This window comes from Capricornis sumatraensis, chromosome 5 (assembly GCF_032405125.1).
Source record: "Capricornis sumatraensis isolate serow.1 chromosome 5, serow.2, whole genome shotgun sequence".
NCBI classification, from domain to species: Eukaryota; Metazoa; Chordata; class Mammalia; order Artiodactyla; family Bovidae; genus Capricornis; species Capricornis sumatraensis.
Genome location: NC_091073.1, coordinates 10,329,444 through 10,473,024, shown reverse-complemented (window position 1 = coordinate 10,473,024; position 143,581 = coordinate 10,329,444). Strand labels below are relative to the sequence as shown.

The 143,581-nt window shown below is 47.5% G+C and overlaps 1 protein-coding gene across 15 annotated transcripts; it reads left to right on the top strand.

Annotated features, from left to right (window-relative positions):
- Window positions 1-60,601: 60,601 nt before the first annotated feature.
- IKZF1 (IKAROS family zinc finger 1) lies at window positions 60,602-139,780 on the top strand. Of its 15 annotated transcripts, XM_068972474.1 has the most exons (8): window positions 60,602-60,641; window positions 69,753-69,872; window positions 109,015-109,074; window positions 115,509-115,769; window positions 121,863-122,030; window positions 126,061-126,186; window positions 131,067-131,201; window positions 139,000-139,780. In XM_068972474.1, the coding sequence occupies exons 1-8, from the start codon at window positions 60,602-60,604 to the stop codon at window positions 139,707-139,709; spliced, it is 1,620 nt and encodes a 539-aa protein (XP_068828575.1). In that variant the 3' UTR covers window positions 139,710-139,780. The 15 variants fall into 15 exon arrangements, with proteins under 15 accessions (XP_068828575.1, XP_068828576.1, XP_068828580.1 ...); XM_068972475.1 differs by lacking the exon at window positions 109,015-109,074; XM_068972479.1 differs by lacking the exons at window positions 109,015-109,074; window positions 115,509-115,769 and having other exon boundaries at window positions 131,067-131,171.
- The last annotated feature ends 3,801 nt before the right edge of the window (window positions 139,781-143,581 follow it).

The following is a 143,581-nucleotide window of genomic DNA, read 5'->3' as shown; positions in this document are numbered from 1 at the left end:
TGTGATTCTGTTTTGGAATCTGGTGAACCTCAGAATATTTAAACTTTTAGGTTAGATAAGCATCAAGAAGCTGCACGCTTATCTGGAAACTTTGAACTTTCAGTGCCTATTTCGGTAGGAAATCTCACGAGATTAAGTTCTGTTGCCTGATTTCCAGAACCTCCTGACTTTGAAAAGTTCAGAAATTTTTTGAAAAAAGGAAAAAGAAAAGGCACTGTGGTGTCCGGCAGCTTCTGCCCAGGAGTAGAGTAGAGAGAAGCGGAGGGAAGTCTTCAGGGGCCACCCGGACAAAGCCTCCCCCACAGCCGTCTCGGTACTCACCAGATTCTGAACAAAAGTAGTTGATGCCCTGCTGCTGGTAATCTGGTACAGCAGGCAGCCCAGACTGTCCGCACTCAAATTCCTCATGTAAAAAATATAAACAGTGATGCTCATGTCACAAGATTGCCATGGGGATTGTCAATAAACCAAGGCACAGTTCTTGGCACTTCTCAAGTACAGAAAATGCCCTTATCTTTCCTCTTTTCCCACCACTTTCCACTGGGGGACTTGTGCTCATAAGGCAGTTGCCCAAGATTGGTTATGTAATCTGCCAAGTGCATTGGCAGCCCCTGTGCATGGGGAATTCTGCTGGGGGCCTGCCTCCCAGAGTAGGAAGGGCAGGTGGAAGAGTGGGTGTGCAGAAGAGGAGAGGGGCCCTCAGGGCATTTCTCTGTGGGATAAATCTCCAGGCTTCAGAAACATCCCTAGAACTTGCTGGATCAACTTTGCCTCTCAGTCAACATTTTCATCTGGACGTTTCTAACAGTGGCTGTGGTTATCTCCGGCTGCAATGCAATGATTCGAAAGCAGAACGAGAGGAAAAGGGAGAAGAGTTTCTCCATCTGTCTCCTGTCTTTCTTAGATCAGGCGAGTGAGCCAAAGAGACATCCGTGGATCTGATCCTCGTTTAGTAGCTGCAAACCTGCCCAAAGTTGAACAAACAGGAAGGGAAATCAGGGAGGACAGCGATCAACACCACGGGGCAGAGGGCGCTCAGCACAGACGGTGTACGTTAAACTGCAAAGAGTCACCACACAACTGCCAGGCCAGGGTATTTCAGAATGATGAATCCGATATTTTTGATCGGAAGATTTCACAGGCAACATTGTTCATCTTCATCCTCCTCATTTCCCCATATTCTACATGCCTCTAAAATTAGAATTGCTCTCCGTTTGGTGTCACTTCTCTCTTACAATCTGTGTATAAATATGTAAGACATAAGCCATGTATGTTGAGTTCACCATTGCATCATTAGCATTGATAATATTCCTACAGAGAGAAGGCACAGGTAATTCTATAATTCTGCTTTTACTGTGAATTAAAGCCCCACAAACATAAGTACCCTAAGAATAAATCTCCATGTTTGGTTGTTTTTTTTTTTTTTTTTTTTTGCCTACACATCCCCCACTATAGGGCTTGGCATCTGATCTTCCACACAGCAAGAGTTCAATAAATACTGAAGGAGGGAATGAACGGACAGAGGCCTTAAACATTTATTGAGTACATTCTGGAGAGAAAATAAATATAAGACACGTCCAGTGCACTTCGTGCAAGTAATATTTAGCTGAGAAGGGCTGATACAGATGCAGAGGGTTAGACAACAATGTCAGGTAAGTTTACACCCTATGCAAAGTGTGCATATAGCAAATACTGGAGAAAACTCATCCAAGGAACGACCTCAGAAGACTGGGGTCATGTTTGTGTGTGGATGAAAGTCGCTCAATCGTGTCCAACTCTGTGACCCCATGGATATGCAGGATTCTCCAGTCCAGAATACTGGAGTGGGTGGCCATTTCCTTCTCCAGGGGATCTTCCCAACCCAGGGATTGAACCCAGGTCCCCTGCATTGCAGGTGGGTTCCTTCCCAGCTGAGCCACCAGGGAAGCCCGAGGTCATGTTTGGAGGATGCCAAGACTGGAACAGCCCACAAAGGAAGAGCTATAGTAAATGCAAGGCGTAGTAAGAGAACTAACAAATTGCCATCTTCTTAATGCATGTTTTAGTTCATCTCATTAAATAACGTTCTATAAAAAGGAAAAAATAAGGGGAGCTATAGTAAACAGTGAAGGCACAGTTTTAATCCAAATCGATCTGACTCCCCAAAGACTGTGTCTTTTTCCAAATGGGGATGCTTTCCAGTGGTAGAAGGAAGAAGGGTGGGAGAAAGGGCTTTGACCCAGATCTCACAGCTGGGGAAACAGAAGCTGAGATGTCAAGATGGGGTAGAGTTTGCTTCCATGGAGACAAGCGCTGGAAACAGATAAATGCCAGATAAAGGGAGTCTTCAACAGCAAGGCCTGCAGATTGAATCTCGTTGTCTTAGAACAGGGAACTTTTAACATCCTTCCACATTATTTATGAATGTGAGAGTTGGACTATAAAGAAAGTTGAGCACAGAAGAATTGATGTTTTGAACTGTGGTGTTGGAGAAGACTCTTGAGAGTCCCTTGGACTGCAAGGAGACCCAACCAGTCCATCCTGAAGGGAACCGCTGTGGAGGAAGCGGTGCAGGTCCTGCGCTGTCTGTGGGTTCCAGGCTGATTTCAGAGTCAGGACTCTGCTGGATTGGGAGGCGGTGGAAGAAGAGCTGAGTGCTTCTGGCTGGAGGAAAGAAGAAGTCTTAGGCCTTACGAAGAAGCCTAGGAGGAGGCGGAGGTAGCTCATGACTCATCTGTGGCTTGAGGCCTCTTTCTTCTAAGGGCAAAACTCTTTTCTTTCATACCTTGTGGAATTTCCGAGGATGGAATTGCTGACAATGCCGCAGAACTGATTTGCTGAGCCGGGTACCTTGGGAAAGATGGTCACATTTACCTTGAACCGCTGTATGTCTGTGACGTTGGGGAAGGTGCCAAGGGGACAGGATCCTAGCATTTTTCTATCAGAACACATTTGATTAGTTTTCAAGTTCAGTTACGTAGAAACACTTCTCATTTCAAAATAGCTTCAAAGTTGACTCAAAGTTAAACAAAGCTACCAGACATATGAAGAGGGAAATCAATGAGCATTATACAGAAAGGACTGAGGACGGTGGGCCGAAACCTCTGTTGAGAATTCTTAGATGACAGGGCAAACACACAGGAACATAGAAAGGAATGAAGTAACAGGCTTCCCTCCAAACTGCCTTGTCTGGTCACGACAGGGAAGGAAAACTGCAGATCCCACTGACTGGGATAAGTCTTGCTGCTTATTCAGGAAAATAAGCTTCTTTGGCCCCGAACTTCAAAGGGGTGTATTTGCATAAGCAGAAAAGTTATTACTACTAACATCTCTGGTTAAATATTTGCCAATAGGGACTTCCCTGGTGGTCCAGTGGTTAGGACTCTGTATCTTCACTCCTGAAGGCACTGGTTCAATCCACTCTTTGGGAACTAAGATGCCACAAGCCATGTGGTACAGCCAAAAAAAAAAAAAATGCCAAAGATAACTTCTCCAAGTCCCTGGTGGAGAAGGAGTCATCCTGCCAGGTCAGAGACTTTGAGGGTCTTTGGGGAGCAGGGAATATGGCCAACTTCTAGAGTTTTAGTTTGTTTTAGTTTAGTTGCTGAGTTATATCTGACTCTTTGTGACCCCATGGACTGTAGCCCACCAGGCTCCTCTGTCCATGGGATTCCCCAGAATACTGGAGTGGGTAGCATTTCCTTCTCCAGGGGATCTTCCCGACCCAGGGACCTTGCACTGGCAGATGGATTCTTTACCAGGGGGGAGTTCCGGTTTAGCACCAGGAGAATCAGCAGGTAACCTTGAAGAATCATCCACTGTGATCTCTGGTCTCCCGGACAATGCTACCTCTGAAGGTGTGGGTCCCACCCAGCTGACAGGTGTTCCAACTACTGCTCCGAGGAAGAGGCACGCTCACTGTTGGCCGGCTCTGCATGCGGGGTGGGGTGCACTGCCTCCCTCCACCCCAGCACCTCCTCCACCAATGGACCCACCTGTTGCACCCACTGTGATGTACACAGACCCACATTGTGAATTTCTGGTCATCATTTGCTGGCTGTGCAAGTGGCAAAGCCTCCTCCATCATGAGAAGGATTTTGCAGGGAAGACCATCAGAGCATCTTCCTAGAGAAGCAGATGCCTCTGCCCGTCCTCCTAACATCCCCATCATGGCAGTCCGAACAGGTACTTTTGACCAGCAGGATTTCACTTTGCATCTCGCCATCAGGAGTGTTTGTTCCAAGCCCCTGCCGTGGAAGAGGTCCCCTCTTGTACCTGATTGCTGCCTTCCCCTGCCTGGGCACTTGTCAAGCCCTTTTCCCCAGACTCTTGCTGCCGTACTCAATCCCCTACCCCCAGCTCTACAGCCTCAGCTTGTCCTGTTTAAATTTGTAACAACAACAAAGAAAAATTCAGAAGCGGCTTACCGCAAGCCTTCCCTGTATAAAAACACAACTTGTTTTCTATCATCAGCAACCTGAATTACACCAGAGCCCCGACACGTACATTTCAGGAGAGATTAAGAATCGCAGGTTGCATTCACATAACATTAAAATCACTGTCTCCACGCACAAAATAAAATGAATGTCTTCCCATCTCTCCCAGGGGTCCTTGCTTGAGACAGAGTTCTGCCTTGCTTTCGCTTTCTGAGCTGATGGATGGGGTCTGTCCACCCTTGGCTTTCCTGGCAGTGGCTGGATTCCCTGGGCTCTGGGCTGGGAAGAGCAGCAGGCCACGCCCGCCCAAGCCAAACCGCCAGAGAACTCGGGGTGAGGTGGGGCCCAGAGAGATCACATCTCCTCCCCAACATGCCTTGCAGCTGCAGGAAGCCGGCCACCCCATTTCAGAAACCACAGGCTCCTGTGGGCGCCGAGATCCCCTGTTTTCTGTGCTCTGTGAAACACGCACACCATCTGCTCGCTTTTCACATTTTGGAGCTGGGACAAGAGAGGACAGCACACTCTGAGCCCCAGTGGTTGGGACTCCAGCTTCCCCATTGCCCCGCAGCCTTGGGCTAGAACGCCGTCTCCTGAACTGCCTCAAGGAGGGCCTTACTTCCTGCGGTGGGGTTGCACCCGGACCACACAGCGAGGGTGCTAAGCAGGCAGGGATGTGTGTTTAGCTGTCACTTTGGGAGCAGGGATGGGCCACGGTTGAATGAGGAGGGGAGGTCTCCGGCTTAGGGCCATGGCTGCAGGCTGCCGCCCCCGCTTCTGCCCAGAGGGCGCCTCTTCCCTCTTGCACCTGCCTGCTTCATCTGCGTGTCGTCTGGGACTCAGCCCAGGGCCTGCATCGCAGGATGCTGCCTTGCCCTTCCTGCTGCTTCTCCTGCAGCCCCTGGGGTCTCCACAGGCTGCCCCGGCCCTGGGCTCTGAGCTCCTCAGCCCTCGGTCTCTGAAGCCCAGCCGAGAGGGGCCAGGAGCCCTAGGGTCACACTCCCAGAGCCAGTCACTCCCACTCCTCAGAGGTGGCGCCCCGCAGGGTAGAGTTCTCTGCCCTCGACAACCCCTCCAGCCCCAGTGTGCCCTGCGGTTGGCTTCCACCTGCAGAAGAGGCAGCTGAGGCCCAGAAAGGTCAGGCTGGTCTCCCAAGATCATATGACCCCTAAGAATGAGATCGATAAAGCCATATATGTTGAGAAATCCAGTGTGTTGATGGCCTTCTGTTTCCCTGCCTACCCATATAGCCTGGCAGCTGGGCCAGCTCCCTGGGTCTGCAAACAGTGCGGTCATTCAGGGCCCGGGTGCAGGAAGCCCCACAGTGACTGCTCCACGGCTGTGGTCTGGAGTTGTTGGTCTTTTTACCTTGACTTTGTGTTGTGTATGTGGAGTGAGGGGGGCAATGGAGCGTGTGCTGGGGGAGCCAAGCTCACCGCAGGCCCCCTCCCAGCTGCCTCCCCACCCACCCATGGGTGCCCTGCCACCTGCCCCGGCACCCCGCCCAGCACCCACCCTCCACCCTGAGCTGGGACTTGGGCCTGGGTGTGGGGACCTGGGAAAGGTCAGGCACACAAAGTAGGGGGTGGGGGCTGAGAGCTGGGCCATGTATAGTTACTGCAAATATACCCGTGCCAGAGGGAGATGACATCAAATAGCAAATGAAAGCCGCTACGACGAGTTCAGAGAGAGACCACAAAAGAAGGAAAACATGTCTTTATTTCTTGCACAAGGAGTATGGTTTCAGCTTGCACAGGGCCTACCCATTACACAGTCTGCCCTGGCCACCCAGCGGGGCCCAGGGCACCTGGTCACCCCAGACACAGGGCTGTAGACAGAGCTCTTAGGGGCCCCCATGCACTCTGCAGCTTTACGTGATGCTCTCCTTAAGGAATAGAGTGGGTTCGGAGGGAACAGATCCACCTGCCACCTCTCTTGCAGCTTGGGTTCTTTCTACACAAGGGAAGCGTCTCAGTGGCCTGCAAGAGGGGTCAAGCCACCTCCTGCTCAAGGAGGGAAAGTATTGTCCAGGATTTGAGAGCTGCATTCTCAACACTTGTGGCTAAAATAAGGCTGTGATTTTGCATCTGTAATTATTTATGCCTGGAAATAAGGAAGTGAAATTCCCACCTACTGGAAAGACAGTTATGAGGGCTGCCTTGTGAGGCAAGTGTGGCTTCAGGCTTTGCAAACAGTGCCTCACACGTGCAGGGGGACTAGGGAGCCGTGACAGGCAGCTGCCGTTTTGCTGTTGTCCAGAAAGACAGGGGCCAGGCTCCGTGTCCTCACCTGAGGTATGGGAAGGAGCATGGACTCCATGGGAAGCGGTCGAGGCTGGAGGAGATGAGGCAGGTGCAGGTTGGTCTGTGGAAGGCCTCTGCTCACGTGGGGGCTGTCACCCGTGGCTCGTCCAAGGGTCCTCACTACCGGTCACTGGCCATCCTCCCCACAGGGCACCTGCTCAGGGTGTCCTGCGCTCTGCTAGACTCTAAGTCACTTTGGCGAATGCCTTTCTGTCCTGCAGACCATGCTGGTTTCCTGCCTCAGCTCCTCACAGCAGGCAACCTCTTTGGAGCTGACGAGTGGTGGCTCGGATCCCACGGTCAGTGCAGAAACAGGCCCTGAATGGCTGACACCACCAACTACGGTCATCAATCAGAGAACAGGCGCATGATCCAATCAGAGCTGAGAATCTTTCCTGGGGCCTCTGGACAGAAGAACGTTGTCATCTGCAAGAGCTCAAAGGCTAGCTTTCTCTCTTCCTGTGAGTGGCACGAGGCAGACATTGGCTCTAGACCTGAGGGTGGAGTTTGCCTGAGCAGCAGCCACCTTGTGAATTCCAAGGCTGACCCCAGAGAAGACCGACCATGGACGGGGAGGCTCTTTGATTTCCTTGCTGATCTGCTGGGTCCCCCTCTTTCTGCATCACCTGTTGACTTCTTATTTGAGCCGATACACTTTATATATTGTTTAGGTAAAAGTTTCAGGTATTTTTAAATTTCAAAAATGCTATTGACTTAATAGGTACTAAATTATATTTCAGGCTTCCCCGGTGGTGCAGTGATAAAGGATTCAACTACCAATGCAGGACATGCAATTGACTCAGGTTTGATCCCTCAGTTGGAAAGATGTCCAGGAGCAGGAAATGGCAACTTACTCCAGTATTCTTGCCTGGAAAATTCTATGGGCAGCGAAGTCTGGTGGGCTAGAGCTCACAGGTTCACAAAGAGCACACGACTGAGCATGCACACACACAAATTATATCTCAGCATTGTTTAACTTACATTTTGAATAAGCCCTGAGGTTGACTATTAGTTTCACATCTTCTCGGCCCCATTTCAAAGTCCTTAGCAGGATAAGTCTGTGGACACCCGGAAGAGAAGACCCTCTCCTGAGTGTGGCTGCATACCTGGCAGAAGGTGACCTTGGTGCCTGTATCCCACCCCACCCCTGGATAGACAGTCTAGACAGCACTCCCAAGTGGGAGATGGGGAATGAGGTAGGGGGAATTTTAAGATGACCCCCAAAGGCCCCTCCTCTTATATGACTTCCTTCCCTTGAGTGTGGGTAGAAGTTGTGGATAAGATACTCATCCCCATAATTATGTCATGTTACACGACAAAAGGGGTTTTGGAGATATTATTAGGATTAACGATCAGTTGGCCCTGAGTTAATCAAGCATTATCGTCTGGTTGGATGTGGTCCCTTTCAGTCTGGCTCTAGAGGCAGGAGACAGAAAGCAAGTGACTCAGAGTGTGAGGGAGATTTGACTTTAGGGAGATTTTCCACTGTTGGCTTTGAGAAGGGAAGGGACCATGTGGTGAGGACCATGGGCAGCAAAAAGATGCTGATAGCAGTCGCCCGCGGACAGCCAGGGAGGAAATGGGAACCTCAGGCTTCCAACCATAAGCAGTGACTCTGCCTGTAAGCACATCCTCCCCAGAGACCCCAGGCAAGAACTCAGTCCAGCTGAAAACACCTTGAGTTTAGCCTCAGAAGATGCTGAGCAGAGAACTCAGTCATGCTGTGGCCAGACTTCTGACCCACAAAACTGTGCCTCCCTAAAAAGGAAAAGTTGTATGACTCAAATTGTATAGTAATTTGCTATACAGCAATAGAAAAGGGATGCAGATAGCCAGACCCAAGGACCGTCTTCCAGCCAGGAAACTACAAAGCTGTTTGTGCCCTGGACTTGACAGTTGCCTGGGAAAATATGGTCTTCTATTTGCTTAAGTTTATCGAAGCTGAATTTTCATTGTTGGTGACCAAAGTGTCCTACTATAGTCCTTGCTACCTTTGAATTTCTTATCCCATGATATATTTTGATGACTAGGATAACCTGGATGAGCAGTATTAACAGCTTTAGAAAGCTTGATGAGAAAACTTCATCGTTTTCTAAAAGAGTGTGTTAACTTATCCTGTCATCAAAAAGCCATAAATGTACCATCATCAGCATAATGTTTATCATTATTGACCCTTTTATGTTACATGATGCTACACGATGACCACAGGATATTAATTTGTATCTCTGGGATTTTTTTTCAACTTTCAAACTGGATAATGTATAAACAACTTGGGTGAATTATCTGTTCATTAAGTTTGCCCAACTTTCTATTGAACCCCTAATTTTTTTCTTACCAATTTTATGAGAATTCATACTAAATCTCTATCATATTTATTGAAAGTATTACCTATTTGGTTTTCCTTTTCATTTTATTTCTCTTCTGTACTTTCTTGAGAGAAAATTTCTTTTTTGTGCTCCATATCTCTTATTTAAGCTCAACATTCAGAAAACGAAGATCATGGCATCTGGTCCCATCACTTCATGGGAAATAGATGGGGAAACAGTGGAAACAGTGTCAGACTTGATTTTGGGGGGGGCTCCAAAATCACTGCAGATGGTGACTGCAGCCATGAAATTAAAAGACGCTTACTCCTTGGAAGAAAAGTTATGACCAACCTAGATAGTATATTCAAAAGCAGCGACATTACTTTGCCGACTAAGGTCCGTCTAATCAAGGCTATGGTTTTTCCAGTAGTCATGTATGGATGTGAAAGTTGGACTGCAAAGAAGGCTGAGCGCCGAAGAATTGATGCATTTGAACTGTGGTGTTGGAGAAGACTCTTGAGAGTCCCTTGGACTGCAAGGAGATCCAACCAGTCCATTCTGAAGGAGATCAACCCTGGGATTTCTTTGGAAGGAATGATGCTAAAGCTGAAACTCCAGTACTTTGGCCACCTCACGTGAAGAGTTGACTCATTGGAAAAGACTCTGATGCTGGGAGAGACTGGGGGCAGGAGGAGAAGGGGACGACAGAGGATGAGATGGCTGGATGGCATCACTGACTCGATGGACGTGAGTCTGAGTGAACTCCGGCAGATGGTGATGGACAGGGAGGCCTGGCGTGCTGCGATTCATGGGGTCACAAAGAGTCAGACATGACTGAGTGACTGAACGGAACTGAACTGATCTATCTCTTATTTGCTCTCTTCATTTCTTATATTGGATCTCAAAACTTTGAAATTATGCCAACTTTACCTCTGTATACATTTCTTGGATTTTTCTATATAGTTAGTTTCTCCAAAATAACTTAGATTTATTTATTCATGTTGCTTTTGCGTGGTTTTTTTTTTCTTTTATCCTATTTCTCAGGAGTCTCCCAGCTGCCAGTGACAGAAACACAATTTGAACTGGAATGAACCATCCCAGTGTCTTATGGAAAAGATGCCTGAAAAATAAATAAGGAAAGAAAGAAATTAAAAGATGCTAGAGTTAGGGAACTCCCCGGCTGTCCAGAGGTTAGAACTTTGTGCTCTCACTGCTGAGGTGCCCAGGTTCAATCCCAGCTGGGGAACTAAGATCCCCAAAGCCACTCAGTCTGTCTAAAAGGAAAAAAAAAGATACTTGAGTGGTCTGCAGCTCTGAGGGAGTGGCTGGACCATAAGCAGGGTGACTGCCACCCTCCTTTTTTTCTTTAACTCCCAGACCTTGGTGCCTGTTTTTTTCTAGTGGCAGACATTTCTCTGTGCTGACAAGGACATGGGGGAGTGACCAGATACCTCCCAGTCCATCCCCTGCAGCAGCCAGGAAAGTCCAGGAAAGGCCCTACTCGGTCACCTTCTGGCCCAACACACAGAATCAAGTTACAGTTGGTGAGTCTTTACTTAAGAAGAAATTTCCTGACTCTCCATATTGCAGAGACTTTAAATTCACACTTTTAAATGGTCCAGGCCTCCTGGACACGAACCAGGCCACAGACTGACCTCAAAACTGAAGGCTGCAGTTCCATCTGAGCAGCTCTGGGGGTTTCATGATGACCCCGATCACATCGCACATTCTCCATGATGATCCAGGGTCACCTGCCACAAGTGGAGAAAGGGGATTTCCTTGATCATTGTTGCTAGAGAATGCCCATATCTGCCATTTATTCTCAGAAAGAGGTCTGCCTCGCTAAATCTGGACTCCTTGAGAAGTGGGCTAGGGTACTGGTTTTATTTAACCAAATCCTAAAGTTCTTGACTCAAGCTTTTCCCTATCTTTATGATCAAGAGTGGGGGGACCAGGAAAACAGCCTTCTTCATAGAACTGAAACTATTTAACCATGCAAATTCCTTAGGCTCCACTCTGCCTGAACAACTTGGCCCCAGCAACATGGGGTGCCACGCTGCAGTACATAATGATAAATTTTAAGCCACATTTTTTGAAGGGACAAACTTTTCTCAACTTGGTGAAAACTTCTGTTTTCCCAGCTCATGTTGGTTAACTTTATTTGCATCGTGTGGGGCTTTGATTTCGGTCAGCACTATTAATAATTTACTTTTGTACTTAATGGTGCTGTTCAGGGGATGAGGGAGATCCAGACGGTGTGAGTGCCCTGTATGCACTACTAGGGGCGTCTGGTGTGAGTTGCCAAGTGCATTATGGGGTAATAAATGTATAATGAGCTGGGCCACCCCACGTGTTCTAAAAGTGAGCCCTGAGTTAAGTAAGGGAGGCATTTCCATTGTACTGCTTCAGTTCTCTGGGAACCTTCCCCCAGCTGTGGAGCCGCTCAGACCCCACTTCTCAGGCGGAGCAAGATGTGTGCATCAGCATCTGCGAACTCCGGGTTATCTCGGAGGCGCTGCTTTCCCGGTTCTTTCCATCAGGGGAGACCCTTGGCCACATTCTAGATCCTGTGCTCCATGGCAAGGCTCTGAGTTCCTTCACATTTAAATCAATTTTTGTTGGGGTGTCGTTGCTTTACAACGTTGCATTAGTTTCTGCTGTGCAGCAGAGTGGATCAGCCATACATATACGTGTATCCTTTCCCTTTTGGATTTTAGGGCACCACCGACCATTGAGGAAAGTTCACTGTGCTGTATAGCAAGTCCTCATTAATAATCTATTTTATAAGTGTGTGTGTGTGTGTGTGTGTGTGTGTGCGCGCGCTCACTCAGGTCCGACTCTTTGCAACCCCATGGACTGTAGTCCTCTAGGCTCCTCTGTTCATAGGATTACCCAGGCAGGAATACTGAAGTGGGTTGGCACTTCCTTTTCCAGGGGATCTTCCAGATCAAGGGACCGAACCAGCGTCTCCTGCATCGGCAGGCAGATTCTTTAGCACTGAGCCACTTGGAAAGCCGATTATATACATAGTAGTGTGTATATATACATGTCAGTCCTGTCTCCCAGTTCATCCCACCCCATCCCTTTCCTGCTTCACATCCATACTTTTGCTCTCTATGTCTGTTTCTCTGTTTCTACTTTGCAAACAGGTTTATCTGTACCAGTTTTCTAGATTTCACATATAAGCATTAATGCATGACATTGTTTTTTTCTTTCTGACTTACTTCACTCTATGTGAGACTCTCTAGTCCATCCACACCCCTCAAACTGCACCTACATTTTCTGATTTCACTCATCTCTCCCAGCCTGGCCTGAGCAATTTCAGGTCCTCTGGTGAGTGTGAAATGGTTAAACAATAAAAGCTCACAGGTCTGCAGCTGTGGGCCATGGAAGTGGGGTGTCTGCTCACTGGAATAGTCACATTCTGGGAGGATCTGTTCTCCTTCCACTCAATCCAGAAGTGTCATATATGTTTACAGTTCACTCTACTCATGCCCAAGTCACACACACACACACACACAAAAACCTGCCAGAATATTCTAGAATGGGAGGAAAGACTCTCCCATAGATGTAGCAACAAGCAGAGCCATTTGGAATGTATGACTATACTGGAAATGTGAGTGTCCATCACTTGCAGAGAAAGCGAGTATCCTTTTCAGGCAGGGCTAACGATACTACACCGGAAAGGCAGCCTCATGTCTAGAGTGGGCCGGGAGGAGGGGACACCCTGAGGAGCGCCCACAAAGGAAGTGGGCCTGATGATTCAAGAGGCTGACCAAAAACAGGACCCAAGCACTCCACTGTTTCCAGCTGAGAGCCGCCCAACCCTAACAAAGTGGGCACTCTGCAAACTAGTTACAGTGTTTCTTTCATGCGATTGACACCTGTAGTGACCCCAGTTGGGTAGACACCCCCCAACTAGGTTTCACTTCATGTGCAGCCACATTGCAACACTTAGATGGTAACTTTGAAGGCACAGAAATAATAGAGAAAACTGCAGTCTAACAAGAGTAGGGAGACCAGGAATGCAGCATTCTTTACAGAACTTGGCTTGAATAGCACTGTCTGCTTGTGCTATTGCCTATAGAGTCCAGGATTTCCGAATTTTTAAAAAACGGTGAAGCCGAAGAATTGGTTCTGGGTTGTTTTTCTACTATCTCAGTATACTTGGGCCATTTCATTGTATTCCACCCAGACCTTAGCTCTGGGAACCAAGGGAACCAGTAGGCCCACGTCTCTCCCAAGGGCCCAAGCCGTCAGTTAGAGCAGGGATGGGTCATTTTCAAGGGTGGGGCATGTTGTGTTCAGGAAGAAGTGGGAGGGAGGTGAATCCACCTCTCTGCAGACATTTTCTCTGAAGCAAAGCACCAGTTCTCCAGCATAAACTCTGTTGGACCTTGAGGATGGCAACCTTCTAGACGGCTGGGTCTTCCTTCTAGCACATCCACAGAGGAGCCCTCTGTGGGTCTGGACAGTCTCCAAGCCTGGAATTAGCCACCATATTGAATTAAGGACCCAATCTTTACTTATTCATCCAATAAACATTTATTGAACACCTACATATAAACAAAAGAGAAAAGTTTCAGGATCCTCAAAGCTCTTAACACAGCTATGATGATCAAATTTGACTTCATGAAACCAACTAGGGAGAACAGGGCAGGCTGCGTATCTAAATAGCTCCATCCTGGAAAGATCCAGGATGTCACAACAGGGGCTATCTGAAACGTACTCTTCCCTTCATGTAGAGCCGCATCAAACGCTTGTCTCAGAAGACAGAGAAAACACAAGAAAAGCTGTGCAGAAGTGAACACATGATGTTCTTATAGAATAACATGTTTAATTAAGCGCCCGCCAGGTGCCTGGTACCCTCCTAAAGCCCTTTATGTGTCTGTTTAATCATCACGGCCACACTGGATGGGGCCAGACTATGAGCTAGGCATGCTTTTACACGCTTCACAAATACGAATTCGTTTACTCCTTAAAGCAGCCCTATGTAAAGGTAGTTAATAATCCTCATTTTACAGATGGGGGCCTGAGACACAGAGAGGCAAAGTAATTTGGTCAGGGACACACGGAAAAGGAGAAGAGCTGAGATTGGATTTTAGGCACCCTTGCGATGGACCGCACACTCCTAATCACCGTGTTTCGTCCCAGGTGTCAGGTACAGAAGCAGAAGCAGGGTGTCTGGTTCAGTGAACGCCTGTCCCCATCACCAGGTATACAGGTACAGAGACCAGTGTAGGACTTTCAGCTGGACTGTGGGGATGAGAGGAAAACAGAGAGTGAAGAAAGGAAAACTAAGTTCATACAAAATATATGTGAGTTCAAGTCAAGTCTAACTTCACCAATTGACCAGCTGCCCTGAGCCTCAGTTTTACTCATCTGCAAAATGGGGATAATATTATCTGCCTCACAGACGTTTAGTAGGAATTCAGTGATGCATAAAAACTCTTCAGACAGAGCTAGCAAGCAAAAAATTCTAATTACTTCTCATAATCCGGGGCCCTCTCTCACAAATGAAGGTTTTCTATGGAGCAGGACAGGGCTGGACACTTACTTAAACTGCTCCCAGAGTGTCTATGGCATCTGCAGAGATGCTGCTGATGGATTCCAACAAGACACAAGCATACAAACCACTGGGATCACAGTGATATAAGCAAGTAGCACTTGAAGTCCTTTCTGGTTCAAACACTCAACGTTCTGGAATCAAGGTTGCCATACTCATGGTCATTGCCAACATGCTGATTAATACCTGTGGGAGAAAAATCACATTTGTGTTGGGAAATTAAATGAAGACTATCCTTGGGCAAACTTTCTTTGCCTTAGAAAGAACACATTGGCAGGAAATGAATATATTGAATGTAATACATACTTGTTTAAATACCAGTACAAATCAATTATTCCTCAGTTCTAACAAGTTCAGGAATAACACTTTCGGAAAAAAATTATAGTGCCATTGGAGGAGAGGAGAATTGTCTTTGTTTAGTTGAAATTTCCATAAAGAGAAGATTTGACACATTTTCAGACTTTCCAAATGGAATCTTCTTTTTTTCTTTTTTAGATAAAAAGTTAATAAATAACTATCCATACTCTGATGATGTCCAAAAAGCAACAAATAGCATCACTGACAATTCCAAGCAGCTCCTTAATATCGGGGATCGAAGCTGTAGCAGTCAGTATAGAGGATTATATAAGCGAGCTGTTTGGGAGAGAGGAAAAAAGAAAGGTGAGGCAAAGGTGATACATTTTTCTAATCTGATTTTACAGTTTCTCAATTACTCTCTTTCACACTTCATTTCCTGTGCGCCTCTGAATGTATACAGCTCATGAATGCGAGCCACACCCTCTGGAATATCGCCAATCAACCTCTGTACCTTAAAACGGAACACCTCGGGGCAAACTTTCCTCATCCTCTCTCTTGGCTGGGCTGACAGAGCTCATTAATTGGCTAAAAGCTATTTATTTCTCTCTAATAAATACTTCTTTATTCAATTAATGTCCTTCCTAAAGCACATGCTGAATTTAGAGATTGTGCTTTAATGGCAGAGGTACCATGATGCAGGAAGATTGCTATAATAGCAAATTCATTCTTTCCAGAACATTAGCCCAGAATTTTTAATAACCTCGCAGGAGCAATCAGGTTTGCACAGGGGCACAATGGCTAAGTCTCTGGCCCGATTTAGTCTCTTACTCAGATACCCACTCTAATTCACAAGCTTGAAATGTATCCATTTTAAATTGGGATTTTAGAGGTCTTCTTTATAGAAAGCCATAAAGTAGTATGCTCCAATTCCAGGCATGGCTAATGGAAATCTGATTCCTAACTGTTATTCAATTACCCGGATATTGTGTTCTTGGTTTCTGTGACCCATTACATACCATAACATCTTTATTTAAATGGCATCTTGGGCCATCTTTTCAACAACCTATTAAAGAAATAACTGAGTTATCTATAGTAAAGGGACTCATTTATTAACAGTTCTAAACTGAATAAATTATTCTTTCCCTTTCAGTTGGTCAACAAATTAAATGATCAACAAACGTTCCTGAAGCATCAAGGGACAGGAGGGCCACTGTATGCCTAGGGTTTGCTGGCCACGGACTTCTTCCAAAGACTGACCCAAAGATAACTTGACACCTCCTGTACCTTCTGCTCACTTCTTTGTAGACCCAGCTTCTGTTTCCTGCATTTCCTAATTATCCCCAACACTCATCCTGAAAACGTCATTCTTGAAGCTTTTGGGGAGAAAGAAACCTACCAAATTTGCAGATAAGAGGATTTCATGCGAAAGAAATTTGCATTTGGGTAGCAAACGGGTTGGAGAAGTCTTAGTAAAATGCAGGATCATGCTAACTCTCACAGAATGAAAGGAGGCAGAAATTCTTTTTGATGTCTTGAGAACAGACCAGGATTAGAGACTGTGATTCAGCTAGGGTCACCTCAGCCGCACAGGGAGACTCACTCAGTCCCTTCTCCACTCCCCTACCGCCTCTGGAATCTCTCTTTCTAACTCTCCAAGGTCCAAGACTTCAAGTCTTCCACGTGAAGGAATCAGAAAGCATGGGTGTGTTTGTTTTGTTGAACAAAGACACTTCCTTTTCTGGAAAAAAAATATCAATTTTAAGAATCCCGTTTTAGATTTGGTTATATGAGAACTGTCAAAGCTTGGGGAACAAAATTCTTCAATGTACATCAGCAGGGAAATGAATAAATCAAAAATGATGTGTCCGTACTATAGACTACTAATATGATGCATTTTAAAAAAGAATGAAGTACAACTGAATGTTAGAAGCTGGGAATCATTCACAACATTTTCCATTTTTCTTTAAGTATTGAGTAGACACAAAATTATAAATATACATAAAGTATAATGAATAGCCAACTGATGGTCCTGAACTCACTTGACAAGTTAGCAAAACCAGCTGCAACGTTACTTTGAGGGGCTCCCTCCTCATCTCATCTCCTATGGTCCTCACGTTCTTTGGAAAATTATTCTTATTTCTCAACATCTATAAATAATATGTTTAAGTTTTATGTCTTTGGACTTTGCAGGACTAGAAACAAACCTTTTATATTCGTTGTGACTTGCTTTTTCCATTAAAGAATAAGTTCGTGACATTCTTTTACATCGACGTGTAACGTACAGTTCTTTCCTTTTAACTGCTGTGTAGTACCCCCTCATAAGCACGCGCCAGTTTTTTAAAAAAATATTCATTAGCCGGTGGATATTCTTGTTTCTTATAGTTTTGTTTTTACAAAGAGTGGCACTATTCTTTATATTCTTGAATATTTTAATTTTCCAATCTGGTAATATGATTTTAATTTGCATTTACCCAATTACTAGTGAGGTTGAACATCTTTTCACGTATTCAGTCATTCATGTTCTCTTGTATAAGTACCTACTCAAGCCTTTGGTCATTTTGTTCCTGTTTTATTATCAACTTTAAAAATCTGAGCTTATTTATATATTTTGAAAACAAGTAGTAAACCATCTTTATATCTTCTGGAAATAATTCTGATATGTACTTATATGTACTTGTGAGAAAATCCCTCAGTGTGGAGCTTGTCTTTTTACTCTTTTTATAGAGGTTTTAAATATTTTCCTCTTTGAAATGCGCTTTTTGTGTCAAAACTTCCTTAAGATTACAAAGACATTTTTCTATATTGTCTTCTGAAATAAAAGTTTCAATATACTTCACAATTTGGTTTTTAATGGTTTGACTTGGGGCTTCCTGCGTGGCACTAATGGTAAAGAGCCTGCCTGGCAATGCAGGAGACGTGAGAGGCGTCGGGAAGATCCCCTGTAGGAGGACACGCCCGCTCCAGTGTTCTTGCCTAGAGAATCCCCGTGGACAGGGGCCTGGGCGGCTACAGTCTGTAGGGCTGCACAGAGGCAGACACGACCAACGCGACAGATCACTCACGCACGCACTGCTTGATTTTAAAGGAATAAATTGAGGAAAATGTTAACTTTAGTTTTTTCTTAGTCCTCATGGAGATAACAAATTATTCTCTGATTATGACTTACTGAAAAATCTTTCCTTCTCCATCATTTTCAATTTCAGCTCCATTATAAATTGTTTCCCCATACATGTGAGTCTATTTCTATAATCTCTATTCTGTTCCATTGATCCATTTGCATCAGTATTCTAAAACCACATCATATTAGTCACCGTATCATTCCTAATAATTCTTGTTAACTGGTCAGGAAAATGGTCCTACAGTTTGGATCAGGATTTTCTTAGCTACTCTTAACTTTTGAATCCCTTTCACATAAATCTTAGACTCATCTTTTTTAATTCTTTAAAAAGATAGAGATTTGGTTCAGATTGAATTGACCTCCTCAATCAATCTGGAAAATTGACATCTTTAAAATACTGGGTTATTCAATCCATGAACATGGTACACCACTTTACTGTTTAAAGCTATGATAGTAAAGGCATCTATTTATCTATTTTAGTTCTGAATGTGCAATTGTATTTCTATATTATGAGGTTATTTCTCAGTTTACAAGTTTAGAATTATTATACTTTTCTGACAGTGATCTAGTGACTGTTATTCCCGTTACCTTAGAGTCTCTTTTGATAGGAATATAGCTGCTCTTGCTTATTTGATTGTTTTTGATCTCTGTTTTGGTACTGTATCTTTTCCCAGAGTTTCATTTTCCATCCTTCTGAAATCTCTGTCTTCTGTCTATTGTTAAAAGCTTATAGCTTGGTTTATTTTTAAAGTCTGCCCTCAAAGTCTAGTTTAATCTCAACTAAAAAATTTAGCCAATTAAAATTTATTTCAAGTAATGACATATTGTGATTTATTTCTATCATTTTCCATGTTTTCTTTACTATTTTCTTGTTTGCTTCTGAATTCAGTGCTTTTTCTTTACTAATAGTTTGACTGTTACATACTTTATTCCTGTCTTTGCTTTTTGTATGTGTGTGGTCATCATAGAAGTTTTAATATGCACACTTAACACATAAAATTAATTAATTAATTAATTAAGTAATATTTTAACCTCAATTCAGAAAATGTTAGGACCTGAAACACCTCAGCATCATCCTCTTGTTTCTTGTTTACAGGCTAGTGTTGTAGCTGGAGCCCAGCAAAGCCAGGACCAAGGCTTTAGAGGTCATCTGTGTGATGTTTTTTTTCTGAAGCTGAAGTTCACTTCTAAGATTTTCTTTTCTCCCAGGATCTTCTATCACCAGTTTTGGATGGAACCAGAGAGCTCATCTATAGACATTCGTGAAACCAGGGCAAGTGGCGAGAGGAAAACCCTGCCTTTTGATGCATCTTTACCAGGGTGAAAATGCGCAGGGAATATTCTCTCTGTACTTTACCTGCCCCCAGGTAAATCCAATCCATGTGGACTCAGAGGGTATAGCAATGAAAGGCTGTGATTATTAGCATCTTCTAGGTCGGGTGAGGAGGGACCTCAATGCAGTTGTAAGAATATTAAGTCCTTTTCAGAGAGGGGAACTCTGAGGCTGCGAGAGGAAGTGACTGAGGTCACCCAGGAGTCAGTTGGCAGGACCAGAAATAGACTTCAGGTCTCGCTCAGTTCAGACAAGGCAGCATGTTCTGCTTTGATGATGCTAGAGAGAGAGGTTCAACAGATACCATAGTTGTGAAGTCAATACAAGAGAAGTATTCACTTGAGAGTGGTCCTTTCTTCCCACCTTCCACTCAAGCCCGTCTAAAAGTCCTCTCCTCAGGTCGCTGTTAGGATAGTCCTGATGCAGGAAGCCCTGAGTGGTAAGCCTGCAGCTGCCTCCCCTGACAGCTGTGACCACGTCTTGTGATTTCCGCAGGCCTCAGCCTGTGCCTCTTGGTTGCTCCTTGCCTTGCTGCTGAGTGTGGGAAAACTCTGCGTGGGAGAAATTCTGTCTTGAACCATGGGGCGTGTGCCACTGCCGGCTTTTTCCTTCCAAAGACACCAGCAAGTGTCTGTGTCTGCATGAGGGGTGGCTGTGAAACAGCTTGAAAGCATAGGGAGGAGGCACACTCGTGACCTGCCTCTCACCCAACTCTGGAGTCCCAAAGGCAGAGCCTCAAAGAGCAGAGAGATTCTGGAGACAGATCAGGCTTCCTTTGGTTTCCTCCACAGTGGGGCACCTTGAGGCCCTACCTGCCCTCCTCCAAGAGACCAAGGCCCACACAGCAAGGTAAAGCTTGCCTTCAGATTTTCTCTTCTTCCCAGAAATAAGAGGGTGCAGAGAAAACACAAATGGAATCTAAATCTGGTAAGATTTGCAGAACCATGAGGTTTCGCTGGGTCAGGAAGAGAGTAAAAATAGTCTCTTGGGATGAATCTTGGCCAGAAAAAGAGAGACAAGCGAAGGGCCAGAAAATGCATAGTAAAATTTCACTTTTTTCCAACTTCCTATTTGGTTTCACTGTTTTTTTTCCCCAAACCAGTCATTTCTCCCACCACCTTCATGGCACTTCTGATGAGCAGACGAGAAAACCAGAATCCACGGGATTGCAGGGGGAGGGAATTTCACAGATGAGCTCATAAAACCTGTGATGAAGATAGATCCCAGAAGAGGACACTGTACCCACAGAGCCAGCCAGACCAACGGCTGCGATGCAGACCTCAGCCCTCAGCAGCCGTATGGCCACAAAGCAAGACTGGAGGGCAGACTCCAGAGGCTGAGGCGGAAGAGCAACTGAGCATGCTCCCAGCTGTCCCTAACAAGCAACGGCTCTCTTAGTTCTGGAAATCTCCAGGATGGAGACATCCCTGTTTTCCCCAGACAGCCAGTTCCTCTCTGTCTGACACTTACGACCATTTCCTTTGGGGTGATCCAGCCTGCTCTCACGCAGTTCCTCCTTATCTCCAGATGCTCTTGTAATATCCTAGCGTCATGACTTAAAGGTCCCATTCACCTGTCATTGCAGTCATAACTTCCTTTTAGAGGACTGTCTAAAGAAACTCAACTGTTCAAGGTCAGCAACCGTGAGAATAACTCACACTTTGAGATTCTCTCTTAGGACATCAAGTCAAGTTCTTCAGGTTGCAAGGAACAGAGACCCACTCAAGGAGGGGACATGTGTAAAACTATGGCTGATTCATGTTGATGTTTGGTAGAAAACCAATGCAATACTGTTTCTTGCTCCTTGGAAGAAAAGGTATGACAAATCTAGACAATGTATTAGAAAGCAGAGACATTGCCGACAAAGGTCTGTCTAGTCAAGGCTATGGTTTTTCCAGTGGTCATGTATGGATGTGACAGTTGGACTGTGAAGAAAGCTGAGTGCCGAAGAATTGATGCTTTTGAACTGTGGTGTTAGAGGAGACTCTTGAGAGTCCCCTTGGACTGCAAAGAGATCCAACCAGTCCATCCTAAAGGAGATCAGTCCTGGGTGTTCATTGGAAGGACTGATGTGGAAGCTGAAACTCCAATACTTTGGCTACCTCATGCGAAGAGCTGACTCATTGTAAAAGACCTTGATGCTGGGAAACATTGAGGGCAGGAGGAGAAGGGAACGACAGAGGATGAGATTATTGGATGGCATCACTGACTCAGTGGACATGGCTTTGGGTGGACTCCGGGAGGTGGTGATGGACAGGGAGGCCTGGCGTGCTATAGTCCATGGGATCGCGAAGAGTTGAACACAGCTGAGTGACTGAACGACAATGCAGTGGTGTAAAGCAATTGTCCTTCAATTAAATAAATTAAAAAAAAAAACAACAAGTAAAAAGAGACCCACTCAAGCTGCTTTAAGTAAAAAGTGTGTTCTCATTTTCTTTCTTTGTATCTTTCCTCATAAGGAATACAGGGTATTTTGTGTTACCCAAGGGCAAAGAAGACTCTGGGACTTGTCAGCAGTTAGAATGAGGAACAGGGAAGCCCCAGGTGGACCCAGACGGGTACCTCGGCTGCTCTCTCCTCCATGCCAGGTCTCACCATATCTTCCCTCTTCCTCCTCGAGTGCCCCCCATTCCCAGGACTTTGCAAAATTCACTTCCCTGTTGAGACCTCTATGTGCACAACCAAACAGAACTACCCTAACCTCCTCCTCACAATCTTTCTTGGATATCAGTCAGCATGGCAGGTAACAATTTCAAATTTCTGGGGGTGAAAATTGAAGTGGCTTATTTTGGGTTAAGAGACAAACCTGAGTCCAATTAATTATGCCCTGAGAGAGGAGGGACTTATGGTTGAAATAAAGATATGTGCCCACCTTGTGTGGGCAAGAGCCAGGAGAGCCAGATGCCAACATCCATCTGCAATGGAGTCTAGCAAATGGCTTTCATAGACTTAAAGAGGCTCTGTCCAGGCCACTGTATAAGGAAACAGCAGCTCTAGAACCTCGGAGGAGAGATGTACTTGCATCCTTCCCAGACATTCTTTGCTTTGTTAGGACTACACTTCCCCAGGGGGAGGCCGTCCTAGAGGGGCTGTTCTTGTAGGTAATTGTCTGGTTTGGGAGGGGTTAGACTCAGAGGGGTAGGGAGCTGAATCCCTCCCACCATTTTTTTTTCCCTAATATCTCACATCAGTCAGGCTTTTCTTTACCCTGATATCACTTAGCAGATGCTGGCATCAGTGGTCTGGATGTTTGTTGAAGATTCATGAAATCCAGAAAAGAAGCAGAAAGTGTTCCCAGGCTTTGTGGACAGAAGGCAAAATGAGAAATCAAAAATTTTTCTGCCTGTCTGTCATCTCTGTGTAAACTCTGACCCTCCTCTTCCCCAAACTATTGATATAACCACCCTCTCACCCTTCCCCAGCCCTCAGTCTCCTTAACTTCTGGAGTTGAATCAGGTTTAATTTGAGGGTAGGGAGCCAAAACTGTTGATATGCCATTTTGTAACCTACCCTGGGAATTATAACTCCATAAGTCTGGAGATCTAACTTTCCAGAACAATCTACCTGTGGCATTCTAAATAATCTACCATATATAGGCTTCTTTGAGATTTGAAGTTTATTTTTTATTAAATTACAGTTGATTTCTCATGTTGTATTAGTTTCAGGTGTACAGAAAACTTATCCTGAATATATATATATATATATATATATATATATATATATATTCTTTTCCAAATTCATTTCCATTCAGTCAGTTCAGTTCAGTTGCTCAGTCATGTCTGACTCTTTGCAACCCCATGGACTGCAGCATTCCAGGGCTCCCTGTCCATCACCAACTCCTGGAGTTTAACCAAACCCATGCCCATTGAGTCAGTGATGCCATCCAGCCATCTCATCCTCCGCCATCCTCTTCTCCTCCTGCCCTCAATCTTTCCCAGCATCAGGGTCTTTTCAAATGAGTCAGATCTTGGCATCAGGTGGCCAAAGTACTAGAGTTTCAGCTTCAACATCAGTCCTTCCAGTGAACACTCAGCACTGATCTTCTCTAGGATGGACTGGTTGGATCTCCTTGCAGTCCAAGGGACTCTCAAGAGTCTTCTCCAACACCATAGTTCAAAAGCATCAATTATTTGGTGCTCAGCTTTCTTTATAGTTCAACTCTTACATCCATACATGACTACTGGAAAAACCATAGCCTTGACTAAACAGACCTTTGTTGGCAAAGTAACATCTCTGGTTTTTAATATGCTGCCTAGGTTGGTCATAACTTTTTTCCCAAGGAGTAAGCCTCTTTTAATTTCATGGCTGCAGTCACCATCTGCAGTGATTTTGGAGGCCCCCAAAAATAAAGTCAGCCACTCTTTCCACTGTTTCCCCATCTATTTGCCATGAAGTGATGGGACCGGATGCCATGATTTTCATTTTCTGAATGTTGAGCTTTAAGCCAACTTTTTCACTCTCCTCTTTCACTTTCATCAAGAGGCTCTTTAGTTCTTCACTTTCTGCCATAAGGGTGGTATCATCTGTGTATCTGAGATTACTGATATTTCTCCCGGCAATCTTGATTCCAGCCTGTACTTCATCCAGCCCAGCATTTCTCATGATGTACTCTGCATAGAAGTTAAATAAGTAGGGTGACAATATATATCCTTGATGTACTCCTTTTCCTATTTGGAACCAATCTGTTGTTCCATGTCCAGTTCTAACTGTTGCTTCCTGCATACAGATTTCTCAAGAGGCAGGTCAGGTGGTCTGGTATTCCCATCTCTTTCAGAATTTTCCACAGTTTATTGTGATCCACACAGTCAAAGGCTTTGGCATAGTCAATAAAGCAGAAATAGGTGTTTTTCTGGAATTCTTTTGCTTTTTCTATGATCCAGCAGATATGTTGGCAATTTGATCTCTGGTTCCTCTGCCTTTTCTAAAACCAGCTTCAACATTGGGAAGTTCATGGTTCACATATTGTTGAAGCCTGGCTTGGATAATTTTGAGCATTACTTTAGTAGCCTGTGAGATGAGTGCAACTGTGTGGTAGTTTGAGCATTCTTTGACATTGCCTTTCTTTGGGATTGGAATGAAAGCTGACCTTTTCCAGTCCTGTGGCCACTGCTGAGTTTTCCAAATTTGTTGGCATATTGAGTGCAGCACTTTCACGCATCATTTTTCAGGATTTGAAACAGCTCAACTGGAATTCCATCACCTCCACTAGCTTTGTTCATAGTGATGCTTCCTAAGGCCCACTTGACTTTACATTCCAAGATGTCTGGCTCTAGGTGAGTGATCACACCATCATGATTATCTGGCTTGTGAAGATCTTTTTTGCACAGTTCTTCTGTGTATTCTTGCCACCTCTTCTTAATATCTTCTGCTTCGGTTAGGTCCATACCCCTTGGTCCTTTATTGAGCCCATCTTTGCATGAAATGCTCCCTTGGTATCTCTACTTTTCTTGAAGAGACCTCTGGTCTTTCCTGTTCTGTTGTTTTCCTCTACTGTGTGTCACTAGATGATATTGCACACAGCTCCCTGTGCTACACAGTAGGCCTTTATTGTTTATCTGGTTTATGTATAGAAGTGTGTACCTCTTGGTCCCAAACTGCTCATTTATCCCTCTCTCCCCAGCCCAGATCTTATTTTTAAAGTAGTTTTAAGTTCACAGAAGAGTTGAGCAGAAGGTATCAAGATCCCTTATCCTTCCTGCTGCATGCGGTCACAGCCTCCCTGACTCTCAACATCTCCACCAGATGGTACATTCATTACAATCTGTGAACCTGTGCTGAGACATCATCATCATCACCCAGAGTCCATAGTTTATGTTAGGGTTCACTCTTGATATTGTATATTTTATGGATTTTGACAAATGTATTGTGACATGTATCCACCATTGCATGTTTTATTTATTTATTTTTGTTGTTGTTGTTGTTAGAATCTCTGAAACTTTAATGAAAGGATTGAAAGGAGACATTTGGGGTGCAGAAAGCCATGGGGGCCTAGAGTTTGGCTCCCTGATACTGTTTTTCTGTTCCTTAAAATATGCCTCACTGGTTTTATCCTCTTCTCTCCTTTCCTTAAAGAAGGGGTCCCCACGATAGAGCAGGGATAGAGCAGGGGATACCCATGGGTCATTCATTGAGTCAGGTGCCTCTAAGCTGGCACTACCTGCTTTCCAGTACATTTATTATTTATTTTATTTTTTTTTTTTTTTACTTTACAATATTGTATTGGTTTTGCCACACATACATGTTTTAAAGAGTAGTTTCACTGCCCTGGAGTTCTTTGTGTCCTGTTTATTTCCCCCTGCCCTCTAACCCTTGGTAACCATTGATTTTTTTTTTTTTTTACTCTCTCCACATTTTTACATTTTCCAGAAGGTCATATAGGGACGCATACAGTAGCCTTTTCAGATTGGCTTCTTTCACTTAGTAATAACATACATTTAAAATTCTTCTGTGTCTCTACATGGCTTGATAACATATTCCTTTTTAGTGCTGAGTAATATCAATGTTGGAGAAAGCAATGGCACTCCATTCCAGTACTTTTGCTTGGAAAATCCCATGGACGGAGGAACCGAGTTGGCTGCCATCTATGGGGTGGCACAGAGTTGGACACGACTGAAGTGACTTCACTTTCACTTTTCACTTTCATGCATTGGAGAAGGAAATGGCAACCCACTCCAGTGTTCTTGCCTGGAGAATCCCAAGGACGGGATTCTGGCGGGCTGCCGTCTATGGGGTTGCACAGAGTCGGACACGACTGAACCAACTTAGCAATATCAATGTCTGAATGGACTACAGCTTACTTAAACACTCCTTTATCAAGGGGCACTTTGGTTGCTTCCAGGTTTTGCCCACTATGGATAAAATTGCTGTGCATACACACGTGCAGGTTTTTGTGCGGACCTTTGATGGACAGGGAGGTCTGGTGTGCTGCGGTTCACGGGGTTGCAATGAGTTGGACATGACTGAGCAATTGAACTGAACTGAACTGAAGATTTCCACTCATTTGGGTAAAAGGCTCAATGGCTGGATGGTATGGTAAGAAAACGTTTAGGTTTGTAAGAAACCTCCACAGTGGCTGCACCACCTGCGTCTGCACCAGCCGTGGGTGAGTGTGCTTCTTGCTCCATGTCCTCACCAGCACTTAGTGTTGCTAGTGTTCCAGATGTGGGTCATTTAAATAGATCTTCCCTGGAAAATCCCATGGACAGAGGAGCCAGGTGGGCTGCAGTCCATGGGGTTGCTAAGAGTCAGACATGACTGAGCAACTTCACTTTCACTTTTCACTTTCATGCATTGGAGAAGGAAATGGCAACCCTCTCCAGTGTTCTTGCCTGGAGAATACCAGGGACAGGGGAGCCTGGTGGGCTGCCGTCTATGGGGTTGCACAGGGTCAGACACGACTGAAGCGACTTAGCAGCAGCAGTAGTAGGGGTATCACATTGTTGTCTCAATTTGCAGAAACGTAATGACATGCTCTATTGAATGCCTTTGTATATGCTTACTTGCCATCTGTATCTTTTCTGCAGTGGTGTGTCTGTACTTCCTTACTGTTTATTCTAATGAGATTTCTGAGAAGAAATTCCGTAAGGATGTTTCTGCATGAAATTACTGTAATGCTCCTTTGTTAGCTTTTATTTGGGATCAATTTTCTCCAAACCTAAAATTTCATCCCCATTTTATAAAACTAGAAACAAAATGGGCTCAAGTATTGGATTCCTCACCAGTAACATAGCTGGTTACTATTTTTAGAGTCCATGAATTGATATTGTTAATCACATTATCATTTTTAGAATCACTTTGAATCTCTTTTTAAAGCTGCAGACAATGTTTATATTTTTTTTTAATGAATAAGTAATGGTTCCATACATGCTGCTGCTGCTGTCGCTTCAGTCAGGTCCGGCTCTGTTTGACCCCATAGACACCAGCCCTCCAGTCTCTGCTGTCCCTGGGATTCTCTAGGCAAGAACGCTGGAGTGGGTTGCCATTTCCTTCTCCAATTCATGAAAGTGAAAAGTGAAAGTGATGACGCTCAGTCGTGTCCGACTCTTAGCAACCCCATGGACTGCAGCCTACCAGGCTCCTCCGTCCATGGAATTTGCCAGGCAAGAGTACTAGAGTGCATTGCCATTGCTTCTAATTTCTTATGTGTAAGAAAACAGAAGCCATTGTACCCAAGTGCACTGACTAAAATCACAGTTTACTTTCAAAAGTACTTTTCAGTTGCTTTCCTTCCAATCATAGCACATACATTTCACCTTTGTAATATAGAAAGCTTTAGCTTTTAGGTCACGGGGTTTTTTTAAAAGAAAACAAGTAAAACCCATGAAAAGCTTCCAACTTCTGAACTTTACACGAAGGTTTTATTTTCACACACTAGATGAAGAACATGCACTTTTTAAACAACAACAACAAAAATAGAAACAGACATTTTAATACAAATTGTTCCAAGTAAGAAAATACATTTAAGAAAATAATCATGGATGATAAAACACATCAGTTCAGTTCAGTCATTCAGTCATGTCTGACTCTTTGAGACCCCATAGACCACAGCACGCTAAGACTCCCTGTCCATCACCAACTCCCAGGGTCCACCCAAACCCATGTTCATAGAGTCAGTGATGCCATCCAACCATCTCATCCTCTGTCGTCCCCTTCTCCTCCTGCCCTCAATCTTTCCCAGCATCAGGGTCTTTTCAAATGAGTCAGATCTTGGCATCAGGTGGCCAAAGTACTAGAGTTTCAGCTTCAACATCAGTCCTTCCAGTGAACACTCAGCACTGATCTTCTTTAGGATGGACTAGTTGGATCTCCTTGCAGTCCAAGGGACTCTCAAGAGTCTTTTCCAACACCACAGTTCAAAGACATCAATTCTTCGGCGCTCAGCTTTCTTTATAGTCCAACTCTCACATCCATACATCACTACTGAAAAAACCATAGCCTTGACTAGACAGAACTTTGTTGACAAAGTAACATCTCTGCTTTTTACTATGCTGCCTAAGTTGGTCATAACTTTCCTTCCAAGGTGTAAGCATCTTTAGACATATCAGGGTTCTTCTTATGGATAATTTTGAATATCTCAAAATGCAATGATATTTGACATCAATGAAAGAAAAAATAGATAAGTTGGACTTCGTCAAAATTTTAAAAAACAGTTAATCAGAACACTATCCAGAGAGTGAAAAGGCGACCCACAGGATGGCCCCAAATACTTGCAAATTGTGTATTCAGTATGATTCTGGATACTAGAAAATATAGACAGGTGTATATTCAGAATATCCTGAATGTTCAGAATACCTATAACAACAAAAAGACACACAATTCAATTTTTTTAAATGAATGAAGGCTTTGAATAGACCTTTCTCCAAAGAAGATATACAAATGTCCACCAAGCATATGAAAAGATGCTCGATGTCATTAGTCATCGGGGAAATGAAAATTAAAATGACAATGAGATATCATTTCACAATCAATAAAATAGATATAATCATCCAAATGGAAATTCATGAGCATCAGTGAGGATGTGAAGAAAATACAACACTTATACATTGTTGGTAGGAATTTTAAATGGTACAGCAACTGTGGAAAACAGTTTAACAGCCCCCCAATAAGTTAAACATAGAATTACACTATATCCCAGCAATTCCACTGCTGTCTGTACCTGAAGAATTCAAAACAGGTGTTCAAACAAAATCTTGTACACAAATGTTCGTAACAGTTCTACTCATACTAGCCAAAAGGTACAAACAGCCCAAATGTTTACCAGCAGATGAATGGATAAGCAAAATACCGCACAGTGGGATGTTGCTCAGCTGTAAAAAGAAGTGAAATATAGATACATGCTACAACATAGATGAACACTATCCTCAACAACTTTCTAAGTGAAAGAAACCAGACATGAAAGACCACATATTATGTGATTCCATTTATAGAGAATGTCCACAATAGACAAATCCATGGAGATAGAAGTAGATTAGCAGTTGCCAGCGGCTGTGGGAGTGGTGAATTGGAGCAGCCGCTTAATGGGTTTGGGCCTCCCATGGGGTGATGAGAAAATTCTAGAGAGGATGGTGGTGATGGCTGCACAACATTGCCGACATTCTTAAACACCCCTGAACCGTACACATTAAACTGGTTATGATGTAAATGTTATGTGATGCTATGCTTTACCACAGTAAAAAGGGCAATTGCTGCAAAAGCATCATTTAAGTTTGTTTCATTAGTCAGTCTTATGGCAGAAACTAGTGCTTCCACTGTGTAAGAATAGAACTTTTCTGAGTTTTAAGCCTCTTTCCATGGGACAGTTGTAACATTTCAAATGTTTCTTACCTTCATCCCATGTTCTAAAAGGGTATATTATTTGTCACAGTGGTTTGAAAAGTATGTCTACTTTTCACAGTTAATTTGGCCTCCACAGGTGTGTGTTAAATCTTGGAGATCAAGATGTGTGATTTGTTCAGTAGCTCAGTCTTGTCCGACTCTTATGACTCCATGGACTGCAGCATGACAGGCTTTTCTGTCCTCACTATCGCCCAGAGTTTGCTCAAACTCACGCCCATTGAGTTAACGATGCCATCCAACCATCTCATCCTCTGTCATCCCCTTCTCCTCCTGCCTTCAATCTTTCCCAGCAATACGGTCTTTTCCAATGAATTAGTTGTTCACCTCAGGTGGCCAAAGTACCGGAGTTTCAGCTTCAGCATCAGTTCTTCCAATGAATATTCAGGACTGATTTCCTTTAGGATTGACTGGTTGGATCTTGTTTACCAACAGACTCTTATGAGTCTTCTCCAGCACCACTATTCAAAAGCGTCAATTCTTCAACACACAGCCTTCTTTATGGTCCAATTCTCACATCCATACGTGACTACTAGAAAAACCATAGCTTTGACTATACATACCTTTGTTGACAAAGTGATATCTCTGCTTTTTAATACGATGTCTAGGTTTGTCATAGCTTTTCCTCCAAGGAGCAAGCCTCTTTTAATTTCATGGCTACAGTCATCATCCCCAATGATTTTGAAGCCCAAGAAAATAAGGTCTGTCACTGTTTCCATTTTTTTCCCATCTATTTGCCATGAAGTGATGAGGTTGGATGCCATGATCTCAGTGCTGTTGGATACAAATAACAAATGGTGGAGAGGGTGTGGAGGAAAGGTAATCCTCCTATACTGTTGGTAAGAATGCAAATTGATGCAGCCACTGTGGAGAGCACTGTCTGGGCATATCTCCAGACAAAACTTTAATTCAAAAAGATAACTATAGAACAGTCTTTTGGACTCTGTGGGAGAGGGAGAGGGTGGGATGATTTGGGGGAATGGCACTGAAACATGTATACTATCATATAAGGAACGAATTGCCAGTCTACGTTCGATGCAGGGTGCAGGATGCTTGGGGCTGGTGCACTGGGATAACCCGGAGGGATGGTGTGGGGGGGAGGTGGGAGGGGGGTTCAGGATTGGGCACACGTGTACACCCATGGCAGATTCATGTTGATGTGTGGCAAAACCAATACAATATTGTAAAGTAAAAAATAATAATAATTAATTAATTAATTTTTAAAAAAAAACGAAAAGATACATGAACCCCAACAGCAGCACTGTTCACAAAAGCCAAGACACGGAAGCTACCCTAATGTCCATCGATGGATGAATGGATGAAGAAGAAGTGGCGCATATATACAGTGGAATACTACCAGCCATAAAAAAACGAAAGAATGCCACTTTCAGCAACATGGATAGACCTAGAGATTATCATACTAAGTGAAGTCAGAGATAGAAAGACAAGTATCACATAATACCACTTACATGTGGAATCTAAAAGAAGATGATACAAATGAGCTTATTTACAAAACAGAAACAGACTCAGACAGAGAGAACAAACTTATGACTGCCAGGGGAAGAGGGCTGCGGGAAGGGTGGAGTGAATGGGATTAGCAGATGCAAACTGTTATATAGAGAATGGATAAACAAGGTCCTAGTTCATAAGCACAGAGAGTTATATTGACTATCCTAAGATAAACCATAATGAAAAAGAATATTTTAAAAATAACATATGGTTCTATATAACTGAATCACTTTGCTGTACAGCAGAAATAAATCAACTATAAATTAACTATACTTCTTTTTAAAAAAAAGAAAAAAATAAACACTGTTGGAGACATATTTATGGGTCTTCCTAAATTTTATAGTTTGGGGCTTTATTTCCCAGTGTGCAATAGCCTATCTTTCATTTTTCCAATAAAGCTGATGATTAAGCTATCAAAATACCTGCATCTAACACTCTTGGATTCACGGGTATCTTAGATTTAAGTTGATTTTCAAAACTATCTTTGCTTATTATATGTTTTTTCCTTACAAATGAATCAGTTATCATGATCGTTTCCCATATAATCTTGACCCAGCTTAGGTTCTTGTTAACACTTTTTAAATTCTATGCTTATGCTCAGCCGCTCAGTCGTGTCTGACTCTTTGCAACCCCATGGACTGTAGCCCATCAGGCTCCTCTGTCCATGGGATTTTCCAGGCAAGAATACTGGAGTGGGTTGCCATTTCCAACTCCATTTTAATTCTATGAATTGAGTCGAATGAGGCCTCTTAACTAAAAATTTTTACAGGTATTTAGATTAACTGGTAATATTATGTATTACTAATAAATACCACTGTAATACAGTTAAAGAATGTAGAAAATTATCTAGAAGAAAGTATAAGTCACTCAAAAACTTCTCACTCACATGTAATGTTAACATTTTAGTAAAAAGCCATGTAGAAATATACATGAAATACCTTTGGAATGCTTAAACTTATGATTTGCCCATTCTTATTGAGTGAGCTTCTTTCTCTTTTTTTATTAATTTGTAACAGTACTTTGGCCACCTCATTCGAAGAGTTGACTCATTGGAAAAGACCCTGATGCTGGGAAACATTGAAGACAGGAAGCGAAGGGGACAACACAGGATGAGATGGTTGGATGGCATCACTGACTCAAAGGACATGAGTTTGAGCAAGCTCCAGTAGTTGGTGATGGAAAGGGAAGCCAGGCATCCTGCAGTCCATGGAGTCACAAAGAGTCGGACATGACTGAGCAACTGAACTGACTGATACAGAGACCTTTTTCCATACTCATTCCAAATACGATCTCAAAATATCATTTGGATTTAAATAGTGGTCTCCTCGTCATTTTTCTTCCTTTCTTAAGAAATATTATCACAAAATTTTCAAATATATATGAAAATAATCATACAATGAATCCCTATATATACATTGCCCTCATCAACAATTATCAAAGATATTACCAACCTGGTTCTATTCCTCAACTGCTTTCATTTATTTATAATTGTTGTTTTACTGGAATATTTTAAAGCATGGCTCATCTTACCCATAAATACACCAGTGCTAAGTCACGTCAGTTGTGTCCCACTCTGTGCGACCCCACAGACGGCAGCCCACCGGGCTCCCCCGTCCCTGGGATTCTCCAGGCAAGAACACTGGAGTGGGTTGCCATTTCCTTCTCCAATTCATGAAAGTGAAAAGTGAAAGTGAAGTTGCTCAGTCGTATGCAACTCTTCAAGACCCCATGGACTGCAGCCCACCAGGCTCCTCCGTCCATGGGATTTTCCAGGAAAGAGTACTGGAGTGAGTTGCCACTGCCTTCTCCTGATAAGGACATTTTGGCACATAACTATAAGCCATTTTCCCAATGTGAAATCATTTTGGATGATACATCTCCAATTCAAAATACCACCCCCAGGTCATTTTCCTTGGCCTGTTTTGCCTATTTCACTGGAGACCATCTCATCTATTTACTTGGCATACTTTCTTGCACATTTCTATCGTTCTTATCAGACTCTCCTTTCCTACAGAGAATCTTTGCTCCACTCAGATGTTCTCTGCACATTCATCACAGTCTCTTTCCTGAGCATCAAATGACTGTTGGCCTTTGAACCTATAGGGAGCTGTAGTTCTGATCTTCATGGTCTCTCTTCAGTTTCTGCTCAATATTTCTAGTTGTAGCGAGAGCATGAGCTGAGATCTCAGGGTCTCCCTGCTAATTTTCCACGTTGTAGGCATTTACACAGGCATTTGGGGGAAGTTATGGGTTTTCCCCAAAGCATTTCCTACTCACTAACTGCCTAACTCTCAGTAGAGTGTAGAATTCCCCCAGATCAATGCACTGACTTTAGTCTGATGTTAACTCATCTTCCTTAAACCTCCCCCTTGCTTATGCAGGAGGAAGCCTTTTCCTGAGAGTTCTGTCTTTACCAGGCACCACTCTCCTTTTACTCAGAAGGACTTTCCCAGGAAAATCCTGGTGCAAGCAAGAAACACCCAGCCTCTCTGAGAAGGCACTGCACAGATCAAAGGCCAGGGGTTCTTTCTCTCCAGCACACATCTGTCCTAATAATGTTTCAGGTAGGAGAGCTGTCCGCTTCTCCACTCCTGCTCAAACGGTCCTGAAGTCACGCCATCCAGGCTTGGCTGAAGGAGCTCAAGCTGTGTAGGTTGGCAGTGATGGAGAGAGTGGTTGTGTTTGTGGATGTTTCCGGCTGTAATAAGTTCTGACTGCTTTCAGCAGTGCTCGCCCTCAATGTCCAGGACCTTCTGGGAAGGCACTGCAAGACAGGGGTGGGGGACAGACTTAGAGATCAGGGGCCCAGAACTCACAGAGTCATTCTCCTAGGTTCTTCTCAGGTCCGTGCAAGCCCACGGGAAAACTCTCCCAAACCTAAACAGTCATGGAGGATCATTAAGGGAGACTGAGGATACCATCTTGTTAACCACTCCAATCTCATGAATGAAGGAACCAGAACTTAGGAAGCTGACCTGAATGACTTGCTTGAGGCAGGAGAGAGAATCATGGACAGAGCCAGGTCTCCTGACTGTTATAAGCAACACTCTCCACCTACCCAACCAAACCTCCCTGTCCCTGGCTGGTGACACTCTCCACCTACCCAACCTACACCAAAGCTCAGAAGACCAGCGATGCTTCTCAAGTATCTCTTCTTGTCCTGAGCCTAAAATCACCTTGACAGGGTTGACTACCATGGCCAAGCTAATTCCAAGGGACTTCAAAGATAACTTGTTCCATCTGGGGTCCCATCAGCTGCAATTGTAGAAGTCTCTCATCATGGACATCAGGAAGATGGCATCAGATATGGGTCTGTTGGATGAGATAAGGTCTACTGAAACAAAAGAAAATGGTGTGCATAGGATAAGAAGAAAAATACACTTCAGGGGGAATCAATGACTAACCCTGGTGTGCTCGGGAGGCCCCAATCCAACACTTTAATTTCATCCTACCCTTGACCTGTCTTAGCTCTTAAAGTCCTCAGTCTTTTGTCTGTGAAAAGGCAACAGTATTGGGTCTTTAAGAGAAGAAATAAATATTAAGTGGTTCTCCAGGTTTTCTGCAGCTATGTCTCATATTTGACAGTCTCATACTCACCGACTTGACAGTCCGCTTCCACTAATCCATATGCATATAAGGTGTATATTACCCCCACGTCTACGAGATTCTCACTTAGCCAACGACATCTGTCTGTGAACTGTCATGAAATGCTAGAATGATTCTTTTTCTTTTGTGGTGTCAATTCCTTTTTCTGTCATTATGAACCTTGTTAAATACCCTCTTTCCTCCCCTTATGAAAGGCATGAACTGAGTGCTAAGTTTCAAACATACCCCCTTAGCACATCCAGATGGGGAGAAAAAAAAGCACATCTAGCTATCTACTTAATCAAACATCTACTTTTCCTCCATCAGCGGGGAGGAGGCCCTTTTGTACATTTAACAAATTCAAGCAATTTAGCAACTGGGTTAAAGCCTATGTTAAGTACTTCAACAACATGGGGAATAAAGACACTGGTCTTCTGTCTTAGAATTGGTTAATGGAAGACGTGAAGTCTCAAAGCACGCGCAACCGTGAGTTCTTACCGAGCTGCCTAATGCACTGCTGGGAAAACCTTGTGAAATTTTCCGTCATGGTTGGGGGAGGTGGGTTGACAGTTTTTGCCTTTGCTGTCAGTTCCACTGTGGGAGGCTCTTAAATGTATTATATCTAGGAAGTAATTCTGGTGCAAGCCTATTCTGGAGGAAGCTAGGCATGTAGTACACTCTCCCGAATATATTGTCGGTTATCACTCCAAGGCTGTGGGGCTGAGCTTTGGTAACTCCATAAGCGGTGACCATGGGTGTGTCTCTGTCTAACTTGATCAAGGGGACAGACCTCCCTGGTGGTCCAGTAGTTAAGACTCTGAGCTTCCCCTGTAGGGAGCACAGGGTCGATCCCCGATCAGGGAGCTAAGGCCCCAAATACTGCGGTCAAAAAATTAAATTAAAAAAAAAGTTGTCAACTTGATCAAGAGGAAGCAGAGCAAGAAATAAATCCCATCAGCCTTTCTATGTCAACCAGCTTTCCAAGCCTTAGATGAAAAAATATATTAAGAGAGTAAAATAGTATCATCATAGTGGACAGCAGTGTTTTCCATTGGTGTGCATATCTCCACAAGGTACAATTTCTTCCAAGCCTTCAAAGGCTCAATACCACCTGTTAGAAGATCAGATGTCAAATGTCACTTTCAGATCCTCTAGAAGGAATTTTGTCTCTTTTTGCAATATCCTCATTTTGGGAGGCTGCTTCACCTCAGTTTCCTCATCCACAAGATAAGAATGATAACGTGGTCCAGCTTTCTGGGAAGGAGAGGAAGATGGATGGGAGCTTTTTGCTGACTAGCAGATAAACCATGCAGACGTCAATCGCTGAGCATTGCCCATTGCTTCACTGCTGCCACAGGCGCCCATAGCTGGCACAGAACCCAACGGGTGCTCCAGGAGCCTGGAAGAAATATGCGCTGGAGAGCCGAGCATAGCATATCCTGGTGGCGATGACTGAAGTGCTGCTGTAGCGGAGGGGCAGATTTAAGTGTATGATTATCGACCGCCAGGCTTGGACCTGCTCTAAGAACGCTGCTCCATCAGGCTCTCCAGCTCAAAGGACATCAATCATTGAGTGCAACACTGGAATCCAAAGGGCCAGAGGCTGCGCTTGGAAGTGAACAAAGGACTGCGCACAGCCCAGAGGAGTAAGGAGCAAGGTTGACCTCACTCTTGCTTCACAAATCATCTGATAATAAAGGAATTAAACCAACACCCAGTTCCTATTGATCTATCATAGTGATTGCATGACGATAAACGCGCCTCTGCACTCCACACCAGAGCCAATGGGGCCAGATCTCTCAGCTGTATCCTCAGCTTAGTCACCCAGCTTGTCATCTTTCAGTGACTGCGGACTATGTCTCCAACTCCCATCAAGCATCTTGCAAACACACAAAATCCCCCATTTCAACTTGTACCAACAAGTATTAGCAGTGGATTTTGCTACCTTATCTGTCAATCAATCAATACAACATTATCCCTTCTCATAACATGCAGGGACACTTACTACAATGTACTGGAAACATGCTGCTTGGCAGAGAATGTTTATGAGATATAATCATAGAAAATAAAGGGATATTGTAATGAGAAACCAACCCTTCAGTTTAATTGCAGAAGACTGTTTAAGCTAAAGGAAATTGTGTATTTGAGCTCTGAAGTGGAAATAAAGTTGCCAGTTTCTGAGATGCATATCATAGAAAATGAGTTCTTTTTCTTCATTAGGAAACCATAACTGCAAGTAATAAGAATATTGCAAGTAAATACTAAAAGAATACATATCCATCGGTCTGTGAGTAGCTATGGAATATATTATATCTTTAAACAATTCTTAAATCACCGACTTAGATAAATACTGACTCCTGTCCCTGTATTCTGATCCTATACAAATAAAAGATCATCACCCCACACAACACAACTCGAATAGGATTAGGAAAAGTTCATTATGAATCTGGAGTTGCATTTTTAAATTATTCTTTGTCTCCTTTATGGAAAATAGCTGAAATAAACAGAATAATATATGCATAAGGAGAGTGTGAAATAAAACGTCAAATTCTCTATAGGCCCAAGAAGGAAAGAAAGGCAGAACCTTCTGTGCCGCAGTCATCACCGCTGAGGAAGCACTAGAACGAGTGAAGATGAAACCTTACGATGTGCATGAGCTCGGTGCCCCAGATGGACTGATGAACAAAGAGAAGGCAGGTTCTCCGAGGTCTACGGCCAAAGAAAAGTAGTTTCTATGCAGACTGGAAAACAAAGTTGACAACTCTTTGCTGCTTGATTTAAATAAAATTGTTTTTCCTGAGTTAGAGAAGTCAGATAAAGCCTTCAAAAGTTGTACTCATAAATGGAAACAGTGGTTAGCTGTTCTGGTCACTGTTCAGGCACTGAAGGAACAAAGGGGGAAATCTCTGTCTTCCTAGAGAGTGAGCAAGAGGTGCTGAAGGACAGGGAAGCCCGGTGTGCTGCGGTCCATGGGGTCGCAAAGAGTCGGACACGACTTAGCGACTGAACAAGAAAACAAGGTAAGTGTTAACTTTACAACATGTTACAGATGATGAGGACTGTAGGAAAAAAATGTAAAGCAGAGCAGGAGATGTTTGGGCGGGGTGGCGGGAGTGTTGCTACACCTTATAGACGGTAGAAGTGACAGTATCTGAGCCAAGACGACATCAGAGCAAAGTTCTGAAGGTAAGAGTGCAGGCAGGCAAGCACCCAGAGAAATCACACATCCTCGGGACTGTCCTCCTCAGAGTCGGCACACTGACCAGCCAAGAAGTGCACAGTCTGACCGCGGAGCTTCTCAGGCTCTCCTCAAGTGCTGTTAGGAACAAGGGTAGAAACAGAGTGACTGGGAGGGACCATAGCTTGCAGATGGAAGGTGACAGTAGTTTGGACCAGTGTGGTTGCCATGGAGATGAGAGGGGGTTGGATTCTGGATGCCTGTCAGAGTCCGAGCTGGCAGGAGGGCCTGGTAGATGGGATGGGAAGAGAAAGACACATGTAAGATGCCGTCAAGACTTTTTGGACCCAGCAATTTTCAGTTGCTATTACATAAGATGAAGCAGGTTTGAGGGGAAAGATCAGGGATTTGGTGTGAGAACATGGTAAACGTGAGAAGCCAATTAGACCAAGCCAATTTGTGCATCCAAGTAAGATGCACAAATTCTGATTTCAGAGGAATATGTGAGCCTCAGATGTCAAGATACACATTACATTGAAAACTATGTCCAGGGCCTTGTCTGAGGAACTCTGGCATTTCAGTAAGGAGACTGAGAAGCAGTTGACATAGTAAAAAAAAAAAAAAAACCTGGCAGACATGGCCTCATGAACTTCTACCTCCTGATGTCATCAGGGTCAAAAGAAACGTTTATGGGCATTTTTGGTCAACTTTAAAACCCTAGAACAGCGCTCACTTACTAGTCCTGGAATCAGCCTCACTTTGCACCAATCACTTTGAATTACTTCTTCCCAGATCTTCTCAGATAAAGAAACAATCAATTTGCAACTTGGTAAAGGTGAGTCCCAGTTACGAATCTGCCAACCTCTCTGGGCACTGGGCCTTCTTTCTCACCTGTTTTCTGCTGGTTATCACCTTCAAAGAAACCTCATGGACCCCTCCAATCAGAGGAAAGGGAACAGGGGGGACTATCACAGATACTTAGGATTAAAGACTTAGATCCAGGCTCTTAATCTTTAGGTTAACTCCATGATGCAGGATTGAATCTGTTGTAGATACAAATGAGAATATGATGCTTAGAGTGGTGACGTAATTCAACCAAGATCCCACTGTGGCCTTACATGGGCCTGGGAGAGATACCAAGACTTTCAGGATGGTTTCCGCTGTAGCGTCCCAAAGCTTAATCCCCTCTCCAAAACCAACCCACTTCCTCTACAGACTGGATAGGAAAGATTTATGACTTTTTAACACTGAAAAGGGAAAGTTGCTATACAATACAGAAACAACTAGATTCCTGAGAGTCCCTTGGACAGCAAAGAGATCAGATCAGTCAATCTTAAAGAAAATCAATCCTGAATACTCACTGGAAGGACTGATGCTAAAGCTGAAGCTCTTTGGTCATCTGATGTGAACAGCCGACTCACTGGAAAAGTCCCTGATGCTGGGAAAGATAGAGGGCAGAAGGAAAAGAGGGTGTCAGAGCATGAGGTGGCTGGGTGGCATTACTGATGCAATGAACATGAACTTGGGCAAGCTCCAGGAGATGGCAAGGGACAGAGAAGCCTGGAGTGCTGCAGTCCATGGGGTCACAAAGAGTCGGACACAACTGGGTGACTGAACAACAACACATTTGATGTCTATGCACTTAACAGATCGGAAAGCCCATTCACAAAATCTCATCTTTTCTGGATATGTTGATCTGATTCCTTTACCAAGACTGGTGCTGCAAAGCACCATGGGTAGACCTAGAGATGATGCTGCTAAGTGAAGTGAGTCAGACAAAACCAATATCACATGATGTCATTAAATGTAGAATCTAAAATGATAGTACAAATGAACTTGTTTACAAAACAGAAACAGATTCACAGACATAGGAAACCATGGTTACCAAATGGGAAAGGTTTCAGAGGAGGGATAAGTTAGGAGGCTGGGATTAACATATTCAAACCACTAAATACAAAATAGGTAACATACAGCACAGAGAACTCTAGTCAACATTGAGTGATCACTGTATGAAAAAAAAGAATAGATACATACATATGTGTGTGTGTGTGTGTGTGTATGCATAATTGAATCACTTTGCTGTATACCTGGAACTAGCACAATATTGTACATCAACTATACTCCAGAGTAAAATACAACTTAAAAAAAAAAAAGACTCGTGCTGCCAAGATTGGTTATTTGGTCTTGCTGTTGTTGTTCAGTTGCTAAGTCACGTCAGACTCTTTGCAACCCCGTGAACTCCAGCACGCCAGGCTTCACTGTCCTTCACGATCTCCTGGAGCTTGCTCAAACTCATGTCCACTGAGTCAGTCATGCCATTCAGCCATCTCATCCTCTGTTGCCCCCTTCTCCTCCTGCCCTCAATGTTTCCCAGCACCAGAGTCTTAGAGGAAATAAAACACTGAAAGCTAGCTGGAAAGAAACACTTCCCACCAATGGGAGGAGGATGTCTTAAAGGACCTTAATGAATCCTGGGAGGGATCTTAGTTCTTTGCTGGGAAACAGGGCATAAATAGGGGGAAAGGGGCGACAGGTGCATAGTTGAGGGAGGTGACCAAGATTTGTATTCCAGCCCAAGAACTTAGAAACTGAATACTTCAGAAGTATCAAACACTGATTCAGGGTTAAGTATCCACCCAAGGATGCCTAGAAAGCTCTAAATCATTGAGACCACAGATGTTACTCATTAAGCTATGACTGTTGGTGGTATTGGTGCATTCCCACTTTACAGAAGAGGAAACTGAGGCATGGGGAAGCCTAGGAGTTTGCCAAACTCCCAAACTCAAGTAGTTTGGCTCCAGAATCTGATCATGAATCTTCAACCCCAGGCAAGCCACTCTGTATGAACTTGAGTGTCTGCACTGCATAGTTAGATGGGAAACAATGTTCTAGTCTTGTCCTCTGCAGAGTTAGGCTCCACAGGGCTGTTATTTGAATATGACTATTCGTCTTTGGCCACTGAGTGCAAGGAGCCGACTTCCTGGAAAAGACCCTGATGCTGGTAAAGATTGAGGGTAAAATGAGAAGAGGGCAGCAGAGGACGAGATGGTTGGATGGCATCACCGACTCACTGGACATGAGTTTGAGCAAGCTCCAGCAGATAGTGAAGGACAGGATAGCAGTCCCTGGGGTCACGAAGAGTCAGACATGACTTAGCATTGAACAACCACATATCAGTTTTTGGCTAATAGTCTTTTTTGAGAAAGCTCTTCTGAAGGCCCCACCGGGAGAGAAGCTCAGCATTTCCTCCACCAGCTCAAGTACCACTGAGCAGCTTCACCCTCTGTGTGTCCACAGGCTTTGTGTTTGAATTTACCACCACATGTTTCATATTGAAATCCAATTGTTTCTGCTTGTCTGGATTAGCAGCAGGAGGCTCTTTAGGGATAAGATCACATCTGATGTTTTATTGGGACTCCCTGTCTCTCAAATTTTGTCACCCACAATGGTAGACACTTGATAGATACATGCTCTTTGAATAAATGAATCAACACGTCCCAACAGAAGGTGTCACACCTCCGGAAGCAGAGCTTCAATCCTACTACTAGACAACCCACAGTCAGGTGGGGTGGGGGGGACACGCAACATTCAGCCCTCTGGTTTTCTTTATTCTGGTCTGTTCTGGTCACATCAATATCTACTTTTACTTATACAGAACATTCACACAAAACATTTTTTTAAAACCTTTTCGCCAGAACATTTTTGAGTGAATCTATCATCTCCAAATCATTACATCAGACCCAATTTGTTTTTCAGTTGCTTCTAACCAAACAATATTGATAAAAAGCCACTGTTTTTGATAAGCTAAGCATTTTCTTCTTACAATACCAAAGGGAATAAAGTGAAAGAAATATCGTAACGCGAGGAGGATTTGGTTGTCACTTAGTTCATGTCCCTGACTCAAAATCAGAGTCAGAGTTGTGAATGATCAGCAGAACTACTGAACTTCTCAGGTTTCAAAGCCAGGAGTAACGGAGTCTCCCTTTCCAGGCGGCACTAGTGGTAAAGACCCCAGCTGCCAACGCAGGAGACATAAGAGAGGCGGGTTCGATCCCTGTGTCAGGAAGATCTCCTGAAGGAGGGCCTGGCAACGCACTCCAGTATTCTTGCCTGGAGAATCCCATGGACAGAGGGGCCTGGTGAGCTACAGGCAATAGGGTTGCACAGAGTTGGACACAATGAAGCAACTGAGCATGCATGGAGCCTCCGGAGAGGACACAGTGCACCCTGAGGGGCCTCCTTCTGGGTCCCTGCCCACTGGACAGTCTTGGTTCTGCACGAGCTCCCTGCCCTGCCCCATTTCTGCATTCTGGTTCTTCACTTCCAGAAATAAAGTGGGAACCAGCAGTTGGTGATTAGAAAGAGCCAGACTCAAGGAGCGAGCCCTAAGAAAAAGGATTGAGAAACTTGGCCCAGGCTGGAAACTTCTGGCTTTCAAAAATGGAAGAAGCAGAAGCTGGAGGTGATACAAAAAACTTAGGAAAAGAAACCAAAGCAGCACGGCCCTTATTGCAGAAGTTTTATCCAAGTCCTTGGTCTTTTTCCTCAAGTCCATGATCCTTTTCAGGCAAAACCATGTGTTCTATATGAGTTTTATGTTACAGAAAGACAAATAGAACTTTAGGTTTTATTTTTAACAAAAAATCTTTTCTTGTTATTTAACAATATACTTACTGCTACTCAACTGCTGGAGGAAAAAGGATGCTCATTTCATTGCTATTTAACAGATTTTTCTTAAAGAAAAAATGCCATCATATAATAACTACTTACATACATCATTTAATTTAATTTCACTATATTCTGGCACCATCATTGGAAAAGTAGGTACGCTCCACAGATGACAAACTGAAACTCAGAGAGGTTAAGAATTTGTCAAGATTCACATAGCTAGTGTGAAACAAAACTATTAATGATATCTTATCACCTCCCCTATCCTTTTCCTCCATAAAACTTACTGTCCTTTAAAATGCCATCGAGGCTCTGCCAGAACAGAAGTGCTTGACTCCATTCTTATAGTAAATTCTGAATACGTAGACTTTGAATAATTCTATAGGTGCTTTTTATTCTTTTGATAAGATTATCTCATAAGAAAAAAATGGTAATTTGACAATTATCGTCTGAATGAAGGAAGCTATTTTTTAATACTCTAACATTATGGAAATAGCTACATATGTGCATTCCTAAAGAAACAAAATGAATTGAGACCTATAAATTTTTAAAGGATCACACCTGTTTCAGTTTCCACTGGTATATTTTCTCCTCCAGTGTGCTTTTATTTCAAAAATTATCATTTTTAAATTTTACTTTCTATTGAATGATTCTTTAAATTCTATGGTGCTTTGCAATTTTCAAAAGTTTCATACACATGGTTTCATATAATACTATAATAACCTTTTTTTAAAATCCCCTACCCCAATAGAGACCCTCTAATATGCTTTTATCATTATCTATATCAGTTTTAACTTCTGCCAGAAGGGTTCTCCCTGGGCCTATGGAGTCTATCCACAGAGCCAGATTATATACCGAGTTCCTTCTGGTCCACCTCTTTTGAGTGGTACACAAGACAGGTCAATAATAGTAGGGTTAATAATAAATATTATTCACTACTCACAGAGTCCTCCTCTACCTAGGCATATGACAAGAGCCTCCATATAGAGTGAGGTTTATCCACCAACAATTCCAGGAAGTAGTGTATATGATTACCATCAATGTGTAGATGGGGAAACTGAGGCTCAGAGAGGTTAAGGACCTGGGCCAAGATCACACGGTCAAACCATCTGGGCTCCTAGCCTCATGCTCCATTGCTTTAGGATGTGCTTTGCATTGGTCAGATGAGGGTGAGCCTGTCAGTCCTTGACATACAGTCCTGGGCACCACGGCACACTTTTAAAGAGATGAGCCTGGGGCCCAGGACTAAGGGTGCCACACTCATTCAAGACCTGGAGGGCTGTGGGCCAGGACTTAGGGTGCCACACTCATTCAAGACCTGGAGCCAAGTGGGCCCTTCACTGCATCAGCTGTCTCCTTTGGGGCCCCGCAGCGTTCATTGTCTCATTTAATCTTGACAAGGACTCTTTAGGATAAAGTAGGTTTCTCTTGCACATAAAAAAGACTACGATCACAGAGTTTCAATAACTTGGCAGAAGTCATACAGGTAAGGGAAGGACTAGGAATGAAGTCAATAAACCTTTAAAGCCCACCCGCCCTGGGCTCTAAGCAGGGAGTTAACTGGCTCTGTTCAGCACAGGGGAATTTCAGGAGGAGCTGAGCAGTGTTCTTGCTGAAGTGGTTGAGGAAGAGTTCGGTAGAACTTGTTTGTAGCTCCAAGACTTCATCCAGGAATGGCAGAGGCCAAGGTGGTCCACAGGGCCCCTAGCGCTGCCACCAGCAGCCTCCTTATATGCCCCTCAGCCTTCCCTGGCCTCACTCAGCTGCACATTCCCTTTGCCCCACTTGGAAGGCCTGCCCGGCCCCTTTCTTGAGGCCACAGCGCCCTTTCTCACTCTTCTCACGGAAAGACCCGGTGTGTCTCTCCGGCTAGGGATGCTCCAGCATTTATCCTTTGTGTCCCTGCAAGTCTTGAAGGGCCGAGACCCTGGCTCTTGCAACTCAGTACCTAAGGTGGCACCTGGTGGGGGGAGGTGGCACTCAGGATGAACCTGTTGGATTGACGACTCTTCCTCTTCTACTCAAACACTCTCGCCAGGCTCCTGTCGCGGGGGTGGGGGCTGACTAATCAGAATGATGGATTCTTCGCGGAGGGCGAAGAGGTGAGCCTCAGAGCTGCCATTGTTGTTTGAACTGATACACAGCGCCTCACACTCGTACTTCGGGGCTCTCGGAGGGAGCGGCTGAGGCTCAGAGACACCAGGAAGGGGATTACAGGTCTCCCTTTCGTGTCCCCTCCACCGCCGCCGCCCTTTCCCACTCGCGTGTGCACACAGGCCAAGACTGAAGGCGCGATCCTAACTTCTGCCTCCAGCGGGTGGGAGGGAAGAGACGAGAGGTATTCCATTGGTTGCCTGGGAAAATGAATCGCACCTTCCCCTCACTTGCGAAGGATCAACTTTTCCCACCCCCTCGGGTGGGCACTCATAAACTGGGGTCGCAGCCAGAATCAGGGAGCCAAGTGGGCCCAGTTGGAGGGAAGTGAAGCTGGGCGGGCAGTGGAAAAGTGCATCACTGGGGTCTGAGTCCCGGGGTAGGGCGAGCACGCTGGTGCCCCGAAGCAAGGCTACCGGTCCCCGGGAGGACGCCCCAGATTCGGCAGTCCCCCACACACCATCCGCGCCGGACCCCCAGGGGTTAAGCGCGGTCCCGCGGCGCGGTGGCGGACCCTCTGGCTATGCCTGGCAGCGGCGGGATGAGGAAGCACGGCGGCGCGGGGAGGGCCGGGGCGCGCAGCGCGCGGGGTGGCGGTGGCGCGCCCAGCGGGCCCAGTGCCGGCGAGCGGGATGCAGCGGGCGGCGGCGCGAGCAGGTACGGGCCGTGCCTGCCGCTTCCCTGGTCTCCTGTGTTGGGGCCGGCCAGGGTCCAGCCCCGCGCGGCGCCAAAGTTTGCTCACGCTGCCCCGGAGTTGCGCTCGGGACGGCGCCGCGTGAGCGGGCGACGGGCGGCTGGGGCGGCGCGCCCCGACCGGAATCCCTCTCTAAGTCCCGCTCGGAGTCCCGCACCGTGCCGGGTTCCGCGTCCAGTCCCGCTCGCCGTCTCAGTCCCTCTCCTAGTCCTGCTCGCGCCACGCCCCGGGCCCCGCTCCTCGCTTCTGTCCTGTTTGGTGCCGGAGCGTGCACGCGGGGCGAGGCCGGGGCGAGGCAGCGGCGGGGCAGGGCGCGCCGGGACCGGTGTGGCGCGCAGCCACAAAGTTTGCGGAGCGCGGGTAACGGGCGCGCGCTCGGGCCCGGGCGCTCGGAGCAAGCGGCCGCAGGTGACTGAGCGCTGGCTCGCGGGGGCGCGGCGCGGGGCACAGGTGCGCAGCCCGTGGGCGGCGCTGTGCACGCGGGACGGGCAGACCGGCCGCGAGCGCGAAAGCCGGGTGGCGGCCGGCTGGGGGTGGGGATCGCGGCGGAGAAATGGGGAACAATGCGAGTGAGCAACTTCAGGAAGTCATTGTGAAAGAAAGCTGGGAAGAGCTGGGCAGCCGAGCAAGCCAAGCGCTCTAACAAGTGCCTGCGCGGCCCGCGCCCGGGCAACCGCTGCGGCGAAGGTCCTGGGTCCCCGCGGAGCGCAGCCGAGCCGAGGCGGGACGACTGGCCGCGACAAGGGGGCCCACCGGGCGAGCCCGGATCCGAGGTTGCTCTTCGCGCTTGAGGATCCGTCTTGGACCTGCAAAGTGCGACGCACACATCCACGTGAGTGTTTTCAGACTGAATGTCCGTAGAAAAACTTGGATTTGAAAAGAAGGAAAAGACGGAGGCGGTCACATTTGTGTGTCCCGGTTTCGCTCGGGTCCACCTCTCCTTTCTGGGGACGGTGGGAGCGCTGACTTTCGTCAAAGCCGTGGCCATTTCGTGCTGTGGCCGCAGGTGCAGGGCAGGCCGTCCGTGGGACGCTGTGAGCCGCCCCGCTGTCCCCCGGAGGAGGACGTGATCTTGTTTAAGTCGATCCACGCTTTTATAGTGAGATCACGGAAGTCAGCCTTTATAAAGTCATTCATAACGAGCTTTCTTTTCTTATTTTTGACGCGAGAGCTTTTTGGTTATACTGTAAAATAATTAGGTTGAATCTGAACTTGCTTTCTTCAGGATAAGTATTATTCCGGTTTGAAAAGTTGGTAATATTTTGCTGAGTGCAGTTTTGGCTCTCGGATTAGGAAACCCCTCGGCCAAAAGGTGTCAGGTTACTTGGGACTGTCTTAGAAATACGATTGAAAAATTAGGATGCTTGGTGATTCCTAAGGAATCTCCAGAAGGTGTGATTTTTTTTAAATTTTCTTCTGATTTGGAGGCACGGGGTGTGACATCTGGAGAAGTGAAAAGGGTTAGGATTCGATTCGCGTGTCTGATCTGGCACTTCCAAGTGCAGCTTTCAAATGCGGTTTCCTTTCTCCCTGGCTGCAGCACCCCCGGAGTGAATGTCAAACCTCTGTGCTTCCCTCAATTTCCACACTCAAATTCCCCACCCGACACCCCAAGGGGTAGTTCAGTTTAGAGGTACCTTGTTTAAACTTGGAAAGACACACTGGTGTTGAAGAAATATCTCCTTACCATCAGATCAACTTCTGTTAAAAGTTTATTTTTTAAAAAAGGAAGCTTAAAATATTTAATATGCATGACGTTTAAACTTTCATGGAAATTTAAGTGATTTTAAGACTTGGTTCGCTTTGGTTCTGAGGTGAGAGGAGAGTGAAGCATACAGGAAAGGTCCAAGCCTCTTGAGTTCATTGCTTTGTTGGAAGATGTTTATTTGATGAGATTATTGGGACTCATCTTTTATGTAGGATTTTAAAAGGAACAATTCGGAATTGTTTTAGTAAGAAATTAGATTATTATATCCGTGGCTTAAAATTTAAGTAGTCACAAATATCCCTGACCAGAAGACCGCTTGCCTACATCATGATTATACAGAATGTGTTAAAAAATAATTTGTGTGCACAGATATACCTAATGAGGTGGTGTTAAAAAATTCTGTACAGTTTGGGTTTGATGTAGTGTATTCAGTTTCAAAACTTCCCATGATCATACATGTTTATATCTTTTTTACCTGGGAAAAAATGTATTTCCCAGCCTCAAAGTCCCCAGAGCTGAAGATCAAAAGATGTAACTGAGTTAAACGGTCTGGTTTTCTTCCCCTCCCTGCCCTACCTCCCATCCCCATTTCATGGTAAGAGTTGAAGGCAGGAGTTTCAGAAACTCCACCAGGCTTCTATAATTCATCAGTATTTTAATTAAAGTGCTGCATCTTGGGAAATGACATATCCTCCAAAATTCAGGAGCATCAGGACAATAAAAGCCCATCCTCACGGTCTCACAGGAACAGAAGGTCCGTGAATCCATGTGTGTGTGTGTTACATTTGGGTCTTTTGAGAAGTTTGTCTAAAGTCTCTGGAGAGAAGGTAACTAGTGGTTTCCTTGCAGCCATTTCCCTTGTTGAAAATTAAGATCACAGCCAATTTCCTGGCCAAGAGGCCTGCAGCCAGTACTGCTACGGCCACTGCATCTTCCTCACTGGAGCCTTAGAGTCCGAGGAGCGTGGTTCTATGGTTTGGGGAGCTTTTCCCCTTGGCTTGGATTTGTGTGTGTCATGTTGGGTCACTGTAGAAGCCTAATGTCAACATAAATGTCAAACTCTGGAAGGCTAAGAGAACCTGATGTATATATACACCGTCTACTACATGTCACTGCTAAGAAACGCTGCCACGCCGCCCGTACACGTGTTGTGTGTATCCTTCACGGTTACGTGTGTATTAATAGATACAGGAAATAAAGACATTATGTGATAGTATGCACACAGAAACACAGAGAGTGTACTCACAGCGTGGGGAGACACAGGGGGCACGGGGGAAATGGTTTTAACAATCAAACACACCTGACCTGAGTGATACCCTCCTTTTTGGCTTGGTTGGTTGGTTGGTTTGATTTTTACCTTTTAATAAAACAAGAGATTTTGCTACTTGGAATGGTGAATGCAGGCATAAATGATGCTAGCTCTTTGTGTGTCTGCCTAACATGCTTGCAGTTAACCCCAACTGGTCGAGGGCAGAAGCATTCAGAGGTGGTTTTTTATTCCTTTTCCCTCCTCTGATCTTTGTAATTATGAAATAATTTCACTACAAGATAACTCTTGGTTTTGTTGTCTTGTTTGAATGGGATGGATCCAGTGGATCCAGTTCACAGGGAGCAGCTGTTTGGGTTAACTGGCAGCCTTTGCTATTTCTTTTTAAAAAATACTATTTTTCAAATTTTATTGAAATATAGTTGATTTACAGTGTTGTGTTAATTGTTGCTATTTCTACATGCGTATTCGGACGCTTCTGTACTATGTGAGTCTCGCCTGTAGATCTGAGATGCTGCGCCTCCTGCCCTGACAGTTACCGTTAGTCCCTGCCTGGTGTCGGTCTATTTGTGTCTGAAGAGCCCTCAGGCGCGTGTGTGTAGCATAGTTCATCTCATGGGAGAAAACACAAGAGGTAAAAGCGACAAGTGACCCATTCTTTGTGGCTGACGAGGGGAGAACCATTGATCCGGTTGACACCTTGAGACCAATCATTTTGGTTTTGCTTAGAAATGGCACATGTACACATGTGTGATCCAGACCTTGGGCAGATTGTGTTTCAGAACATGGGCCTTACACACACACACACACACACACACACACACACACATAAAATCCAGATAAGGAAGGAGACAGGAATGGAGTTCATCAGGGACATGGGCCCCCCCAAACCAGACGCAAGCAACAGCAACCAAACTGATTTTACTGTGGGGTCGACCAGATGCCCATACTGTTCTGTTTTGTTTTTTTCCCTACAGAGGTTTAGGCATGCTGTTCTTGCAGTTTAATAAATAACTCCACACCATAGCTTCTCTTTCTGCAGCTCCTTCCATTTTCAGTGTCGTTGCTTTAATAGCTTGTGTTTGACACTGTTTTGAAACATTTGATGATATTCTAACAAATATTTGTAAGACATTATGAAACATTAAAAGTGAAATGCTGCATTATCACAAGTGAAACAGCAAACAAAAGGAGCTTTGCAGAGCATCCTGGAGTGGAGAGGTGGGCAGGGCCCAGGGCTCACCCTGCTTTGGTTTGTCCTGGGTGTATAGGGGGCTCACTGCTGAGAAGGGCCTGGTGGGGAGGCAGCCCAGCCTTCTCTGTAGCAAATGGCCTCATTCCTTCCATCCAGCCTTTTTTCCTTCTCCTATTCTGCTGTGATGAACAGGTGGGTGAATGCTTTGGGTGCCTCCCATGACCTGCCTGGGGATGAACCATGAAAAATGGTGAAAACTTCAAGTCCCAGGCCTGGGGCCCCTTGCCTTCCTGTCACAGCCTGTCCATGTCTCTCTTCTCCTGGGCTGATTGTCTCTGCCTCTGGGGAGCCCATCATGCCTGGTGACTCAAAGAGGTCCCTCTCCCACCTACCTCAAGCCCGCCAAATCAGACATCCTAATAATCTCTGAACCCACTTTGGTCGGGACAGGAAGCACGGACAGGAAGCACGGGCTCCCTTCCTGCCTATGTTTTCCTGACAGAAAGCCATCTTCCCTCCTTTTTTGCATATTTGGCGAATGGTTCCACCTTCCTCTCCGCCCCAGTGGAAGACAAGGAGGGTGGTAGCCAAGGAGGCAGCAGGGTCCCTTCCAGGCAGCTGAGTCCGGGGGGCTCCGAAGGCCCCAGGCCTCCAAGGTAGGACTGGGGGTGAGGCCCGCCCCTCGGGTCTCTGGGGGGCACAGGCTCCTGGGTGAGGTCACTGGTTTCTTTGCTGCTCTGCACAGATGGGTACTTCCAGAGTGCACTCTCCTCCCTCCCTGGGGTAGCCTGTGCCCCCAGCCCCTGCCAGCTTCCCGCTGACTGTCTTGGGTGATGGAGAGTCTCATTACCTTCCATGTGCTCTCTCTGCTTTCGGGGTCCCCTGCTCCACCTCCTGATGGCTCACGGAGCAGGGCCATGGCTTAACGAATTGCTGAAAATGGGTCCTAATTAGTGGAAAAGCGCCTTCTTCATCTTTTCTCATTCAAGTGTGCAATGGTTCGTTTTTCTTCAGCGATCAAGTCACTGCTGAAGGAAATCTGACTCTCTTCCTGCCATGTTCGCGCCAAAAGTTAGCTCCGTTGGACATGCAGTTGGCGTGGGCCTTCTGGGGGGTGTTGAGGGTGGGTGCAGTGTGCGGGGGTCCCAGCGTTGTTCCTTAATCTCTTCCTTTCCCCCTCTCCCTCCTTCCTTTCTGCCTCTGTCTCTCCTGTATGTGGTATTTGCAGAAATAACATCAAGAATTTGTAAACAATCTTACACATACTGAAATAGACTTCTAGCCACCATTATTGAGCTCACATGCTAAAGTGACACTCCAAAGCTTTATTGGCTAGTTCAAAGCTGGCTAAAACTGAACAGGATGGTTTGGTTGAGAGCCCTCTTTTAAAGCTAGGAGTCCTACGGTGAATATAGATTCATTGGGTTTTGGTAAATTTTCATTGTTACATCAGATTTTCACTGGCGCACTTGGAGCAAATGAAATAGCACTTAAGATACCGCTTTAGTCCAAATGGAGAAGATGTTTAATGTAGAATCTTTAGGAGAAATGAAAATGAGGGATTGATCTTTTATAAACTGACTTTGGAAGCACTCTGATGAACTCCAGTGCTTTTAATGGGAACTAGAAAGAGCCAGCGACCCCCCGATGCGAGCCCCACTTTGAGCCTGAAAAAGTGACCTTTTCTTCCTCCTTGTGCTGAGTTTTGTGTCGGGCAGAAAATTAAAGTGATATTCAGAGAGATCCACAGTGAAAACATTGATAAATTGTGTATCCTACTTCATTAAATTAAAACTCATACTGCTAATTATTGCAGGTTGTTAACAGATAAGGCAATTAATTACCATTTAAAAATGATTCGGGAATTTCTAATGCGTTTCTACCTGTGTTTTCTCACTTCTGTCTGGAGTTTGTGTATGTTTAACCTGAATTTCAAGACTTTTCAGTTTAATATAGAGCAGACAGGTTTTTATAAAAGTCAGGTAATTTACTGGAGTGGGGGGGACATTGAAAATAAGCTCATTTAAGGGCTGCAGAAAAATCTGACTGTAGTGTTTAAGAGTTTTCCTGTACTTGGTTCCCTGATGGATGTGAACATTTTCTGCCTGATTTTAAATAAAGATGTGCTGATTTTTGTAGGTCGAAAACGAGGAAGTTGTAAGCCTCTGTGAGGTTCTGCTCACAACACCCCCACACCCCCTGGGTTTGCATGAGGACTTTGTGGGCTAAAGGTTGTGGATGACAGGCAGTCCTGGTTGGGCCTGGTGCCCACTGGGAGCATGTGTACATATGGCCTTTGTTACGTGTGGGGCATTTTGTCCTTGGGAGCCTATGTTGGGTTATAGGACATCTAAGCTGTCTGTCCATCGTCAAATACTATGGAAATCTAGAACTTTTTTTTGCTAATTTAATCCAACTAAAGAGCCTGTTCAGAAGAGCAAGTGGTATTCTTTTCAGTGATTGTCATATTTACTGTCCATAGCAATCACTGTTGCCAAATCATTGATACATTTGTATTCCTTTAACCCTTCTCAGCGGAGAAGGCAATGGCACCCCACTCCAGTACTCTTGCCTGGAAAATCCCATGAACGGAGGAGCCTGCAGCGTCCATGGGGTCGCTGAGGGTCGGACACGACTGAGCGGCTTCACTTTCACTTTTCACTTTCATGCATTGGAGAAGGAAATGGCAAGCCACTCCAGTGTTCTTGCCTGGAGAATCCCAGGGACGGGGGAGCCTAGTGGGCTGCTGTCTAGGGGGTCGCACAGAGTCAGACACGACTGAAGTGACTTAGCAGCAGCAACCCTTCTCAGACACAGCTGAACTCACTTCAGCCAACCCATTTTAGGTTGAGGAAACCAAAGTAAATTCCCAAAGAGTGCGGAAGTTGCTACGATTTAAGGAGCCGGATTTTTGATTTTTCATTCTGTGTGCTCAGAACATGGTTTTGAAACGTGAATAGAGATGATTTTTTAAAGAATCTTTGTAAGAAGTTACTTCATTTTAACTCATTGCTGCTGATAACCTTAATCATTACAACTGATAATTTGGGGATGTTGTGAACAGAACTGAGCTCAGAATGCAAGTCCTTCAGGGCGAATTTCCAGTAGCTTAGAAACCACGTGGCCATAACACAGAGAGTCAACCATCGATGTTCACACCCGTTGCTCTCTGGAGCCACCACCCTGTGAGGCTGCTTTAGAACACAGTTTCTCTCTCTGCTTCTAGATTTGTAGCTCTAGTCTCCCCACCAGCTCGGTAAGAGAGACTTTTCTAAATAAAACCAAAAAAAAGGAAAAAAAGATTGTGCAGGACTGGGATGGTGTCCTCAATAGAAAAGTCAAAAGTAGCTTTTCAGTTGTTGTTGATAAACAGGTATGTCTGGGCTGTAAACACCAGACCCTCCTGGGGATTAGAGTAATTGTATTTCCCTGGGTCTAAATACCATATAACTTTAAAAAGAAGTCCAGGGGCATTTGTAGAAACCTCAGTATGACAGGTATATTTTAGGGAGTGCTATAGGATTTCCCTGGTGGCTCAGACAGTAAAGCGTCTGCCTGCAATGCAGGAGACCCGGGTTTGATCCCTGGGTCGGGAAGATCCCTGGGTCGGGACGGGAAGATCCCCTGGAGAAGGAAACAGCAGCCCACTCCAGTACTCTTGCCTGGAAAATCCCATGGATGGAGGAGCCTGGTAGTCTATAGTCTGTGGGGTCGCAAAGAGTCGGACACGACTGAGCGACTTCACTTTCTTTCTTTCTTTTCTTTATAGGTATACAAGTGGATTTTTCTACCATGTACAGTATTAAGTTTGAATTTTTCACGTCCACACAAAGTGATACTGGTATGTTAAGATAGCTTCACCACTAAGAAGGCAAGAAGAGATACTGTGTGTATTCTCCATGCCAGCTTCTTACCTTGCTGAGTGAAAACTGAGTTCAGATTTGGGTTTATCTGTAACTTATGTCACAGTAACTTAGTTACCAGTAACTTTGTGTTTATCTGTTTTATAAAAAAAAAATGAGAAAAAAATCTTTGAAAATAATAGGAACACAAAAGTTCTCCCTGGGCTCCTCTGTCTCTTCACTTCGTAATGATAAGAGGGCAGCACTTCTGAGAATATCCCTGTAAATCATTATTTGGGCCTGGTTCCTGCTTTTTTTTTTAAAGACAGAGGTGTCACTTTTGTTGCACAGCCGCTGGCCAAGCATGAAGGCTTCTAAAATCGGGAAGAGGGTAGAAGAAAATGATTCTAAACTTAGACTTTTTACTTAAGTGATGAAGTGTAAAAGGCCATTTATATTTGAGGAAGCTACTTAGGAAATGGCCTCTGATGAGGGCCAGCATCAGGAAAAGTCCTCTAAAAGCATATGTAAATTCGGAGTGTCTGCCTCTCCGGGGCTGCTGAATAAACAGCAGTTCCTGTTAGCGGTTTGAGAGCCAGTGTGCAGCGGGGCACACGAGCGGACCCAGACACACACTAGGCATGCAGTGCGGGGACCTCTCCTGGGCCGCTCGAAGCCCAGCCCTGGAGCCGCTGGGAAAGCACAGACTGTCCCCAGCTCCATTTGCTCTATTATTCCGATTTGTAACGTCTCACATCTTTTTTCTTGGCCTCACTTCCAGGCAGGTGGCCCCGTGATGGCTTTTACAAACAGCCTCGTGGTTCTGTTCGTTCTGTATTCAATCCTTCCTCGCTGAGCATGTTTTCAGACAGCAGGATTTTCAGCTGTATTTTGAAAAGGCTTCCTGAGTTCCCCCGACCCTTCCTCTTTTGCATATCAGTTCCTGCCCCTGGGGGGGAAAATGTGAGGACAGAATTGCACATGGGAGCTAATTTGCCCTCAAAAAGCAGGTTCACGGTAGAACAAACCGCTGGAGGAAGACTTCTCTGTGGCTCAGTTAAAAAAAAAAAAAGTGTGTGTGTGTGTGCGTGCGTGCGTGCGTGCGTGCATGTGTGTGTGTGTGTGTGTGTGTGTGAATGGCTCAGTTAAATTTGGGGGGAGGGTGTGAAAGCCAAATTGTATTCCCTGCCATCCTGTTCAAATCTTGTTTTTCATTGTTATTTGTGCCAGCCCTAATCTCTGTGGAATAATCATGAAAACGTGTAGATTGGCAGCTAATTTTGAAAAAAATGAAAAGACTCAGAAATGAAATAAGAGGACTCTGAAGTTGTTAGCTTCTCCCAATCTGTTTTGTCAAGTTGTTAGGAAAACCTCTAAGGTCTCCGGAATCAGACACAAAGACCCTGCACATTGCTTTTGCTTTCTCGTGGAACATTTCCTTCTTTTAAAATATGGTGTAATTCACAGCAATAGGTAGATTTTCAGAAATAAAATCTACCCAGCCTGAAGATGAAAAGACTTTCTCTCAACAGAAAGAATGAGTGTTATTAAAGAGGTCTATGCCCTAACGCATTTTAAACAGATTTTAGGTTTGGCCTGTTTCCCCCTTCAAAATAACTATTGTTTAAAACGTAAGGAAATAACCCCCAAGGTATCTCTAGTGCAACCTCACTCATCAGGGAGGAAAATAATCAATAGCATCCATTTGACCAGAATTTAACTGTATTGTAGAAGTTTTGTCATGGAGTTCGCCTTAATTGCAAAGTATTACAAAGAGCTTGCTTATTTTCTGTGACGATACGGGTAACACCCATTTCTGGTCCGTTTGTACTTTTAAACTTGGGGACCGCTGCCTGAGCGGTCCTGGGCTCACATCTCAGCTCTGTTGTCTGTTGAGATGTGTGACCTTGGGCAGGACACTTCTTTCTCAGCCTTGGTTTTTTCATCTATAAAATAGAAAGAATAATGTGGATCATGTATCAGAAGAACACAGTTTAGATGTAAGGATTAAAGAGGCACACGTAGCAGATGGGGATTGAAAACTCGGTCTGCCCTGGACATTCTGCCGGGCGCTCAGATGGAACAGGGGACGAGCTGGCTGCTGTCCACGCCTATGGGGATTAGCAGCTAAATGCCAGGCACGTGGTAGTTCCTTCAAGAAGGCTGGCTAACAACACCGTCCTTTCCTTTACCTTCTTTTTCTGGCATTATATAAGGTACTCAAGAAATGCTATGAAATATTACTGGACAGAACACAAAAAAAGAAAAAATAGTGTATGCTATTTAAACCCCAAAGAATGGTCTTTTGAAAAGTTTGGAGAAGAACTGTGTGCTACCAGCAAATGGGCTGACTTTGAGGGACCGCCTGTGGTTCATCACGGCTCATTTTGAGGGCTATGTACTAAACTCTTTAACCGCCCTTAATTGGGGTGCTTTGGGAAGTCACCAAGTTGGGGTTCTTGACAAGCATCTGGCTTTTACTTCTGACTTCATTAATCCAGACTCAGCTTTCTTGGATTATGGGAAAGTCCTTTATGAGGAGAGAAAAGAAGAGAGGGGGTGTGAGGAGGCTAAGAGGGCCTGGGGAGCCTCCCGGGCTTTCCCTGGAGCAGCAGCCCCTGCATGATCCCCAGCTCTGGGTAAGGCTTTGTCCAGGCTGCTCGCTCTCGGGCTTGTAGGAATGGGCCACTTGTCCTGGAGACATGCCCAGAAGCCGCAACTGCCCAGGGCTGTTGGATGCCTGTCCTCGGAGGCAGCCAGGCTCCAGCTCCCATGGGTGGGGAGGAGGAAAAGCAGGCGAGGTCGAGGAGGGGGCTTCCCGAAGGTTGTGCTGTCCCCCAGGAGGCTCCAGCTCCACTGGTCCTGGGCGCAGAGGTGCAGTGGGCCTGTGTGTGGTCCCCACCGTCCCCGTTCTCCAGACTCGTCCTGTGCCAGCTTCAGAGAGGGTGGCGGCTGGGGGGGAGACGGGGCTCCTGGCTTGGGGACCCTGTCCCAGCAGGAGCAGGGTGAGTGAGGATCCTGACTCCTGCTCTGCCTCCTGGAGGGACGGCCCTTGACCGCCCTGTCACGCTGGCTGTCCTTTATCTCTGCATCTGTTTCCCCGTGTGCGAGATTCAGGACTGCGCGCTCCGGAGGCGCAATAAAAGCCTTCATGTCTGTAAGAACCACCCGGTGACAGGCACTGACTGACCCTGCTGTGTTCCTTCATTTGTATGTGAGCTGCGGCCTCGGATCACTTGGGTTCCCCATACAGAGCAGGAAATGGCAGCGCTCCTATGAAAGAAGCGTCCCCTTTGGAGTCTCCCTGGACAGGCCTGCAGTGCGTGGTTTGGGTTTAGGTGCAGGTTTGTGAAAATGTGGGGTTGAGTCATTCTGTGGATGAACGCTTCTTCCTGACGGCCAACTTTTGTACTGAGATCAGACTAAGCCTGAATCCCTTTTCCACTCAACACTGGGCACTGCTTCCACATGTCTAAAAAGAAGCACAGAGCCTGCGTGCTGCCTGTTCCCGGGGATGGGGTTATTTCACTGTCCCCCTTGGTAGCTAGGTCTTGGGGTGGGGGCTGGTATTTCCTCTCCTTCAGATAGTTTTCCATTGTCAGATTATTTCTTGGTCTTTGCATAAGAGCAAAGTCACCTTTACAAAACAAAAAAAGAAATACTACTTTTTAGTCCCAAGAGATGCAAATTTAGATCTTGAGGAAGTTTGAGGGAGTTTGTCAAACTACCCCACCCCCCCACCTCGTGATGCCAGAAAGACAGGCCATGGAATCACAGGACTGCCATGGACTGTGCCCTAATTCTTAGGAATTTCAAAATGATGGTGGTAACTCAGCGTTCGTCCAAGCACGGGGGCCCCCAGGTACAGCTCCAGCCCTGGCGCAGACCACAGGCCAGCTGACTGCGTCCATGTAGGCTTGGTTGAGGAGCTGTTTGAAAGGCTAAGTGAGGCTGATGAGCTAACAAGAGTTCCATGCAGGCATTCAGTGGCAATGGAGACAGGCCTGCAACACTGATCCTGGGTGCTCTGCTCTCGGCGTCTGCTCTCCACCGCGCCCACTGTCCACTGCCGATGGGCGCTGAGGCAGGGCTGGGTTCGTGGAGGTGCCCTCGCTCTGCCCCATCAGGACATACGAGCGCAGGTACCCGCCCAGGAGAGCCGGGTCTAGGCCTCGGCCGCAGGCCCAGTGCATCCTCTCGCTGCTCTGTGACCTGTCTGCACATCTCCCCGCCTGAACGGACTGATCCACAGAGGGTGGTGCGGGGTGGATAGATCCTGCCCAGCAAGAAACCTGGAGGGTCCTTGCAGCAGCTGGAAGGCGCCTTCTCTGGCAGCACTGGGCTGGGGATCCATCAGCTAGCTGGGCTTTAGGAAACATTTTTCCTTTTAATCAGAAATTACTTGAAAATACAGTCGGGTGTTGATGAAATCTATCGCTGTCACCAAACAGCGCATGAACTTTAAAACGAGAATGTCCATGCACATTTGTCAATTAAAAAGATACATACAGTATTAGATGAAGAAAATATTTTACAACAGTTCGTTTGCAGTACGTTCAGTGTCCTCTTTTTCTAAAAAGTTCTGTGTGTATACACACACACACAGAAAAAGTGTAGTCATCTTAAGTAGTGGAAAAGCGTGTTAGTCACTCAGTCACGTACAAGTCTTTGCAACCCCAGGCTCCTCTGTCCATGGGATTCTCCGGGCAAGAACACTGGAGTGGGTTTCTGTGCCCTCCTCCAGCGGGTCGTACCGACTCAATTATGGGCATTTACTGGCCTTTATTTAAAAAGTTGTAAAATATGTATCACTTGCATAGAAAAAAGAAGTTCAAAGTCAACATAAATAAAAACTGGGAGTTTAGAGCAGTTTTTGTTGCAAGATTCGCGTGCTATCCACTGTCTGCTGTGCGTGCGTGCCCAGTCGTGTCTGAGTAACCCCGTGGGCTGGGGTCCACCAGGCTCCTCTGTCCAAGGAATTCTCCAGGCAAGAGTACTGCAGTAGGTTGCCATTTCCCTTTCCAGAGGATCTTCCCAACCCAGGCGTCGAACCCGCGTCTCCTGCGCCTCCTGTGCCTCCTGCATTGGCAGGCAGATTCTTGACCACTGAGCCACCTGGGAAGCCCTCTGTCTACTATGCATTTCCCCTATCAGTCCGGGGATACCTTAGAACTGGTTGGTGATGTTTCACCTTAAAATACTACATTTGTCTTCAGAAAACTGAATCTCATATTAATGTTGCAGAGTGAACACAAAGATTTGTCTCCTTTGAGTCTTATTTCTTTATTAATATAATTGTTTGGACAGTTTCAGAAAAATCGTGGGTGTTTTACGTTTCTTCCTGTAGAAGGCTGTGAGACTTTGGACCCATTGCTTCTTGGTGACACTAAGCACTAGGCTGGTAAAGAACTTGCCTCCAATGCGGGAGACCAGGGTTCACTCCCTGGGTCGGGAAGATCCCCTGGAGGAGGAAATGGCAACCCACTCCAGTATTCTTGGCTGGAGAATCCCATGCACAGAGGAGCCTGGCGGGCTACAGTCCATGGGGTCACAACGAGTGGGATGTGATTGAAGTGACTGTGCGCGTACACGCAGACTGGTCTCCTGTTTGCTTCTTGAGCCGGTTTGTCTGCCTTGCTTGTGGGTGGGCCCTCGGTCTCGGGGCTGAAGCACACGTGGACCAGGCAGCCTTCGGTAGTCTGTAGCCCTGAGCCCCACACTGGCCCTGGAAACTCATGTTACCACCCAGAGCTGTGCCATGGCTTTCAGAGAGAAACGAAACCCATCTGCATCCAGAACCAGGGCTGGCCATCCGTGTCTTCTTTGTGACTAACACCAGCATGACTGAAACTCAGAGTATGTGTGCCAAAGGCACCATAAGGGCTGTCAACACACACACACACACACACACACACACACACACCTCGTCTGCTCAGACCCAGAGCGGGTCAGGCTGTCTGAGTGTCCATCACAGCGCAGGCATCTGCTGGAAACAGGCCTGAAAGCTCACACTCACACATCTGAACTGGAGGGCCAGAGGCGCCCCCAGAGAGAAGCGGCCTGATCTCAAGGCACCACGCAGGCTCTGGTGGCCGGTCGGGGAAGGTGCTCTTGCGGTTGTCCAGCGGAGCATAAACGAGCAGACTCCCTGGCGCTCACCTGCTGCTGGACCCCAGCTTTCTTATCCTCGGAGCCGCCAGATGCACCTGCCGGGGAGGGGGTTAGGACGAGAGACCTGAGAGGTGGAGGCTGGGGCCCTGAGTGAAAAGTGCAGCCCACCCTGCCCTCCTGCCCGCCAACGTGGCCTCTCCCCGGGGCGTTCATGGTGGCCACAAGCAGAGTGGTCCCCACCGCCACCCACGGGCAGCTCCAAAGGCTGGCTTTCTTTTTTCCCACTGCTCCAAGGAGCCAGCTGTCTGTCCACTGCACAGCAAGGTCTGGGCACTCTCCGAGCCTGGTGTGGCAGCCGCTGTGGGCTTTCCTTCTCCCCGCGTCAGAGTCTGGAGGAGTTGGAGGCAGGGGCCTGAAAGAGTGGGGGACAAAGCCAGCGGCGGAGCAGCCCGTCTGCCAGGCTGGAGGTGTATTTATTATTGATGGGGGGAGCGCCGCAGTGGCGCAGCTATGCAGTCCTGCCTGGGTAAATGAGACATTCTTCAGCAAATTGCTTCGTTTTTTGATTGCTGATTGTACGCGTGTCACCAAGCTGACTCAAGGTTCATCGATGCATGCTCAGTAAATTAGAAAGAACATAACTATGGATCAGCCAAGAGAATGAATTCTGTGCCTACAATGACCCAGGGCCATTTAATTTTCTGCTTAATTTTGTTGCAGTCAGTTTGCATTTTGGGTTATTATGCAGTAGGAAATTAACAATAAATAACAAATTTGGTCCTCCTGTGCTTGTAATGATATTTTTATAAATCTTTGTAATGCCGTTTTTAAAAGGATCAAGGTCTGTGCCAGTCTGATACTCCAGCGAGTGTGTGAAGAGGAAAATGCATTATTCTTGGTAGATACCCTTGTTGTTAAATAGCTCGGGCCTTCTTTATCTCTCTCTCTCTCTCATATCTTGGGAGTAATTTGCTTTCAACTAAAATCCCTTCCTCTGTTTTCTCAGATAATCCGAGGACCATGGACGCTGATGAGGGTCAAGACATGTCCCAAGTTTCAGGTGAGAACTGGTGATACACCTACATGGGGAGTCCAGGCTTCGCTGGGTAGCAAAGCCAAAGAGCTCATGGGATGGTGGGCAAGGAAGAAGGCTGTCCTCCCAAAGGAGAGGCCAAGATGGACTTGGAGTCAGTGTCTCACTTCAGTGCTGAGAGATTATTCAGGTGTGACAGCCTGCATAGAAAAGTCTCTAAGAGAAAACGAGTTTTCCTGCTCCACCTAAAATGACTTGGAAAGGATACAGTCTATGTTAATATTCTTGGGGAGGAAAAGAGACAGATTGACCTGCCCTAGACCCCAAACACAGGCCAATAAACGTGTTTAAAAAGAGAAAGAAAGAGGGAGGGAGGGAGGAGGGGGAAGGGCAAAAAGGAAAAAGCAGATTGGAAAACAAAGTTTCGGGAATAATCCCGAATGCTTGTTAAGTGTGGAGACACCACTTCCCATCATCATATGTTTATTTCAAGCCATACTGGACACAGCTCTTACCATCCCAGGAGACCCAGAGCTGGGGACGGTCTTGGGAGATGAGGCCCACAGCCAGGTCACACTGTCCCACCGGGTGAGGCCGGGGAGGGCGGACCTCCAGCCAGTCTAGCCAAGCCTGCCCAGTGCCATATCACAGTCCTAGGAAACCCGTGCTGGCTAGCCCTGAACTTGGACATGTCAGCAGCAGTCGGGCTCACAGTATTTTATATTTCCCAGTCTCAAGACAGTGGGCAATGCTGGGTAGCCTCTGTACTGGAATGGCCCATGTGGTTCTCTAGGAGTGGCCGAGTTATGACTCAATTCTGGCCCTGGGCCTCTGTCCATTCTGGTGATGGAGCCCAGGGCTGAGACTGTGGCTGCAGCCCTGCCTGCTTGCTCTCAGGAGACTTGCAGGACCAGGGACTCGAGTTCCCTCAACCTGAAGATGGCCTGTTGCAGGCCACGGCACTGTCCCAGCCACTCCTGTCTAGAGAGTCTGCATTGAACTCTCCAGGCTGTGCGGGAAATGCCTGGCTTTTTGGCTGTGGCCTGTAGGCATTTGGTGGACATGCACGTCAGTCAGGTCGCTTGGCCACATCTGTAGCAAGTGAAGCTGTGTTGGAGGAGTCGGCTGTGGAGACACGTTCTCCCATGGGCATGGGCAGTCTCCAGGGACGCTCCCTGCAGCCTGGTGCTGACCTGGAGAACTTGGTTCCCGCCACACCCTTGTTCACACAGCACTGAGCAAGCAGGACCATAGGAACAGAGACATGTGGAAAGACATCAAAGATGTATGTGAAGGTGAGAAGAATGTGTCTCAGGATGGTTTGCAGTGTGAATCCATCCTTTAAAATGAAAACACATCACATGCGCACAGACACACACACTTTCCACATGCCTGTATATCCCTTTAGGAAAATTCTGGAGAGTATTATTTTAAATGTGTACTTCCTCTTAAAAGATTGAGGGTGGAAGGAAGGGATGGGTTAGGGGAGAGGGTGGGGACTTTGGTTTTTCGTCTTCTCCCTTTCAGTATTATTTGAATTCATTTCCCTGAAGCACATACTTTTGTTCTGAAATCTGAGTACAATGACAACAACAATAAAACTATTAAAAAACGAAAGTTTGGCCCTTTGAAGCCGGTCCTTTGGCTTGGCCAGGATTTGTAGCAGCTGGTAGATGAAGCCTGAGCTGAAGGAGAGGTGGGTCCTGCCAGAGGAAGCAGGGTCCCATCCCCAGATAGTAGACCATGGCTGGAGGCGGTAAGAGGGTCAGAAACGCTGGATGGTAAACGTCCCAGAAGGTGCAGAGAGACCCCTTCGTTGTCTCTGGTGCTCTGCGTCCCCTCGCTGCGCCCCTCTTAGGTGGCTTCCGGAGTGACATCTTACGTGATACACTGAGGATCCACGAGACTCTGCTGTCCCAGAGACAAAGCCGAAAGCCCGACCCTGGGCTGGCACCTCCAGAAAGTTTTGTAGGAGGAGCAGCCGGTCAGTACTCTGATCCCCTATGTTGGTAACAAACATAACAAAAGCCTCATTTTCTTCTCTTCTTTTTTTCCTTAACACTATGTGGAACACTCAGTGGCTCTTCGAAGACAAAGGTGTCAGGGAGTGGAGACGAGGGTGAAAGTTGGCCTGAAAAAGATTCAAGATTTGTTCTAAAATTTAGTTTTGTATACCCCTAGCAAAGGAAATGGTGCTTCCAGTCCTTTATACCGATTCTTCCTTTGGTTCATGTTAAACCTGGAGTGTTCCAAACAGAGATTAGGGCATTTAAAGAGTTGTGCCATTTTCACTAAAGATTTGAAGAATACTTCTTCTGTGTTTTGGTGGTTTTGCAAATAAACACCCAGTCATATCAGTTTTCCTTTTCCATTCTAAAATGGAGGGAACTGGCAGTGAGTTGTATTATAAGGATGTACATTTAGCAAAACAGAAGTTGATGTTCTTGATGTAAAATATGAGGAATATGTTCTGAATCATCCCCTTTTCCCATGAAAATATTCCTTGTTATGTCCTGTTTCCAAAAAAAGAAAAACAGATTTAAGTCAAACCCTATGAAATAGCCATTATCATAGATGAAAAAAAAGTTCCGATATCAGCAATTTCATAGGAGTCCACCTAATCTGTGTGAAATACTCGCTTGAAAAACAGACAACTACTTAATATCTAACTTTTTTTTTTTCAAACTACCTGGTTCTTTCTTCCCTGGGATTTATCCTGAATGTGGACTGAGCCCTGGTTTACAGTGTCCTATAGATGAAAACCACTCAATAAACATGTGCACTCTTACATCTCCTATGGTTGGGAATCCTGTTGAATGGGCCTGGAGGAAAGCCTGTCTAAAGCAGGCCGTCCTGTCCTTTAGGGCCCATCTCCTCCATTCTTTGGCTGAGTTGTTTGTTTGCTCTTTGTCTCTTCTTCGGCACTCATTCTAAATTATTGGTTATGTACTGTGAATTGTTGTTTGTTTTGGTCTCTAAGGGAAGAGGCAGCCTGTGGGAGAGCGGGAGTTGTGAGGCCTGTATCGGCATCTCATCTCTGCCTCCATCCCTGGGACCTGAGACAGCGCTCGCCTCCTGGACCACTGTGTGTCCTCTGCAAAATGGGGGACAGGAGCCAATTGAACTTACGCGACGTTCAGGCTCCTGGGGCCCTACTGAATGTTTTCTTACTGATCGTCTGTAATGTTTGTGGAAACAGAGAAACAACACGTATGCTCCATAGACACCCTTCCCCTGCCTGGGAAACGAAGCTCATCCACATGGGTGTGTCAGTGCAAATGTCAATCATGGGAAATCACACTGATTGAATGCTTTAAATTTGCCAAACACCACCGTAAGCATTTTTTCTCATTTCAACTTTATAAGACCCCAGTGAGGAACATACAGGCAGCATCTTCAATTCTCAGGGAGCTGAGACTCAGAGAGTTTCAATAACCAATCAGAAGTCCCATGAAAGCCAGACCTGGTGTTGGGTAGGAGCTTCCCCACTGTTCTGGAGAGTGGACAGTCTATATTCTGAGTTTTATTTACCCCCCCCAGAAATTGTGTTTTCCTGCATAATTGTGCACAGTACAAACTCATGCACTGGAGACATGAGGAACCACAGAACTTTGTTGGTTGAATTATAATTTACTTGAAGAATTATTTACTCCCTGTTGATAAGCTTATTAAACAATTTTCTCATCTAAGTTGCCCAAAACACTGCTCATAGGTAAAGATTTATTTGAAACATAGAAAATAAGTAGATTGAACAGAAATTGATGAGAAGTTTCATTTTTCTAAGTAAATGCCATCACACCTCCTAAATCCTTCCATTTAGATCCTTGCTTGCTCGCTGTCTGCAGTTCTTTATGTTTGTGGGGCGCTGTCCATGCCCTTAGCCATATGGGCACTCGGGGCTGTGCACACCTGTTTCCAGAGAATGGTGCAGTTTACAAAATAACACCATGAGCTTATTTAGCATATTAGATTCCACACATTTTCTTATTTTATTCTCACAACAACCTTTTAAGCTAAGCCAAAATCATGTTCTTTAACCTCATTTTACTCCTGAGGAAAAAGTGTGAAAAAGGTGACTTGCTGTGAAATCTGTCTTCTCGTTGGTCAAACTGGAGCTGTACCCTGGGTCAGCTGATTTCCAGTCACAGCGTGTTAGTATCTCCTGTGCACTGACTTGGTTTAATAACTTTGTTTTCTTTTCGTTTATCATCTTTTCATAGTTTTGTGTTTTAAATGGTGAACTAGGTAGGTCTAAATAGGTCTTGTTGCTGTTCAGTCACTAAGTCATGGCTGACTCTTTGTGACCCCATGGACTGCAGCACGCCAGGCTCCCCTGTTCTTCACCATCTCCTGGAGTTTGCTCAAACTCACGTCCTTTGAGTTGGTGATGCCAGACTCTGCTGCTGCTACTGCTGCAAAGTTGCTTCAGTCGTGTCCGACTCTGTGCGACCCCATAGACAGCAGCCCACTAGGCTCCCCCATCCCTGGGATTCTCCAGGCAAGAACACTGGAGTGGGTTGCCATTTCCTTCTCCAATGCATGAAAGTGAAAATGAAGTTGCTCAGTCATGTCCAACTCTTTACCACCCCATGAACTGCAGCCTACCAGGCTCCTCCACCCATGGGATTTTCCAGGCAAGAGTACTGGAGTGGGGTGCCATTGCCTTCTCCAGATGCCAGACTCTAAATAATCCTAAAATCAACACACAAAGATATGTTTGCTCCTCATGAGGATTTTGACAAAGTGATGGAAGTTCTTCGTGGACATTTCCAGCAGGGAGAGGATCCCAGGGTTGCTGAGTACAGAGGCTCAAGCCAGTGATTGATGGCTCAGCAGCCACTGCTCAAACATGGGGGCTTTTAGGCAAATCAGGTGCACTCTTACGAACTGTCACAGTGGCCGCAAGGCAAGGCTGCGTTCCAGCAGGCACGTGGGTGGCCATCTCACTCACTTTCTTACTGTCTTGACTTTTTACCTGATTCCCTGCACATGCCAGAGCTATGCTTTATTCTCTCATATCTTCACAGGGAGCTCCTACTGATCGACCTGACCCCAGGGTATTTACAATCATGGTCCCTACTGTTTCCATTATTCCTTTTTCTGCATCGTGTATGAAGCAGTGAAAAGTGCTGAGATGCTGGCATGTAGCTCAGCACAGGGGACCAGACAGACAGAAGCTCATCTAGTATCTCAGCAAGTTCTAGTTGGTCTTGTTCCCAATAGACGGAGAGGGTAAATTTGAAGAAAAGTGACTTGGATACATTTTCACATGAGCTGAGCAGAGGGATGACAGCCCTTCACTGGGCAAGTCCCCATTCTTTCTGACCCTCCTGTGGGTCCTGCATACCTGACTGTCTAGATCGATCCCAGAGTTCTCCAAAGTTATCCTCAGGAAGCCCAGAATTTTTAAAAAAAAGAAAAAGAAATACAGGAATGCAGTCTAGTTTCTCAACCTTTTGCTTCCACCTGTTACCAGGGCAGCTGGTTAATGAGAAAGGTGTACATGCACACCCCCCCACGGTGCATCTTTCAGGATCTCATCACTTTGTTAGGCTGGGGTCCCAAAGTCAGCTGTGGGAGCTCCCTGGGGGTCTTCACAGAAGCAAGTGGTCTGGGTCTCTGGCATTTCAGCCTCCTAACCCTGCAGTGTCCCCACCTCACCTAGAAGACAGGTTTCGTGTATTAAACTTCTGTGTAAGCACTGGAGATTTTCATCCGAAGTGAAGTCAAACAGAGAAGATAGATATCATATGATTTAACTTATATGTCTAATCTAAAAAAAAATGATACAAATGAACTTATTTACAAAACAGAATCAGACATAGAAAACAGACCTATGGTTACCAAGTGTTGCTGTTGTTTAATCCCTAAGTTGTGTTCGACTCTTTGCAACCCCATGGACTGTAGCCTGCCAGGCTCCTCTGTCCCTGAGATTTCCCAGGCAAGAATACTGGAGTGGGTTGCCATTTCCTACTCCAGAGGATCTTCCTGACCCAGAGATCGAACCCAAGTCTCCTGCATTGGCAGGTAGATTCTTTACCACTGAGCCACCTAGGAAACCCACAGTTACCAAAAGGGGGGATAGATTAGGAGTTTGTGATTAACAGATACATGCTACTGTATATAAAATGGATAAACAGCAGGACCCTACTGTATAGCATGGAGAACTATACTCAATACCTTGTAATAACCTGTAATGGAAAGGAGTCTGTAAAAGAATGTATGTGTGTGTGTGTGAGTGAATCACTGTGCTATCCACCTGAAACTAATACAATACTATAAATCAACTATATGTCAATATTAAAGGTCAACATTATTGAACATTAATATTAATGTCAATACAACTATTTTAATTATATATTAAATAATTTAATTAATATTAAATGTGAATATAATTTAATATGTCAGTGTTAAAAAGCAGAGACATTACTTTACCAACAAAGGTCCGTCTAGTCAAAGCTATGGTTTTTCCATTAGTCATGTATGGATGTGAGAGTTGGACTATAAAGAAAGCTGGGCGCCAAAGAATTGATGCTTTTGAACTATGGTGTTGGAGAAGACTCTTGAAAGTCCCTTGGACTGCAAGGAGATCCAACCAGTCAATCCTAAAGGAAATCAACCATGAATATTCACTGGAAGGACTGATGCTGAAGCTCTAATACTTTGGCCACCTGATGTGAAGAACCACTCATTGGAAAAGGCCCTGATGCTGGGAAAGATTGAAGGCAGGAGGAGAAGGGGACGACAGAGGATGAGATGGTTGGATGGAATCACCAACTCAATGGACATGAGTTTGAGTGAACTCTGGGAGTTGGCGATGGACAGGGAGGCCTGGTGTGCTGCAGTCCATGGGGTCGCAAAGAGTCGGACTCAGTGACTGAACTAACAATACGTCAATAATTTTAAAAAGATTATTCTTGACCTAAAAAGAAAACAAAAGAGAGTCCCCTGACCGCTTCCCTAAAGTCCTCAAGATTTGAAGATGATTACTTTAGAAAATCAGAAGGAGAAACAGTCATCAGGTGGTTCATATTCAGAGCTCTCTCCAGTTATGAAGTAGGTGAAGAGCAACACTGAGCCTTTGGCTTTCGCTCCTTTTAAAGTCGTCTATTTAGGGCAATGAGATTATTACTGATGTCATGCACATTTAGTGTAGCACGAGAACTTTGATCAGTTTTTCTCTGGCTTTTGGTTTTTCCTTGGGAAATTCTTACCATGCTGTCCCCTCTCTAACTCTCCATCTTGTATTGGCTATCCAAATATATCCAATAATGCTCTTTCTGAAAATATGCCAGTTGAGGTAATTACAGCTAAGCTGGGATATTCAACTGTGATGTCTGTTTGCTAGAGAATGCTATACTCTTCCCCAAAGCCGTGGTGCCTGGCAGTTTCTGTTTTAAATTATTCCCCGAAGGGTCATCTCCTGTGTTGGGAATACTCCCACTGCACCTGCCTGTCCCCGGAAGGGTTGTGTTTATTCAAACACGCAGTACAGTTTCCCACTCTGCCTCGCCCTGTCTCCCAGACATGCTTTCTTCATCATCAGGACACTTTCCTCCAGGCCTGGGCCTCTGGGTGGGAATATCCTTTGTCTGTGAAGCCAGCTTGCCAGCCCAGCCAGCGGCACACAACCCCAGCCTGGCCCTTTCCCACTAACCTTCTTTGATGCTCCTCATCCCTACGTGTCTTCCACGGCAGTGCTCATGGGCTATTCTGAAGCTGCTGAGGGCCTCATCAGCTCTTTCCCTGCCTGGGTTTATTGTCTCCTGACTCAATTTTAGGTTACATCTATGTTAGAAGATACAGGGGTTTCAATTTCAAAGAAGAGGAGCATTTTCTCCCTGTCTTAGCTTCCCAGTGTTGAATTTCTGGGAGTGGGAGTGAGTTTCCCATTTCTGGAGCTTCCGGTGAAACTTACTAGATACAGGCATCCCGTAAAACCCTATCTCGCTGGTAAATCCTACTTTGTGAAGCAACTTCTGGAGTTGCCTGGGTTCTATTTTGTTTTCATATTTTGAAGATAAGAATTCCTAGAAGACTCAATGTGCACGTGGGGTGGGAATTGTGTGAATTCCTTGTACATCCTTCTTCCAAGTTTCCTGACCCCACTGAGTTAATCAAATTGGGCAGTTGGCTAAATATTCTCTGGCTCTGGAAAGTGAACAGACCCAGAATGTGTCACTGTGAGCAGGATGCCCAGTCTGGTGACCTTAATACAGAAGTGTGGTGAACAGGCTTGTCAGAGGGTAAGGTGGAACAAACGTACAGGCAAAATTTGGCCTGACACGGGAAGAGTCTTAAAACCATGCATGCCTTTTGAATTGGCCATAAAATTCCCCAGGGTTTATACTGTAGTGATTCTTAAGAACATGGGCAAAGGCTGGCTATTAGGAGGTTTACCACTGTGTTGTTTCATTAAAAAAAAAAAAAAAAGATTGAATACAATCTGGGTTCAAAAGCAGAAAAAGGATTTAAATAAATCCTACTGTGCCCATGCAATGAAGTATTATACAGACATCACAGATAAAAGTCATGGAAGCAAGGCTATGCTGCTAAGTTGCTTCAGTCATGTCCGACCCTATGCGACCCCATAGACGGCAGCCCACCAGGCTCCCCCGTCCCTGGGATTCTCCAGGCAAGAACGCTGGAGTGGGTTGCCATTTCCTTCTCCAAGCAAGGCCATGAGAATGTCTAAAAACTAGTTTATTCTGATCAAGAAGATATGTCACCACATATTATCCATAGTATATAAGTGTCTGTGTGTGTATACACATGCATGCACACCACAATTTTAATAGTGATGATCTCTAGGTGACTGAGAGCTTCCCTGGTGGCTCAGCGGTTAAAGCGTCTGCCTCCAGTGCGAGAGACCCGGGTTCGATCCCTGGGTCGGGAAGATCCCCTGGAGAAGGAAATGGCAACCTACTCCATATGCATTTCTCACGTCTGCGTTGTCTCGTGTTTTGGTGTGGCAGTGATATTCTTTTATAAACAGGAAAGCAGGTTCCAATCCCCAGAGAGAAGCATGAACTCAGTCCATAACTCGAACCCAAGCCATGCTGATGGCGGGTTGCAGTGACCGCCACCCTCAGGGGTGACCACGTCCCCAGAAACTCCAGCTCTTGCTTATGTCCTCAGGGAAGGAGAGCCCGCCGGTGAGTGACACCCCAGATGACAGCGATGAACCCATGCCTGTCCCTGAAGACCTCTCTACCACGTCTGGAGGCCAGCAGAGCTCCAAGAGTGAGCGTGGACTGGGTAAGTGGGCCGCCCACCTCTCACTCACAGGCCGTCACAGGCTCGAGGCCAGCACCCTTGTCTCTCTGCGTCCTTCCAAACACCACGATGAGCGTGTGTGAGTCCCGTCATCTGTGGTTTCCCCTCGGCCCCCATGTGAAGGGACCATGCAGTGCAGGGCGGGGGCCCATGGTGTGAGCTCTCAGCCCCATGTGGGGTGCAGTGTGGCCGAGCTGAAGAGCATCCCTGAAGGCGGGCACGTCACTGGTCCCCTATCCTCAGAACACTGCAGCAGTGTGCAATTTACGGATTGTACTCACAGATGGGAAATTTATCCACTTCATGTGTTATGGCAGTAGGGCTATTTATTTTCATAGCTTTGATGTAGAAGGAGCCGAACCTGGCCCTTCTGTGTTATCCCTCTCAGACATTCACATACCTTTTCCAAAGAAGAATGGGTGTGGAGGTATTTGCTGTCTCTCCCCTGGTGAGCCTGCCCAGGCTATGGAGTCCATGGTGAGAAGTCTGAATTCACCCTCTCTAGGAAAACGGAGACCCATAGAAGTTCAGGGAATTAGCCAGGGTCACAGAGCAGAGTCAGAAGCAGACACCATTTCTGACTAAAGACTGGTGTTTATTCCAGTATACCCTATTCTCATCAGCTAATGAGTCAGCAGTTCCTTGGAATACCTATTTTCTTTTGCATTTTATAAAGAAAAAACTGTGGAGTTGAGAGCCCCTTATTTGCAGCAAAGAGTGTCATGAGCGGTGCATAAGTGGCAATGAGATGGGACAGGCAGGAGAGATTTCATGGGATCAGCGTGTAAGACCCACAGTCGAGGAGGGCACTGGCTAAAGTTCTGAAACTCACAAGTTTTTTTCCTGTAGGACATCCTGATGTGATAACAGAGAAATGTATTTTGTATGTTTTCATGTGCCTTGGAAACTGGATAGACTCTGGGTATTTTTTTTTAAACCTAGCTATATAGTTAGCTGAACAAACAGGGATAGTGGCTAAAGTCTTCTGACGTAGATGAACCAAGAAAACAAGGACATTTCTGAATTCCTTTTCCCTGTTAGATAGTGCCTACTGTATGTGGGCAAGTAGTTGAAGAGTGTGCCCTCTTTCTACACACATCCTCTCAGGGTTTCCCAAAGCTAGGACACAGAGGAGCATGCCTTGTTGTAATTCATGTATTTGTGTGTTAAGATTGTCTTCTGTTTATTGCAAGAGATACTGGTTTGCCATTCACTTGTACTGCTGCAGTTTCCTTTCAAGGCACATTTACACAAATTAAAAGATCAAATTTAAATAAAAACATAGGACAATGAGGGTGTGTATACATGATAAGGACTTAGAAATCCTCAGGGGCTGAAATGCGGAAGAAATTATGTGGATAGGTAGAGGTTAACCATTTAAATGAGCAGAGAGTGCAGACAACAGGGTTAGGACTCTGGGGTCACTACGGAGAAACTGGGGAGACCCCCCCCACTCCCCGAAATCCCTGCAGCTGACAGCCAAGGTCACCTGGGGCATCCAGTAGAGAACTGAAAGTCGGGCTGGTTCCTGGAGAGTGAAGAACAGTCCTCCTGGTGCAGGCAAGCAAGCTTTTGTTATCAGTGCCCTCACGGCCTCAGTATACCTCCTCTCCTGAACTTCAGGTTGTGGGAGCTCTGCGCTGGTAGGAGGTCACTGAGCCCCGGCTCCCAGGCTGCGTGCCCTGGGTGAGACCTGGTCTGGGCCCTAAAGGAACCCCTGCAGGTGTGGCTGGTGGAGCCGGGTGAGGTGAGGGGCGGCCTGAGATCTGCGGGCTCTTCGTGCTTCCCCACCGCCATGCCACACGATGCTCACTCCTTTCCGCATCCAATGTCTAAACACTGAATTTTAGAGTTGTAAAACTTCAGACATCTGAGAGCCATCTTTCCTTGGCTTGTGAATGGCAGCTGCCATGGGGACAGGCAGGGAAACTGGCTGGCAGTAGGGGAGGGGACAGAGGAGTGATGGGTCACTCCCGGGAGAGCAGGAGGGACAGGAGCACAGATGGGGGGCGGGGGGAGCGGGGAGGTTTGCGGAGGGAAAACCCCGAGACCAGGGAGCACAGAGAAGCACCAAGGCAATGGGCTGCCCTTCACACTGGGCGCTGGGCTTTAGGCACTCTGCTTCTGGTTTTGAAGGGAGTCAGCCAGCTCAGGTGCGCAGTGAAGGCTCCCTGGGCAGCACCGAGAGCAGGAAGTACGTTATGTTGATAGCATTGCGCTGATGGTGGTTTAGTCGTTCAGTCGTGTCCGAGTCTTGCGATCCCATGGACTATAGCCCGCCAGGCTCCTCTGTTCAGGGGATTCTCCAGGCAGGAATACTGGAGTGGGTTGCCATTTCCTTCTCCAGGGGATCGTCCTGACCCAGGGTTTGAACCCAGGTCTCCTGCATTGCAGGCAGATTGTTTACCACCAATCTTTAGCCACCAGGGAAGCCCTTGATAGCATTAGGACTTTAAAAGATGAAGGGATTAGTAGCTGAAAGGAAATGCGTATTTCATCAGCACACTGGGAAGAAGGCAAAGAACCCCGGGCCTGGGACCCACAACAGGAAGCAGGGGCCCTCCCTAAGCAGGCCCCTCCCTGCCAGGGCTCCTCCCTGCAGGGCAGCGGGAGCAGCCTAGCGCGGAGAAAAGGGCCTCGGAAGGCGCCTGGGCCGAAGAGGGCAGGGCTGGGCGGAGGCTGGCCCTGGAGACCCTGCACCTGGGCGAGGAAGGGTGGAGTCGGGCCCCTCCCTGCCAGGTTCTTACCTCCCTCATTTCAGACTGGCCAGAGCATTGGAACTCAGCTGGGCTCACAGGATAGTCTCCCAGGTTAACAGAAAACAAGCACACAGGCTTTGCTGAAGACAGCAACAAAGACAAGTAAAAATACAGTAAGAGGCAGAAAAAGGTCTCTTAAAGGTTTTTAAAGGAGCCTGTTGTAGCTTCTCTGGAGAGCAGTAAAGAGAATGAATAGAAGAGGAATTTATTAATTTAAAAAAAAAAAAGTGATCCAGAGAATAGGCAAGCTGAAAACAGAGCCAAGAAGATGGGGAGGAATCCATTAGGAGAGGGCAAGACCAAGAGAAAGACTGAGGAGCCGGCCACTCCTAGACCCAAGATCAAGTTGGGTGCTGGCTCCTCCAGTGGGAACATCAGGGAGAAATGGCGAGATGGTAAAATATGTGAAAGTCTTTGGTGATAATAGACCACCGGGTGTCTGTTTTAGAAAAAAAACAAAAGATGCTTTTGAAAAACTCAGAGCCCTCACTCCCAGTCCTAGAGAAGTCTGACCTCAACCAGGAGAACAGACGAGTAATGAACAAGTTGTTGGGAAAGAGTAGAAACCATCCCCTTAAGATGCGGAGAAGTGTCTCACTGGCGGAGGGTCGTTCTCAGAAACAAGAGTAATGGTTTTGTACCGCAAGACTTCCATCAGTGTTGAGGGAGTGCCAAGGTGAGCCTCCTGAATTAAAAAAAAAAAAAAAAAAAAAGGTATGGGAAACAGATGTCAAGGGAATAACCTTGTCAGGACAAGGGAGTCACCCTCATTTGGCTCCTTTTTCTTCTGGGTTTGAATAAGAGGAAGTGAGTATCTAAAGTACAACATGAAGGATTTAAGTTAGACACAGGAGAGAACTTCCTGGCCCTGAGGGATTTAGTATTTAGTCATCAGGACAGTCTATTCAATCAGATGCTAGCTTGTTCTTCTTGAAGTGGTCTCTTTAATAATGAGAGAAATCTCACCTCTCTGAAGTGGTTGTGTATGAAACTGCTAAAAAGGAGGATGTACCCAGTGACCTCCTACGGCAACCCCCAAATTTACCCGCTCATCCATGGCAGTGCCCTCGAGAAGCAGAATATGGGTCAAGAGTCTTCCGACAGCTGTTGACCAGGGGCGACTACAAGTGTCTCACATAGAAATGATGCCAAGACTGGCGTCTCACAAAATGAAAAGCTTCTTTTCTTCCTTTATTCCATAGTCTATAGTCTCTTTCTTCCTTCGAGCAGGGACTTTTGCCTATCACTGTTTGTTCGCCTTTTGCTTCTGTGGGAGCTTCCCTGGTGGCTCAGTTGGTAGAGAAACTGCCTGCCATGCAGGAGACCTGGATTCGATCCCCTGGAGAAGGGAAAGACTACCCACTCCAGTATTCTGGCCTGGAGAATTCCATGGACTGTGTAGTCCATGGGGTTGCAAAGAGTCAGACACGACTGAGCGACTTTGACTTTGCTTGTGTGAGTGGCCTTGTCCTAAAATTGGGCAGGGGTCCTCTAGCTCTCTGATGCTGTCAGTGAGCACACAATCCTGGAGTGGAGGCGGGCTGCAGGCTGGCAGATCCCAGCAGAAAATCAGGCTGTGAATAAGGTGAATCAGGTTGTGAATAAGGTGGGGGGTATGAGCCCTCACCCCCTTTGACTAGATGGTGGGCAGGCGAAGGGGAGGCTTACCTGGCTGGAGCAGGGAGACAGCGAGAGGCCAGGGGTAGAGAAGAGAGGTTCAGGGCCGGAAAACCAAATGACATCCTGAAAGAGGTGCTTGGCAAGTTTAGGATTTAGAATGGAATCGCAGTGAAAACCCAGGGGCAGAAGCACAGCAATGCCCTGGGACTAAGAAGGAGAGATGACTGACAGGAGCCAGAGGTGGTGGTTGGGTTAGCAGAGGGCCAAAGACTTGCGGTTGAGGAAGGCTTTCCAAAAGGCTCGGCTCTGTGGACAGTCAGGATGACTGTGCAGCAGTCATTCTAATGCTGAGAGAGACTTGAGGGGTAGATGCCTCTAAATATGGGGCACTCATGTGTGTTTGCACAAGCCCCTCCATGTTCTAGAATGTTCTTCCTTTGCCTCTGCTCACTTTCATGACCTCATCTCCAAAGAGGGAGGGGGGGTGACAGCCAGCATTTCCTGGTGGTTTATCGTAGGCCCCGATTCCTGCAAGTCGCATCCTCCAGTGTGGGGTTTAGAGCATTCTTGAAGCTGAATTCTCACGCCTCGAGTCCTTCGCTTGGAAGGCTTTGACCATGATTTGATTTACCCTGGTAGAAATAGAAAAGGGAAAAAAAGTAGAAAAAAATCTGAATTTCTTCCCTGTGGCATCCAAGAAAATGATTACGTGTGTCTACACATATTTTTTTTTTTTTTTTTTTTGGTCCATTCACTCAAAATAAGCATTCCTTTACTCCATCGTGAGTTGCAGGACTGGAGTGTAAATTGTAAGAGGAGTTATATGTTTTTCCCTGGTGATTCTGTTGCCAGATCTCTCTTAATTCTAGGCAGGACACCAAGCCAGTCCAGAGGGGAAGAGTGGATGAGGATGGGTGGAGGGCATTAATGCCTCCCTACAGCCTGGGAGTGAGAGATGCTGGAGAGACCTTTTCACGATGGAAAACCATGGGGCTTGAGTCTAATTGGAGCTGGGGCATTGGCGTCTGAATACGGATGCTGCACCCGCTTATCTAATCAGCAGTTAGAGGAAGTCGTTTTTATCTGAGCAATGCATCTCCTCTGAACCGAGAAACCCTGCTTGAGCTCAGGAGAATTATTATCTGGCAGCATCTGAGCACTGGCTGCAGCTGAGCTCAAGCTCACTCTGATGGGATGTGTGCTGTGAGAATCTCACAGAGAAAACCACCCAGGCCCGCGCTCTGTCCAGGGTCCGGAGATCTCAGTTTCCAGTCTTCTTCTGAGGAACAGCTCAAAGTGTGTCATTTACATTCGTGTTCGCCTCTCTGTTGCAGTTACTTCGTCCTTTTCATAGTTGACACACTGCGCAGTGCTTTGGGAGCCAAACCCAGAGGAGACCAAAGTCCTCATTTTCCTCAGTTTCCCAAAACATGAGACATGGCATCAGAGGAAAATCATTTTGCCTACTCTCAAAGTCTTCTAAGTTTTGAAAAGAGGGGCTCTTATGATGTAACAGTTTCGTTGCTGCCCATTTAAAACTAAATGTTAAGTTTTTTCTGACCTCAGTTTTGTAGGTCGATGCCAAACATTTGGAAATCATGGTCTTTGCAGACCATTAGGACATGTTGGTACATTAAACTAAACTGGAGACTGTGCTGTGTGGGATACCATCCTGTCCTGGGTTTTGGTATAGAAGGCGGGGCCAGATGGCAGAGGCTTAGGAATCTTCTTGGGGGAAAACTGAAACTGGAGTGTGTTGTGTGTAATGCCTGTAATGTGTGTGTGTGTGTGTCCTGAGTGGCAGTTGACAAGACCCCACAGTTGGTCTCTCTGGGGAGCGTCTCTCTACTGGGACCCGGCTGCAGGGACTCTGTCCCTGGCTCTGCTGTCCCCTTGCCTCCTTGCCCATCGCTGTCACATAGGGCGAGCGTTGCAGGGTGAGGCAGGCTGCGAGGTGGAGGGCATCCGTGCGGCTGCTGTGGGTGGCACCATCATTTGCATCAGGCGAGTTCCCTGGGAGGCACCCTGGGGATCTGGAGATGGGCTGGCCAGGTGCTGGTGTCACCTCCTGGCTGGTGACTTCAGGGAGAAGCACCGAGGGAGTGACCTCACAGACGCCTGAAATCCCCAAGAAAGAAGGCAAACGCAGGGAGCAGCGCACGATCAGCGTGGCGAGACAGAAGAGTGCCAGGGTCCTTCCCAGCGGCGGGAGAGACTGGGGTGCAAGGGGGGCCTGGCTGGAGGATGCACTGAAGTGAGGGCGGGCCCGCCAGAAGGCCGGGGATGAGGGGTCACACACTGCCCTGTTCTGTCCTGTGAGGGCCGCTGTGTCCTTGCCTGCTTGTCCTTGGAGGTCAGTGACCGTAGGGCTGGGAGTAGTCAGGGCATGTGCCCCCCCAAGCAGACCCTGCTGGAGGTCAGGCTGCCCTGGGCCCTGCCCTGCAGGCACCTCCCCCATAGAGGTCACTGTAGGGTTTGGGACCATACCGTTTAGATTGACTTTGTGCTTTGTTTGGACTTGAGTTACTCTAACTCTTAGGAAATGAAGAAATTCCATTCAAAAGGAGTAATATTGACCGAGTCCTTCTCCCTGGCAGGCTGATGCAGCTGCTGCCTTGAAGAGCTGAGCAGTTAAAGCTTGCAGCCCAGTGACCATAAGGCACTGCATAGTATGTGCATGGGACTTCAGGGTTCCTCCATAGAAAGTACAAAGGCTGGTTCCCAGCTGGGCTGTGGGGGGCTGATGGGGAGACTCAGGGAGCTGAAGGTCTCACAGGGGCGAGGAGGTGAGTCACATTTGACCTTAGGAAATGGTGGTAGGTGGGCGAAGGGGAAGGGGTGGGCACAGTCCCAGCAAGGCCCCTGGGTTCTGGGAGGGGGCTGTGGGCTTCAGAGGGACCCTGCAAAGTGTTTCCTCCGAACCTGAGGGCTGGAGTGACCATCGGGGACAGCACATAGCGTGTGTCCACGTGGCGTGGGCATGTGAGGGAAGTGGCTAGGGCTGCCCCGTGGCAGTCAGGGTGGCAGCGATTCTCTTGGAACAGCATGGGAAATGGGCACAGAGTTGGGAGTTGGGAGTTGGGGTGGACTTGAAGTTCATTGACAGTTGGTGGCCAGTCCAGCTCCGCTGAGGGGTGCTGAGCTCTGGGGCCTGAGGAGTAAATATGTAAGACTGTCTGAGAGAGAGAGCAAGGGAGGAGGCCAAGGCTGCGCCGTTTGACTCAGCTGAAATTCCTGGGAAGAAGTGTGGCATGGAAGTCCCCGGGAGGGAGGAAGACTTTAAGGAAGAGGGGGAGAGGTAGCACCAGTGATAAAGAACCAGCCTGCCAGTGCAGGAGACCCAGGTTCAATCCCTGGGTTGGGAAAATCCCCTAGAGAAGGAAATGGCCACCCACTCTGGCATTCTTGCCCGGGAAATCCCATGGACAGAGGAGCCTGGGGGGCTACAGTCCATGGGGTCACAAAGAGCTAGACACAGCTGACCAAGTGAGCAAGCATGCATGGGAAAGTGGAAGAGGGGCTGGGAAGGGGCTTCAGGAGGATGGAGCTTCCCCATGGCAGCTGGGCAGGGGTGGAGGCCCAGGTCAGAATGTAGAGGGGCGGGAGGGGCCAAGGGCTCGGGCAGCCCTGCGGATGTAAGAATACCAGGAGGAGAGCTGGCAGCAGCCCTGGAGAACGCTCAGGAGGCCTGTGTGAGACAAGGGTTAGTTTAAGTCTGTTAGAAGGCGGGTAGGATGGAGCGAGAGGAGAGAAAGAACTAGAATGTTACCGACCAAGTGGTGTCCCCAGGGAGGGAGGACCAGACGTGCAGGAGCTGGGCTGGGGGCTCTGCCTCAGCCTGCCCACACCCCGGGGACCCTGAGACTGTCCCTCCTGGATTCAGTCTCCATTTGGGAGCCCCACATGAGAGGGGCTGTCCCTGACCTCCCACTCCTGGCCCCGCTTACAGGGAAAGCATGCCTCTGGGGTCTGTTCACTGCCTCCTCAGCATCCAGTAGGTGTCTGAGACATCTGGACCGAAGGAATGGGATGGTGGCCCTGCTTTCTCGGGGGAGGGCGAGCAGGGCAGTAGAGAGAGCTCTTAAATTAAGGTTGAAGGAGAGGAATGTAAGGCTGTATCTGAATTTAAGCTTTGTCCCGTGGATTATTTTAGGCCCTTTTTCTCAAGAGGGGCCATTGGTATTTGGGGCCCAGAGGCTTTTCTAGGCTGAGACTACCCCCAGGGGCCACTGAGCCAGTTTTATGACACCCCAACTCATCACGCTGCCCTACATCTTCAAGTTTCTCAGCTGAGAACAATTTGTCCCTGAGAACACAGTCATCCTCACGTGGCTCCATGTGTCCATTCACACGAACTTCACAGCCAGACGGGTGTTTTGTGGCTGATTGTTTAAGATATTTTTAATAGTCAGTGGGGGCTTTCCAGGTGGACTGGTGGTAAAGAATCCACCAGCCAGTGCAGGAGGCACAAGAGACTTGGGTTCAATCCCTGGGTTGGGAAGATCCCTTGGAATAGAAAATAGCAACCCACTCCAGTATCCTTGCCTGGAAAATTCCGCAGACAGAGGAACCTGGTGGGCTACAGTCCACGGGATCGCAGAGAGTCAAGGATGACCAAGCACACACACACAATGGAGTCAATACTGTTCCAAAACTCACAGTAGTCTTTTTCAAAAAGGGAATAGCGTGTAGAAAAACGGGGCCCCAGAGAGGCTGGAACAGCCGAGCCTGGCATTTCCAACCACGCTTCTAGCTTTCATTTTGTGTCTCCAGAGGAGCAGGTGAACTCAGCAAAGCTGGTAATTTTTACAAAGAGAAAGCGGCGATCATCTTATCTCCATCTCTTCTGACAACCTAAATTCAGGATCACATTGTACCTAGTTGGTTTACCAAGGGAAGCAACAACAGATTCTTATCTGTGGGAGGAGAGAGATCAACAGTTCTAGGGTTTCTGGTCCCAGTTTTATTCTCCGCTTTGTTCCATCTGTGCTGAAAGCATAGTTAGCTCTGGGTGTAAAGCAACCAACCGACATTTCGTTAACTTTCCTTCTACATGGGGTTTCAGAAAGAAATGGAAAAAAAAAAAAAAAAAAACTTTTGAGCTGTGGTTGCCAGTTGCCACCTGTCCTGTCTGGTTAGGACATTTCTGATTTGGGAAGTGTAAATATAACCCAGAAAAAAAAAAAAAAAAAAAAGCTTCCCCTCCTTTTATGCAAAAGTAGAAAGGCTTAAGCACAGTGAGCCCTAACCATTGCCCTGTGAAGTTTCCACAGCACCAGGCTGATGAGATGAGAACACTTGCTCGGTGGAGCCAGGCCCCAGGAAGCTGCCTTCCTGGCTCCTACAGCCTGGGGCGGGGTTGAAGCCGAGCCACTGCAGCCTCCAGATAAGCCCAGCGCCCTGCAAGGTCTTAGCAGGAACTACAGTTCACACGTTACTGCAGAGCCAGCTGCTCAGAATTTTAAGCCCTTTGCCTCCTAGGACTGGGGGGGAACAGGAGCTTACAGGCAGCTCGGAGATTGTGTTCAGGTTCTCAGGCTGCAGCTGGAACTGCCAGGACTGGCGGAACAGGAGCTCACAGGCAGCTCGGAGACTGTGTTCAGGTTCTCAAGCTGCAGCTGGAACTGCCAGGACTGGGGGAAAAGGAGCTCACAGGCAGCTCGGAGACTGCGTTCAGGTTCTCAGGCTGGAGCCTGAGAGCTGTGCTCTTGTTATCTGTTGGTAGCTGAAGGACTACTGCGGTTGGAAGATTTACACTCGAGAAATGGGCAAACACTACATATTAGGAGTTTGGGTTTTGTTTCTTCCTGAGAGCTGGTTTACCTGTACACAGGGGCTAATCTACGGTTGTGATGTCTTGACAGCACCGGTGGAAAGCAGGAATTTTCTTGCTGATGGGGGTATGGATGTGTCTGTTTTTATACGGGGTGTTAGGGAAGACCCAGCCTGTCAGGGAGACCAGGGTCACTGAGGGGTGCATGCAGCTTGTCCAACATAACCTGATTCCATGTGACGCTTTGCTGTTGGTATCACACACTAGAAATGTCACAGCAACTCTATTCTCTGTATTAACAAGCAGAATGCTGCCTTAGCGATTTAGTTTTGTGGCTGCGGGGAGTGTGATTAGAAGGGATTCTGTATCTTACTTATGACAGAGCATTACTATTACTATTATTATTATTGCCGTTATTTTGGTCTGAAGAACTGTAAACGCAATGGGAGACTTGTCTGCGCCCCATCAATTGGTCTCTAAATTACAGTGACTTTTGCAGGAGAGCATTGGCCTCACGCTCTCCTACAAAACACATGGGACTCCATCTTCTCTAAAAGAGTTTTGTATTGAGCTCCGTGGATGAAAGACAACTCTGAGATGTGGGCACAGATGTGGCAGGAGACCTCGTCCAGTGGTCCCTAAGTTGTGGCTTCTTTGGGACATTTCCTCAGCAAGGGCCCGGTAGTGTGAATGGCCCAGGGAGCAATCAGAAAGCTGATCACAGCTGGAAGACCAGAGAGGCACTCTCCAGCATCCGTACCCCGAAGCACCTGACCGAGACAGCAGCTAGATTAATGCAGGAGTCTTGGTGGCTTAGTGGTAAAGGGTCTCCCTGCCAGTGCAGGAGACAGGGGTTCAATTCCTGGGTCGCAAAGATTCCCTGGAGGAGGAAATGACAACCCACTCCAGAATTCTTGCCTGGGAAATCACGTGGAGAGAGGAGCCTGGCTGGCTGGAGTCCATGGGGTCTCAAAGAGTCAGACACCACTGAGCAACTCAACAGCAGCAGCTTGGTGTCCTCCGTTCAGGAGTGAGTTGAGCAGCAGGGATCTTTGGGCAGGTCCAGGGCGTGTCTCTGCGAGGCCGCCTGCCAGGAGAGAACTTCCCCTGCAGGGGATGTGGCTGCAGGCTGCTGATTTCCACTGAAATCACCAGGGCCTGATTCCGGTGAAGCCCTGAACGTCCGGTGTCCTCCCCGCGGGGCGGGGTGCGATGGACGGAGGCCTGCAGCCCACGGCCGCGCTGCGCTGACAGAGCTCCTGGGGCAGGCGGCCACGCTCCTTTTCAGAGTGAAGGACTGCCACACTAGAGGTGAAAGCCTGCTGAAATGAGAAAAGGACTTTTATGACAGCCTTGCAGGCAGCTCTGTGATTATTTTTATTATTATTCTTGGAATCCAGCAGCAATTTCCTGCCTTTTTAATATCTCTAAGTCTCTCCAGTTAAACACAGTAACGGTAAAAATGTGACTTCGCCAATACTCCCCCAGCACTTCTGATGTCCTTTTTCTCCCCATCATGTGAAATGATGACGATTAACCATTGTCCGGTATAGAGAGCACTTTGGTAACTTCAGCATTACAGTTCAAGCGGTCTTTGGCAAAATTCATGTTCAGTCGACAACGCTGTGGTTTTAAGTGAAGTGGTTTTCATTCTGAGATGAGAACAGAGTGAGGTTGTTATGCTCAGCACTGCACTTACAGTTTTAAAAAGGACTATTACTACAAATACGTGGACTCAGGGCTGATTTTTATACCTGAAGCTGGAGCTGCTGGTGTTAACAGTTCTGTTAAGCGTTTGTATTTGTTCATTTGTGTGGCTTTCCCACTTCAGTAACTTTTTTTTTTTTTTTAATTACTGATGGAGTGTCTCCTAACAACACATCCTTAAAAGCAGCCTGCCCTGTGCATGGACACACACGCACACTCTCTGCAGTATGTGAGAGAGTGTCCTCCCAGGCAGCTGGGCTCCAAGCCTCCTGAGACACAGTGACCTTGAACAGTCCTTGGGTGGGGAAAGATTTCATGGATGAATGACAGCCAGCATTTCTGGAACATATTTGTGAAATCTGGGAATCCCCTACTCTAGAGTCCATGGAATATAATGAGACACATGTAGGTAATTCTCAATTTTCTAGGAGTCACATTAAAAAAGAAAAATGGTACAGGTGGAACACATTTTCATATATTTTATTTAACCAAGTGTGCCCCAAATTTTGTTGTTTAAACATGCACTTAATATAGACAATCAGTGACTATTTTACCCTTTTTTTTTGTACTGAGTGTTTGAACCCCTGTATGTATTTGAGGCTAACAGCACATCTCAATTTGAATCACCCACATTTCAAGGCTCAGAAGCCTCCTGTGTCTAGGGGCTACCTGGTGGTTCAGATGGTAAAGAATCTGCCTGCAATGCAGGAGACCCGGGTTCAATCCCTGGGTCAGGGAGCTCCCACTCCAGTTTTCTTGCCTAGAGAATCCCATGGACGGAGGAGCAGCCTGGTGGGTTACAGTCCATGGGGTCACGAAGAGCTGGACACGACTGATCGACTTTCACTTTCACATACTTTTCAGAAGTGTGTCATTTTATCATAGCAAATGTTTTAAAATTAATTCTTGCAGAAATGAAGCCCTAGACTAGTTATTCATCCACTTTCTAAAGTAGTCTTTAACTCAGTTTTATCTTCAGAACATTTTCTCAATTGTCATCACAAAGGAATTGGAAATTTTGTATTTTAGTTCTTCTGATTTTGGCCACATTTGATTTAGAGAAAATCTAGGTCCAGTTCAATTTTTTACATCATTTGAGTTTATTTGGTGTAGTTTGGTTTCAACCATAGATTTTGTAAGTGTTTGATTAAACATGTAAAACAAAACAGTTTTCCAAAGCATAGAGGCTAAATTAAACACAGGAATTTATTACTTTCTTAGTTTTAGTTTTCATCCATTCGTTTTATCCTCATACACTTTTTATGGTCACTCGGAAATCCCTTTTAATTTTTTGAAGCAAGGCTATTGCTTTCTAGATGGAAAGGACATCCCACAAGAGTGCCGATGAGACTGCCACCATGTGAACTGAACTCCAAAAATGGGCAGCATCACTTGTTTGCCAAAATCGTGGAGAAGGAAGCTTCTTGATAGCTTCCTAGGACTGACATATATAAACTACCATGTGTAAAGCAGGCAGCTAATGGGAAGCTGCTGTGTAACACAGGGATCTCTGCAAACCGTCCTGAAGCGACCTAGAGGGTGGGGATGGTGGAAGGGAGATCCAAGAGAGAAGGGATATATGTATACATATAGCTGATTGACTTCTTTGTACTGTAGAAATAATGCAACATTGTACAGCAGTGCTACTCCATAGGGGGAAAAAATGCTGCTACACTGTGCTGAAGCAATGGGGCAGAGGTGGTAAAGCAGAGGCTTTTTTTTTTCCCCCACTGTAACAGGGGAAAGGGAAGCAGCCAGCTGCCTCTACTGCACCCTGAGAAAACAAGCCTGGGGTGTCACCTCGGCACCATGTTCTGATGCCCCTGCTTGAGGCACCCTGGCACCCAGCCAGGCTAAGCTTTTCACAAGCCAGACCCCAGCCTTCCTGTGCAGGGACGCCTCGTGCTCACTTACTGGCACGCGGCTTGTGCTCCGGGAGACAGCGGGGCCTGTGTGGCTGCAAAGCTTCCTGAGCTCAGCACCATCCAGGGAGCCGCAGGCAGCGCTGTGGCTTCGATCGTGCTGACGCTCCTCGTGGCCGCTTTCTTTCTCTCCTCCTGAATTTCTTTCCTTCTCTCTCTCTCTTTTTTCCTTTCCTTTTTCCTTTCTCTCTCTTTCTTTCTTTTCCTCCCTCCTCCACTCCCTCTCCTCACCTCCCTCCTTCCCTTCCTTCCTTTTCTCCCTCCCCCCTTCCTTCTTTCCCACCTGCCTTTTTTTCCTTCTTTACTTTTTATATTGAAACAGTTTCAGAGTGTGAGGAATAGTAGCAGCCTTTAGTTCAGGAACAAGCTGTCATAGGAGGCCTCAATGAGAGGCTGCCCCAGTGCCCTTAGGTGCCACCCACCTGTGTGATGGGTAACCTCACTTAACGGTATGGTTGGCAGCAAGGGAAAGACCCAGAGCCGCCCAAGTCCACAGTCCCTAGCTCTTGCTTTTTGCTGTTTGTTAAATGGAACAGACAGGGGCTATCTGGTTCATGATTTTCTGACGAGAGCTACATCTTTGTGCAAAAGGGTTGTACAAGGAAAAAAATCACCGTGAGGAAAGGTTGCCATCTGGAACCAAAGAGAACACCTTTCCCAGGTGTGCTGGGAGAAATGCTAGTGTGCAGGGTGGTGCACCTGAGAGAAGGCAGCCAGGACTTGTCCTTGAGGGATCCAGACACTTACATCACTCACACACGCGTTGCAGCTTCTCTGCTGGCATCCCCTGCCGAGCCCCAAGATGTACTTCCGAATATTTGAGGGAGACTTTCTTTTTTCCTTTAGGAATAGTGAAAAGTCCATCTGGAGCCTTAGACCTTGGTATGAAAATGTTGAATTCATCTGGGAAGTGCTATTGTTTGGTTCAAAAACAACGTTTAATTGTAACATAGTGAGAAGTGCTTTCTGGGTTGACTGGTAAGTTCACCCTGAGAAATCACCCCTGGGAGATGACGAGCCAGCGTGTTGTAGGATCTGAGGCGGGGCACCCTGCCTGCCCTGCCTTTACCGCCAGGTGCACTCGGTCAGATGCTTCTCCTGGTTCATTCCGTGTACAGTGGAGTTTCAAACAGTCTTTAACTTCTTACCTGGCTTGGGAAAGATGACCCATCTGTTTGCTTCGCGCAGCTCCTCATGCCTGTGGTATGGACAGGCCACATCCTTTGTTATTCTAAGTTAATCTCTTTGTCCCTCCCGGTGAGTCCCTGATGAAGCCCTGTGGAGCCTGTCTCCCTCGTTCTCCTTCCAAGTAGGTGCCATAAGGACCCATCACCCACATCTCAGCTCTGTATGCACTGTGCTCAAGGAAACGTGTTTCCCGACTTCCACACTACGTGCGTTCACCTGAGTGCACATGCCTGCCTCTGCGCCACCAGTACCACAAGTGCAAAACCAGCATGCGGATGTCGTGAGGCACATGCCCGGGTGACGGACCCCCCGAGTGCACCGGGAGTCCTGTGCCTGGGTGCCGCATCCAGCTGGAAGGAAGGGTCCTTGCAGGCTGCACCTCTCCCACTTCTTCAGCTTCTTCTCCAGCCTGAAACACAGTATGAGGTAAAGCAAACCATAATGAGCAGCCCGCCACTGGGAAGTACCCAAGTACAGTGTATTGTGAAAACCCTCTTTGTTGTGTCTGTTCCTGAGACTGGCTGTAGAAATAGAAAATCATCTCAGTTGAAAGTTTGGAATAAATAATTTAAGCATTGAAGGAAAATAATGAACACTAATGGGAAGGAAGCCACGCTTAACACAGTCGAGGGGAAATATCTATAAAATGTGTCATCTAAATTTTTAAATAAACTACATATGGGAAGAAAATGGGAAATGAGTATTTTCACTTTTGCTGTGTAGTTAGGATTTATTTTGCTGCCCAGAGCCTGAAGGTCACTCCCTCTGAGCTTCTCCCAACCTTTAGGGAGACAAGGAATCCAAATTAACAGCATGCTGGGATCTCAGAAATGATCAATGTGCCTTACGTGGAAGTGCCACCTTTTTAAACGTTTACCGGCATAGACTATGGGTTCGTTTGATTCTCTGCAGTCTTGAAAATTGAAAAGCAGTCAGATGGCTTATTGAGATGTTACTGGAAACCATATCTTCAGAGGGCATCTCTGCACGTAGGCAAGCTGCTAGACCACTGTAGTGGGAGGTCAAAGCCTGTGAGAAGTGGTGTCCACAGGGGTCAAGTGGATCGCAGGGACCTACGGGGTCCCTGGTAGGTTTGCAGCTGAATGACCAGCCTCAGTCCTAAGTGGTGTCAGCATTCCAGGGTGCAAGGGAGCAGGCTGGAGGTGGGATTAACAGAGGATCAGTTGAGGAGACAGATGCTTGTAACATACTTGCTCTGTCCTAGCACGCTGCTAGGCAAAGGGTGAGCAAGAAAGGTGAGATTCTGGGGCCCAAAGCAAGAGAAAGGATGCTGCCAAGCAGAGAGAGAAAAATAGTAAAAAGGGAAAAGATAGAAATAAAATAGACGACAAACTGTCTTCTTGTCCAGCAGACAATTTCTGCCTGGTTATAAACCTCAGCTCCCTAGACATGAAAACATTTAGCTTGATGCATTGAAGATCATGGCAGCTCCTGTTGACGGCACTGACCCCAATATGACTATTCCCCAGGGGAGAAGGTGAATGAGCATGTCCATCTGCACGTTGTTGCAGCCAGGACAGTTTAGAAAGCTTCTGAGGCCAACACCTTCCCCCACCCCAGCACCCACAGAACCAGCCATGCACACAGCTTGTTTCCTCTGTGCTCGGAGGCTGCATTTGGATGGGTTCCCAACCCTCTAAAGCACTCCAGACCAGAACCCCTGAGCAGCCTTGAGCCCAAGACTCTGCAGCCTTAATAGGGAGTAGCCAGCCTGTTTGGACACCTTATGAGACAGCCTGCTTGACGTTTAGAGGGGCCCTGAACATTAGAAAAGACTCCAAAGAATCTTCTGTCCAGAGCCAACTCTGCAGCTGTCTGCTATAGCCATACTTTTTCCTAAGCATGGGAACCCCTCCAATCATGGAGACAGTAAGTAGACCAGGCCCTCTCAGCATCCCCTTTTCCTAGCCAACAGGTCCTGGTTCCTTCCGAGTGTGATGAAATAAACACAGTCCTGTATTTGCGCTCCATCTCCCCACTACTCTCACAGTCCCCAGGCATGTGCCCTGTGCCCAAGCCTCCTGAAACCCAGCACCGAAGGACCTTGCTGGCCTTGGTCCAGGATGCAGGTGAGAGAGAAAGCCCAGTCCCTGCTGGGATGTCCAGATCTGTCTTTGCCCTTGGAGTGCGCGGGAAGACCGCGTGACAAAGCCAGATTCGTAACCACATAGGACTCTCCACTGTTGGTTTATAAACGCATGGGCGTCAAACATATCTTCCATGCTTTTGGACTTTAATGTTCTAGTTCTTAAGGGCAGGGAACCAATGTGATTAAGGTCTTCCTTGCTTTGGCATGGACTCCTCCTGGATGCACTGTAGGGTCAGCAGAGGCCCAGGTTCAGGGCCAACTAAGAACTCAGCATCAGTTTCTCAGAACAGTTCTGAACAATGTCTCCCTCCTGTTGCACCTATGCCTTTGGTGTTTGTAGTCTCACGCGCTGCTGGGTGCAGTGCGTTTCCCTGCAACCTGTCAGTGTCCTTCTGGAAGCGCTGTGGGTGCCTCCTGCAAGAACAGTGCTTAAGAAGAGGGTGTTTCCCTTGACACATTGGTTCCACAGCAACTTTGTGAGATGTCTGCTGAAAACGTAGCCTTTATAAAAAAAAAAAATTTCAGATAATCTAGTACTGTTTTTTGAAAGATGAAACTAACATACATGTGCTGCTAAGGACTCAACTGTGTCTGATCCCTGATTCTCTTAGCACCCCTGGCCTTGCTGTCAGGACAAGCTGGTACAAAAGCGTGCAGCTCATGATCATTTATTAGCAAACCAGGCCTAAGGTCAAAGTCCTGCTTTTAAGCCAGAATTTCCAAATTTCTGAAGAGGAGCAAAGGGCACACTGTGCATCAAAGCAGAAGCAGAAAAATATGCCATTGTTCCCACGGGCACATTCCCTCCATCCTATTTGATTCTAGGTAAAGCTAGACTTGCAAACAGCTGTGTCTATCAGAGCATTCACTGGGTCTAAGTTTTACTTTTGCAAATGGAAACGTTATCTTACAACAAATTGGTCCGTTCCTTCGATCCAGAATCCGCCACAGCTCAGTTGAAGGGTCTGGTGTCCTGCCCTGTGATTCTGTGTCACTCCCGTGCAGGTGGCACAGCATAGAGACAGAAAGATTTCTCAGAAAGTTTTAAGTGAAAGGGAAATCGGGGAGAAAGAGTTGCTTGACAACCCTTGTCCTCTCAGTGATGGTTTGCGCAGTCCTCGTGGCGTTGCTGCTGGGATCGGACTCCTGGTTCTTTGGGTTAGGAAGGCTCCCATTCTAAGACGTCAGAGAGACAGGGGGAGTCTGGACAGAAGGTGGGATGCTTTACTGTCATCAAAGGATAAATTCGACCCATTCCTTCATTTAAGAATGAAGAAAATGCCAAGATTTCCCTGTGAGGTGCCAGAGGCACTTCCGGGAGAATTCCCTTCAGAGGGACGCACCTGTTGTTGCCCGTCAGTTGACCATACCTTGCAAATTGTCGAATAGGAAAAGACACTCATTTGTTGAGTGTGCCAGGAAAATTTAATTCTTCTTTTAGTATCGTGTTGTATTTGTGTGTCTGGCTGCCCTGAGGCCTGGTTGCAGCACACAGGATGCTCATTGTGTCATGCGGGACCTTTCATTGGGGGGCGCGGGCTTCTCTCTAGTCGTGGCCTGGGGCTTAGTTGCCCCGCAGCGTGTAGGCTCCTAGTGCCCCAGCCAGGGACCAAACCTGTGTCCCCCGTGTTGCACGGTGGATCCCTAGTCCTGGACCACCAAGGAAGTCCCCAAATTTCATTCTTTGAAGTCTCCCCGTGCTGCCCCTGGGAATGACAGGCCTGACTTTTCAGAGTCCACGGAAAGAGCATGTGATTCCTACAGGAAACAGAAAAAGAAGGGGCAGGGTGGCTGATGAGTGATTTCAGGAGATGTCTTACAACTGACTGTTAGCAAACGTTCTCGCCTCAAAAAAAAAAAAAAAAAAGGAGTGGGGTATGTACACGAGAAGCAGATATTTTTGGCACATTCTTTGAGGTGAAACACCTCCGTGAGGGGCTGCTTCCTCACTACTATGGCACCAAGGTTGGAACTAGAACGAGGTGGCTCTGAAACCGTGGGTGGCAGTGAGACCAGCTGGAGAGGACCCGGCCTCCTGCGCAAGGAGCCGGCCGCCCTGTTGGTTCAGATAGACCCGCGCCCGGTGTGACCAAAGCAGGCAGTTCCTCCGAAGGCACACCAAGGGAAACGTAAAGAAAGCACTTCTTGAGATGGTGCCAAAGCATTTCAGTAAGTGGACTGCTGTCTTGCACATCATGCCCGCTCACTCCATGAAATACCCCGGGTCAAGCCCTGCAAGACCCTGCTCTTGGATGACGCACCGTCATTGGAGGGAGATGGAGGGAGCATCGTGGAGACAGGTGGGCAGGTGGGCCTCATGCGGTTTTACAGATGAGACTGTTCCCAGCACCTGCCCAGACCCTAGCACCGCTTAGCAGGGTGGTTGGTATGTGCAGTCTCCACCTTGGGTAGGTAGTTGGTTGTGCAGTTAATGAGGTTAATTAACTGATCTTCAGATCAGACAACCCGTGTGAACCCAAGTTTGTTGATTTTAAATCTTTTCATTCTTTCGACTTTCACCGTATGTTTTATTTTACATTTTTAAGCCTGCATGTTTATAATATGCAGAACACAAGCATTAGCTGCATGACATTAAACAGTACTGTCTTAGGTTCTCAGTGGGATTGAGCTGGTGGGAGAAAGTGGTCCTGATTGCTGTGCTCCAGCCGGCGTCACTGTGCAGCGTTCGCAGAGCCCAGAGGGAAGAAGATGAGGACGGCGACTCGGGCTGCGGGAGGGTGCGGAACATGCAATGCTGCCGGAGCCAGGAAACCCCGCAGCAGGCCAGGAGGGGGGCCATCTGTGAAGAGAAGAGTGCAGGACATGACATACACGCTGTCCCTTCAAGAAGGGGAGCTTGATGGGAGAGGGGATCAGGTGGGGGGCAGACCCGTGGGCTGAGGAAGCAGCGCTGCGGCTGTGGTGTCCGCGTGGGCCGAGGGCAATCTTGATCTGAACCTCAGAGGAGGTGCACGGAAATGTATTCCCTGGGCAGACACAGTTGTGGTGATACCTGCTGGGCTCGGTGTGGGGTCACTGGCTTAGCTTGGTCCCCAAATGATTGCAAATTTGGATCTTTTATTCCATTGCCTTTCACCAAGAGATCTCGTAGCCCGGATCACCCTAATTAAAACCCTATCAATTCAAGGCATTCATTCTTCTGTGTTCATGTTCTCGAAGCTGTGAGAAAGGAGTTGTGGGCAGTTTGGGGCCCCCCGCCCCCCACCGCCACCGTGCAGTTTGAGTCAACGCTTTGGAAACCAGACAACTTATCTTATCTCTCAGATTTATCCAGAAAGCTGTCAGTTTGAGAATACCAAAGTTAGGAATGAGAACCCATGTGAGAAACCCCCACGGTCATTTCCTGAGAAATGACCCCCAACTCGGACTGAGGTGTCAGAGCAGAGCTTACTGGGTGCAGTGGCAGTGAGGAGGGGGTGGCCCTCGGTGAGCCCTGTGGATGGGCGGGCCCGGGTGTGGCTCACTGTCACCATGGCAACTGCTGGCTTTAAGGCAGCTCCCCCCTCCTCCTCCGTTCCCCCGACACCAAGCGCCTGGCACTGCTGCCCTTGGCTCCAGAGGGCACGGTGGGAAATTCTGGGACATGGAAGCCCCTTCAGGGGGTCCCAGTGGTTGTGGCCACGCTGTGTTCCTCAGGAAGGCAGCACAGACCTCTTCCTTTCCCTGTTGCCACCTCCATGGGTTTTCCCGATGTGGACGCCAGTCGACTCTCGGGGCCCATTTGGGAATTGAGTGAGCTGAGCAGGTCAGCCAGGTAAAGTCTCTGAACCCATCGTAACCCAGGCTGTGGTCCATCCTGCGACCTCGAGACAGCGCGCAGGTGATTCTGCAGGTGGGGAGAGACCCGCCCAGGATGTGGAGGCAGACGAAAGAACGGGAGGAGGATTCTGAGTGCTTGTGTCCCTAGCAGACTCTGACATGGGTGCACACCACGCACAGATAACCACCCTGACCTGGGCCATTGGAAGTGTGTCACTGAAGTGTAAAAACACTTATGCTGTTCGATTTCCCGTCATTTTCTCTTCTTTCATTTCCTCTCATTTGCATTGGTTTCTCATAGATGGAAACTGGCAGTGTGATTTGTACGACTGCTCTGTGTGTCAGGCTGTGAAAGGAAATCTTGGGGCCAGCCGAGCTATTGGGGCCACTCTGTCCCTTAAGCCAGGTGCCAGTGGGGTCACAGTGGGCGGCCCCATCAGCAGACGGAGGACAGTGGCCGCTGGCTCACCCATTCACTGTTGAAGAGCTGCTTTGGAGCATTGAGCTGGGCCTTTTAGCAAGAGGGTCTGGAGTGTTCACACAGTGACTCTAGTTGTTTAATTCAATTTGTGGATTACACCTCTGAGCAAACCCAGTGATTATAAACTTTATACGTTCTGATTTGAGGTCCTTGAAACACTCATTGTGTCACAGTTGTCCGTTAGACACTTTCCCTTTTTTTATTATCTGGTAGTAAGAAAGTACCCAAGCATCCAGCACCTTGTGATTTGATGATCTGGGAAGGGGAGGGCTTAACCATTGTATTAGTTGTTTTAAGTTTAAGAAGTCATTAATCATGATGAGATATCGTATGCCTTAACCTTGATAAACTATGTTTTGCATGATTACACCTTAAGGTTGAAACACATTTCATTTCATCATTTCCCAGAAGGGGCACCAAATTCACCCATTTCCTGTTTTTAATCTCAGAGTGTTCTGTATTTCCTCCATACCTGCTTTCCTGGCAGCAAGACCCTGGAAGCAACTGACACCAAATGCATTGACTTCAGGTGTTTGCACTTTGTATGTAGTTGCAGTCAGATACACAAGACTTTTGCACAGAAATGGAGGCATGAAGCCAATTCACCATCCCCACCGGGCATTAATCATTCAGTGAACTGGTCCCTGAGTGCCTGTGATGTTGGACTGGGCACTGGGTCTGACCCTCACAGCCACAGTTCACAGCCACAGGCCACCTCAGCCAGCACCGCATTCACACAACATTTGGGGAGGGAACATTTCTTCAGCATGTTCCAAACTGCTCAAGCCTACTCCATTTTACTTTCAGTGTGTTTTAACCCTTCTGGATAAGGAATCTTTCTGGAACTGCTAAACCACCCCCCAACAAGATCCTTTGAAGAATATCTTGAAAGTGCTTTAGCCTTTTTATTTTCAGTCCAGCTCACTGTTGTAAATGCTTAGACCCAGTATGATGGACAGAGGATTGTATGCATACACCTGGCAAAGCCTGCCAGCAGGGAGGTTTGTATTGTCGGGGCGTTCGTCATTCATTTATTCAGGCCCTCAGGAGACATTTCCCACGCCTGCGATGTACCACGCAGACCACAGATGTGTGTTTTTCTTGCGTCTGGTGGCCAGAAAACTCACTTGTTCATGTCTGACCCCTGGGTCTTGAACATGGCTTCAGAAACAGTCACTGTGTGTATGGAGCTTATCATTCACCGCTCCTTAAATGACCCTAGCTGTTAATTCTCTTATCTGTTTGCATAGTATTTTCAGTCTCTTCCTCAACTTTCTAGTTTGCAGCTTTGAATCTGCTGAGTGTTAAGATAAGAAAGAACCATTTAATTATTTTCACATCATTTTCACGACAGTCCACGAAGTGGAGGGCAGACGCCCCTGGCAGATGTGGACGGGCTCACCCACGAGTAAACAGGTGGATTTTAGTTCAAAGGTTTCTCACTTCCCTTTCATTGGTTGTCTCAGAGGCCAGTCTTACTCTGCTTTCTCATTCCTGACCTGCTGCCGTTGGTCATTGCAGACAACAGCTTTGCCTCTGAGTAAGAGTAATATCGCTGGCGTGAGGTCAGCTAGTGACAGTGATGCTCTTGAGTTCCCCAAGCTTATATTTTTATGTTTTTCATTCTCTCTCTCCTTTTCTTTGGCTGTGCTGTGAGGCCTCTTAGTTCCCCGAACAGGGATTGAACCTGCTCCCTGCTGCACCAGGAGCACAGATTCCTAACGACTGGATCACTAGGGGAGCCCAGTCAGTCTCTTTAATCTGTATTTCCATCCTTCCAGTTTTTGTTACACTTCTTTCAGTCACTTAAACCAGAAGCTTCCAATCGAAATGAACGGCTCATAACAATTCTTTATCTCAAGGGCAAACGTGTCTTATTTTTTTCATTAGAAGTGTTATTTTACTTGGCTCTCAACCATGACATACGTGGGAATAATTGGCAACCTGAATATGAGTGTTTTGTCATTACAGGGAGTAAAACTTCCTGTGAATTCCAAGTAGTGTATATTTTTCCATCTTATATATTTAGACTTTTTGAATACTTCGTTGCCTGAAAATAAACTTTTGCTCCTCAGCAAGGTTTGTCGGGCTTTTGTGCTTAGTCACTCAGTCGTCTCAGATCCTTTGCAACCCTTTGGACTGTAGCCCTCCAGGCTCCTCTGTCCATGGAATTTTCCTGGCAAGCATACTGGAGCGGGTTGCCATTTCCTTCTCCAGGGGCTCTTTCCAACCCAAGGCTTGAACCCACATCCCCTGTGTCCCCAGCGTTACAGGTGGATTGCTTATCTGCTGAGCCATCGGGAAAGCCCCTGAATCCCATTTTCTTGCCTCAATGGCAGAATCTCCTCCCAGGAGTTGAGCTGGACAGCCGGGGTCCAGAGGCGAGATAGGAGGGGCCAGCAGGAATGTCGCCCCGTGGGACGAGCCTGGGCTCTCCTCTTTCCTGCATCCCATGGAAGTTGTGGTTTCACTCTTCCCGGACTTCCAGGCACTCGGCAGAAGAACTTGCCTTTCTGCCCCCTCACCTCTGCTGATCACACCTCTGTCCACAACGTGCTGTCCTTGTCTGCAGACCCCTGGCCACCACTGCCCCTCCCCGGGGTGGGGGCTGATGTCAGTCACCCACCCGCTGCACGGACGTCTGTTGCTCTTTGCTTTGCCCTTGGCCTGTGAATGTAAGACTGGGTTCCTGCAAGGCTTGCCTGTGAGGGAGAGAAGCACCCTGCCCCCTCCCTGCTCGGGCCATAGTGCTCGGGCTCTCCGATGTTGCCAGATGACCCTCGAAGCCGTTCTTCTGGTGGGACACTGAGTCTCCTCGCCCGCAGGGGCTGCAGAGACCTGACTGCTCAGGGTTCGGGGGCTGCAGCTCCGGCTCCACGATCCGTCGCACGTGTGTGCTCAGTTATGAAGTTGTGTCCGACCCTTTGCGAGCCCATGGACTGTAGCCTTCAGTGAGTCTCTAAGTTTCTTCATTTGTTGAAAAATGTCAAAAAGCCTTTTACCTGTTTCTCCCTGGGCCTCTGTTACAAGGAGGGAGACCCATTCATCCCAGGGACCTAGCCTGTCCCAGAGCCAGGATGCAGAGTTGTGTGAAAACTCTGAATGACAAGAAGATCCAGGGAAGGGGAAATTCCCTCCCCTCTGGGAGCTGGTGGGTTCTGCCCGTGCTTATCTGTAATGCAGAACTCACACCCTCATGGCAACTGTGTGCAGATGAGCTGCTTCTGGGCTAGAGCTCCTCATCTGGAAGAGCTCCGTGGTTCTCCCAGCCCAGGAGCCCTCTGGGGCCGCCCGGCGTGAGTGCTGTGAGCAGGCATTTCATTTCACTTAAAAGACAAGCCTGGGAAGGGAGCACAGAGGAAGGCGCTGGGCAAACGGAGAAGAGAGAACCTGCACACAGGCAGCCACCGCGCCTCCAGGGTGCTCTGGGCGCCAGGCTGGGTGCAGGAGGGGTGTGCGAGGTGCCTGCTGAGGCGCCCACCGAGGGCTGCCCTGTGGGGGCGGGGAGCCTCCATTCCCGAGATCAGAAACCAAAGCACCAGAACGCAGGGTTGGAAAAGGACTCAGACTCCAGGAGTCCTGAGCCTTTAGCAGCCTTCTAGCCTTCCTGCTCGTTGTCCTCGACTTGGAAGGGACTTAAAAGTCAACAGTGCCCTTGATGATAGGCTGTGGCATCCTGGGTGGCACAAAGAGTTGGCTCAGCGGGTGTTCAGTGAGAGCTGGTTGAGCAAGTTTGCCCAATACTCAGAGTCTTGGTTTGAGGTGCATGCTTCGCTGGTGTCAGGGTGAAGGCATCATGTGGGGGTAGGAATGATGGGAGATGCACAGAGTCATCTAGAATGTTCACCCAGGAGGCCTGGAGGTGGAGTCCTGGGGCCCTGCACCCCAGGGGGCATGTGCAGGAGTGAGGTGGTGCCCGCAGGTTGATTGGCCACCATGTCCTTGGGACGTGGCCTCTCGTTTTAGATTCGTGGTTATCCGCTTGCAGGGTTGTGAAGAATAACTGGGAAGATGCTCCTCAAACGTAGTCTCAGGAGATAACCAGTAGTTTTCTGGAAGAGCAATCATAGTTCTTGGAAAATAAGGAAGATGAAAGACAGTACGTTCATTTTAAAACCTGTGCCTGGAAGAGAACTTTCCATCTGAATTCACAGACCTCAGAGACTGGTGGACAGGGCTCCCCACCTCCACCCTGGAGCCACACACGTTGGAAACCCTAGATAAGCAGCCTCCAGGCTCCTCCGGTGGGAATGCCTGGTGCAGGGCTTATCCGCTGCTTATCTCCACGCACAGAAGATGCCGCAAGCGGGTTCATTCCGTTTCTTTCTCAGTTTTCCTTAGATTTCATGCTTTTCTCTCTCAGCCTGTTCTCATCTCTTAAATGCTATTTGGAGGTCCCAGAGGGGAGCTGCCTACATATACTTATGCTTTCTGTTCCTGTGGTCCACTGTTTTACAGGTCCAACTCCAAAATTATGTGCGTGATGATACAAGGCAATGTGACCATGTTTTACTCCCACTTTTTAAATGCAAGAGAAAAAAAGATTGTCCCTCTCAAATTAGTGGGAGTTTCTGAATCTAGAACAATCTAGGGCAGACGTGCAGTTACCCTGGACCACATCCCCCAGAACACTGGGTGCAGGACAGACGGGTTCCTTCCCATCAGGGCTCAGAGCTAGGAGATGGTCCTGTCCTAGAAGTCTGACTGAAATGTAGTGAAGTGTGTGAGTATGTGTGTCTGGGGGTGTGTGTATATGTCTGTGTGTGTTAGTGTGTGTATGTGTGTGCACCTATGTATATGTGAGTGTATATCTGTGTTTGAGTGTGTGTGTGTTTGTATGTCTGTGAGTTGGGTGTCTTTGTAGCTCTGTGTGTGTGTGTATGGTGTATATGAGTGTGTTTTTGTATGTGTGTGTGAGTGTATGTGTATGTGAGTGTATATATATGTGTGTGTGTGTATGGAGATGTCTGTGTCTGTGTGAACGTGAGTCTGTGTGTGTGTGTGTGTGTGTGTGTGTGTGTGTAGGGTGGCATGCGTGTGTGAGTATCTGGGTCTTTGTGTGTATGTGTCTGTGTGTGTGTGTGTAAGGGATGTGTATGTGTGTGTGTGTGTAAGGGATGTGTATGTGTGTCTCTGTGTAGGGGGGGCATCTGTGCGTGTGAATATATGTGTGTGTGTATACGTGTGTCTGTGTGTGTATGGGGTATGTCAGCGTGTGTGTGTGTATGGGTGTCTGTGTGTGTATGGGGTATGTCAGCGTGTGTGTGTGTGAATGTGTATATGTGTGTCTGTGTGTCTGTATGGATGTCTGTGTGTGTATGGGGTATGTCGGCGTGTGTGTGTGTATGTGTGTCTGTGTGTCTATAGGGTATGTCAGCGTGTGTGTGTGTGAATGTGTATATGTGTGTCTGTGTGTCTATGGGGTATGTTGGTGTGTGTGTGTGTATGGATGTCTGTGTGTGTATGGGGTATGTTGGCGTGTGTGTGTGTATGTGTGTCTGTGTGTCTATAGGGTATGTCAGCGTGTGTGTGTGTGAATGTGTATATGTGTGTCTGTGTGTGTATGGGGTATGTTGGCGTGTGTGTGTGTATGTGTGTCTGCGTGTGTGGGGTATGTCGGCATGTGTGTGTGTCTGTGTGTCTGTGTGTGTATGGGGTATGTTGGCGTGTGTGTGTGTGTGTGTCTGTGGCGGGGGGCTATGTCAGCGTGTGTGTGTGTCTGTGTGTCGGGGGGTATGTCGGCGTGTGTGTGTGTGTGAATGTGTATATGTGTGTCTGTGTGTGGGGTGTGTCGGCGTGTGTGTGTGTGCATGTGTGTCTGTGTGTGTATGGGGTATGTTGGCGTGTGTGTGTGAATGTGTATATGTGTGTCTGTGTGTGGGGGGGTGTCAGCATATGTGTGTGTGTGCATGTGTGTCTGTGTGTGGGGGGTGTGTCGGCATGTGTGTGTGTGCATGTGTGTCTGTGGGGGGGGTGTCAGCGTGTGTGTGTGTCTGTGTGTCTGTGTGTGTATGGGGTATGTTGGCGTGTGTGTGTGAATGTGTATATGTGTGTCTGTGTGTGTGGGGGTGTCAGCATATGTGTGGGGGGTGTGTTGGCGTGTGTGTGTGTGCATGTGTGTCTATGGGGGGTATGTCAGCATGTGTGTGTGTGTGAATGTGTATATGTATGTCTGTGGGTGGGGGGGTGTGTCGGCATGTGTGTGTGTGTCTGTGTGTCTGTATGTGTATGGGGTATGTCAGCGTGTGTGTGTGTGTGAATGTGTATATGTGTGTCTGTGTGTGGGGGGGGTGTCGGCGTGTGTGTGTGTGCATGTGTGTCTGTGGGGGGGGGTGTCAGCGTGTGTGTGTGTGCATGTGTGTCTGTGGGGGGGTGTCGGCGTGTGTGTGTGTGCATGTGTGTCTGTGGGGGGGTGTCAGCATGTGTGTGTGTGTGAATGTGTATATGTGTGTCTGTGTGTGTGGGGGGGGTGTCGGCGTGTGCGTGTGTGCATGTGTGTCTGGGGGGGGTGTCAGCATGTGTGTGTGTGTGCATGTGTGTCTGTGGGGGGGTATGTCAGCATGTGTGTGCGTGCGCGCGCACGCTCCGCCCGGCCGCCCCCCCATGCAATTCCTGCCCTGCTTCCCTTTCTGTCACTTCTCCATGACTCTCTGCCTTTCGGTTGGGCTGCTGTCCCCGGCTTCCTCTTTTCCTGCATCCCTATATTTCATTATTCGCCCTTGTTCCTCTTCTTGGGCTTGTACAACGCGCCAGGAGGATGTGGAAACGCAGTTGCGATATGACATACGAGCTGCCGTGTCTCAATCGTGCCTGGCGGGGCCTGCGTCCCGGCGGCTTCGGGACGAGGCGGGAGAGGGGAGCTGGCAGAATGCGGAAGTCCTGGCGACGCCGGGATGCTTTTCCCCTAAAGCCCGCGTTTCCGATTAGCCGAGGCCGCGGAAGCCGTTGACCACCGTTTTTGCCCCGGGAGCATGAGGCACCTCAGAAATGCCTTCCTGAGTCACCCCCTCCTCGCCCCGGGCCACCGCTGAATCCCAGCTTCCCTGTCTGTCTGTCTGTAGGCTTTTTGTCTCCTCAGCATCCCATCTGCCCAGCCCACGGCTGCAGCTCCTCATTCTCACACCTACCCAGGCCGCACCCCCCCACGATGTGGCCTCCTGAGCAGGGACCTCGATGGCCCCCTCTGGCCTGGGAGCCTCATCTCAGCTTCCAGAAGCCTCCAGAACCTCATCTCCCCATCCTCCACTGTCTGGAGGACCCCCGCCCTGCATGTCCTCTGGGAATGCCTTCCTTCTGCTTCGCGTTTTGAACATGATCCTCCGAGGCGGCCAGGCCCCGTGTCACTCACCCAGCTCCAAGCAGGAGGATTCCCCGGTGCTGGATGGCCTGAGGCGGGGGGCTCCCTCCTCTTGCCCCTCATAGACTGAACCCTCCTGCCCTCAGAGACCCTATTCCCCACTCAGGGCTCTGCACGCACGCTCTGCACGGCCTGAGCATAAACCATCCCCGAGTGCTAGATGCCGCATCTCCTCCAAGGACCCCCTTCATAGCCTCCTTCCCTGCTGGCCCCAGAGGGTCTGCAGAGGCTGGCGCAGCCCGGGGGCCCTCAGGGAGGATGGCGTGCAGTGTCCCCGGCCAGTGACCCCCGATTTCAGTCTGTTTGCCATCGTGCAGGCATGAGCTGAGCCGGGTGAGCTGCCAAAAGCAGGCATGGGGTGGGAAGAGGCAGGCTCTGTCTCCGCCCGGCCCGCATCCCTGCTGGCGGCCCTGGGCAGGGTGGGGGACTGTCTGAGCTTTATTTCTTGGTTTGTAAAGTGGGTTTGTAGGGTTCCTCATGCAGGAATCTCTCCAGGGTAGTTCCCAGCTGAGAAACGGAGGGGGCAGTTTCTTCGCGTGGTTTCCTCACAGGACTGCTTCAGGAAGGAAAGAAATGGGTGCCCAGAAAGTATTTCACGTGGTCGCTGCCCCTAGTGACAGGCACGGAGCAGAGGGGACTCTGGGTGGTGGCCGGGCACCCCTTGGATTTTACACGGGAGGAACGTGTGACCTGAACTGGTCCTTTTCACACGGTTCTCAGTAAATGGCGTTGAATCATAAAGCTAGGAGGGGTGGACAGAGGGGGAAGGAGAAACCTTCCTTATTTCAGAGAAACGTTGCCTGAGGGAAGGACAGGACTTTTTGAGAGATCATAGTCCTAAGAAACAGCTGAAACCTACTAGGAAAAATGTGATGCTTCGGGTTCTTCCCACGAGATGTGAGATGTGGGCTCAGCTGCCAGGAAGCTGGGCTGTGAGTAACCGGTGGTCCCTTGGCAGGGGGTGGGGCGCCTATGCCCTGTGGCTGCCAGGCCCTCGCCCCACCCCCCCAAGGGTCTGGACCCCTGGCCCGGCCTTTTATGCTGGTGTCCCATCCGACGGTACCCAGCCTGAGGCCTGGTGGCCCTCTCAGGCCCTGGAGGCCCTGAGGTAGAGCTTCCTCCAGCACCTCCATGGACCAGAGCGCAGGGTCACAGCCCAGAGCTTCATTGCCAGGCCTGGGTTACTGGCCTTGTGTCTGTTGGGCATGGAGCTAAAAGTGGGAGAGTGATGAGAGAGGGGAGAGGGAAAAAGGGGAAAGTTTTAGAGTTCCCTAAGAGAACTGTAGACTGCAGAGTATTCGAGCTTCTTTCACCACAGGTCGCAGTAAGTCCACCCTGGACACTGAAGAGCTCGCAGGAGTCATGTCTCGAGTTTACTGTCAAGATGGTAGGGTTCCTCACCCAGGAACCCCTCCAGGATAGTTCCCAGCTGAGAAACAGAGGGAGCAGGAACCTCACTGTGACTTCTGAGTGGTGGAGACGTCCCTGATGGTGAGGTGTCATCTGTTCGTGAGGCTGGAAGGGAGTAGGAGTGGGACCCAGGACCCATCTGTGCTCAGGGCCCTGGGGACTCTGCCCTTCACTGTAAGAGTCACTGTTGCAAACAGGGCCTATGCCTCTGAGACTATTTTTCTAAGCTGACTCTGTAAATATGTGGGCAGGAAGAGTGGTCTTTGCCATTGACTTGTGCACACACGTGCACACACACATGTGTAAGCCCTGGCATGCTGACCAGGATCACCCACCCCCCTGCATGTGTGTCCCAGCCTCCAACCTCAGCCCTGCCATCCCCAGACCCAGGTTGCCTCCTATTTTCTGCCGGGTCCTCCCCGATCCTGGCCTCCGCTGCCAGTGCTATTGGGTGGAGAACAGGAAGAAGGGGGAAAAGTAAGGTGAAGGCTTGTCTCCTCCCTGGGCCTCTGGGTAGGACCCCAGTCCCCACCCCAAGCAGCCTCTGCTTACAGACCCGCACCCTTTGGACGGACAGCGCGCTGCTGCGCCCGTGGGCTCAGGACAGCAGGCCAGCGGGCAGAACCCTCCTTCCAGACTCCCGCCTCCCCTGCTGAGTCACCTCGTGCTTGGAATTCCGGCAGGGACCCCTCCGAGCTTCTGGAAGGGAGGGACAGCCAGGGACCCACCCTCATGTGTCCTGGAGGAGATTACTTTATCTCTGGCCTCCCTGAGTCGGGGCCCGGGCTCCTGGGATCTGCGGGGCTTGACACGGTGCCAGCTGGGGAGCCTGAGGGAATGGCCCGGAGCATCTGCAGAGCCCCACAGGAGCCCCCCCCTCAGCCCCTCTGCCCCTCTGCCCCCTCTGTGACGGAGCAGCCTGTCCCATGCCTCCTCTGTGGGCCAAAAGTGCACACAGCAACCAAGCCTCGGAGGCCAGGCACAGCTGACAGTCGGGACTCTCCCAGCCTTCAGCACTCCATTCCCCCGGCAGTGGCATTCAGCCTGCTGTTTCAGTAGGGACGAGCCCTGGGAGAACCGCATTTGAAGCACGCTTAGAGTCACATCGGCTAAAGCGCTTGTGCGGAGGCCCAGGCGGCAGTGAGCTGCCCATGCCCACCCCTCCCGCCTGGGTGCTCAGGGACCCCGCACCCACGGCCTGCTCGCCCCCTGTCTTCACAGGGCCTCGATGCTGCAAGCTGGCCCCTTGCACCTGTGCCGGCCCGTCAGCACCACCCACAGCCCCACGTGCGGCCTGAGCAGAGTTTCCATCTCTGACTGTTTCAGCCTGTCTGATGCAGTGCAGATTCCCCTCACTGGAGTAAGATTTGGGATGGAGAGACAAAAGTCAGGGTCTCCGTACACCCATGCCCTCACGCTATCTCAGCCTCCCCCCACCAGTCTGTGCTGAGACTTTTAGGGCTTCTCCGGGCTTCCCCAGTTGTCTGAATTTTCTTCAGTCCTTATTCATTGCCTGAAAATGTCCATTTCCTTCTGTCTTTTTAAAGCTTGAGCTAAACTCTCTCACTCTGTTTATTATTATTATGTTCCAATTTTCTCTTTTTCATGGTTTTCTGTAGATTCCAGGAGTTGGAGGTGAATTTTAGAGATTTCATCTTGGTATTTATGTATCCTTGCAGTCTTTGAATAGGCAAATACTATTTTTAACAATGGGGCTTCCCAGGTGGCTCAGTGGTAAAGAATCTGCCTGCAATGCAGGAGACTCAGGAGACCCAGGTTCGATCCCTGGATGGGGAATTTCCCCTGGAGAAGGAAATGGCAACCTGCTCCAGTATTCTTGCCTGGACAGTTCCATGGATAGAGGAGCCTGGCAGGCTACATGTCTGCGGAGGCAGTCCACGGGGTCTCAAAGAGTCAAACATGACTGAGCAACCTTACATGCACATTCTTACCAATAAAAAGGTAATTTCCATAAAGGAACAACTGGAAGGACATAACTTTCTGAAAATATCCCTAAATCTATCCTTTAACCTGTTCACCCTGAGTGGTGGTGAACTCTGTCTCAGAGGGTGAGTTAAGGACACCAGAGCAGCGGGTTCAGAGGCAGTCCCATGAACAGAATCCTCATTTTTGAACGTCTTTGCTCAGAGGTACTCTTTAGAAGAAGAATCTTTGCTTATCCTGGTTTCCCTGTCTAAATTATAGGTTTGTCAATCAGAGCTTTTCCACGCTATTTAGTTCACTGTGAACAATTCAATTGTACTAATAAAATATAAACAAAAATAGGGCTGGTCCCCAGCTGTGCTACACGGAGAGAAGATCAGGAGTTGGTTTATCCCCATCGGATCATCAGGTCGTTGGTTAGTTGTTGTGGGAAGGAGGGCAGAGTTCACTGTGGCCATTTGGTCACTTTTCACTTGAAGCAACCACTATTGTTCCATGACCTGGTGTCAACTGGAAACCCTGTCAGGGCGAGTGATGGCCAGCCCCAAGTGGAGGTGAAGATCTGCCGGGGTTTTGGGATGGAAGGGAAGTCTGCGCAGACTTGGGTTTCCAGGCACCGAGGGCAGCTGTCCTGCAAACCACATGGTCTTACAAAGCCCAGCCCTGTTGTTTTTCCTGGTTATGAAAAACTTGGTGGGTGCCAGTCGGCTGCGGCTAATCCCTTCGGCCTGAAGCCTTTGCTGACGAGAAGATAGGTGGTGTGTTAGCCGTGGTTATCTGCCCGCGCCTTCCCACCGAGGGGAGGGCTGGCTGAGAGAGAGGCCTGGGGAGCGTTGCTGTGAATCTGCGCATGAGCCTGACAGACAGACGTGGTGGTTCCCATTCTGATGAGGCACTCAGGGCTCGGGGCGGCTGGCGCCTCACTGAGTCCACAGCCCTGGGGGAGGCAAAGCCGAGTGGCCGGCCCTGCGGCCCTTGCACCCGGCTCTCTGTCGCTGCCCCATCCTTCTAGAAGTCAGTGAGGCTGCAGATTCAGGGACGTCTGGGATGTGGCGTCCCAGGACACAGGTAGGAGGAGCCGGAGGACTCATTCCAGCAGAAAGCCTGGGCCCGTGTGCTCAGTCTCTAAACTGAAGTCAAGTGCGGCACTTTCCCATGACTCACTTGATCTAAACACACCCCGCTGCTCGGGAGTCGCACTCAGACGTGAGCAGCACGGTGCCTCTGTCGTCCAGCTTCTCCTGGAATCTATGTGGGTTTCTGAAAATGTTCAAGTCAGATGGTTGTGTCCAAAAGGAATAGTGAGGAGTTTGATTCAAGGCCCCTGTGGTGAGCACTTCACGTTCCAGCCAGGGCCTGCAGCCCTTTATCCGAACACAGGATTGAGCTCCAGACACACCAGGTTCCAGAACTAGGCGTGCATCCTAAGGGCTCTGAAGTGGAGTTGGCAAGGGCTGTGTAGCTGAGAGAGAGGGTGGGTTCCAAGTGGGTGTCACAAGGATGGGAAAGCAGAGGGGCCTTGCAGTGCCGGCTCTTTGCTAGCTGAGCAGGTCGGGGGACGCAGCTTGGAGGAAGAGTCCTTGACATCTGCACAGGACACAGATCTGCTGGGACAGGGACAGCTTCACACCAGCTGCAAGGCATTTCTAAAGAGATGAGGATGGCGGTTTGCTTCCTCTTGCGTTTGGTTGTCAGAATAGTGTTACCAGCTGGAGAATCATTGTCATTGCTGATCAGGATTTGACAGGACCTGGGGTTTTGTCTTACTATAACAGTGCATGCTACGTCACTTAGTCATGTCTGACTCTTTGCCAGCCTATGGACTGTAGCCCTCAGGCTCCTCTGTCCGTGGGATACTCCAGATCAGAATACTGGAGTGGGTTGCCAGCCCTTCCTCTGGGGGATCTTCCCAACCCAGGGACTGAACCTGTGTCCCTTATGTCTCCTGCGTTGGCAGGTGGCTTGTTTACCACTAGCTCCACCTGGGAAGCCCTTATTAGAACAGAACAGACTAGTGGAGACCTTAGAAGTAGGCGCCCTGACAAAGTCAGCCTTGAGGATGCGGGTCTCAGGCCCAGGAGTCAGATGGTTTGAGAGGGGAGCCAGTGCCGGGTGGGGGTAGGAAGCCCTGGCAGGATGTGAAGCAGGTAGAGGCAGCCCCGCCAGACAGCACAGCGGCTTCACGCATGTGCTGGATGCGATGTGATTGGAAAAGGTCAGAAAGAAAGAACTCGAGAGAACAGGCCATCGAAGGCCAGGGGTGGGGGTGCGACCATGAGGTCAGAGGGGACCACAGGCATGTGGGATGGGAGGAGGAGAGTGGGGTGTGGAGGAACACCTGGAGTTTGGATTCCACCTGCTTGTTTGCAGCATGAAGGGACGGAAGGGCAGGCGGGCGGGCTGGAGCCCCGGAGCATCCCGCCATCAGCAGGTGCTGGCATGTCGTTGCTTCCTGTGTCCACCCAGGACACAGGGCTGAGCGGACACTGCGGGCCTGGGGTCTGAGGAAGGATCTGGAGTGAGAACGGGGTGTTGCAGGAGGAGCCTCTTAGGGATCACTCAGCTGAGATGTGAGCCAGCCCTCATGGGCTCCGTGTGCGGGGTCAGACTATGGCTTCCTCTTCCGTCAGCCTGGAAGGACACCCCTTTCTCGGCGTGAACAGTCAGGAGTGTCAGAATTCTCTCCCCTGATAGGACGAGGCACTCCCTCACATAGAGGATGGTCTGAGCACAAAGGTCCACCCCAAAAACATCTGGTGTGGGGGAATCTCAAAAGAGTCTACATCTGGTACTTCTGCAGGACGTAACTAGCTCTCCTGCAGGAATGTGGTCTTGGAGTTTTGGTTCTGACGGTCCCTGGTCCTCTCCTTTGCCCACTGGCCCAGGCGGGGACCCTCTCACTAGGGCCGTGACAGGACAAGGATGCCCATCCCTGAAATGTGAGATCTGCAGGCATCGCAGAAGTCACTGCAAACCATTCTTACACGAGTTACTGAGACTAATGATCTGATCGTGAGCAACAGGCTTAATATGATTTGAAGACTATGTATAAAAGTCATATGATAGTTTCTAAATTCTTCTACATACAGAGCTGAATGTATTTACACTAAAACCATTCTTACACGAGTTACTGAGACTAATGATCTGATTGTGGGCAACAGGCTTAATATGATTTGAAGACTATGTATAAAAGTCATATGACAGTTTCTAAATTCTTCTAAATACAGATCTGAATGTATTTACACTAAAATCATCCATCTTTCTTTGACTTGAGAGGGGACAGACTTCTTCTCTCCCAGTTTGAAAATCCTAAGTACATCTTCATCTCTTCCAAAGGTACCAGCAGTATGGGAAGCGTAGAATTATATTCTTGATAATTTGCACAGATAAAAGCACCTGAAGAGTGTGGTTTCTGGGCCTTTCACCTTTTTTTCTCAGAATGGTCACCAATGTGCAATCTGAATAGGGTTCAGAATCTGAGGCATCCCCAGCATTTTATACACAAATGTTCATAACAACTCAGGGAATAAAAATTCCTACCAAATGAGCTCAATTTGCTCTTGGCGACAAGAATGCATCCTGTGAAATTTAGGAAACTTATCAAGGTTCACTAAATCTGCTTCTGTCTGCACCCTTTTATGAAGCAATAGCCTGAAATTTGGGGTGGAGTTTACAAAAGAAATGAAGAGGCTGGGAGTCAGTCGAGGCATCACTCCTGCTCCCATGGTGAAGCTTCAGGACCAGCCAGGACTGTGCCCAGAACACATCGGCTCTGCACCTGTAACACAGCCCCCCAAGTGCCCGGGGAGAATGGGGGTGCAGTTGATGTAATGTTCTTTGGACACGGGGACACCATGGGCGCGTAGGGCACTGGGGTCAGTGGCCAGGGAGAGTGAGAGCCTCTGCGACATGGTGCCCACTGTGCATGCTTACTGCCCGTGGGCCTGGGGACTGGTGGCCCTGGAGAAGGCAGCGCTGGGGTGGGGTGGGGGCTCTCACTTTCCAGACCGCTTGTTTGTAGTCATTTTAATGATGTGGGGGATTCTTTATTATAGTAAACATATGTATTCTTTATTTTATTATTTTTAAATGAAATACAATTGAGATACAGAATTATATTAGTTTCAGGTGTACAGCTTAGTGATTCAGTGTTTTTACAATTTGTACTCCTTTAAACCTTGTTACAAAATGATGGCTGTATATGATATATGCTTGTTGCTTATCTATTTAAAATTTTATATTGGAGTATAGTTGCTTTACAATGTTATGTTTCAGGTGCACAGCAAAGTAATTTGGTTATACATGTACATATATCCACTCCTTTTAGGTTCCTTTCCCATACAGATTATTACAGAGTATTGGGTAGGTTTCCTTGTACTATGCAGGATGTCCTTATTAGTTATCTATTTCATATACAGTGGTGTGTGTGTGTTAACTGTATAGGGAATTCTGTCGGTAAGCGCTCTGTTACTCAACTCCCATGCATGGTGTGTGTGTGTGTGTGTGTGTTAACTGTGTGGGGAATTCTGTCGGTAAGCGCTCTGTAACTCCCATGCGTGGTGAGTGTGTGTTAACTGTGTAGGGAATTCTGTTGGTAAATGCTCTGTAACTCCCATGCGTGGTGTGTGTGTGTTAACTGTGTGGGGAATTCTGTCGGTAAGTGCTCTGTTACTCAACTCCCATGCATGGTGTGTGTGTGTGTGTGTGTTAACTGTGTGGGGAATTCTGTCCGTAAGCGCTCTTTAACTCCCATGCATGATGAGTGTGTGTGCACACATCTCAGTGTGTGCTTGTGTGCAGCCGCAGTAACTTTTAAGCTCTCCAGCTTCATAATGGAGAAAGCACAGCTCCCATAGCCCCATCCTGCAGGCAGAGTGTGTATGGAGTACTGAGTTTCTGTGTTAATTACATATGGTCTCAGATTCACCTGGGCCCCCGCTCACCGCCAAGAGGACAAACTCCAGAGCTTCCTGGAAGCCCCAGCCCCTCCCTGGTGCCTTAGTGATGGTTCCTGCCTTGTAGGACCATGTGGGGACTGAAGGCAGTTTGTGGAAAGAGCTTATAAATAAGTGCCTGTTGTTTATAGAGTTCCTGGTGCCTGCCTTCCACGAGGTGCTGGCCTGATGAGAGTAAAATGGGATGAGATGGGACAGAGCAGGACAGGAGAGTGTTCATGCTTCCCTACTGTGTGCTTGTTCCCGGCAGGAAGAGAGGAGCTTTCCTTTTTCTGAACTCAAAAGTTGGAGGAACGTAGGTGGTGCCCGAGCAAGAGTGCATTTCTATCAGTTCTGCTTTCCTTGGGGAAGAAAAGCGCTATAGCTACAGAGGATAAGCAGAGAACTGATGCTCCTGGCGAATGGGTAGCGTTCGCTGTCTGATGATTGCTGTACTGTTACTCATATTCAATGCAAGCTGTGCTCATGGGATTCAGTGTTGGAAGGTCTATGCTCTGATCATCCGGGACCTGTGCGAGTGCACGTCTTCTCCTGGGAGGCAGCTTTTAGATGAGCATTGCTCATCTCTCAGCCCTGTAGCTCCTTCACTCATCCACTCTATGCATCCTCCACCTTCACCTCCCCCTCCTCACTGTCATACATGGCCTCTATTGAAGGGGTACGAGGAGGTCGACTTTCAAATCAATCCATGCTCAAGCCCATCAGCAGTCTCAGTCATTTCTCAGAGAATCAAGGCAGTGATGTCATTTAATCAGAAAATTTTATATTATGTCACATATTCTGATGTCCCTGATTTTAAAAGGTAATACTGACCTTTCAAAACATCTTGGCCTTTACTCCCTCATCTGAGATAATAGCACCCTGTGACCTGGAGGGCTCGGGGCTTCAGAAGTTGGAGCTCAGTGAAGATGACAGAATTGCAAAGGTCCCTGTGAAATCAGTGTCCCCGGTTGACTGCTGACCGTGGAGCACGGGTGGACCAGGCAGGCCAGCTGGTGCCAGCCGTGCTGGGCAGCGGGAGGGGAGCACCAGGGCTGACCGTTAGATTCAGATGATCAGAAGGCAGGAGTGTCCGAGGAGCAGGAGGAAGACAGGAAGGCTGAGGGTTTACTAAGAAATGATTCAGGTAGCAACTTCAAGGAATAGCTTTGGCAGTGTCTCCGTAACTGTTTCCCATTCTCCCAATGTTTTACTGACATCTTCATGGGGAAGAGGGGAGGGCCTGTGGGCACACAAGTTTGGGAAACACTGGTTTAAGCCAAGTGCAGTAGGTCTGTTTCCTGCAGGAAACTCAGCCATTCAGTAGTTCAGCAACATGTTTAATTCAGCAGCTACTCTGTGGATGTAACTCAGACTGCCACTGGGGTGTCACTTCAGCAGACAGAACTCGTGTGTGTGTGTGTGTGTGTGTGTGTGTGATGTGCAGTGTCTGTTAAGTTCCAAGACATAGGCACACACTGGAAAGCACTAACCTATAAAACAGAAAAAAAAAAAAAACCCTTCGTAATTTGAGGTGGTGATAGTCTTTATGAGGGCACCTGATAAGGAATACCCATGGAAATTGGTAGTTCACTTTGAGGTAGGGAAAAACACAAATTTTCCCCCACCCAGTGTGTTGCATGAACATTTTCTAATTTTCTGTGAGGACTTTCTAAGAAAAAGCCGAAGGAAGAACATTTGCAATGCAGGCAGCCCGTTAAGAGTCACACTGCTTCTGTGAAGATAAGCGCTTTCCCAGGGGAAGCTCAGCTATGATAGCAGATCTTGGACCTGTCTGTACCAGCTCTGCTGAAGGGTTTCTCACCATTCTAGAATGTTCCAGAAGCAGTGCCTAAGATGCTCGGCACACCAGAGGTTACTCTAGAGCATCTGTGTGATTTGGTGCCATGAGCTCAGACCTCTGGGAAGTGGGATCCTGTTTCGAAGTAAGCACTGTGTTGCCATTTCAGCCCTTCGTTTGAAGGCTGACAGTGCCAGACTGGTAGCTAAATAATGGCGTTGAGTAATATTACTTTCCTTTTTTAAAACAACAGCAACAACAATAGTTTCTTTTAAACTCTTACTCTGTCTCTTGGATGGTGTTACAGCCCAGCTTTCTTTTTGCCTTCTTTGTTGCAGTGGCTTATGGGGCTGACGGCTTTAGGGATTTCCATGCAATAATTCCCAATTCTTTCTCTCGTAAGTATACACTTTGCTTCTAGAAAACGATAATGCATGTTCATTTCATACTCAGTTCCCATAGTGTAAGTATTGTGAATGCATGATTTTTCATCACCTTCCTCCATACTTGAAACATTGAGATAAGTATCAGTCATGCTGTTGATTAAGCATCTGCCACCGAGAACACCACCTAAACACTTGAGGTGTGTGTGCCTGGTTTTATCACAGACTGTTGGATGCACCATGGAGCGTGCTTTCCATGGTGGCAGTGCAGTAACAGTAAGGGCAGAAGTAATAATAGTTTAACGGAATTATTACTCTACTAATGCTGTTAAATAGTTTCATTATGAATGTTACCAGTATCTCCTCTTTGGTTGAGTGTAATGATACTGACCAGACTTTTGTCACCGTTAAATAACCCAACATACTTTCAAGATACCTTGTACAATTCTGTAGGACAAAGAAGGATGCGTACTCTCCTTCTGTAGCTTGGAAGTATTAATTTCAGAACTGAGAGGAAAAAAGTCGCAGGGCATCAAGGCCGTTAGTGCGTGGTCCTCACTTCCTGAGCAGACACGCTGAGTGCTTCTGTGTGCGGGGCGTTCCTGATCTGAGCTGTCAAACCCAACGCAGATGTTAATTTCATTTTTCTTTTTTAGGTTTTGAGAGATGATGAATGATAAATATATTTGAGCGACATCCTTGAAGGAGTATTTTAAGAAGTGGAAAGGGCTTTTTAAAAATATCCAGAGAGTCGAATACTAAAAGTGATGCAAGTTGGTTGCCCCCTTAGGACAAAGTCTTCAGAGCCTATATTAGTAAATGTTCTAATGTTATAAAACAATGTCAGAAGATAAGTTATGCTTAATCCTGTAACAAGTATTAACACAAACTCTAATCTCAAAGGTGTCAGTAGCAGTTAAAGAAAGGTTTATGACATCCTGGCCATCAAAAACTCTTTGGCACCAAAAGGGTTTAGCAGTTATCAGCCTAGGGTTACCCCTTTTCTTGCAACCTACACTGACTGCTTTTCCAGTTTATAAAAGTTATAGAGATCTTCCTTTGAATTGACTTTAAAACAGCTTGATATCTATTTCTGTGAGATCTGTATGCATGTATATATAAATGTTTATATGTGTGTGTATATGTGTTTATATGTGTGCTTATGTGATTATATAAAACACTTTTAAGGTACTAGCACAGAGAACTAATATTAATTTTGAGATGAAATATGGAAATATTTGTTGAAATATTAAAAAGTCAAATGCACTTAAGAGTAAGATAATACATTCTGACATGTTTTCATTAAATCTGAGAAGGTTTAGGATCAAGCAGGTTGCAGTGTTGGAGAAGATCCTTTGGTGAAGACTTCAGTATGTAAAAATTGCTGCCTATAAAGATACACAATACTTGCAGATACTGTAAGACAGATGATACATGTCTCAATGCCCTTCCTGTCTACTTTTATACAGTTGGGTTCACAAGGTTTTAGTATCTCTTCTCTCCTCCTTCCCCACCCCCTCCCACATACCAAGTTGCAACTGTTGATCTTGAGGAGGTCCCCACCCAAACAAGCAACCCAACTGTTCTGGGCCAACATCACCACCTAGTGGTCATGATAGAGAATTGTCCTCTTCATTTACTTCCTTTGTCCCTTGTTGAAAATTGAAAACAAACCGTTTGACCCTTTTCTCTCAGTTTGTGTCCCCTGTTACCTGAGAAAAATGTAAATAAATGCTAGTAACTCATTCTGTTTTTCATACGCTTCCTCTTTTATCTCTCCCTGATTTCATTCCTTTTAAAACCCAAAACATCAAATAAGGATAAACATATTTCTAGTTGAGGGCTCCCCTGGTGGCTCAGATGGTAAAGAATCTGCCTGCAACACAGGAGACCTGGGTTCAGTCACTGGGTCGGGAAGATCCCCTGGAGAAGGGAATGGCTACCTTCCCATTAGGGAGGTAAAGGAAGTAATCATGCCTCCTGGCAGTGAAAAATCCTGCATTTTTAATGATATAAGTTCTAATCAGTGGTTTCATTAACCTTAAAGTGCTTAAAAATTTTCATAAACCTTTAGAGGAAGCACAGAAACTTCTACACATCTTTCTTCATCTAAAATTTTAAATTACCTTTATTCAAGATACACCTTAAATATGTTTGATCTTTCCTAGCTGGTCACCAGTTGCAGGAATATTTCTGTCTCCTGATTTTTCATTTAAAATACTGAGCATTTTGAGCTTACCCGGTCTAAACTCATAGTTTAGGGAATATCTGTTCAGTGGGAAAATGCCATCTGAGTACCAATGCTTTACCTCACCTATAAATATATAGACACATTCTAAAGGGAAAGGAAAGTGATGGGGAAACAGAATCTATCTGTGAGGCAAGGCTGCCAGGGTGCTCTATCCCTTTGCATTAAAACGTTTTAATCTTTCATGAGGCCATACGGTGGTTGGCAGCAGATCCAGGCCTCCTGGCCCCAGTGACCCTGAGTTCTCTGGATTCTCTCAGAGCTAACCTTGTCTGTGTGCTAATGGTCAGGCACCCAGGGTCACTCTGAGGACTGTCCAGTTGCTAATAACATAGAAAGCCTCTGAGATGTATAAAAACGAGACTTTCATTTTCCCAAATTTTAAATTGCATCTTGGAAAGAAAGTGGCTTTTGGCTCAGGGTTTGAAGGCACATCCACTCTGCCGGCAGCCATGCTTATTAAATAATGACACTGGGGCCTCGTCCATTAGCTCCCGGGACTTGGTGGAACAGTTAGCTGCACGGTTAGGCCTGAACCAGTGTGTTCCAGGGTCAAGAAACACAAAGTCTCCATTTCATGTTCTATATTTAATCAGTTCCATTCAGCACCATACTGAGTTTGACATTTTTCTAAGTGGTGGAAGGACAGAGTTACAAAATATTTATAAGTATAATCCCCCATATTCAAGGAGAGTATAACATTTCATAGACGCAGTAATGCAGCTAAGCAGCTTGGAGTCCAAAGAAACAGAACCGATAGGAATTCAGAGAGGGGATGACCACAGAGACAGCATCCGTGGGCTGGACCACGGAACGCTAAATCAAGTTAGGCAGGATGACTGGTTCCTGGAACTGATGACAGCATGGGTCTGAGGAAGATAATAAGAGAGGGCTGACCACATGGCCTTGTCACACAGGGTGCAGTGGCCCCGCTTGTCTCTGGGTGGGCTCTGGAGTGTTTGGGTGTGAACCTGCGGATGGCCAAAGTTCACACCCGTCATCTGGTCCCGGTCTCCTCCTTCACCAGTTTGAGCAAAGGCTGGTGCCCCTGAGTGCTCCGGGGTGTGCAGTTCGAAACCACGGAGCCGCCAGCTCTCAGACCCGACAGCCTTCCTGGGAAGGCCCACAAGAGGCAGGGGCCGGCCCTCCACACCCGTGCCCACCCCTCTGGTGCCTTGAGTGGGAGCGTTGCTGCCAGAGCCACCCGGCACCAGCACGCTCCAGACGTTGCCTTCTGTCCTCCAGCAGTGTGGAGGCCTCCCAGGGCAGGGATCCCCCTCAGGGGGACCTCCAGTCCCCCTTTTGTCTTCCTCCCACTCCCCTTCGTTCAGGAACTTGGGGTCGGGGGGCATCTCTGCTCTCAGCCCGAGGCTTATGTCTGAGCCCAGTGCATCTGGGCCCCTCGACATCTCAGAATGGGCTTCCTTCTGGCCCGCTCCAGACTGTGTTTATAGGAGGCTGCAGCCCGTGCGGCAGGGAGACCCTGTAGGTCAGTGACGTGGGCCCCCAGGCCTGCAGCTTCTACTGTCCTTTCCTTGGGCCACATCACTAGTCAAACTCACCATCACGTAAAACCCCCGAAGCCACTTTCACATTTACAGAAGTGAAGCCAAAACGCCCCATCCGAGCTCATGTTTCTCCAGTGTGTCTTCTGCCTTATGTGGACTGTACATGGATGTATGTTAGACTTCAGCTCTTGAGATCGGATCTGTGTTTGCCACATATTAAGACAGTTCCCTGCCCTGATTTCCGTCATGTACAAGAATAATATGACCGCCACCTGTGTTCACCTCCCCGTGAGACGAGAGCCCTTTCTCATGGACACCCGCCTTGGGTTGGGGGCGTCTCTGCACCTTTCCCACGCAGCCGGCACCTAGGGTGCATTTGTCCACAAAGAGATAGGAACTTCCCCCTCACACGGAGAGAAAATTCACACATGCTTGAATCTGCTGAGCCAGTGGCTGACGTGTGGCCCACTGGGTCTCACCTCCACCCCCGGGCCCCCTCTCACTTGCCACAGACCTTTCTGTGACCGTCTGGCCTTGAATTCTGCCCCCTCCCCTCTGCCCCGAAGCGCAGGCAGCTTCTAGCTCCACATCCCCAGCATGTGCCTGCTGGCTCCTGTGACTCCATGTGTCTCTATGTGACTCCAACCCTCTGTCCAATCCCCATGATTTACGCTCCCCTGACCTTGCGCAGGGATCTGGGGACCCCCAAATTGGGGAGCTGCCTACGTTTTTTTCATAAAACTAGAATATCACACGATACTGAATTTTCTTCTTTGTGCTTACTTAGCCTGTTGTGGTGCTGAGTACATCTACCTAAAACCATTCCAGAGGATCCGCAATGATCGGAGAGTAATTTATGAAAAGATCTCAGGCCTTTTCAGCCTCCTGGTTTCTTGAGTCTATGAATACAGTTCTCAGAGAAAATGTCACTTGGCAGAATAATGACCAAGTCCCGCCTTCATGGACTGCTGTCAGATGAGTGTCAAGACTTCCGGCGTGAGGGCATCTGTGAGGTTCAAGGTGACATCCGTCCCTCACTTCCCATTCCCACTCTTCTCTTGCTGCTCACCCCTGACACGCTTCACCTGTGCTGCCCACAGCCTGCCTCCAGGACCAGGCCTGGGTCCCGATGGCAGAGAGCCATCTCTTTGCCCCCTCAATTCCCTCACAGCTCCAGCTGGCCCGGTGCTGACAGTTTCCAGTTTTACAGATGAGGAACCCGAGGTACAGAGCAGGCACCTGCGTTGTACCGGATCTCAGCATTTATAAAGAATGGAGCTGAGATTCCAAACCAGGAATTCTGACTTCAGAGTCTCAGCTCTGAGCTTGCCAATCATGAGAGCTGTGTTGAGTCCAACCAGCTTGTTCCTAGCACAGGCCTTCTCAGACTCCAGTGGGAGTGGCTGTGTCCACGGGGGTGGGTCTGGGGTGGGCCTCGTACATTGGGTCTGGGCTGGACCCCAAAGTCTGCCCTTGCCAGCACGCTCTCAGGAACTTGCTTGTGGTCCAGGGACCATAGTGGGAGAGCCACTGATCCACAAGGCCAGTCAAAGCCCTTGTGGTCGTGGTTGCTGCCTGTCTCGCTGATTATTTCACTTGGCATAATTTGCCTCCTTCCTCTTGTTCGTCTGTAGAGACTGTGATGAACACGAGGGCTTTCGGTGTAACTGCAGTTTTTCCTGGTCATCGCAGTGTTGGATTCAGCCGTCCCTTATCAGTCGGTGTTTCAGAAGAGTGCAAACCAAATATCTGCTTTCTTTACCAAGAAAAACACACGAATGACAGAAATAATGACCCTAAATGTGATGCTGAGGAAGCAACAATGCAAAGTGGACAGTGGTTATTGTATCATAACCAAGAGCCCTTCACCTCCCCTGCCCCCCTCCCCATGCCCACACGCGAGTCTTCCTTTCTGAAAAGCTGGTACAGATCTGTTTACATTCACAGACCATCCCAGTCAACCCTTGAACAACTGGAAGAAACCTCAGACTCATGGCCCTACTTTAGGATACAGGTTTTATTATCACTCTGGAATAAGAAGGGTTTAGAGTGGTCATGTGCCAAAGAAACAGACAAAATTCTTTCAGGAATCTGCAGACAGATATCTAAGGGTGTGTTTGCTGAGTTTTGTCCCCACATTTATTAATACATGAATGAATGAAGGAAAGAAAGCTTATGCTTATCTTTATGCTTAAGGGGACTTTCTCAGCTAGATAAGCACTTCTCAGGGGGTTTTGCCAAACAAGGGCCCCCACCCGTGGGGGCTGGATTACTTGACGATCACTCATCTTCTGGGATCAGGGGTTCTGCTGGCTCACAGGGTGTTGGACTTGCCTTGGGTCACTCCAGAGGGGCTGTTACGGTGGACCTGGTGACCTTACCCTGTGAGAGCCCCCCATGCCCCCCGAATCTAAAGTGAGAATTTATAAATAGCTTTTCCACGCATCTTCACCCTCTGCCATTCGGACCTACAGAAAGGGCAGGCAATTGACCCAGCCCCGAGATGCCAACTGCCACAGGTCACAGCCCCCTGGGGGCTGACGGGTCTGGGCCGGGCTGCTGCTCCCCGGGATAAGGTGCTGAGAACCTGTGTCTGGAAGCTGCCGCTCCCACTGGGTCGCGTCGCTGCTGGGCGGTGCTGTTCCGTTTTTGCCTGACACTGAGCGGCCCCTGTGTTGTGTTGTCTCTTTCAGCCGGTAATGTTAAAGTAGAGACTCAGAGTGATGAAGAGAATGGGCGTGCCTGTGAAGTGAATGGGGAAGAGTGTGCGGAGGACTTGCGGATGCTCGATGCCTCCGGAGAGAAAATGAATGGCTCGCACAGTATCCAAGGCAGCAAAGCTTTGTCAGGAGCTGGAGGCATTCGACTTCCTAACGGCAAACTAAAGTGTGATGTCTGTGGGATCATTTGCATCGGCCCCAATGTGCTCATGGTCCACAAGAGAAGCCACACTGGTAAGGCCTGGCGTAGCTCCTCCTTCGGTGGCCCGGAGGGGCCCGCGGGGTGTCGCAGAGGACGAGGCCCCTCCCGGCCGAGTGTCCTGAGCGAGGTGTAGCCTCCCTGTTCATCCAGAAGGACTTCTAAACGTACCAATTCTATCCTCTAAACTAAAGCTGTAAACAGGAAGGTAAAGGGAACACGTGTGTGAGTTCTGACAAGGGCCTGAGGTCCTGCTCGCTGAATAGGGGCGGTGGGGCTGTGCCAGATGGCTCCCCCATAAGAAACCAAACAGAGCAAGAGGCTGATGCCCTGAAAGCCACTCCTCAGACTGTCCACCGAGAACCCAGGAGTGGGAGATGCATGTCAGGGGTATCTGATTCTTAGAAACAGTCATTGAATGCTGATGGAATGGTATAGTCTTTCAGAAAGACTTTGTTTTCAGAAGGCTTCTCCTCCCAGGCGACACTCCCACCGAGATGGTTTGGTTGCCAGTGGCTCCCACCGGAGGGCTTCCCTGGAGGCTCAGACCGTAAAGAATCTGCCTGCGATGCAGGAGACCCTCTCAGATTGGTAAATAATTTAATACCTAAACCCCCGCCCTAGCGGAGGTGGGGGATGGAGGGTTTGGCAGCAGAAGAGAAAGTATTCTGGATCCAGAATGGAAGGAGTGCACACTGAAGGCTGCACCCAAGCTCCTGACATGTTCCCACACTGGGGGCTGGAGACAGAAGCTCTGCATTCTGCCCCACCCGTGTGCCCCGAGGGCACTCACGGCAGACAACCAGTCATGTGCTTACCCACTGGAAGTGTCGCGAGTGGCCCTAAAGAGTCTTCAGAATAAAATACTAACAGGGCACACCTTACCTTTAACGGCATGCATAAAGAGTGTTTAGAACTGAATAGAAACTTTACTCTTCTGCTCTGAAGGTGGAAAAAACATAATAAATGTGCCCAGTCCAGTGATCCCACTGAAAGTTTGGACATAAACATACCCTGAGCCCCTGCTGCCCAGGGGTGCTGGCGGGGGGCTGGCTGCAGTTAGGGTTAGGATTAGGTCATCTTAAAGCCAGGGTCTGCCCCTGTTCTCCACAAGAGAAGAATGGCAAACTGGCAAAACAGCAGACTGAGAAGGCAAAGTGGGTTTCGTAACTTAGCTCAGGGAAGTGAGGAAGAACATGAACATTGCGACCTCATGTGATTCTTCCCTGGGCCACATGCTTATCTGCTTATCGAAAATGAAGCAGGAACTCAGAAAATTCGTGGAGCAAAACAGCTGGGTTGTAAGGAAATGCAGATCTTTGTAGAGTTGTCGTTTTTATATTTGAATCAGGCAGTTCCCAAAATGATTTTCGGTCGTCATCCACCTGGAAAAACCGTATAATATGTCTACTTTCAATCAACACTCATTTTCGATAAAAACTTAACTTCTGCAGTTTAGCAAACTTTGTTTTCCCTAACGTGCCTGGTCATCCCCCAATTATCCCATGAACAACCCCCAGCACATCTAGCCCTAAGCGGAGCTCACAGGAGAGCAGTCGGGTGGCAGAAACTAAAGTGAACGTAGGTTAGGTGGTGAGAGACCCCTTACAGGATGCACTGGGACCCACGTTAATTCATTCCTGGCAGAGAAACAGACCTCGCAAATGAATTACTTTCCTGTTAATTCATGTAAAACCTCACTATACAGTGAAAGTTCTCTTCAATAAATATTTGATAACTGAATGAAATGCTGGCATACTAAATGGTCAGAATATAATGACTGCCTGCCGTGATAAAAAGAATAATTGCATTTAATGATAAACCTGCCAAGTGTAGGTATGCAGAGGAGACTGGCTGTTTGCTGCCCACTTCTGCCCACAAATAATGGCTACGTGCCAGATAGGCACCGACACATGGAGTCTTTCAGTAACGGCACAGTTCATTCCAGAAGGAGGGCCTTAGAGACCATCAGTTTTATGATTCCAGCTTGATTTCTATTAAAAAAGAAAAAAACAAAAAAAACCTGAAACAAGGAACTCCTGGATTGCCTTCATAATGCTTTTCTACTTTGCATGGATATAGTGGTAGGTTGGAGAAGGCAATGGCCCCCCACTCCAGTACTCTTGCTTGGAAAATCCCATGGACGGAGGAGCCTGGTCGGCTGCAGGCCATGGGGTGGCGAAGAGTCAGACACGACTAAGCGACTTCAGTTTCACTTTTCACTTTCATGCATTGGAGAAGGAAATGGCAACCCACTCCAGTGTTCTTGCCTGGAGAATCCCAGGGACGGGGGAGCCTGGTGGGCTGCTGTCTATGGGGTCGCACAGAGTCGGACATGACTGAAGCGACTTAGCAGCAGCAGCAGCAGCAGCATTGGTAGGTTGGTATGTATAGAAATAGCAACATGTTCACCAAACTAGGATACTACAAAGTATCCACATTTGTGGGATCAGAGGGGAATGAATCAGAAAGGCAGGCTTTGCTAATCCCCAACCCTGCCCTGAATTCCCTAAAAGCAGCCTTTCCCAAAGGTAAAGTTCCCGTGACTCACTGGAGGTCCTGTGAAAATGCACACTGGAGTTCAGCCCCAGAGGATGCTGGGAGCTGGAGCAGGGACCCAGACCGTCTGTAGGTGGTGCAAAGGTGCAGCTCATACTGAGCCAGAAACTGCCATCTCAGAGGGCCCTTCATCAGGGAGCCCAGACTTGCTCCTGCTGTCACCCGGTGGGCTGGGCACGCCGGGCTTTCCTTCTGAAAGACTTGCCTGTCCGGGGCCGCCTCCCTCATCCCCAGCCCCACAAGGGCTGTGGCTGCCTTCATCTGAATGGTCTGTTGATGCCATCATTTCACTTCCCCAGTTTTGCTGCTCAATTTCATATTTTTAAGTCAAGCATCGTAGTAACACCTTCCTGCCAACCTCAGAGGGCTCCCGGGAGAATCAGAGGGAGGCTGTTAGGAGAGGAGCGTGTAACGCAGGGGGAGCCCCACCATGCAGAGGTGTAGCATCCTGCTTCTAAATCATAGGGGTTTTAATAGGAAGCATCAGAAAAATGTCTGAATTATGGTTATCCTGTCCAGCCCTGTGCCTGCTCTGTGCCCATCTGTAAGGTGAAAAGGTGCAACCATTAGGCTTTGTAAACATAGCCTCACATTGGGTGCTGGGCTTCCCAGGTGGCTCAGTGGTAAAGAATCCACCTGCCATGCAGGAGACTTGGGTCAATCCCCAGATTGGGAAGATGCCCTGGAGAAGGAAATGGCAACCACTCCAGTATTCTCGCCTGGAAAAATCCCATGGACAGAGGAGCCCTGTGGACTGCAGTCCATGGGGTTGCAAAGATTTGTACATGGCTTAGCAACTAATCAGCCCGAGCAGGAGCGCACTGATGCTGATCCAAGGCATGACTTCAGTAAGCCCAGGCAAGTCCTTGTGGTTCAGTATATTTATAAATTCACTTTCTTTGGACATAGGATCAGAAATTTTATGATGTATGTGTCCATGGACTTTCTTTTTTTACTCAATCAAGTTATGAAAAGAAGCTTAGGCATTCTTCAGAGAGTCCCTGAAATGACAGATTATAGAGTCACTGAGATCACAAACTAAATTTTGAATTAATGATATGAAACGCCTCATCCCAATTAAATAAAAGGGAATACAGCCTTGGAGGAACTTGGGCTCACTCGCCATCAGCTGCATGCTGTAGGGGCAAGCAGTTGGCAGTGGCAGCAGAAGGACCAGGTATCGTGAGCTGAGTTCTGCCCTCCAGCTCCGGGGCCCTTTCCTGCTAATGCCTCCAAAGGGAAGCCACCTTGAGTTGAATTCCGTGTCATGGCTTCAGGGAATGCTCTCTTCCAGTCCCCAGGCCCCATGTTACATATTCATGCTGGCACAACAATCAGAAACAAATGGATTTCCAGGAAAGCTTGCCTGAGGAATTAAGACACCAGGCCCAGCAGGCTACAGGAGAGCAAATTAGAAGACAAATTTCACTCTTGAAGTCACGGCCCTGTCTTTCCTGCCGGCCCTGTTCTGCTGAAGAGATTCATGACTGTAACCATCTGTCCTTTCTCCCTCTGCTGACAACACTGGCTGGATGGCAGGGTCTGACCAGCTATTCCCTGCAACCTTTCAGACCTCAGGAGAAGCCAGGTGCCCAGCACCTCGTCAGCATGGAGGGGGCATGTCACATGGACACGGGTCACACCGAGGCATGTTGGTCACCAGGAATGGTCCACAGCCTTGTCATGACCAGATTCGTGGCATTGGACCGCCTAGCTCTCCAGAACACTCAGCCTAAAGGTCCGCCCTGCCGGTCACCCTGACTCTTCTCCCTTCTTCCGTCCTTTGGAGCTAAAGACTGCCGTCACACACACTCGTGTGGGGGAAGGCCCTGAAGTGTTTCTAGCAGAAAATTAACAATCTCTATTAGATGCTCCTTGGGTCTGCCGGCTACTAGCTGTTGTAACCTCCTCATCTAGTGTGGGCTTGTAACTCAGAGACTGAGGAAGCTAGTTACTTTTACCATCGCCTTTCCACCTGCTAGACTTCTTCTGCTCAGTCAGATCCAATCTAGATACAGACTTTGGAAAATTCCAAATATATTTTTATTGTTAGGATTCCAAATGGTCTATAACTGAATATCATTGTAAGTTCGCTTCAGTTTTCCCAGTAGCACATCTATCCCTCCCACTTAAGAATGATGATAATCTTGAAATTCAGATGCCAACACAGGCTTCTAGATTTAATCTGGTGTAGATTCAGTAGCACCAGATGCACTTCTGATTGCTCTTGATACGTGCTGTCTTGTTCACCAAAATCATGCAGATCGATTGGGAAAATTGTTAAAATACATTTTAACAGATTCTTCTTCCCTAAGGTAAAATTGTTACTAGGAAGTGCATTTTCATGGTATCTCAATAACAAGATATCATGGTCACACAAAGTCTTTCATCTAAGAAAAAAACCAATACAGTATTGTAAAGTAAAATAAAGTAAAAATAAAAATTAACAAAAAAGAGTTTTGACGTTTACTTAAACATGACAAATGTATCCGTGTTTTAGGTGAGAGTTAAATATTCACTGATTTTAGACTCTGAGACCTGTGACTAGTCAACAGCATATTTCTTGATCGCAGCTGCCTGTTCATCCTGTTGTTGGATCCAGAGTCTGGGGACATGAGCTGACACACAGCAGAGAGCCCAGTGGGTTTTTTGTTTTGTTCTCTTGTTTTTGTTACCACTCCAGTGGTTCCGCTCCAGAGAGAGTTCCTAATAATAACTGAATTTCATCTCTTAGAATATCTGTACTGAAAATATAACTGACTTCAATAGATATGGATAGACTTAATACTGGCTTCAAGGTTGCAGGATTATGAGGCAAAGGAAAAAGCTAGAACACTCAGTGCAGCTCAGATTTTGATGGAGATTCAGGACCTCTCTTTGGATGATGGAAACCTTCCCTCCAGTTTCTCAACTTCTCAGTTTATTCAGTCTTTCTCCTTCTCTCCCTCCCACCCTCACACTCTCTGTCTGTCTCTTTCCTGATTTGCCTGCACAGGGACAGACAGGTAATGGAGAAGAAATTGAAAGGGAAAATACAGGGAAAATGTAAATGAAAAGAAGTTATTATAACTGTTATAATGAAGTGCCTTTCATTTAAATATAAGAATGTAACGCTGAAATGAACTTGTGATCCTGAAATGCATTTTTAATGAGTTTCCTTTTTATTTTGCTGCTTCAGTGGCATATTTTAAAGACCCTTTGAAAAAAGCCACATTAAAACCCCCACCAAATGCCACAACACGCAAAATTGGATATTGGTTTATTCCAAAACTGCTGATCAGGAAGAGTGGCTCTTCATCACAAAATGTTGCAGTCACTTTATTTAAATGAGTTTGAATTTGCATTGTGATGTGCCATTCTGATTTAGGGAAAAAAAATTAGATTTTCAGATCAAATTGACCCAACCAGTGAAGCGTTAAGGAACTGGCAGGTTTAGTCTGAAAGCCTCATGTTCTATCAAACCTGCAGCCGGTGGAAGTCACCGGGCCCGTGGGAAACAACTTTCTCGCCGTGTCCTCCTCTGTCCCCGCCGAGTTCCGCTCTCACCGCTCTCCCTCTTGTCTCCCCAGGAGAGAGGCCGTTCCAATGCAACCAGTGCGGGGCCTCCTTCACGCAGAAAGGCAACTTGCTCCGGCACATCAAGCTGCACTCGGGGGAGAAGCCCTTCAAGTGCCACCTCTGCAACTACGCGTGCCGCCGGCGCGACGCCCTCACCGGCCACCTGAGGACACACTCCGGTAGGTCCCCTGGGCGGGCACAGGTGGGCACAGCGCAGGGGCGCCTGGCTCCCTCTGGGGCAGCCCTGTTCCCAGGACCAGTCCCCTGGGCACTGGCTGCACCCAGAGTATCAGCGCCCTCCCGCCATGCGCTCTGATCTCCCAACAAACCAGAGAAGGGTGGGGAAATGTTACACACGCTCGTTCACACACGCTCGTGCGCGCGCACACACACACACACACACACACACACACACGTCTCCTCTTAGAATAGTTTAAGAGAGTCCTCCTCATCCCGTTTTTCAGGTAAGTGGGTTTTTCTTTGCAAAGATTTTACCATCTTGCACTTGTCCTGAGTCTGCGGCCAATGCCCCGAAGTTTCCAAACACGTCTCTCCATGATCATTGTGAAGCCACCCTCATCGCTGTTTAAGGCCGAGCATGTTGGGGGTCATCATGGGGATAGTTTTCTTTGCAAAGGTGTCGCCTGGTGCACCCCGAGATGGGCCCAAAGGGACCCAAATGTAGCAGTCACACCAGAGGCTGACTGAGGCCCCGGTGGGAGAGGCCAGTTTGGAGCTGTTACCAGCATGTAGTAAACCCATCCGGGTAATTGGGGTCTCGGTGAGATGATGGTATCTGTGAATGCTCCACAGTATTTGAAGTGCTCCAGCCTGGGAGCCCGGACCAACCTCTGGTTATACTGGATCTCCTGCCTCCATAGCAGATTCCTTGGTGTTTCATGATCCGGTGGCCCTGTGATCTTCCAGGTCAGAGGAAGACAGGGTGAGACCTGTGTGCTGTCCCTGGGGGCATCTGACATCACGCCCTTCTCCTACCCTCAGGGAGCTCACCGCCTAGACCAGCAGCTCCCCGTCACCCCCAGGGCAGCACCTCAAAGAGGCCCCTGGCCCAGAGGAGGGATGCATGTCCTTGGAGAAGGTTGGCCTGGACTCAGGTGGTCTCTCCTCCATAGGTAGTGAGTGTAGTTAAGGCCACGGTTTGAAGCCTTCACACATTTGTTGAGCTCCCCAGGGAAGAGACACCAGAGCCCCCATGTGCACCAGGTGCCACGGTGCATGTGAAGGGACAGCAGGGGCACACAGAGGAGACAGCGGGTCTCCAGGGAGAGGTTTTTGGGTTCACCTTTGGAAAAGTTCCCAGTGAACGTGTGGCTCTGTGAGTGGTCCTAGAAAGGGGGCTGGGGGGCCTTTATGAGTATGGTGGGGATGTCCTCCTGAAGGGGCTCATCGGGAGGCCATGGGGACAGTTTGCAGCAGGCAGGCTGCCAGTCTGGTTCTCCAGTGCTCAGCCCAGCCATCTCCCCTTGTTCTGACCTCCTTCCCGACCATCAGCGTAGAGGAGGCTCCTAGGTGCTCTTAGAAATCCGGGATGGTGTGGTGTGGGCGAGCGTCCTAAAATCTCCTGTGAAAGGAGCCACTTGAAGCCAGTGGCTCCTCCCACAGCGGGAGATCAGTGGGTGACCCTGGGCCAGGGCCCTGCTGAGGGCTGGAAGGACTTTGCTGCAGGGGACAGGAAGATGGCATTTCCCCAAAGTGGAATGATGACACCGTGGCAGTGAGCATTCTTGGATGCTTGCAACATGGATAATAAGGAGTGCGTGTGTTGTCCCCTGAGAGGTGAAGGTTTACAGGGTCCCTATAGGCTTCAGATGTGACAGTTACACCGTCTGTGTACAGAGCCCACCAGGAAGTCTGGGACGGAGCCACTTCACCAGTACCCTTCGGGCAGCGTCAAGCCGACACCATCACAGTTGGTAGTGATGCTGCCCTGGAGCTGGTAGGATACCCAGCACTCCTTTGGCAGAAAAACAAAAAGACTCAGTCTTAGCTTGACACCTACCATTGTCATCCCAGGTCACTCTGATTTGCAACAGAAATCTCTCCTGTGTACCAGTCGTGTGGTGAAATTAGAAACATCTAGTGCCATGTTTTAGGTTCTTCAGGCTCCATTCCTGCTTATTTCATTTGTGGCATGATAGTGTCCTGCTCCAAGTATGGCTAACAATATAGATAGTCGCAGGCTTTGGACAGTTTATTTCCATTAAGGATTCACTGATGAGCGAGTAGATGAAATTATAGGGAGAGAACCATCGTTGATCCAGGGCTGCTGGTGATTCTGCCATCAGAAAGTGCCGCTCACACACAGCTCCTGGGGGAAGAAAGAAAACAACAGTGATTTAGGTTCTACAAGATGATTTCGTAGGAACAAAATGAAGACTTCAGCCTTTGTCTACAAACCTAAGTGTGGTTGTGTTCTATTCCATTATGAAGTGGCTGCACTCCCATTCCACTAAAAACTGCCGTCAACTTGGTAACTTTCCCTGGCAACTGGTGTTGGTCTGAGATTCCGGCTATAGGACTTGTCCCATACTAATACGAGGGTGGTCTGGAATGGTGGGGGAGGGTCCCCCTCCCTTCTCTGCTTTCTTTGGAAGTTGCAAGCTTGGCTAGTGACCTTCCTTCCTACAAAATAGTGGGCTATACTTTAAGATACACTGTAGTTTAGTTGCTTCCAAGAACTGAAGTATGTTCCAGAGTTAAAGTCAGTCATATACTCAGACAGCAATGGGTTTTCAGACAGAAATGGGTTTTCAGACCACATGTACAGGAATTTGCTGAAGTTACAGTGTTTCCAGGAAAGGACATGGAGTGAGTTATCTTTATTCTATTAGTCTCTAAAGGGCATACTCAACAAAAAGTGCAGTTTTAAGCAACATTGTATATTTCAGTGTTGTTTCTCTGATGTTAGGGATACAGCACTTTCTCCAGATAAAGAATTATTCTTTTTCCCCACTAGTAAATGTTCCAGAAGTCAAATTTTGTTTTTCATCCTGGTTTTCTTAAACTGTAGCTTCTGTTCACCTAAGTAAGAGATTTAACCAATACAAGCTTTGGTTAAGCCATTTCACCAAACATTCCTATGTGAATGGCATAGATTTTGACATAATACTCTCAAATATGTGAAATCTAACAATATGAGCAGGAAAGCAGAAGATTCTGGCTTTAGAATGGAAATTAATAGAATATCCTTTATCCATTTCATCTCCTAAAATGCTATCTATTATAATCTTTAAGTGAAGGTATGATACGAATTTGTTCTAGTCTTTTCCTAAAATATCACTCAATAAAATTCAGGAAGAGCTAAACTGTGTATAGAAGTATACTGCTCAATACAGTAGCCACAAGCCATAGGTGGGATTTACTTTTTAATTACTTAAAATTAGAGTTCAAATTTCCGTTCTTAGTGGCACAGACCATACTTTGATCAGTGTTCACACGTGGCCCGTGGCTGCTGCATTGGACAGCTCAGGGGGAGAGCACTTCCTTCCTCACAGTGAGTTCTGTTGGACAGGGCTGCTCTATTTAAGAGAAGCCACGCTATTCTAAGGGTCTTTGGGGGAGAAAATAGAGCTTTTCCAAGTTAGAACCAGAAAATACATTTTGGGAACAGAAGGCTCATTTCACTGAAGGCTGGTTATCCACTGTGGTTTCTTCCAGACCTCAGATTATTAGTTTAACACTAATTTGGTAGTTGAATTCACTTCGGTTGCATTAAATCCGGCACCAATGTCATGCCAGGCCTGGCCCATGGTGTAGAAGTGGACAAGAGGCCGACTTTGGAGCTGAGTGTGTATATTATCCTGCCAACATGTGCACATCTTCCGCACATCTCTGCCTTGGTGTTGGGCATCCCTGGTATCACACTGCAGTGGTTTGTTTTCTTTAGTTAAAAGACAGACTTCATGGTTTAAGTAGGAGAGAATTTGGTAGGCTGGACAGTGAACAAGTTAAAATGAAAAAAAGGTGGCAGGAGTTCTTGGTACAATCAGGAAACCCCTGATCACTCACACTTTTAAATTCAGTCATCTTAACTGAGTCCATAATACTTTTAGCTCTCAAGAATAGAGGGGTTGTGCTTTGTTTTTTTTGTTTTTTTGCCCTTTTGATGAGAAGTATATTGCATGCCTTCCCACGACACGTGCGGCCGCTATTTAATCGGGGTCTCGAACTCCATTGTGTCTCCTGCAGTTGGTAAACCTCACAAATGTGGATATTGTGGCCGAAGCTATAAACAGCGAAGCTCTTTAGAGGAACACAAAGAGCGCTGCCACAACTACTTGCAAAGCATGGGCCTCCCAGGCACGCTGTACCCAGGTAAGCACCGAGGGCACAGGCTGCCTGCCGCGCTGCCCCTGCCCGCCACGGGCCTGGGCCCGGAGCCGCCACAGCTGGGATGGAGCGGCGTCTCTGGCCACTAAAGCCTCACGAGGACTGCCTCCTGCTCCCCAGCTCTCCCAGACTTCCTCTCACCAGGGAGCACGTGCTCGTGAAACCCCTCCCTCTCAAAATCTGCATCAGCTTCTAAGATCATAGCGACCCTTGAAAGTCTCAGGTTTTTACTTTTCTGGTTTTTTTTTTTTTTTTTGGTGGTTTTTGTTTTTTTCAACCTGGAAGTATAGATTGCTTCTTTGTGCTTAGTCATCAAAATAAGATGTGAAATCTGGCTATAAAAATGATTTTTTTTTCATGAAGTGGATCAAATAAGAGTGTTCAGGCCATGTTTTCATTCATCAGTGTTGGCACCAGCCTGGGACATAGGGTAACTGAAAGACCCTGACTGTCTGTGGTCCTGCACCTGTCACAGGATTCAAGGGAAGATTCTTTTTTCCCTCCTGTGCTCTAATGCTTTGCTGTGTATCTGTTACATTTCAAGATGTTTGGCTCTGATCTGAGACACGCTGAAGTGAAAGGTGTTAACAGAGAGAGTATGGAAAGGGCTGAATTTACTCAAGGGGCCAGCTGTATTGTCAAAAGCACCTTTCTGATTTTCTAAGACATGAGATTTATGGATAGATCAGCTCAAGTTCACCTCTTTCAAAACACTGCTCATTTAGCATGACTGCTGGAAAAATCCTCATTGGATGGAGGTGTGCGTACATGTTAAGTCACTTCAGTTGTGTCTGACTTTCTGCGACCCTATGGACTGTAGCCCACCAGACTCCTCTGTCCATGGGATTCTCCAGGCAGCAGTACTGAGGTGGGTTGCCATGCCCTCCTCCAGGGCATCTTGCCAACCCAGGGATTGAATCCTCCTCTCTTCCATCTCCTTCACTGGCAGGCAAGTTCTTCACCACTAGCACCAGACGGAGGAGTAGATGTTAAATGAATAGCTGAGATTTTATCAAGCCGCATTCAGCTTTCCGACTTTAATAAATGGCTCATAAAGAAAAATCCACCAGGGGACTCTCAGGTTATTAGTTTTAAATGTTAACATTTATTTTATTTTGTTATTGGGATTAGATACATGTAACATGAGGCTTACTATCCTGTTTTTAAGTGGGGTGGTGGTTTTAGTTGCTAAGTCATGTCCGATTCTTGCGACCCTATGGACTGTAGCCCACCAGGCTCCTCTGTCCATGGGATTCTCCAGGCAGGAATACCGGAGTGGGTTGCCATTTCCTTCTCCAGGGGGTCTTCCTGACCCAGGGATCAAACCCAGGCCTCCTGCATTGCTGGCAGATGCTTTACTGACTGAAAGGGAAGCCCTGTTTTTAAGTGTGCTTCAGTGCTATTAAGTGAATTCAGTAATGCTCAGATTACTAATGGCAGCTGAGATCAGCAGAAAGAGTAGTTGGTGTCAGAATAAAGTCCTAAAAATTGAGTAGTCTTGGCATCAAGGAGTAGGGTTCTGTGGTCCTAGTACCATTTCCCCCACTGATCTGGGGTCAATCTGGGCCTTAATCTTCTCACCTGTAAAATGGGGAGATTGCATCAAGTTATCTTTTAGCTTCCTTGAAAGTCTAAGGTCTATTTCTAGAACATAAAGGCATTATAGCTTAGTGGAAGAGAGGAGAGTAGGTATTAATAATAATAATAATAATATATCAATTTGTGGCCAAACCCTCGAGTAGGAGATTAAGGGATGAGAAGATGATTATATAAAATGTAAATACTTGGTATTACATTTTTCTGTTAAAAAAATGGGTATGAAAGTCAGTGCTTTTAATGAATGATTAAATAAGTCATTTATCTACTCAACAAATATTTCCTGAGGACATATTATATACCATGCCAAGTCCTACTGAAGATGAGTTCAGTTCAGCCACTCAGTCATCTCAGACTCTTTTCAACTCCATGGACTGAAGCACACAAGTCTTCTGTGTCCATCACCAACTCCCAGAGCTTGCTCATACTCATGTCCATCGAGTCGGTGATACCATCCAACCATCTCATCCTCTGTTATCCCCTTCTCCTCCTGCCTTCAATCTTTCCCAGTATCAGGGTCTTTTCCAATGAGTCAGTTCTTCGCATCAGGTGGCCAAAGTATTGGAGCTGCAGCTTCAGCATCAGTCCTTCCAGTGAATATTCAGGACTGATTTCCTTTAGGATGAACTGGTTTGATCTTGCAGTCCAGGGGACTCTACTGAGATAGTAATCTGAATTTCCCTCCTAAACTGCACACATGGAATTGGGATAGCAAGATGATCCAGAGGCCCAGCAGAGCTCACAGGTTGCCTCCACTGTTTTCATGACTAAACAGACAAGCCCTAACGTCCAATGGGCTTCGGGGAGCTTCTCCTTCACCGAGACCTGGATGCAAATGCCTCTGACTCTGTTTCCAAATGCCTCTTAGGCTTGTCTCTTAGGTGGGAGTCAGGCAGTTCCTGCCTGACCGACCTCATGGAAAGGCTCTGAGCAGAGATCTGTGTCATGCCCTCACCTGAATCCACACATCAGGGACTTCCTGGACACCTTGACGTCAGGGATATATATATTACATAGTACCCTATGGTCAGAATTCATTTAGTCCTAAGATGCAAACTGGTTCCCTTTGCGGGTCAGATGGTTTGGAATTCCATACCGTGGCTTTTAGTCCTGTTCTCAGGAGATGAGGCTTCTTGTGTGAAGTTCATGCTGGTGGAGGATCCATAAAAGCCCTTTGAAGAAGGCCCTTCAAGGCTGCATCAAGGCGCAGGCAGGCAGTGGGTGAGGGCCTCACTGGGCTCGGGCCGGCTGACCTATACTTTCTGTGCATTTCTCATGCGCATCCCTTCCACACCTCCTGGGACCAGGCCTCACAAGCATGCACATGGGCCCTGAAATAGGCTTGAACCCCTCCAGTCCACCTTAGGTTGCGGCCATTCTTTGGGCTTAGGTAAAGACAAAGCCTAGTTTATGAGACATGGCCAAGATTTAATTTTTCTGAATATGATTTTATTTAGGAAGAAGCTTTCTGGTCATCTGCTATAATTTCCTAATGTCTTTATAGAAAACATAAGTTTCTCTTGAGCCTTTAGGTGCATAGATTGTGTTAGAAGCTTAGAGAGAAATATATCAGTGGTCTGGGAGCTCTGGACTTGTGGTCCCTCACTGTGGTGGTTCTGAGGGTCTCAGGAGGCCCCATGGTCTGGCAGAAAGGAAACCCAGCTCAAGGTGCTGTAGGCACCCTGGGCCACAGAGTCCGCGTTTGCAGAAAAGGATGGGCAAATCAGGAAGCGTGTCAGCTTGATCAAGAAGACAACCAGTGCAATTGACTTCTATGGGTTTTATTCATACCCCACCCCACCACCGTAAATCAGGATGTGAGCTATTATGTTTACCTATTTAACAAGAAACCCACATTTCCAAGGCTAAAAAGTCAGTTACCAGTGGTAATCGCTGATATGAAATATATGTTTTCAACGTGGCGTTCATTGTGAAGCAATGAAAACCTAAAATTTAGAAACAGGGATTTTCCTGGCAGTCCATGGGTTAAGACTCTGAACTACCAGTGAAGGGGGACAGATTCAATCCCTGGTCAGGGGACTAAGATCCCATTAGACTTCATGGAACCACAAAAAAAAAAAAAAAGGAGAGCTAAAGAAAAAAATGCTTAGAAATGCTCAGAATTGCTTCTGGCCTCACCAGCTGTGCTGGGGCCAGAAACACAGGGGAACCACGGGGGAGAAAGGCCTGGATGCTGCACGTGTGTCTTCTGGGGTCATGGATGTTTTCAGCACAAAATTAGTGTCAAATTTTGTCAATTTGTCGATCTTGTTGGAATAATATAAAATAAAAGAGGAATTGACATTTTTAAAAAAGAAAAGTAATGTCCAGTGTTATATTAAAACATTGCTGTCAGCTGGACCTCTTTGAAGAATAGACAGAGAAATCAATAATAGAAATGGATAAACCTTCCAGAGACCCTGTGATCAATCAGCATGTCCTATCTAAGAAAGGAAGACACACAGAGTAGTGGGATTTCAATGAACTCTACAGAATTGGTTTGGGAAGAATTCATTAACCATTAGGAAAGAAGTCAGTTTAGATTTTTAGCTTCTCGCATATTAGGAGAAATTGCAAGGAGATGAAAAATTTATATTTCCAAAAGTCCAACCAGAAAAACTAGTACACGGAGAGGCTATGCAGAATATATAGCTGTATCTTCAGCTATGGAAAGAAAGGGATTGCGTAGCCAAGCAAAGACCAGCTAGAAGTACTCCCTAGATCACCTCTCATCACCACAGTTTCCAGCTTCCCTACAGTGCTTGCTCTTTGACTTTCCAGGTTGCTGTGTTCAGGGCCCAGGAACTCCCGAGTTCTTTCCCCTCTCGCCAGGGTTGGCTGCAGCATTCTCGTGACCACGTTTCTCCTACATTTCTGTTCAGTGTGACAGAGTCAGACCCTTAGATCGTTTTTGCTGAGACTTCTTTCATTCTCAAGAGGGCTGTTGTCAGGAGTGACTGAATGAGTGTACGGGGGAGTATTTGAAACGTTAAGAGCACTTGTCAATGGGACGCAATTGTAAAATCACAGTCCAGTTTCTGGGGAGAGTGGTGGTGCTTGTTCCCTGATCTTAGGGAATGAGGCAGGTGTCATCAGCTCTGATCCTCCTCTGGCTGGCAGGGTTGCTGGGAAGATTAGAAATAATCTCCGCAAAGATGCTGGCTCTTGTAGGCACTTAGCACATGTCAGATTTAACGCTGGATGACGAGACCAAATCCTTTGACTATAAGCGTTTCTAAACTGGTCTCTCTAACTGTCTTTGACTTTAGTCATTAAAGAAGAAACTAATCACAGTGAAATGGCAGAAGATCTGTGCAAGATGGGATCAGACCGCTCCCTTGTGCTGGACAGACTAGCAAGTAACGTCGCCAAACGTAAGAGCTCTATGCCTCAGAAATTTGTTGGTAAGAGTTAAACGTTTCCTGTCTCTTAAAAGAACAACCATGTGGGTGCTTTAGACAGTGATTAGTTGAGGGAAAAAGAAAGGAAACATATCTCGTTTTTTCAAAAAAAAAAAAAAAGGCAAAATTTAGCAAGCTTAACGTTTCTCAAGTCTCTTGGAATGGTTTTCTGATAGGCTTCTTAAAACTACCAGATCTTCTCCCAGGAGCTGTTCTTCGAGGTGGTTTTGCAAGGTCTGGGGCACCTGATGAGGTCTGCCCTGTGGCTATCAGGGATGGCTGATCAGTGAGCCCAGGGCAGAGGGCACACCGCCCAGACCCCCAGCCCCAGCAACCTTGCTGAGCCTCAGTGGCTCCTTTGTCCAAAGTTCATAATACTCCCCACGGGGGCTACTTCAAAGTCTAAAAGGGCAGAACTGCAGGGCAACTGGCCTGCGAGCTGAACAGCAAGGAGTAGCCTCAGCCTCGATTGCTGTTTTCACTGCTCGGCATCTGTGCGGTACTGTCAGGGTGGGGTAACCCTTTCCTCCAGTGTAGACGGTGGGCGCACCCACAGCCCTGTCGTCCAGCCCTGGCACTAGACGTGTGACTAGGGTAACACCTGGGCAGGTGGGAGGGTAGAGAGGCACTGGGCTGGGACTCAGCCTGAGGGTGTGAGTTCACAGCCAGGTGTGAGCTATCACCTTGCGAAACGACTCTCCTCTGCAGCCCAAGCTCCATCCTTTACATATCTCACAGGCTGTTATGGGCTTCTCTCGTGACTCAGACAGTAAAGAATCTGCTCGCAATGCTGGAAACCTGGGTTTGATCCCTGAGTAGGGAAGATCCCCTTGAGGAGGGCATGGCAACCCACTCCATTACTCTTGCCTGGAAAATCCCATGGACAGAAGAGCTTGGTGGGCTGCAGTCCATGGGGTCAGGAAGAGTCAGACCCGGCTGGGTGGCTAAGCACACACACACAGGGTTTTATGAACATAGAGTAACACCAGGATGTGAGAACATTTAACACCCTCAGTGTGAAGGTGGCATTATGAAGATAATATGGAAAGAGGATGGGGGAGGGGAGGGTCACATCCAGGGAACGGATCAGTAAAAGCTTGTGAAGTTGACAGTGACCTTGAGATAGGAAGAGGATTTCTCCACATTTTTCTCAGTGGAAGAATGGAGGAGGATTCTAGGCAGATCAGAACAAATACAGAGCAGTGGTGATGCTGGTTGGGGACTTGAGGGGCACATGTGGAAGGCTTGAGAAGCAGATTCCAGGATGAGTCACGGCCCCTCAGGGAATCCCCTGAGTAGCAAAGCCCCAGTCAGCTCTGGTCACAGGTGAATGGCCTTTGGATGCCAAGGTGAGAAATACAGCCTTAACCCAGCAGGCGGAAGAGAGCGCTGGCATGTCTTTAACTGGAGTCACCTCTTGGAAAATAGAGACCTCTGGTGCCAAAAATTGATTGGAAATGGGAGAACGTGGGGCCTTGGTGGCCTGGAAAGAGGAAGATATGGGGCAGAGGCTGGTGAAAGAGGAAGGTGGGCCACACGGGTGATGGAAACCGCAAGTCATGGGGACTCAGGAACACATGTGCCATTGACAGGTTCTGGGAATTGACAGTCTGGGTTTGGTCTGTCCATTTTGAAGGACTTTCTGAATGATGCCCCGTGGAAACCTGGGGAATGTGTGTTAGGAGAGAGGATGGTGCTAGAATGGGGTCAGTAGTCAGGCGTGGGGTGGGTGCTGGCTTGCAGGAGAGGACAGGACCCAAGGGGAGGCCAGGTTCTTGGGTTCCAGCCTCTCTCCAACACTGAAGAAAAGGCTCCATTTTGATCACGTTTTAAGTAGAGGTTTTTCGTAGGCCTGGAGTTGGGAGGGGTGACGGGAGGAAGGAATCAGTTAAAAAACACTTTTCAAAGCACCGGCTGCAGACAAGAGTGTGGAGAGTCACCCACAGGAGTGTGAGCCTTTAGACTGTGAGAAATGGGGAGGCCGCTCACTTCCTGTGCAGAAAGGGGGTAAGGTGACTCAGAGCACTGACTTCTAGGGGTGGGATTTCAAGCAGCACCAGGTGGGAGTGAGAACAGGGCCCCTCACCCCTCCCAGGAGGCCGTGTGTGGTGGAAGGGGGATGGGGGCCCCCGTAACCAGGGGAGATGGAGCAGCAAGTGTGTCTGAGGATGGTTGGACCGTCATGGGCCCTGGGGAGCTGGGTACCACTTCCCTCTTCAGATCAGAAAACTGGAGGATGCCCAAAAAAACAGTCACTCAGGGATGTCCGACTCTTTGCGACCCCATGGACTGCATTGTCCATGGAATTCTCAAGGCCAGAATACTGGAGAGGGTAGCCTTTCCCTTCTCCAGGGGATCTTCCCAACCCAGGGATCGAACCCAGGTCTTCTGCATTGCAGGCGGATTCTTTACCAGCTGAACCACAGGATGGCAAGGGCTTTGTGAATGGGTGTTTCAGCCCCTATGGCTGATGGAGACTTCAGACCAAATTACCATCGGTGAAACTGCCGTAGCTACCTCCAGGGAGAGCACAGTTTAGGTGTTGTATTGAGATTTAGATAGTTTTTGTTTGAAAAAAAAAAAAATATATATATATATATATATATATATAAAGAATAAAAAAAAACAGAACCCCTCTCTCTGATCAAACAAAACTAAGGTTAAAAGAAGTCCCTGCGAAGAGGTGGACCACACAGGAGAAGTGGGGTGGGGGTCGGAGGCAGAGGGTGCCGGAGTGGAGATTGGAAAGAGGGGCTCAGAACCAGCAGTGCAGGCTGGTAGATGTTTCCCCAAGAGTTTGGTGCCTGGCAGTTTATTTCTGAAATAATGCCTCTTGCCCTCACATCAACTTGATGGGGTTTTCATCAACCCCTCCTCCCTTGTCATGGTTTCTCCATGCCAAAAATCAAAAAGGAAATGGACCTCTAAGACCTCTCTTTACCTCTAGAAGCTGATTTTATCTTCTTATATGATTTCAGAAAGAGTGTGCAGAAACCCAGCTGTTACAGTACAAGCTGGCCCAGTAGTGGTGGGGTTGGAAGAGCTCCAAGTTTTCATTCAAGAGAGGCTCAGACCCTGCCCTCTTCCTATCATGCTTGGTCACTGAGTCGTGCCCAGCTCTTTGCAACCCTGTGGACTGTAGCCTGCCAGGCTCCTCTGTCCGTGGGATTCTCCAGGCAAGAATCCTGGAGGGAGTTGCTGTTTCCTTCTCTAGGGGATTTTCCCAACCCGGGGATCAAACCTGCATCTCCTGTGTCTCCTGTAAGGCAGGCAGATTCTTCCCCACTGAGCCGCTGGGGGAGACCCTTAGTACTCTTTCTATTTATTTTGAACGCTCTCTTAATTGATTGGGCTTTGCATGCAAGCAGCTGTTTTCAAGAAGCTTCTGCAGGTGTTGTTTCCATATACGTTTCTGTGTTTGAGGAGGTCTGCCTGCTGCCTTTCTTCTTGAAGAACGTTGTGACGAGCGAGGTTGGTCACAGTCTTTGTTCCCCCAGTCTAGAACTTTCTAGATTTTGCCATCATGACCGAAGGCAAGAGTCCCATTTTCTGTCTGAGTACCCGAAGAGTTTTTTCTTTAACCTAAAAGTTGAATACAACTAGGTTGCATCTTGGTGTTTTGCATTCTGAATAAAAATTTCCTGACATTTTAATCTGGGGATTCCCTTCTTTTCTGTTTTATTTCTTGGAAATTCTCTTTTATATGAATATGTATTTTGTTCCATTTGTTATGATCTCTGTTCAGAGATACCAGTCATCCTTTTATTGGAGAGTTTGTCTTCCATATCTGTTAGCATTTCTCTAAGTTGATTTTTTTTTTTTTTTTGCCCTTTTCACATTTATTCCCTGTTACTATCTTGTGTTTTTCCTCTCGATCAGTGATTCCATTTTCAGGAGTTTATGTTCTATTGCTTGCTATTTCTAATCCCTGTATTATCTGTAAATAACACTGTTTGGACCTCATTTTGTTTCCTGAGATCTAAAATCTCCTTTTTCATCTTATTGTGTTGTTCTAGCCCATCAGGTTTCAGTATCTTTTTAACTGAATTCATGTCACAAAGCAGTTATGAGACATTCTTCTCTTCCTTGAATTAGGCTTTTTCTGAGGATGGGCTTATTGTTCTATATTTTACTTCCTTTCTTCCCTTGTCTTGCTAGAAAATATATTCACAGTAACCATGACCTTTTCTTTTCATCTTGCTTATTTGACTTGGGCTGATAGAGCTTGACTGATGTTTGCTGTTCTTCCCATTGTACCTGAGATGTGGTTTTTTGTTTGTTTGTTTGTTTCTGAGCGAGCTCAGCTTTTCTCAGTGCTGAAGGAATGCCAGGGATGAGGTTGGAGGAGTTCAAGGAAGGCAAAGTGCAGTCTTTGTTAAAACACTTCCTCTCTGTCCTTTCTCCCTCATTCTGAGATTTGGCTAAATGCCCTAAACCAGTTTATCACTGTACCTGGTTGGGAAGTATTTCTAGCTGCCAGAGGATGCTCTGGCCCTTGGGGTGTTTCCTCCCAGTCCACAACATTGAGGACTTAACTCTCATCTCTCACCTAGTGAATCAACCTCAGCGCTCGCCCATCCAGTGTCACCTGGTCTCATTAGGAGAGGTTTCAACCAGGTTTTGATCAGAAGTGAAAAAAGACAGCTATTTGAATTGATTCTCTATGGATATGAGGATGTTAGGGAAACTGCTGAGGATTTTGTTGCTTCACACTTAAGGTTTTATAAGTAAAATCAGCTGTCAAGCTTAGCCATGTATCTCATGCCAGAATTTTCTTTCCTTGATTTTTATAAATATGTATTTCCTTAGACTATGTACCTTTCTTTAGCATTCTGCCCAAGTGAATGTTGTGGGATTTTCTCACTCTGTGGAATATTAAGGGAAGAGAAATTCTGTGGGTGGTTTTAATATGCCACGTGGGTCTTCCCCCTACATCCTTTTATTGTTGATACCCAGTTTTAAAGAACAGTTGCTCAGGAAAGCACAGAATAATGACTCTGGGAGAAATGGGATCATTAGTGGGAAAGCACCATTTTGGGTGGAGCTATAAGCACTTTATATGTATCAGAATTGTCGTGAAGCCCACTCCCTTCCCCACCCTGCCAGGCTTTAATGGAGGGATAGACCAGGCCAAAGGGACTCATTTTCCTCTGGGGTTAATGTAACTAGACATTTATCACCTTGATACAAAAATAGGGGGAAAAAATCACATGGCGTCTGTATTGCTGTTCAGTTACCTTAATGGGGAGAAACACCACCTCTGTGATCACTGCCACCCAACTTCCATAGAGATTCCAATATATCCTGGCTCTGCAGAGGGTGTGTCTGGCCATGGACAAGTATCTGTGCATCATGTAAGGGTCACGTGGCACCGCGGTCAGGGCGTGTGCCACTCCTGACTACCAGCAGACTGAGATGAAAGGGAGCCAGGCCGCTGTGTGATACACACGCCAACAAAGCAAGAAGCAGGGCCTCAGGATGCTTTCTAGTCCGACGCGGCATACTTCTGGATAGCTGTCAGTGGCCTCAGATTTATTAAGGACTGTTAGTAAGCCTAGGAACTCTGGAGCAGTTTACCCTTCTGTTGCTGGAACTGGCTGCAGGCCATGATGTCAGGTGTCAGTGTGGGAGGTGTGAGGGTCTCCACCATGAGCGGTCTCGCCAGCCACCGTCAGCCATAACCTGGGCCCCTGGGCAGCCAGAGGCATCCTCACTTCTGCCTTCCGCCAGTAGGGCTGCCCAGGTGGTGTGAGTGGTAAAGAACCCAACTGCCAGTGCAGGAGACATAAGAGGTTCAACCCCTGGTTTGGGAAGATCCTCTGGAGGAGGAAATGGCAACCCACTCCAGTATTCTCGCCTGGAGCATCCCATGGACAGAGGAGCGTGACGGGCTCCAAGGCCATAAGGTTGCACAGAGTTGGACTCAACTGAAGCAACTTAGCACACATGCACACACGTGATGGAGAAGAGCCCTTCTTCCTTCAAAGCCTGCCAGCGTCCTTTAATATAGTCTTCCCTGGGTCTCCTAGCTCCCTCTCCCCTTAGTTTCTTCTTGCTGCTCCCTGTGTGGGACACATATCACAGTCTGCAGCTGGTGCTTAGCAGCTGAAGGATGAACTACTCCGTAGTTCTCAGACTTATTCATAATCCTTTAAAAATCTGTGACATCAACCATCCAGAAATATGCGTCATCATACTAGAAAGCAGAATTAAGTCCCCACAGCAAACCTCCCTTTTCCTTCCCAGAACTTCCCAGACAGGGATGCGCCCTATGTGACGCTGCACTAATCTCTGTCTCCTCTGTGGGCTGTGAAGGGTGCTACTTGTTGGCCATTCTGTCCTTCCTGTCTGGTCCAGGGTGGACACTCGGTGGACATGTGTTGAGAGAAGGAAAGAGAAGGAGGGTTGAAACGTAAACAGCTCATACCTGCCTCTGAATGTCCCTCCACCCATGACTTATTAACTAACCATCACTGAAAGTAAAGTGGATCAATAGACCTTAACAGTGAGGCAGACAGTTCACTCATGAATTTGCTAGTTAAGCCAAGGTTTCCTACTGAGCTTAGAATCTGTACATCAAGAAGGTGTTATCTTCAAGGATAGTAATTTTATTTCTTTATGAAAACTTGTACTCAAAAGCTAATTACAAGAAGTCAAATCTTTTCTCAAATTTCCCCTTTCCAGGGGAAGCGATCTCGCTGCCTCCTACAAACCGTGATATTAAACCTTAGGCTTCTTGAGGCCAAACTCGCTGACAAGTCATTGACAGTAATTTCTTGAATCATTCCTGCTCAGTAATTGTTTGAAGGAACAAGTAAATGTCACCCCTGGAGCTTGCTCCGGCTGCTCTCAACTTTCTACCAACTTTCCACCAAATGACCGCTGCACAGGCTCCTTGCTGCTAAGAACTGAGAAGCAGGCATGGAATTAAGAGGCCAGGGAAGATGTGGAGGCTGGTACATCTGATGGTGCTTTTCACTCTCACGCAAGTCAGAGCCAGCTTTTTGTTGTTGACAAGACTGATACCATTTCACTATGCAGAATATAAAGTTTCTGTATTTTTGATTGAGCTTTATTCTAGAGTATTATAGTTATGAACTTAAAATATATGACCTATCACACATTGTTATAATCATATAATTGCTTGAATTAAATAAATTAGTGATGTTAACCAGCCATTGTGAGTTACTTAGAACTCTATAGGAAAACATATCATTTCAATATTAATTTTAAATTAAATATAGAGCTTCCAGGTGGCGCTAGTGGTAAAGAACCTGCCTGTCAATGCAGGAGACATAAGAGAAATGGGTTCAATCCCTGGGTCAGGAAGACCCCCTGGAGGAGGGCATGGCAACCCACCCCAGTATTCTTGTCTGGAAAATCCCATGGACAGAGGAGGCTGGTGGTCTATAGTCCATAGGGTCGCAAAGACTGGGACACAACTGAAGTGATTGGCACACTCAGCACACTCAAAATGTTTACTAAGACCCAGAGTAAATACAAGTATTGGTTTAGTGTTTGGATACATGCTACTTAAATTGGCACACCATCCTTGGTTCACCTGCTCCTTTACTGATTTGTGTAGACAAACTGGTTTAAATGCCACCCCCCACCCCCCGCCCCCGGACAGGGCGCCATGCCAGGTACAGGGCGGGCAGAGACGTGTCAGCCTTGCCCATTTTGCTGATGTCCACATGGTGTGTCTGCCCGAGGTCGTTGCCCCCATGGGTGTAACTGTCAGCTGTTGCTGCCAGGCACAGAGGTAACCTGGGCCTCTCTGACTGTCATCCGCTTCCCACAGGGGACAAGTGCCTGTCGGAACTGCCCTACGATGGCAGTGCCAGCTACGAGAAGGAGAACGAGATGATGCAGACACATGTGATGGACCAGGCCATCAACAACGCCATCAGCTACCTGGGGGCCGAGTCCCTGCGCCCCCTGGTGCAGACACCCCCAGGCAGCTCCGACGTGGTCCCGGTGCTCAGCCCCATGTACCAGCTCCACAAGCCGCACGCCGAGGGCCCCGCGCGCTCCAACCACTCAGCCCAGGACGGTGCCGTGGAGAACCTGCTGCTGCTCTCGAAGGCCAAGTCCGCGTCCTCGGAGCGCGAGGCGTCCCCGAGCAACAGCTGCCAAGATTCCACGGACACCGAGAGCAACACGGAGGAGCAGCGGGGCGGCCTCATCTACCTGACCAACCACATCACCCCCCACGCGCGCAACGGCCTGTCCATCAAGGAGGAGCACGCCGCCTACGAGGTGCTGCGCGCGGCCTCCGAGGGCCCCCCGGACGCGCTGCGCGTGATCGGCACGAGCGGGGAAGCCCTCAAGGTGTACAGGTGCGAACACTGCCGCGTGCTCTTCCTGGACCACGTCATGTACACCATCCACATGGGCTGCCACGGCTTCCGAGACCCCTTCGAGTGCAACATGTGCGGCTACCAAAGCCAGGACCGCTACGAGTTCTCATCCCACATCACGCGCGGGGAGCACCGCTTCCACATGAGCTAAACCCGGCCTGTGCGAGCCCACCGGAAGAGCGCCCGCGCCCTGCACGCGCCCCCTGGCGGGCAGCGGGGCTGAACTGGACCGCTGTGCTTTGTGCTCTAGGTGGAACTTCATTTTGTTCTGACTTGGTTGATTTGCTTTTGAGAACAGGACATTCTTCTTGTTAGATGTGGAGTTCCATTTGGAGCCCCCGGAATGCTCTCTTACTAGACGATTCTGTAGACCGCAGGCTGAAATCCCCTCCCCTGTTGCTTCCTAGAAATCGCCGGCCTCCAAGTGATAGGTCATGTTCGGAAAGAATTGTAGAGTAACAGGCGGAAGCCCGGGAAGGAATGAGCTGGTTCCGTGCTGAGCGTGGTTTTGCGCACCAGATGGGGTTTGCAGGGTCCCGGGAGCCGGGCGCACAGCCCCTGCGCTGTGGCCGTGACCGTGACCCTGGGGTGAAATGCCCTCTTTGCAGGGCCGGAAACTGCGTGCATCCAGCACCGACAGGCCACAGGTTCCAAAGGAAGAAATTATTCTAAGTCAAATTCTGCACACTGCCGGGAAAAGTGACTGCTGGGCAGAGGGAGGGGAGGGCTTGCAGAGCCTTTTGGATCCATTCTCCCTTTCCAAACTTTGTCATGACGTTGCCCAGCCCAGAAGCCTCCGGAGGCCTGTTGTCCCATGGAGTGAACTCTATTTCCGTGGGGCACCTGGGCCCACTGTTCTCTGCTCTCTCATCTCCTAAGGGCCCCCAGAGTCTATCACAACATTGTGAACACCAGCCCTGAAATTTAGACGTTGATTCCTTTTGAAATGTTCAGATGATAAAATCCTTCAGAAACCAAACCTTTATTCTAAATTCCACACTCATGTCTGGTTCTATACTCCTTCCTGCCCAGTTCCACCTGTGACCAGAAGCCTGTTTTCGCGCAGAAAGTCTGTCCTAAACTTCATTTAATGTTGTGTTTGTAGTTCCAAGCAAGAGTTTCTTATTGTGGGTATATTTCTTTCCCTGCCTTCTGTGTATAGTATTCTCATTTTAATATCCGTTGAAGGATTCAGAATGACCATTTTCAGGTCAGGGAAATTTAGCAGGTGAAGTCCAGAGGCTGCTGCTTACACACAGCACCTGTTTGTTTGAAACCACACTTTCAAACCATCTGACATGCTTTCCCCCAAGGAGAGAGCTGCACCCTTGTGTCCACCTAGGCAGGATGCATGTGTCTGACTGGAGGAGTGTCCAGGATCATCTCGTCACCAGACCTCAAGGTCCAGCTGGACAGAGGGAGGCGGTTCTGGAAGTGAAGACCGCTCATGCCCTCAAAGGCCCTCAGAGACGTCCACGGTTCCAATCCTAACCTGGAAAGCAATAGGATAGGTTCATGCTATCATTGAGGACATTCGTCTCAACCACCTGGCAGGAAGGGCATACAGTTGCAAATGTTTCCAGTATTTTTCATCACCAAAAATGTCCAAGGTGACCGTAAGGAAACAGCAAAAATTGTGCGCAAGCATCTCTGCATTTCAGCCAATTCCAGAGATCCTGGGCTCAGCACTCTTGACATTTGGGGCTGGATACTGGGTTGCAGGGGATTTCCCCAGGCATCCTAGGCTATTTAACAGCATGTGGTCAACCCCTGGGTTGGGAAGATCCCCTGGAGGAGGAAATGGCAACCCACTCCAGTATTCTTGCCTGGAGAATCCCATGGACAGAGGAGCCTGGTGGGCTACAGTCCGCTGAGTGACTATCACTTCACTGGTCACTTACCCAATAAATGCCAGTAGGACCCCCCAGTTGACAACCAGAAATGTCCCTGGAAAGAAAAAGGTGTCCTTAGTGGAGAACCACTGCTCTAATTGAATTGCAAACCAATCAAGGGTCTGGAAGCCTTCCAGAGATGAAAGCCCTGCCATGAACGTCCCCAGTCAGCAGTCTCGAGCGTGACTCCTGTTCCTTTGAATTCATTTTAATTCTCTCAATGAACTATCCTGCCTTCAGTCTTCAGAAGCTTACCTTCCCAAGTGCACTTGAGTTTTGTGGAAAGGGTGGCAGCCTAGCATCCTTGAGTCATGGGATTCTTTGCTTACGGAACTGTGTGATGTTTTGAACCTGGAAATAGACAAAGTTGTAGTAGCTTGGTCAGTGACACACGGAGGCACTGGGTGAGGGGCAGAGGGCAACTCTGGGCTGTGGACAGCATTCGTTCAACATGAAGTGATAAAGAAAGACCCACCTTATCCCCCTGGATGCATATTCAGGGTGAGAGACTGCTCATACGTCCAGTTTGCAGGCCAGTTTCACCTGCCGCATCTGTTCCATGGGGTCCATTGGCTGGACAGAATGATCTTTTCCCCTGAGGCTTCAGATGGACCTCAACCCACCACTGTAAATAGTGGCTGAGGAGTTGTTTTCCCCAGGACTTTCCCCTCCCTCTCTCCACCTTTTGTAGCCAATATAACCTTATTTACAGACCTTTTGTTGTGGTTTTCTAATGTAACACCATTTTTCTCTGAAACTATTGTATTTAAAGTAAGGTTTCATTAATGCCAACAAGGAATGAAATTATGCTTGAAAGGTGGCCATGTTCTGTACCCAAAGCTGTTGACGTTTTCCTTCTAGCTGGTAGAAGTAGCATTTTGCATGACCTTACCCTGTTTTACTCTGTGGTTTGTTCGGCTACTGATGATGTGAGTGTGTGTCTCAGGGTCCACTGTGGAGGCACTAGGTTTCACGCACTCGCGTTGTGTTGAAAATAAATATCAACCAAAGGAGGGGCACCAGGAGCAGGTGGGTTCCGTTGATCATGAGAAGTCCCTGTTTGGCATTCTAGCCCATCCCGGTCACCCAGCTCCCCTCCACTCAGAACACCTGGACCCTACTCCTCACCCAGGTCTTCCTGCATCACGTATCTTAGAGCATGGGCTTGTCCTTGTAGAAGAGATTGCAAAGAATTGTGTTACTATCGCTTTGTCACCCAAGGGCATGTCCCAGCACCTAGCATTTCAGATACCAGCACGATTCACTTCCAATTCAGAATCAACCAAAAATGAGATCTCAGACTCTTCATCAAGAAAGACAGCTATCTCTCAATGCAATGTGAGTTCTTTTTTTTTTTTTTTTTCTATTTTTGTGCCTTTCCTTGTTTTGTTTTCAGTGGGACTTTCTTAGCATCATCTTCTTGCCAAAACAAAAGCAAGATGCCATGGACTTCTGTAGACCATTCTGTAGAGTTGTGAAGTACATCTATTTCTCTCGTGCACTTATGTTCCAGCAATAATGAAGGGGCAGTGCTAGTCAGAATCCAGATCTCTCCTTCAGTTGAGTGTTTTTTTTTTTACTTTAAAAGAAACCAAAATTAGACTTATTTAAGATATACAGACATCAGAAATTAAAAGAAAAAAAAAGCACATATGCTGTTGGTGCCATAGCATTCACTGTGAACAAGTGTGACCAGAAATGAATATGCAATCTTGTTTCCAATACTTTCTAATACACTTTTTTACAACGTTGTGTGTGGTGACTGTTCAGGGTTCAATTTATGTGTATCTACCTAATGCATCTTTAGATGTGCGGCTGCCATTCTGGCAGATACTTGTACAGGACTGTAAATGAGAAAATGCAGTTGTATTTCCAATCTGCCTCTATGATGATGTTAAATTATTTCTGTTTTGCTGTGAACAAGGGGCGTGCCATTGGAGGAATAGAGTATCCTTTTGTACATTTTAAAACGCTTACTCTGTGGTGATAGAACTAATAAATGCAGCGAGTACTCTGTCTGCCCCATGCTGTGAAGCCCACGCTGGTCTTGAGAGAATGGCCGTGCAGACCTGCCATCTGCTACAGACTCCCTCCAGGTCAGAGGAGGAAGATGGGCTTGGGGGCGGGTACA

What these genes read in the sequence shown, in the direction of transcription:
- IKZF1 (XM_068972474.1), top strand. Translation starts at nt 60,602, where the DNA reads ATGGACGCTGATGAGGGTCAAGACATGTCCCAAGTTTCAG. An exon ending in AGACATGTCCCAAGTTTCAG is followed by an intron (nt 60,642 to 69,752) that starts GTGAGAACTGGT and finishes TTATGTCCTCAG; the next exon opens with GGAAGGAGAGCCCGCCGGTG. An exon ending in TATGCCTCAGAAATTTGTTG is followed by an intron (nt 131,202 to 138,999) that starts GTAAGAGTTAAA and finishes CGCTTCCCACAG; the next exon opens with GGGACAAGTGCCTGTCGGAA.